Below are 143,409 nucleotides of genomic sequence, written 5' to 3'. Positions count from 1 at the left end.
CTTGCCTGGCACTGAGGAGGTTATGCAGGACACCTGGTGGCCAAGGCAAGGCCAAAGGGAACCTAGGGGCGATTTGATTTAGGTCATACCTGAATGGTCTAGTGGTTTTCCCAGTTTCTTCAATTTAAGTCTGAATTTGGCAATGAGGAGTTCATGATCCCAGCCACAGTCAGCTCCTGGTCTTGTTTTTACTGACTCTATAGAGTTTCTCCATCTTTGCCTGCAAAGAATAGAATCAATTTGATTTCAATGTTGGCCATCTGGTGATGTCCATGTGGAGAGTCTTGTGTTATTGAAAGAGGGTGTTGCTATGACCAGTGCATTCTCTTGGCAAAACTCTATTAGCCTTTGCCCTGCTTCATTCTGTACTCCAAGGCCAAATTTGCCTGTTACTCCAGATGTTTCTTGACTTCCTACTTTTGCATTCCAGTCCCCTATAAGAAAAGGACATCTTTTTTCAGTGTTAGCTCTAAAAGATCTTGTAGGTCTTTGTAGAACTGTTCAACTTCATCTTCTTCAGCGTTCCAGGTCAGGGCATAGACTTGGATCAACGTGATATTGAATGGTTTGCTTTGGAAACAAACAGAGATCATTCTGTCGTTTTTGAGATTGCATCCAAGTACTGCATTTCAGACTCTTTTGTTCAATATCATGGCTCCTCCATTTCTTCTAAGGGATTCCTGCCCGCAGTAGGACATATAATGGTCATCTGAGTTAAATTCATGCATTACAGTCCATTTTAGTTTGCTGATTCCTAGAATGTCAACGTTCACTCTTGCCATCTCCTGTTTGGCCGCTTCCAATTTGCCTTGATTCATGGACCTGACATTCCAGGTTCCTATCAATATTGCTCTTTATAGCATCGAACCTTGCTTCTATCACCAGTCACATTCGCAACTGGGTGTTGTTTTTGCTTTGGCCCCATCGCTTCATTCTTTCTAGAGTGATTTCTCCACTGATCTCCAGGAGCATATTGGCCACCTGGAGAGTACCCTGGAGAGTTCATCTTTCAGTGTCCTATCTTGTTGGCTTTTCATACTGTTCATAGGGTTCTCAAGGCAAGAATACTGAAGTGGTTTGCCATTCCCTTCTCCAGTGGACCACATTCTGGTTTCTGACATTGTATAGGTGACAGGGATTTAGACCATCCCCAAGGAAAAGAAATGCAAAAAAGCAAAATGGCTCTTTGAGAAAGCCTTACAAATAGCCCTGAAAAGAAGAGAAGTAAAAAGCAAAGGAGAAATGGAAAGATATACCCATTTGACTGCAGATTTCCAAAGAATAGCAAGGAGAGATAAGGAAGCCTTCCTCAGCAATCAATGCAAAGAAATAGAGGAAAAAAATGGAATGGGAAAGATTAGCAATCTCTTCAAGAAAATTAGAGGTAGAGATACCTAGGGAATATTTCATGCAAAGATGGGCTCATTAAAGGACAGAAATGGTAATGGACCTAACAGAAACAGAAGATATTAAGAAGAGGTGGCAAGAATACACAGAAGAACTGTACAAAAAGATCTTCATGACTCAGATAATCACAATGATGTGATCACTCACCTAGAACCAAACATCCTAGAATGTGAAGTAAAGTGGGGCTTAGGAAGCATCACTACGAACAAAGCTAGTGGAGCTGGTGGAATTCCAGTTGAGCTCTTTCAAATCCTAAAAGATGATGCTGTGAAAGTGCTGCACTCAATATGGCAGCAACTTGGAAAACTTAGCAGTGGCCACAGGACTGGAAAAGGTCAGTTTTCATTCCAATCCCAAAGAGAGGCAATGCTAAAGAACGCTCAAACTACCGCAGAATTGCACTTATCTCACACGCTAGTAAAGTAATGCTCAAAATTCTCCAAGCCAGGCTTCAGCAATATGTGAACCGTGAACATCCAGATGTTCAAGGTGGTTTTAGAAAAGGCAGAGGAACCAGAGATCAAATTGCCAACATCTGCTGGATCATGGAAAAAGCAAGAAAGTTCCAGGAAAACATCTATTTCTGCTTTATTGACTATGCCAAAGCCTTTGATTGTGTGGATCACAATAAACTGTGGAAAATTTTCAAAGAGATGGGAATACCAGACCACCTGACCTGCCTCTTGAGAAACCTGTATGCAGGTCAGGAAGCAACAGTTAGAATTGTAAATGGAACAACAGACTGGTTCCAAATAGGAAAAGGACTACGTCAAGACTGTATATTGTCACCCTATGTATTCAAATTATATGCAGAGTACATCATGAGAAACGCTGGGCTGGATGAAGCACAAGCTGGAATCAAGATTGCTGGGAGAAATATCAATACCTCAGATATGCAGATGACACCACTCTTATGGCAGAAAGCGAAGAGAACTGAAGAGCCTCTTAATGAAAGTGAAAGAGGTGAGTGAAAAAGTTGGCTTAAAACTCAACATTCAGAAATCTAAGTTCATGGTATCTGGTCCCATCACTTCGTGGCAAATTGATAAGGAACAGTTGCAACAGTGACAGACTTTATTTTGGGGCTCCACAATCACTGCAGATGGTGACTGCAACCATGAAATTAAAAGATGCTTTTTTGCTTCTTGGAAGAAAAGTTATGGCCAACCTAGACAGCATATTAAAAAGCAGAGACATTACTTTGTCAACAAAGGTCCATATAGTCAAGGCTATGGTTTTTCCTGTGGTCATGTATGGATGTGAGAGTTGGACTATAAAGAAAGCTGAGCGCCAAAGAATGATGGTTTTGAACTGTGGTGTTGGAGAAGACTCTGGAGAGTCCCTTGGGCGGCAAGGAGATCCAACCAGTCCACCCTAAAGGCAATCAGTCCTGAATATTCATTGGAAGGACTGATGCTGAAGCTGGAACTCCAATACTTTGGCCACCTGATGCAAAGAGCTGACTCATCTGAAAAGACTCTTATGCTGGGAAAGACTGAGGACAGGCTGAGCAAGGCATAGAGGGGTCGATAAAACACATCCAACCCCTCAGGGAACTGCCCTACCCACAGTTGACCGACATAAGCAAATATGTCTGGAGTAGGTTGATAGGAACACTGGTACCACAAAACACAAAAGAAGCAGCAATGTGTTCATCCTGGAGTGGAGTGGGGGCCGTGTCAGGGAAAGCAACAGAGAAGTGACACTGAAGCAGGGTCGCAAAGGGTTTGTAGAATTTCACCTGGGGAGCAGGAGGGAAGGTGTCTGGCAGGGGCCCGCCTGAGCAGGGGCATGGAGGCGTGCCACACACGCTGTGTTTGCTGTGCCCAGAGCTTCTGGTCCAAGTCAGTGTAACGCCAGATGCCTGGAGCCCAGGCTGAGCAGCATCAGGATAGGGAAGGCCCATCCTGGCCACCTGGCTGGGGCGAGGTAGGGGAGCATGTGTTGATCCAAGCTGACTCCCCTTCAGGGGAAAGGTCGAGGCCATTCACACAGACGATGAAGGAATTGGACCCTGTCCCAGTTCTGTGTTCATTTTTTTTTTTTTTTTTTAATAGAATTGGGTGTCTGGAGAATCAAAACTAAACCATTACCCATTGGGACAGGAAGCCTGGAGCCCAAGGGTTTCAGGGGAAGGGTTGGGAGAAGAGTGAGGTAGGAACTGGATTGAGGGTCATCCAGAAAGGAACAGGACGGGAGGGAAGAGCGGCAGGTGGTCTGGGCCCTGCGCTAGCTGCTCTGGAGAGCCACACATGTCCTGCCCTGCCCTCCCCGGGCCAAATCCTCACCTCATTCTCTGCTCTCTCCACAGCTCTGGACGCCTGTTCTCTGAAAGGTGCTAGAAAGCAAGCCTGTGAGTGTGGTCCGGACTCCAGAGCCCCTAACCCCCCACCGCCATGGTAGGAAAAGGTGCCAAAGGGATGCTGGTGAGCACAGGGAGCAGACTGCCGCGAGGGGGTGGGGCCATGAGCGCCGTCCGTCCCTCCTGGGGCCTGCTGTCAGCTGCTGGCCCCGACAGGAGGGCCGAGGAGGCCCCGTGGGGCCCAAGTCTGGCACTGCAGGGACTCCTGAGTGCTAGGGCTATCGCAGGCTCAGGAGGCAGCCCCTCACCCAGGAGGTTAGATACTAGTGTGGTTTGCAGCCCACAGCAGGCAGATTCTGCTACAGAGCCCGAAAGTCATGCTGGGAGGCAGGAAGCACACTCCCCACCCTCATCGCAAGATACCCTGGAGATCAAGCTGCAGTCGATCCTGCCGGGAGGGCTGTCCTGTGGCTGACACCCTGACATCCTCATCCTGTGCTCTGCCTGCTGTGGGGGGCATTCAGTAGGGGCTGATCAAGGAGTCCTCAGAGACTGATTTTTCTCTTCTTCCACTCAAAAAATAGCATAGAACATTTCATGTTGAATCCTCTAGTGAGGTCTTTCAGGAAACATCCCTCTCCCCTTTCCCCAAGACATGGCTCTTCACTGCCCACTGCCTCACAGCACAGGAGAGGTGGTGCGAAGCAGAGGGCAAGAGCAGGGCCAGCTCATGGATGGATGGCTCATGGATGGACAGAGCTGGCCAGCTCTGGAATCAGAAGCCGGGAAAATACCCCAAGGGTGGTCGTTGTATTCCTTCTCTGGGGATATTGCCTAAGAACCAGTGAGACTGGGCAGCTGCCCAGAGGAATCCAGTGGCTAAGCATGGCCCTTCCCTTGGCTCCTTCCTTCCCCACAGGGATTCTCCTGTTGCTGTTCTGATTCAGTGAAAGTCATATTGACCCAGAGTCTCTTGCTGAGCCCTCTCCAAACAAGCCCTGTCTCTCACCAGGGATTTCTGGTACACTTAAGTTCTTGGTCCAGAGAAATGCTGTTGGGGAGGGAGCCAAAAGTTGGGCTCCAGGCTGAGGACCCTCTCTCCTGCCTGGTCCTGAACTTCCAGCATCCAGTCCCTCAGGCCCACTCTGGTCTGGCCCACTCCTGATTGGAACAAATTTGAACGAATTAGGCTTCTCAAAGTATTCCTGAGCCAGCCTGAACTCTTGAGTGGTCAGATGTGGGCAGAGACAGAGGTCTCCAGACCCACATACTTGCTGGGGGGAATAGATGCCATGATAGGATCAAGACTGGCTTCCTTCTCGCCAAAAGTGTTGGAATCACCATGGGCCTGTAGCAGAAAGTGGGGTGCGGCTCTGCTCCTCCCTCCATGGAGATCTGAGTTCTGTGAAACCTAAGAAACCCTCTGAGGACTCGCTGGCTGCTCTGCTTTCTCTGGAGTGACCCTGAAAGGACTGGGGCGGGCAGGCAGGGGTGATGTGGGACCCATGTGGGCAGCACAGAGAGCTTGAATCCCAAGGTCCCAGAATCCCTGCCAGGGCTGAGCTTTCCTGACCCCAGGCTCTGCCGGCTAGCCCATCTGTGGAAGGGAATGCCGCCTTGGGATGCCTGTTCCCAGCGCCAGGATGTGCCTAAAGATAGCCAGAGCGTAGTTTCCTTCGTGCCCTTTGACCTTTGACATCTGCCCACTGCTGCTGCATCTGAGGCTCCATAGCAGGTCCCCTGGGCACCCCGAGTGGTTGCTCGAGATTCTGTTCTTTCTCAGTTCTGCTTATGACCCTGGGCTACACTGTTCTCATGACTCTGGGAACCAGTGCTGCCTCCATGTAGCCCCTGTCTCTGAGGAGCGCCATCCCTCTTAGCTAACCTGGGCAGCTGTACCTGGAGTTCATTAGCTGCCCGTGGTCCCCTAAGAGCAGATCATGAAGGATGCTCCTTCTCTAGAGGCCACGGTGGGGCAGAGCAGAGGGAGCTGAGGGCCATGCGTGTAAACCAGGGGCACTTGGACCCTCCAGGTGTGTGGCTTCTGTCGCCATTTGTGTCCTGGTATCGGGAGCAGGCATCTGGCCCTGGCCACGAGGTCCTCACTTCCATCTCCCTTTGCCCCAAGCTTGGGTGTGAAGACATGGGCCCCCTGGGGCTGCTCAGTATCTACCAAGTGTCACCCTTGGAGCCTCTGCTGGACTCCCCGTGTGGCAGGTGCCCTGTGAAGGGCAAGCTACTTCCCAGCCTGTGCCCAGGCCCACTGCCTGCCGCATGTGTTCGTCCCCCCACTCCCAGCCCAGATGGTCTCTGCCAGGCCAGCGCAGCTGCCTCCCTCATGCCTCAGCAGCTCCTAGGACAGGGCCATGCAGGAACCCAGCTGGCCAGGGCACTTCCGAGCTTGGGAGCAGCTGGGATGCTTGGTGGCACCAGGGGTGGTGCGGGGAGTGGTTCCTTTCATGGAGACCTAGTGCCTCTATTTATACACATGTACGGCCAGGTTTCCTGGGGCTCAGAGGACAGGGAGCTGGTAGAGAGGAGCCCAGGACAGGGGAGGCCCACTGGGTCAGCTTTAATCCCAGTCTCACATGAAGTCCAACTCAGTCCCCTTCCCTGCAGGCATGGAGGAGCTCCTGGTCTCTACTGACACTTCTACAGCCACCTGTGGTAGGGGTCAGCCCATGAGGGCTACAGAGGCCCAGGAAACACGTGTCAATCCTGGGAGGTTGGTTCGAGCTGGGTTTTAGAGGATGAGGAACAGACTTCCAGACAGATACAAAGAGAACCGCTTTGCAGGAATAGGGAGAAGTACATGCAGATATGAGTGGAAGGAAAGACTTCATCCAGGGGTCCGGTGTCCCTCAGGCTGGGAGAAGACTGGGTTAGAGAGGGCTAGGGACTGAATGAGATAAATCAGCAGAAGCGTGTTCATCAGTGAATGGTAGCAACTTAATGTCTCACACGTCCTTATGAAGGGGCTAGTGTCCCCATTTTGCAGATGAGGATACTAAAGCTCAAAAAGGATTATTGACTTTCCTAGACTCACACATAGGAAAAGGCAGAACCCATGCGCAATCCCAGGCTCCAGATCTCCTCCTTTTAGTACCATTTGTGTTGTCTTTGTTAGAAAGCATTAAATTATCTAGGAGATATGGCATTTGTGTCCTGAAGGCCTGGGGTGAAGCAGCATGGGAGAGTGAGGTTCACTTCATCTGCCTGCAGCTGTCACTGGGACCTCAGCATCATCAAGGACCAGCTGAACGTGTCCCACACTGACCAGGTTGCTGAACACCTGAGGTGAGGCCCCCAAGTGTGTGCAGTGGGGGTGGAGACAGGGAGGGTGGTACTGTGGATGGACCCTGATATTCCATCCCTCACCTGGAGGAGGGAGTCCCCATCTGTTCTCCTTAAGTGGAACAGGGTGTAGAATGTAATGCAAATGACAAGGACAGAACCATAAGGAAGCCAATGACTTTGGCCCAGCTTGGATATTCTGTTGTTTTAAGGTGATTGGCTTGGACTGATCTGAATTAGCCTGAGCAGAGGCTGGGGTCTATCCCAAGGGCGGGAACACTGGTCAGGAGGCCAAAGACTCAGGGTCAGGGACAGATAGGGGACCCACTGAGAACCTCAGCCTAGGACAAAGTGTGGGGCCATCAGAGGCCATGTGAAGCCCAGCTGGCATCTGGGGACCTGAACTGAGACCCCCCTCAAAGTGCTACTGGGCCCCCCAGCAACCCCCACATCACCCACACCCCCCAGCTGCCATCTTGGCATCCAAAGGACCTGTAAACACTAGGGACATGAGCACAAATGACCATGCTAGCAGTGGTGGCCAAGGTGACAGGGGCCACCTCTGGCCAGGGCGTGGTGGGGGCAGGCGGTGACGCCTCTCCACTGTCTCCCCAGGCTCTGAGTTGGGAGCACAGGGTGGGGGTGGGGCACTCCCCCAGCAGCTGTACTCACATCTGGGAATCCTGCAGATGGATGGGGTCATTACTGCCCACCATGGGAATCTGGGCCTTGTTCTGGGTCCTAGCAGCTGGAACTCAAGCCCATCTTCAGGGGAGGGTGGAATGGTGGGGGCATAGCGCCCTGTTCGGTGCTCCAGGAGGGCGGGCCCCCAGTCTCTGCTTGGCTTTGTTGAGTTTTTCAAACGCTGCAGGAGAGGTAGGCATGGGGGAGGGAGGGACGGGCGGGCAGAGTGCATCAGAAGGGAGCCCTGGAGCGCCATCCATCCATCCACCCCCTTCTGATTCACCTGGCTGCCCCTGCCCCCACCCCTCACCTGGAGGAAGGTGTCCCCATCTGTTCTCCGGAAGTAGAACAGGGCGTAGAATGGAATGCAAATAACAGAGGACAGAGCCATAAGGAAGCCAATGGCCTCGGCCCAGCTTGGATACTGGTATTCGTTGTAGGTGATTGTCTCGTACTGGATCACCAGGAAGATGAGAATCAACTGCAAAGAGTGGGGGTTGGGAGTGGGCGTGAGTCCTGCCCAGCCCCACGCAGGCCTTAGGCCTCCTATCAGCACTGCTGCCCTCCCTCTCCAGTTTCCCAGACTAGAAAGAGGCATTTCAGGGAGGGCAGGGGTGACATCAACGTTTGCATAGCAGAAGAAGCTGATGGCACCAGGGGTCCAGGGTATGATGGGCAGGTGGGCACTGCAGAAGGGGAGGGGTCTGGCTTCTGGAGAATCCTGAAGCAGGCAAGAAATTGTTCAGCTGCCGTGGCCCTTGGAATTCAGTTATACTCAAAGACTTGCAGTGGCCCCCCACTGCCTGCTGAATTAAAGCCAAATCTGTGGCTTTTAAGGCTTCAATGGCATTTCCCATCTAAGCCTTTTTTGAATGTTTCCTCCAGACCTGGGAGCTCCTGGGATTGTATCAGCTCTAGGTCTCCAGAGCCCAGCACTGTGCCTGGCACAATCTCATGTGCTGACCTGAACTGACTTGTGCAGGGAGGTGGGAGCAATGCGGGAAAGGAAAGGGGGAAGTCCTGTGAGTCTATGGCTGCAGAGACGGCAATTGACAGCCAGGGGAGGCTCGAAGCCTGGAAACCGTGTCAGGCAGGGGGTGCTCTCAGGAACTGCTTTGGAAAGAGCCAAGGGACACCAGAGATAAAGCCTAGGGTTGCAGCAGCAAAAATACTACTGGAAGCAGAAAGATGGGCAGGTCACTCATGGGGCACCTGGCGGGTCTGAGGTGATGCTTGGTAGGAGGCTTTAGCATACTCCTCTCAAGCCTTCGGCCACATCCTGGAGCTCAGGCCCCACCAGCCTTTTTTAGGGACTAAATTCTAGAAGTCAAGACCTGCATCCATCCAAGGGACGCTGCACTTAGAGGAGCTTATAACAAGTTTCCTGAATGGAACTAGAGCCTGATATAATGTGTGGACAAATTCTTTACTCAAGCTGACAGAAGGATGGAGTTTGTAAAAAAAAAAAAATAAAAGATCTTTTCAGTACTATGAAGAAGTAAAGCCTTCAAAAGGAAGCTAACAGCCCAGAAGCGCATGGTCCACAGAGCCTGGCATCCTCACCCAAAGGTGATTCCAGCCTGGCTTTTTGAGCACAGAGAGGATGCTGTGGGCTTTGCCTCAGTGTCCTGGAGACACCGGATCCAGGCTGCCTCCTGCCCTGCCTGGGCGGTGCCCTGGGTCTCCCCATAGGGCAGCAGCTTGCTGGGAGCCCTGGAGGATGAGCTCCCCCAGGGCAGTTCCTCGGCCAAAGCCACAACCCTTGAGGGCACAGTGCTTGGGCGTGGCGTCTGCCCTCGCCGCCTCCCACCACTTACAGAACAGCTTCAGTCCTGTTTCAAAGCTGGGCCAGTGGCTAGACCTGGTGCCTGTGCCAGGCTCGGGAAGATCCCACACCCCATGTGATGGAAGCCTCAGCCCTCAGGGGCCTTTTTTTTCTCCCCAGAAGCATGAGCCAATGTGGAAATCTGGTGCTGACCTCTCTGCAGCACAGAGGAACTGGCACGACTCCAGACACTGCCCTGACCATCGGGCTGACCCCTCTGTCACTTAGAGACAGCCCTGCCTCTTCTCTGTGGAGGGACCATAATGCTGCTGGAAAAGACAAGGAAGGGAAAAGCCCGCGAAAATAGGACAAAGGCAGATCCGAGGACTAGAGTGAGGACCTCAGGCGGAACAAGCAGCACTCCTGGCTTGCCCAGCTTACATAGGGCAGGCCCGGGGGGAGGGAAAAACACAAGCGGAGCCAAAGAGCCAGGACTCTGTCTTCTCTTCACGTCTCTGGGTCTGCATGCCCTCACGCCTCAAAGATGTATTCTGCTCTTTTCTAAATAAAACTGAGCTGTAACACGGAGCTGTAACACTGATCTGTCTAAGAGATATAACACGGTCTGTTCAAGACCCAAGAGCTAAAACACGGTGTGTCTGAGAGCTGTGACGCACTGAGGGCTTTAATGTCCGTTGCTTCAAATTTTTGTTGAGATGAGACAGAACCGAGGAGATTACACTCGCCTGACCAAAAGTACAAAGAGATCATAAAATATTCCGCCACCTGCACTTTCAGCTAAGACTCTGAGAAAACTCTCAAATTCCAGACTGTGTTTAAGTGTGAGGGTGAAAGATCATCCCAAACTAGCAGAACAGGTTCGGAAAACCATAAAGTTAAGAAGAATGGAGGGTTCAGAAAGGTCTTGGCTTTGGCAAAACTTAGAAACCATTCACAAACATTTTCCTACAGAAGAAGCTTCAGGACTTCCCTGGTGGTCCAGTGGTTAAGAGTCTGCCTGCCAATGCAGGGCTCACAGGTTGGATCCCTGGTCCAGGAAGATCCCATATGCCACAGAGCAAGTAAGCCTGTGCACCACGACTACTGAGCCCACTCTCATAAACCCCATGCTCCAGCAAGAGTCATTGCAATGAGGAGCCCACTCACCACAACTAGAGAAAGACTGTGTGCTGCAACAAAGGCCCACCACAGCCAAAAGTAAATTTAAAAATTTTAGAGGTACTAATTTTTGGAAGAAAAAAAAAGAGGCTCTCATCTGAGTAGGAATGTAGTGGCTAAGTCTGAGATCAAGCATTGGAAGAAGTAAAGAAAAGGGGAAGACTTTTAAGACCACTGTTTACAAGTGTCAGGGATTGTCTTAGAAGTCAAGGGCAGTATTCCTTGACTGACTGATATTAAGGGAAAAGAGAAGAGATAGGTGGTAGAACTTCTTGAAACAGGACAGGATCCAAGAATTATTTTTTTTAAAGATGTCAATTACAGTTCCAATAGAGAGAGCTCTTGAGTTGAGAAACTGGGAACATAACTCCAATATCTGTCCAGAAAAGACCAATCCATTCAAATATGAAAACCAAAACATGAGTAAAATACAGTATCCACAGAAGATACTAAAACACCAAAACAGAAATGGAAGATTGTAACTTCTCAAAAGAGAAAATTCACTAGAAAAGTGCTGTTGAAGATCAAGGAAAAGTTAACAACATTGAAATACAAATAAAAAAAAAAAAAGGAAAACAAAACTTAAGAAAGTGATTTTACCAATTACAGGAACACCACAGGGCAGACAGAGGAATTCAAAGAAGTTATGTCCAGACAATAGGCTATGAGTAATAATAGAGGGGAGGGAGGTGAGGAGACAATGATAAGGGAAACTATAGGGGCTTCCCTGGTGCTAACAATGTTTCAAAGGTCTTTATTCTGTAATAATCCATTAAACTGTGCACTTACATTCACTTTTCTGTTTGAGTGCTATTTATCACAATAAAAAGGTTTTAACATAATACTGTGAGAAATGTGGATTTTCAGCATAAATGAAATTATAAAAATCAGAAACAAAAATAATGCTAGATTGAAATAGGAAATATTTTATACAAGCACAAATCCCTCATGCTGATTTTTGCCTTCAGTTCCACTCCTTACTAAAAGGAAGAGTCGGGAGAATTTCCTGACTTCAAGTCTGGGACAAGGAATAAGTGAACCTGGCGCTGCTTATTGTGCCAGAAAATAAGGGAACTTCCCAAGATAATTAGGACTGTGTCAAATGGACGCGGAGAAGGCAATGGCAACCCACTCCAGTACTCTTGCCTGGATAATCCATGGGTGGAGGAGCCTGGTAGGCTGCAGTCTATGGGGTCACTGAGAGTTGGACGTGACTGAGAGACTTCACTTTCACTTTTCACTTTCATGCATTGGAGAAGGAAATGGCAACCCACTCCAGTGTTCTTGCCTGGAGAATCCCAGGGATGGGGGAGCCTGGTGGGCTGCCATCTCTGGGGTCGCACAGAGTCGGACACGACTGAAGCGACCTAGCAGCAGCAGCAGCAGCAGCAGCAGCAAATGGACGCAGCTGAAGTGACACCAGGGAAGATAGTAGAGTAGGAAGCACCAGGAATTCACGTCCCTGACTGCAGAATTTGCCTGATGTAATTACTTTGGAACGATGGAGCCTACTAAATGCTTATGACTTCAAGAAAAGTTGGGAAAGGTATACTGAAGTTAATTACAGTTTCAGCTCTTAGGCAGTTAGTGGCTGTCCCCAAACAGCCTGGGCCCCATACCAGGAGGCTGTGCACACATTTCTGGAGCAGCCTGCCTCAGCTTGTGGGAGTCAGAGTGGGCAATGAAAACCTTGTGCTCCAAATCATGGGTAATCTGTGTTCTAATTGCTGCTTCTGATCATGTGCAGACAGAGGTGGGAAGCCATTGTTGCAACTTGCACCGCAATCATCATAAACCTCTCCTCTTCCAAATGACAGAAACTACAGGGTATTTCAGAGGACTGGCACCTATTTCTCTCTCCCTCTCTCTCTCTCTCTGGCTATGTTGCATGGCTTGCGGGATCTTAGTTCCCAGACCAGAGATGGAGACTGTGCACCCTGCAGTGGAGGCACAGAGTCTTAACCAGTGGACCTCCAGGGAAGTCCCTGGCATCCGTTTCTTTCTACCTTCGTTTTTCCCTTTTTCACCTTTTGGGAACCATACATTTAAGAACCAGTATACTCAAAAGCTTCTCAGGTGGCTCAGTGGGGAAAGAATCTGCCTGCAATGCAGGAGACACAGGAGACAACGGTTCAATCTCTGGGTTAGGAAGATACCCTAGAGGAGGAAATGGCAACCCGTTCCAGTATTCTTGCCTGGAGAATCCCATGGACAGAGAAGCCTGGTCTGCTACAGCCCTTGGGGTCGCAAAAAGTCAGACACGACTGGAGCGACTGCCATGCATGCACGCACGTGCACACACACACACACACACACACACTCAAAAGCAACTACATATATGGAAAATTTAGAAAGTCACCACACATGCATAAGAAAAGATCCAGACTCATAAAATATCTGGGAAATCTTAAGCTTACCTGTGCATCAGGTAACTATATTAGATAAGCATCAGGCTGATGCTGTCACAGAGACAACATACACCAGTTTAAATAAACTGTAAACAAAATCAGTAAACCCTGAGGAAGAGGAAGAATTTGATTTCCAGAGTTCCTACATCATAAGATTCAAATGTCCTGCTTTCATGAGGACAAAAAAATCATGAGTCATAAAAGGACAGAAATGTTATGACACATTCAAAGGGGAAAAAAACAAATGTCTAAGAAAGACCAGATGGTGAACTTCCTACACAAAGAATTTAAAACAACTGTCTGTCTTAAAGATGCTCAAAGAGCTAAAAGAAGATGTGAACAAAGTCACAAAACTGATGCATGAACAAAATGGTAATTTTAATAGAGAGAAAACAATAAACTAAAAAATTCTGGAGTTTAAAAACATAACTAAAATAAAACTGACTAGAGGGATTCAAAAGCAGATTTGAGTAGGCAGAAGAATCAGCTACTTTGAAGATAGGACAATTGAAATTGTCAAGTTGAGGAACAGGAAGACAAAAAAGATTGAAGAAAACGGAAATGAATGCCTAAATGACCTGTGGGACAACATCAAGCAGATCAACATATGCATTGTGGGAATCCTAGAAGAGAGAGAGAGAGAAAGGAGCAGAGAGACTGCTTGAAAAAATAATGGGGGAAAATATCTCAAATGTGATGAAAAACATGCATATAGCCCTCCAAAGAGCTCAGTGAACTTCAAGTAGGGTAAAATCAATCAAGGAAATCCACAGTGAGACACATTATAATCAAACTGTCTAAAGACAGAGAATCTTGAGAGCAGTAAGAAAGTAACTCATCACATATAAGGGATCCCAGATAAGAGTCTTAACAGATTTCTCATTAGAAACCTTGGATGCCAAAAGGCAGTGGGTTGATATAGCCAAAATGCTGAAAGAAACTGTCTAACCACAAATCTCACAATTGGCAAAACTGTCCTTCAGATATGAAGGAGATATTAAGTCATTCCCAGATAAATGCTGGAAGAGTTTATAACCATTAGAGCATCTTTTGTTCTAATGAGGTGATTCTTGGTGACCTGGATAGGCGTGGTCACCAGAAAGACCAAGCCATCATTAGAAGCTTGGACTTTTGGGCCCTATCATTCTCCAGAGACAAGACAGGGCCTAGAAAATGAATTGGTAATTGATGATGTCTACATGATCAAGTCTCCATAAAAACCCCCAAAGTACAGAGCTCAGAGAGCTTCTGGGTTGCTGAACATATGGAGGTGCTAGGAGGGTGGTGTACCTAAGAGAGGGAATGGAAGCTCTGTGCCCCTTTCCCATACCTCACCCTCTATGTAGCTCTTTACCTGGCTGTTCAGTTGTGTTCTTTAAGGTATCATTTTGTAATAAATCAGCAATAGCAAATAAAGTTTTCCTGGGATCTGTGAGCTGCTCTAGAAAATGATCAGATCTCAGGAGAAGGTCATAGAAACTGGTCCCAATTTACAGATAGTTGGTCAGAAGCCAAGGTGACAACCTGGACTTGTGATTGGTGTCTGAATCAGGGGGTAAAGACTTCCCTGCTAAGATTCAATGTTCCCAACTCAGAGGGCCTGGGCTCCATCCCTTGTGAGGAAACTAGATGCCGCCTGCTGCAACTAAGAGCTCCCATGCCACAACTCAAGGTCCCACATGCTGTAACTACAGAATCTTGTATGCCTCAACTAAAGATTCTGCATGCCACAACTAAGATCCAGCACAGCCAAAGAAATAAAAATAACAGGGCTTCTCTGGTGGCTCAGTGGTAAAAAATCCACGTGTCAATGCAGGAGACATGGGATCAATGTCTGGGCTGAGAAGATCCCACAGGTCATGGAGTAACTAAGCCTGTGCACAACTGAGCCTGTGTGCTAGAGTCCAGGAGCTGTGGCTGCTAAGCCCACGTGGCACAGCTACTGAAGCCTGAGCTCCATAGAGCCTGTGCTCCACAACAAGAGGGTCAACTGCAATGAGAAGCCTTCAAACTGTAACTAGAGAAAAACCCACACAGCAACAAAGACCCAGCACAGCCAAAAATATATAGCATAAATAAATAAGACTGTTTTTTAAATTAAAAATAAATATTAAAGAAAAGAGGAAATAAAGGGTAGGGGACAGTCTGTGTTGGATTAAGCCCTTAACCTGTAGGACTGGGCACTAATTCTAGGCAGTTAGTTTCTTGTTGCAGAAAACCCATATATCTGATGTCATAGGTGTTGTGAGAGAGAGAATAAAGGAAAACAGTTTTCTTAGGTACCAATGCATAAAAAAATGCAACTACTTTGTATTTTTGGACTCTTAATACCTAAAGAGTCACCCAGCATCTGAGGCCAGGGGTGGCACCCGAGGCCAAGGGCGGCAGCAGGAAGGAGCAACCCCACGCCCGAGGCCAGGGCGTCGACCGGGAGTAGCAACCCCAAGCCCAAGGCTAGGGGCGGTGGCCAGGAGGGGCAACCCCACATCCAAGGAGAGGTGGCTGTGTGGGCACAGGATGGCTTAGAGGAGCCATCCCACGTTGAAGGTGAGGAAGGGCGGTGGGAGGAGATACCCTTCATCCAAGGTAAGGAGCAGCGGCTGTGCTTTGCTGGAGCAGCCATGAAGAGATATCCCACGCCCAAGGTAAGAGAAATTCAAGTAAGATGGTAGGTGTTGCAAGAGGGCTTCAGAGGGCAGACACACTGAAACCATACTCACAGAAATCTAGTCAGTCTAATCACACTAGGACCACAGCCTTGTCTAACTCAAGGAAACTAAGCCATGCCTGTGGGGCAACCCAAGACCGGTGGGTCATGGTGGAGAGGTCTGACAGATTGTGGTCCACTGGAGAAGGGAATGGCAAACCACTTCAGTATTCTTGCCTTGAGAACCCCACGAACAGTATGAAAAGGCAATATGATAGGATACGGAAAGAGGTACTCTCCAGGTCAGTAGGTGCCCAATATGCTACTGGAGGTCAGTGGAGAAATAACTCTAGAAAGAATGAAGGGATGGAGCCAAAGCAAAAACAATACCCAGCTGTGGATGTGACTGGTGATAGAAGCAAGGTCTGATGCTGCAAAGAGCAATATTGCATAGGAACCTGGAATGTCAGGTCCATGAATCAAGGCAAATTGGAAGTGGTCAAACAGGAGATGGCAAGAGTGAACGTTGACATTCTAGGAATCAGTGAAGTAAAATGGACTGGAATGGGTGAATTTAACTCAGATGACCATTATATCTACTACTGCGGGCAAGAATCCCTTAGAAGAAATGGAGTAGCCATCATGGTCAACAGAAGAGTCTGAAATGCAGTACTTGGATGCAGTCTCAAAAACGACAGAATGATCTGTTCGTTTCCAAGGCAAACCATTCAATATTACCATAATCCAAGTCTATGCCCCAACCAGTAATGCTGAAGAAGCTGAAGTTGAACAGTTCTACGAAGACCTACAAGACCTTTTAGAACTAACACCCCAAAAAGATGTCCTTTTCATTATAGGGGACTGGAATGCAAAAGTAGGAAGTCAAGAAACACCTGGAGTAACAGGCAAATTTGGCCTTGGAATACAGAATGAAGCAGGGCAAAGACTAATAGAGTTTTGCCAAGAAAATGCACTGGTCATAGCAAACACACTCTTCCAACAACACAATAGAAGACTCTACACATGGACATCACGAGATGGTCAACACTGAAATCAGATTGATTATATTCTCTGCAGCCAAAGATGGAGAAGCTCTATACAGTCAACAAAAACAAGACCAGGAGCTGACTGTGGCTCAGATCATGAACTCCTTATTACCAAATTCAGACTTAAATTGAAGAAAACAGGGAAAACCGCTAGACCATTCAGGTATGACCTCAATCAAATCCCTTATGATTATACAGTGGAAGTGAGAAATAGATTAAGGGCCTAGATCTGACAGATAGAGTGCATGATGAACTATGGAATGAGGTTCATGACATTGTACAGGAGACAGGGATCAAGACCATCCCCATGGAAAAGAAATGCAAAAAAGGAAAATGGCTGTCTGAGGAGGTCTTACAAATAGCTGTGAAAAGAAGAGAAGTGAAAAGCAAAGGAGAAAAGGAAAGATAAAAGCATCTGAATGCAGAGTTTCAAAGAATAGCAAGAAGAGATAAGAAAGCCTTCCTCAGCGATCAATGCAAAGAAATAGAGGAAAAGAACAGAATGGGAAAGACTAGAGATCTCTTCAAGAAAATTAGAGATACCAAGGGAACATTTCATGCAAAGATGGGCTGGATAAAGGACAGAAATGGTCTGGATGTAACAGAAGCAGAAGATATTAAGAGAGGTGGCAAGAATACACAGAAGGACTGTACAAAAAGGACCTTCATGACCCGGATAATAACGATGGTGTGATCACTCATCTAGAGCCAGACATCCTGGAATGTGAAGTCAAGTGGGCCTTAGAAAGCATCCCTACAAACAAAGCTAGTGGAGGTGATGGAATTCCAGTTGAGCTATTTCAAATCCTGAAAGATCATGCTGTGAAAGTGCTGCACTCAATGTGCCAGCAAATTTGGAAAACTCAGCAGTGGCCACAGGACTGGAAAAGGTCAGTTTTCATTCCAATCCCAAAGAAAGGCAATGCCAAAGAATGCTCAAACTACTGCACAATTGCACTCATCTCACATGCTAGTAAAGTAATGCTCAAAATTCTCCAAGCCAGGCTTCAGCAATACGTGAACCGTGAACTTCCTGATGTTCAAGGTGGTTTTAGAAAAGGCAGAGGAACCAGAGATCAAATTGCCAACATCCGCTGGATCATGGAAAAAGCAAGAGAGTTCCATAAAAACATCTATTTCTGCTTTTTTGACTATGCCAAACCCTTTGAATGTGTGGATCACAATAAACTGTGGAAAATTGTTCAAGAGATGGGAATACCAGACCACCTGACCTGCCTCTTGAGAAACCTGTATTCATGTCAGGAAGCAACAGTTAGAACTGGACATGGAACAACAGACTGGTTCCAAATAGGAAAAGGAGTACATCAAGACTGTATGTTGTCACCCTGCTTATTTAACTTATATGCAGAGTACATCATGAGAAATGCTGGACTGGAAGAAACAAAAGCTGGAATCAAGATTGCCGGGAGAAATATCAATAGCCTCAGATATGCAGATGACACCACCCTTATGGCAGAAAGTGAAGAGGAACTAAAAAGCCTCTTGATGAAGTGAAAGAGGAGGGTGAAAAAGTTGGTTTAAAGCTCAACATTCAGAAAACGAAGATCATGGCATCTGGTCCCATCACTTCATGGGAAATAGATGGGGAAACAGTGGAAACAGTGTCAGATTTTATTTTGGGGGGCTCCAAAATCAGTGCAGATGGTGATTGCAGCCATGAAATTAAAAGACGCTTACTCCTTGGAAGAAAAGTTATGACCAACCTAGATAGCATATTCAAAAGCAGAGACATTACTTTGCCGACTAAGGTCCATCTAGTCAAGGCTATGGTTTTTCCAGTGGTCATGTATGGATGTGAGAGTTGGACTCTGAAGAAGGCTGAGTGCTGAAGAATTGATGCTTTTGAACTGTGGTGTTGGAGAATACTCTTGTGAGTCCCTTGGACTGCAAGGAGATCCAACCAGTCCATTCTAAAGGAGATCAACCCCAGGGATTTCTTTGGAAGGAATGATGCTAAAGCTGAAACTCCAGTACTTTGGCCACCTCATGCAAAGAGTTGACTCACTGGAGAAGACTTTGATGCTGGGAGGGATTGGGGGCAGGAGGGGAAGGGGATGACTGAGAATGAGATGGCTGGCATCACTGACTCAATGGACCTGAGTCTGAGTGAACTCCAGGAGTTGGTGATGGACAGGGAGGCCTGGTGTGCTGCGACTCATGGGGCCACAAATATTTGGACACGACTGAGTGACTGAACTGAACTGAATACCTAAACATGTAACTTTGTGACATTAATAACTGAATTGGAATGGGGACAGGACTGGAGGGAGCTTTTATTTTAATCACATTAAAGTGGTAAAAATTCAAATTAGTATGGTAGAGTTTTGGGATGTCAAATGTAATCCCTACAGTGAACACAAAGAAAATAGTTATATGATATATACAAAAGGAAATGAGAAGAGAACTAAAGTTTCACTACAAAAAAAGTCAACTAAAAACAAAAGATATAATACAGGAAACAAGGGGCAAGAAAGCTAAATGCATACAGAAAACAAAGAGCAAAATGACAGAAGTCCCTCCTTATGATTAATTACTTTAAATAAAAACAGTTTTAACTCTCCAATCAAGACAGAGGTTGGAAGAATGGATTCAAATAAACATGGTATAATTATATGTTTTTTACAAGAGACTACTTTAGATCCAGAGACAAAAATAGGCTGAAAGTGACAAGGTGGGAAAAGATATTCCATGGAAATAGTAAACAAAAGAGTTGGCATGGCTATACTCAGTTCAGTTCAGTCGCTCAGTCGTGTCTGACTCTTTGCAACCCCGTGAATTGCAGCACGCCAGGCTGCCCTGTCCATCACCAACACCCAGAGTTCACTCAAACTCACGACAATTGAGTTGGTGATGCCATGCAGCCATCTCATCTTCTGTCGTCCCCTTCTCCGGTTCCCAATCTCTCCCAGCATCAGTCTTTTCCAAAGAGTCAACTCTTCACATGAGGTGGCCAAGTACTGGAGTTTCAGCTTTAGCATCATTCCCTCCAAAGAAATCCCAGGGCTGATCTCCTTCAGAATGGACTGGTTGGATCTCCTTGCAGTCCAAGGGACTCTCAAGAGTCTTCTCCAACACTGCATTTCAAAAGCATCAATTCTTCAGCGCTCAGCCCTCTTCACAGTCCATACATGGCCACAGGAAAAACCATAGTGTTGACTAGATGGACCTTAGTCGGCAAAGTAATGTTCTCTGCTTTAAAGGGTGAAGAAAGCCTACATGAATCACATGACACTGTTATGCAAACAATACAGTAAGAATCACACACATGAACCTTCAAGTTGAGAACTTTTGAAGATGCACATGTGCATTCTGTCAACATCAGGCTTGAGTGCAACTGCAACTTGCCCTCTGTCTCCTATTGCTGACAGTCTTTTAGCTCTACCATCTCCGACCTCTTCTCCTCCAGTCAGTAACTTGCCTGTTCACTCAATGCCAGCCCCGTATGCCAGCTGTTATACTGTACTTTTCAAGGTACTATACTGTAAGATTTAAAATAGTTTATTTTTGTGTTTATGTTTATATATTACTTGCCTGAAGAGTATTATAAATCTATTAAAGTGCAGTACTATGTATCAATTGTGTTAGCCAGATATCTAGGCTAACTTTGTTGGACTTATAAACAAACTGAACTTATGAACATGCTCTCAGAAAGGAACTCATTCATATGTAGGGGACTTACTATATTTGCATTATGAGAGTCCCAGAAAGAGAAGAGAATGAGAAAAGTCTGAAAGCTTATTTAGAGAAATAGGAGCTGAAAAATTCCCAAATCTGGAAGGAGATATGGACATCTAGGTACATGAAGCTCATAGGTCCCCATACAGATTCAACTCAGAGAAGACCTCACCGAGGCACATTATAACAAAACTGTCAAAAAACAAAAACAAAGAGAGAATTTTGAAAGCAGAAAAAAATTTAACTCATCTCATGCAAGTGAACCCTCCATAAGGCTATCAGTGAAGTTCTCAGCAGAAAAAAGAAGAGCATAGAGTGATATGTACAAAGTGCTAAAAGAAAAAAAAAATTTCCACCTAAGAACCATAATAATAAAAACTGCTCAGCTAAGTATCCTTTAGCAGGAAAACTTGTCCTTTAGAAATGAAAGAGAGATAAAGACTTTCCCAGACAAACAAAAGCTAGTTCACACCACTAGACCTACTTGTTCTAAGAACTGGGAGTTCTTCAAGCTGGAATGAAATGACAGTAATTAATAACATGAAAATATTGAAAAGTGTAAAGCTCACTGATAAAGGTAAGTATAGAGTCAAATTCAGAATGCTCTACTACTGTGATATGGTAAAGTGTTATCCATTTAACTCTAGTATAAAGGTTAAAGGACAAAAGTGCTAAATATCATTATAATAATTTTAACAAATGTACAATATAAAACTGTAAGTTGTGACAGTAAAATCGTAAAACGGGGCAGCAATCAAAGAGTAGGGGTCTACTTGTGTGTGATCAGTTATCAGCTTAAATAAAATTGCTATATTAATAACTGTATGTTGTTTTATGTAAGCCTCATGGTAACCACAAAATAAAACCCATAATAGATGAAAAGAAAGGAATCAAGGCATACCACTATGGAAGATCATCAGACCACAAAGGAAGGCAACAGGAAAAACAGAAAGGAAAGATGGAACTGTAAAAGAGCCAGAAAACAATCAACAAGACGGCAAGAGTAAGTCTTTATCTATCAGTAATTACTTTGCATCCAATACTTTGTATTCTCCAAGCAAAAGACAGAGTGGCTGGATGGATAAAAAACAAGACCCAGCGATAAGCTGCCTAAAAGAGACTCACTTCAGCTTTCCAGATACACGTAGGCTGAAGGTAAAAAGGTGAAAAAATACATTCTATGCAAATGGAAACCAGAAGGAGAGCAGGTGAGCTATACTATATCATAAAAATAGACCAAGCAAAGATGTTATGAGACAAAGAGGTCATTATATAATGATAAAAGGATCAATTAAGCAAGAGGGTAAAACGATTGTAAATAAATGCACCCAATAAGAGCACCTAAACATATTAGGCAAATATTAACAGGTATTTAATTTAATAAAGGTAATAATATGTAACAATACAATAATTCAGTTCAGTTCAGTTCAGTTCATTTCAGGTGCTCAGTAGTGTCTGACTCTTTGCGACCCCACGAACCGCAGCACAGCAGGCCTCCCTGTCCATCACCAACTCCCAGACTCTACCCAAATTCATGTCCATTGAGTCGGTGATGCCATCCAACCATCTCATCCTCTGTCGTCCCCTTCTCCTCCTTCCCCCAATCCCTCCCAGCATCAGGGTCTTTTCCAATGAGTCAGCCCTTCACATCAGGTGGCCAAAGTATTGGAGTTTCAGCTTCAACATCAGTCCTTCCAATGAACACCCAGGACTGATCACCTTTCGGATGGACTGGTTAGATTTCCTAGCAGTCCAAGGGACTCTCAAGAGTCTTCTCCAACACCACAGTTCAAAACCATCAATTCTTCTGTGCTCAGCTTCCTTTATAGTCCAACTCTCACATCCATACATGAGTACTGGAAAACCATAGCCTTGACTAGATGGACCTTTGTTGACAAAGTAATGTCTCTGCTTTTTAATATGCTGTCTAGGTTGGTCATAACATTTCTTCCAAGATGCAAACAAGCATCTTTTAATTTCATGGTTGCAGGTGCCATCGGCAGTGATTGTGGAGCCCCCAAAATAAAGTCTGTCACTGTTGCCACTGTTCTTCATCTATGTGCCATGAGGTGTTGGGACCAGATGTCATGATCTTAGTTTTCTGAATGTTGAGTTTTAAGCCAGCTTTTTCACTTACCTCTTTCACTTTCATCAAGAGGCTCTTCAGTTCCTCTTTGCTTTCTGCCATAAGGGTGGTGTCATCTGCATATCTGAAGTTATTGATATTTCTCCCAGCAATCTTGATTCCAGCTTGTGCTTCATCCAGCCCAGCATTTCTCATGATGTACTCTGCATATATATTAAATAAGCAGGGTGACAATATACAGCCTTGATGTACTCCTTTTCCTATTTGGAACCATTTTATTGTTCCATGTCCAGTTCTAATTGTTGCTTCCTGACCTGCATACAGATTTCTCAAGAGGCAGGTCAGGTGCTCTAGGATTCCCAGCTCTTTCAGAATTTTCTGAAATTTTCTGATCCACCTGGTCAAAGGCTTTGGCATAGTCAATAAAGCAGAAATAGATATTTTTCTGGAACTCTCTTGCTTTATCCATGATCCAGCAGATGTTGGCAATTTGATCTCTGGTTCCTCTGCCTTTTCTAAAACGAGCTTGAACATCTGGAAGTTCAGGTTTATGTATTGCTGAAGACTGGCTTAGAGAATTATATGTAACTTTTGTGTATATATAACTTTGAGTATCAAAAATCCAGGGATAAAAATACAACTCTCCTCTTAAACTATTCCTTCTGTTCATGAAGAAACTTTATATCTTGAAGTGGTTGGATCAATTCTCCTGGGACACTCACAAAGCCGGTGTTCCTCTTCTAGGAAGACTTTTGAAGTCTGAGGATGTAAGAAGAAAAAAAGTTGCTCTGGTTGCTGCTGGAATAGCACCAAAAAACTCTCCTAGTGCACCCTGTACCCAGGGTACTTTCCAATACTTTCATACTCTTTCTACAAATAGCCATCACCACTGAAAGGTTTTAATGTTTCATTAAAAATGGATTCGTTCCTGTGACCCAGAGTCAATGTAAATTATAATAAATGTTGTATTAATCCTTATGATATTTCCTTGAATTCAATACATCTCTGAATCTTAATCTTCCGCCATCCAGTTGTTCAATTGCCCAGAGGGCTGTGAGGAGATACCCCTCGTCCAAGGTAAGAGAAACCCAAGTAAGATGGTAGGTGTTGCGAGAGGGCATCAGAGGGCAGACACACTGAAACCATAATCACAGAAAACTAGCCAATCTATTCACACGGAACACAGCCTGTTTAACTCAGTGAACAAAGCCATGCCGTGTGGGGCCACGCAAGACGGACGGGTCATGGTGGAGAGGTCTGACAGAATGCAGTCCACTGGAGAAGGGAAGGGCAAACCACTTCAGTATTCTGCCTTGAGAACCCCATGAACAGTATGAAAATGAAAAATTATAGGATACTGAAAAAGGAACTCCCCAGGTCGGTAGGTGCCCCAAATGCTACTGGAGATCAGTGCAGAAATAACTCCAGAAAGAATGAAGGGATGGAGCCAAAGCAAAACCAGTACCCCGCTGTGGATGTGACTGGTGATAGAAGCAAGGTCCAATGCTGTAAAGAGCAATATTGCATAGAAACCTGGAATGTTAGGTCCATGAATCAAGGCAAATCGCAAGTGGTCAAATAGGAGATGGCAAGAATGAACATCAACCTTGTAGGAATCAGCGAACTAAAATGGACTGGGATGAGTAAATTTAACTCAGATGACCATTATATCTCCTACTGTGGGCAGGAATCCCTTAAAAGAAATGGAGTAGCCATCATGGTCAACAAAAGAGTCCAAAATGCAGTACTTGGATGCAATCTCAAAAATGACAGAATGATCTCTGTTCGTTTCCAAGGCAAACCATTCAATATCATGGTGATCCAAGCCTATGCTCCGACCAGGAATGCTGAAGAAGCTGATGTTGAACGGTTCTATGAAGACCTACAAGACCTTTTAGAACTAACACCCCCAAAAGATGTCCTTTTCATTATAGGGGACTGGAATGCAAAAATAGGAAGTCAAGAAACACCTGGAGTAACAGGCAAATTTGGCCTTGGAGTGCGGAATGAAGAAGGGCAAAGGCTAATAGAATTTTGCCAAGAGAACACACTGGTCATAGCAAACACCCTCTTCCAACAACACAAGAGAAGACTACACATGGACATCATCAGATGGTCAACAATGAAACCAGATTGATTATATTCTTTGCACCCAAAGTTGGAGAAGCTCTATACAGTCAGCAAAAACAAGACCAGGAGCTGACTGTGGTTCAGATCATGAACTCCTTATTGCCAAATTCAGACTTAAACTGAAGAAAGTAGGGAAAACCACTAGACTGGTCAGGTATGACCTAAATCAAATCCGTTATGATTATACAATTGAAGTGAGAAATAGATTTAAGGGAGTAGATCTGATAGACAGACTGCCTGATGAACTATGTATGGAGGTTCGTGACCTTGTACAGGAGACAGGGATCAAGACCATCCCCATGGAAAAGAAATGCAAAAAAGGAAAATGGCTGTCTGAGGAGGTCTTACAAAGAGCTGTGAAAAAAAGAGAAGTGAAAAGCAAAGGAGAAAAGGAAAGATATTCCCATTTGAATGCACAGTTCAAAAAATAGCAAGAAGAGATAAGAAAGCCTTCCTCAGTGATCAATGCAAAGAAATAGAGGAAAAGAACAGAATGGGAAAGACTAGAGATCTCTTCAAGAAAATTAGAGATACCAAGGGAACATTTCATGCAAAGATGGGCTGGATAAAGGACAGAAATGGTCTGGATGTAACAGAAGCAGAAGATATTAAGAGAGGTGGCAAGAATACACAGAAGGACTGTACAAAAAGGATCTTCATGACCCGGATAATCACGATGGTGTGATCACTCATCTAGAGCCAGACATCCTGGAATATGAAGTCAAGTGGGCCTTAGAAAGCATCCCTACAAACAAAGCTAGTGGAGGTGATGGAATTCCAGTTGAGCTATTTCAAATCCTGAAAGATCATGCTGTGAAAGTACTGTGCTCAATATGCCAGCAAATTTGGAAAACTCAGCAGTGGCCACAGGACTGGAAAAGGTCAGTTTTCATTCCAATCCCAAAGAAAGGCAATGCCAAAGAATGCTCAAACTACCACACAATTGCACTCATCTCACACACTAATCAAGTAATGCTCAAAATTTTCCAAGCCAGGCTCAATAATATGTGAACCACAAATGTCCAGATATTCAAGCTGGTTTTAGAAAAGGCAGAGGAACCAGAGATCAAATTGCCAACATCTGTTAGATTATAAAAAAAGCAAGAGAGTTCCAGGAAAACATCTATTTCTGCTTTTTTGACTATGCCAAAGCCTTTGACTGTGTGAATCACAATAAACTGTGGAAAATTGTTAAAGAGATGGGAATACCAGACCACCTGACCTGCCTCTTGAGAAACCTGTATTCATGTCAGGAAGCAACAGTTAGAACTGCACATGGAACAACAGACTGGTCCAAATAGGAAAAGGAGTGTGTCAAGGCTGTATATTGTCACCCTGCTTATTTAACTTATATGCAGAGTACATCATGAGACACGCTAGGCTGGAAGAAGCACAAGCTGGAAAGAAGATTGCTGGGAGAAATATCAATAACCTTAGATATACAGATAAATTTCATTAAGTTTTACTGCTAGACTTAAGATATACATAAATCTCTTTAATGTTGGTTTCAGTCAAAAGTGAGCTGAACATGATCCTTAAACCAGTGCATGTGGGAGAATGAATTGAGGAAAATTTAAATATGCGCCATTGGAAACTTTATGACCACATCAGATGCAAGAAGGCATAGAGCGAAATTCTTCAGACTCTAGTGGCCTGGGCTCTTTTCTGCTCAATTTCCATACAGATGAGCTTGGTTCTAGGACGATAAGTTTGCAGTTTGGGAGTCTATCTGGGAAGCTTGCTCCTGTCTCATTAGTCCCTAAGCACAGAGCAATTTCAGCTGATACTGTTACCAGCTCCTAGCTGGGTTATGTGGTTAAATGCCTTGAGAGAAAAGAGCAAGCCAGAATAAAGGGACAAATGCAACCTACGCTCTTGTTCTGAGTGCCTGTTGCTGTGAAATTACACTGGCGACTAATCACATGTCATGATGTACCATTAGCACAAACTCTCACTGCGTGAGATATTATTTGAGTCTGGAATTACCTGGCATCTCACAGGGACACATTGTTTCCCTGGTACAATTCCTCTGCGGTCTTGGCTTATACATGACTGTAACTAGACAGATGTATTTCTTGCTGTGGCTCAAACACATGCTAGTCCTTACCTGCTTTCTTGTGAAACAGAAAAAAAAAATCTCCCCCTACTGATGAGTGAGTTGCAAAACAGCACCTCCTTCTGGGGAACTGTGACTCTAGGGACCTTTGCCGGCAAGGTGATGTCTCTGCTTTTTAATACACTGACTGGGTATGTCTTAGCTTTCCTTCCAAGGAGCAAGTATCTTTTAATTTCATAGCCGAAATCACTGTCCACAGTGATTTTGAAGCCCAAGAAAATAAAATCTGTCACCGCTTCCACTTTTCTCCCTTCTATTTGCCATAAAGTGATGGGACCTGATGCCATGATCTTAATTTTTTGAATGTTGAGTTTTAAGCCAGCTTTTTCACTCTCCTCTTTCACCTTCATCAGTAGGCTCTTTAGTTCCTCTTAGCTTTCTGCCATTAGAAGAGTGTCATCTGCATATGTGAGTATATTGATATTTCTCCCAGCAATCTTGGTTCCAGCTTGTGATTCATCCAGCCCAGCGTTTTGCATGATGTACTCTGCATAGAAGTTAAGTAAGCAGGGTGACAATATACAGCCTTGTCATACTTCTTTCCCTATTTGGAACCATTCCATTGTTCCAGATCCTGTTCTAACTATAGCTTCTTGATCCCTAGATAGATTTCTCAGGAGACAAGTAAGGTCGTCTGGTCCCATCTCTTAATTCTTCAGTTTATTGTGATCCATAAAGTCAGAGACTTTAACATAATCAATTAAGCAGAAGTAGATATTTTTCTGGAAATCTCTTGCTGTCTCCATGATCCATCAAATGTTGGCAATTTGATCCCTGGTTCCTCTGCCTCTTCAAAACCCAGTTTGTACATCTGGTAGTTCTCAGTTCATGTACAAGCTAGGGCTTGAAGGATTTTGAGCACAACCTTGCTAGCATGTGAAATGAGTGCAATTGTGTAGTAATTGGAACATTCTTTGGCAGTGCTCTTTTTTAGGATTGGAATGAAAATTGACCTTTTCCAGTTCTGTGGCCACTGCTGAGTTTTGCAAATTTGCTGACATATTAAGTGTAGCACATTAACAGCATCATCTTTTAGGATTTTAACTACTCACCTCGAATTCCATCACCTCCTCTAGCTTTGCTCATAGTGATGCTTCCTACGGTCCACTTGAATTCACACTCCAAGATGTCCAGCTCTAGGTGAGTGATGACACCATCATGGTTATCCAGGTCATTAAGACATTTTTGTATGGTTCTTCTTTGTATTCGTGCCACCTCTTCTTAATCTCTTGTGCTTCTGTTAGGTCCTTGCCATTTCTGTCCTTAATTGTGCCCATCCTCGCATGAAATGCTCCCTTGTTTTCTCCAATTTTCCTGAAGAGATCTCTAGTCTTTCCCATTCTATTGTTTTCCTCTATTTCTTTGCATTGTTCATTTAAAAAGGCCTTCTTATCTCTCCTTTGTATTTTCTGGAACTCTGCATTCATTTGGGTATATCTTCCCCTCTCTCCCTTGCCTTTTGCTTCTCTTCTTTTCTTAGCCATTTGTGAGGCCTCCTCAGACAACATTTTGTCTTGCATTTCTTTTTCTTGGGGCTGGTTTTGGTCACCATCTTCGGAACAGTTTTATGAACCTGTGTCCATAGTTCTTCAGGCACATTGTCTATCAGATCTAATCCCTTGAGTCTACTTTTCACCTCTACTGTATAATCATAAGGGATTTGATTTAGGTCATACCTGAATGGCCTAGTCGTTTTCTCTTCTTTCTTCAGTTTAAGCCTGAATTTTGCAATAAGCGGCTGATGATCTGAGCCACAGTCAACTCCAGGTCTTGTTTTTGCTGACTGTATAGAGCTCTATCTTTGACTGCAGATAACATAACCAATCTGATTTCGGTATTAACCATCTGGTGATGTCCATGTGTAGAGTCGTGTCTTGAATTGTTGGAGAAGCATGTTTGCTATGGCCAGGATGTTCTCTTGACAAAACTCTGTTATCCTTTGCAATGTTTCATTTTGTACTCCAAGGCCAAACTTGGTTCTTCTGAGTATCTCTTGACTTCCTACTTTTATATCCGAATTTCCTATGATGAAAGGACTCTTTTTTTAGGACATTTTTTTTTAATGTTAGTTCTAGAAGATGTTGTAGGCCTTCATGGTCAGCTTGGTCAGCTTCAGCTTCTTTGGCATCAGTGGTTGGGGCATAGACCCAGAATACTGTGATATTGGGATGGTTTGTCTTGGAAATGAATCAAAATCATTCTGTCATTTTTGAAGCTGCACCCAAGGACTGCATTTTGGACTCTTTTGTTGACTATAAGGGTTAGTCCAGTTCTTCTATGAGATTCTTGTCTGCGTAGTAGATGCAAGGGTCACCTGAATTAAATTTACCCACTCCCATCCATTTTAATTCATTGATTCTTAAGATGTCAGTGTTCAATCTTGCCATCTCCTGCTTGACCACATCCAATTTATCTTGACTCATGGACCTAACAATCCAAGTTCTATACAACATTGTTCTTTACAGCATTGGACTTTACTTTCATTGCCGGACACATCCACAACTGGGCATCACTTCCTCTTCAGCCACGCTTCTTCATTCTTTCTGGAGCTGTTAGTAATGTCTCTTCACTCTTCACCAGTAGCATATTGGACACCTTCCAACCTGGGGGGCTCATCTTCTGGTGTCATATCTTCTTCCTTTTCATACTGTTCCTGAGGTTCTCCAGGCAAGAATGCTGGAGTGGATTGCCATTTCCTCCTCCAGTGGACCATGATTTGTCAGAATGGTCCTATGACCATCTGTCTTGGGTGGCCCTGCAAAGCATGGTTCATAGCTTCATTGAATTACACAATCCCTTCTCCATGACAAGACTGTGATCCATGCAGGTAAATTCTTTCTGTAAAAGATAGTAAATATTTTAAGATTTGTAGGCTTCTGTCACAACTACTTAAATCTGCTGTTACAGTGTGAAAACAGCCATATGCAACCCATAAGCAAATGAACATGATTATGTTCCAATAAAACTTTATTTAGAAAAACAAGTGGTGGGCTGAATGTGGCTCAGGACTCATATTTTGTGACTTTTGACATAGATGATAAAAGCAGAAGTGCAAGGTCATCCATAGGGTGCTTCCTGGCTCATATCCCTTCCTTCCTTCCTCCCTTTTACCCTCATAGCAATAAACAGCTACCATTTTGTCATTTGCATTTTAAAGATGAGGAAAATTTCAGTTTCCGGAAACTATGAATATTGCCAAGACCAAATAGCCTGGGTCAGAACCAGATCTGTCTGATTTAATGCCTCTTTTCCTTTCCCTACTCCAATCTGACACCTGCAGACACATCCACTTGTACAACCCAGCAAGGAAAACCCAATGGTCCCAGAACAGGCAGAGTCCAGACTGGGAGACCAGGGTGGCGGTGCCAGAACTGAGTTCAGTCTCAAAGGTCTCAGAAGCTTCTCTGAAAATGTTAAAGCAATTCAGATATGGTTGCTGCCAGGCCCACCACCAGCTTCCACAGTGAGACCAGCCCAAGCATCAGACATGCCTTTAATGGCAGTACCTCAGATATAATGGGGTCAGAAGGTTTTGTGAAAATTTGTAAGTCCCTTGTCCTTACTAAGCCAAGAGGGCAGACAAACCAATCTTATGGGAAATGCACAGTGTAAATAGGCAAACTGGTAATTATTAAATTTCTTTCCTGAGAGCTAATCTTGTATTTTGGGGGCTCCAAACTCACTGCAGATGGTGACTGCAACCATGAAAATTAAAAGACACTTGCTCCTTGGAAAAAAAGCTATGGCAAACCTAGACAGCATATTAAAAAGCAGAAACATTACTTTGCTTACGAAGGTCCATATAGTGAAAGCCGTGATGTTTCCAGTAGTCATGTATAGATTTGAAAGTTGGACCATAAAGAAGGCTGAGTGCCAGAGAGAATTGATGCTTTTGAATTATGGTGTTAAAGACTCTTGAGAGTCCCCGCCTTGGTGCCGGGGTCCAGCCCCGGTGGATCCAGGGTGATTTGAAGGTGGGGACGGAGTCGGCGTCCTGGAAAAAACTTATTTAATTACAGATATAGAGGGAGATTAGAAACAGATAGTGTAGTCGGAAGATTAGTGGAGAAAAAGAGGCTGAATAACTTGGATTACGTGGAATAGCATCCATGCTCCAGATGGGAATTCAGCCAGAAAAATGGGGAGCAGAAAAGAACGACATGAGGGAATCAGTCTTTCCGAAAACTGATCCGATTTCTTTATTTTTCAGGTTTGTTTATATACCTTTTTGTTATACATAGGGATGAATACAGAGTCATGTGGGGGTCAGCAGACCTGACCCTTGTCACAATCAGGTGCTTCATATAAAATTATACAAAGGTCTTATGAGTTTCATCATCTTTTGGCCATGAGGTCTGCTGACATTTTATGGCCCTTTCTGATACCGATCAGTTAACCAGAAAACTTATTTTTCCAGGGGTGATTTTTTCTTAAATCAGGCGCCACCCTCCAAATAAAGTTGCATTCCTATAGGGTGAGGGTGTAGTGAGTTACAATCAAGAAAGGAATTTACTTAACCTAAGGTTTAACATGATTAATCTTAAAGGTTAATACTTATTTTTCCTATATGCTAGTTATAGTCATTATAAGGGCAGGAATATGAAGTTTTAGCAGCAAATATTGGCTCAACAAATGTAAACCCTTTACCAATGTTCCCCTTAAGATCTATTTTGTTTTAAGATAGTGATAAAGTTACATTTTTGCATAGCAAGGACACAGTGATTTATAGTGATTTATAACAAAGTACAGTGGTCTATAATAAAAGAGAAAATTCATTAACTCAAAAAGTCTAGTATTGCTAACATCAAAAAACTACTATATTTCCTTTTCTATATTCCAAATACATTGATTAATATTATTCCCAGGTGCCTAAGGATATGGAGGCCTGATGGCAATCATTGACTCATCAATGAAAAAAGCCCTATGCTAATAGTCCAAACTCTCTGTGCTGTTTATGGCTGAGAGGTAGTAAACAATCATGTGCGTAGTGGCAGGAGTATGGATAATCCTGTCACACAAGCTAGTCTGTCAGCAGAGAGGTTTGACCTGAGACATCCTTGTCACACCCAGGGCAGGGAATCAGCAGTAATTATTGGCAGGACAAATGTAATTCCTTCACCAATGTAATTTCTAATCAACCTACTAATACTATACTAATGATCTTCTAACTTCTCAAAAGAGTCTGTATTTAGAAAGTTTTAAAACATCCCATGCCTCTCACTGTTGGGAGGCTGTAAACAATCACATGTGGCCAGACGAGCCTGATCAGGCAGGCCAGAGAACCTTCAGAGTTCGTAAGTTGAAACACTCTTGTCACACCCAGGAATTTTTATTAACTGGAGCTGCAAGTTAACTCCTTCTCTGAGAGAAATGGTTATGGGGGAGAGCTTCCCGCAAAGTACTCTGGTTTTGGGGGTAGATGCTTGGGAACAGGGGGTTTCCTGAGGCTTGATCATGCCTTTGCATATGCCAAGCTTCCTTCCTCATGACCTTTGCCATGGGTGGAGTTCCTCATGCTGGCTCCCAACACCTTGGACTGCAAGGAGGTCAAACCAGTCAATCCTAAAGGAAATCAGTCCTGAATATTCATTGGAAGGACTGATGCTGAAGCTGAAGCTCCAATACTTTGGCCGCCTGATGCAAAGAACTGACTCATTGGGAAAGATCCTGATGCTGGAAAAAGATAGAAGGCAGGAGGAGAAGGGGACAGCAGAGGACGAGATGGTGGAATGGCATCATCAACTCGATGGACATGAGTTTGAGCAAGCTCCGAGAGATGTGAAGGGCAGGGAAGCCTGGTGCGCAGCATGCAGTCCATGGGGTCACAAAGAGTCAGACATGACTCAGTGACTGTACACCAACAACAATCTAGTACTGGGGCTCTCCAGGTGGCACTAGTGGTAAAGAAGCCACCTGCCAGTGCAGGAGATGTAAGAGGTGAGGGTTAGAGCCCTGGGTTGGGAAGACCCCATAGAGTAGGAAATGGCACCCACTCCAATCCTTGCCGGGAAAATTCCCTTGGACAGAGGAGCCTGGTGGGCTACAGTCCATGGGGTCGCGAAGGGTCAGACACAAGCATATGAGCAATCTAGCGTTGCTTTCTGACTATGCATTCAAGTATTCAGAAACTAAGACTTAGATAATTAATTACTGGATGTATTTTTTTCCCTGCACTCAACTCTTAAAGAATAAATGAGCCATTATCAGAAGTTTCTTCCAGAAATAACTTGCAGAGATGCCCTGAGGTCATTTTGGATTCAACCCAATCTTCCAACTTTCTCTGCTATGTTACTCTTAATGGTGACTCTGAATCAGCCTGACCCTGAATCATCAATGATTAAATTATGTTCACTAAACAGCTAGTAGTTTCTAAAGGAAAATAGGCTAATGTATTTTTGGACAATGTTACAGAATTCAAACTAAAACAAGCTTCTGGTTTAGCCTTGGATTCCCAACTATTAAATCTACAGAGACTCTACTTCCTCCCAAACATCCATGTTAATGGATATTTTAGAAAATTTCAGTATAATCCAAGGCCAGTTTAATTTATTCCTGTACACAGACAATTTTATGGATGACAACATTGTAGTTCAGATCAATAAATGATTCAGTTCGGGCTATAAAATTATAAACAGAACCCTTGCAAAAAGTTGCTCATCCTTTCTTGCTATAAACAATTTGACTTTTAGCCAGAAAATATATGACCAAACAAAAACAACTGTTTGCCTTCCTTAATGCACAGTCTCAGCATAGACTATTACACAAGGAATTAGCATTAGTCATCAAATTAATTGTAAAGACAACAAATTAAAGTTCCTCTCTCTCCATCCATTTCCACCTTCAGAGGTGAAGCTGACCTCAGACAATACATGGTCTTTCTTCTTGCTATAAAAGTGGTCTCAGAGTCTGTGGCTTCTCAGAATCAAACTCTGTTGTCAGAATTCTCCAGTGCCTCCCTCTGCCCCAAACCCACCTCACTGCAAGCCATTTCCTCCAGAACCAGGACTTAGAGCCAAAGACCTCAGCCCAGACCTCAGGAGACAATTGTGAGTGAGAAACCTGGAGAAATGGGTCAGCTGCTTAGGAGGCAAACACAAAAGGGCAGAAAGGTCTGATTTTATTTTTCCTCTAGTGGAATTTAATTTCTATCCAACAAGCTACTCTACCAGTGGTAGAAATTTGACATTGTCCTGCTCAAGTTGTGCCCCCACCCTCCCGCCTCCACCCTCAAGCTTTAAAGGACTAGCACAGAATCAAGAAGAGGGGGTGGGGTCCTAGAGCTCATGTCTCATCACCTCTTCCCCTTGGAACCATCAACTGCAGCTCCACTCCCACAGGCCTCATTCATCCCTTCTCGTATATTCTCTCTGAACCCTGGATCCTCACTGTCCTGACCCCTGAACTTCTTGGGGCAGCTTGTTCTCTCATCATGTTCTCACTAATTTCAGCCTCCCAAGATTATTTCGCTGCTTCCTGCTTGGTGCTGTGTATCACACAGCACAGAGGAGGGCCACCCCAGGTCTCTCAGCTAAGAGACCCCACAGAGCTGCTTCTGGTCCTCAGCTTCTGTCCTAGGATGAGTCCCAGACCTCTCTGAGATTCAACATTCCAATGCATCCCCTTCCCACTCCAGGAACCCAGTTCAGAAGAAAGAGGTAGCACTCAGGGTCCCCTCTGAGGGCCTCAGGAGGGCTAGTCCATGAATTTTCCATTCAGCTCACCTTAGACTGGGGCCTTTTAATCTCTTTTACATAGAAACAAACCAAGCTTAGCAAATAATCTTCCAAATCAACTGTTTAAAGTTTCAACCTCAGCTTTGAAACCCAAAAGATTGTATTCCTCTTGATATTCCCACTCCACCAACCCTACCTAAGGATGCTCTTGTCTCAAAAATTCAGGGAAGTTTAGAGGTAACCAAACATACTTAGGGAAGAGGAAGAAGTTACTTTTAAGATAGTATCCCTTGAAAGAACTGAATCTAAATAGCTCAAGAAAAGTCAAGAAAAAAAAAATGCCAAATCTGAGAGGATCTTCCAAAGATGGGCTTATATTAATGGTGAATGCAGGTGATTTGGGTATTTGCCAATAATTATGACCAGTGGAGACAGGACATTATCCTCTCTAAAGCCAGGAACTGAAGGAAGACCTAGATTCTAGAACACAGACAGCCATGTTCAGTGCCCAATATACAATGAGTGGTCCAAATTTTAAATGGAATAAGGAATTGTTTTTCAATGAATATGATGTTCCCGTTATACAAATGAATAAACTCTAGACCTCTGTCATGTAACAGTCAGCAATACAGTATTATATACTATAAAATATGTTCAGAGGATAGGTTTCATGGTAAATGTTCTTACCAAAAAAAAAAAAAAAAAAAGAACACAAGGACATTCTTAGAGGTAATGGGGATGTTGAGCACCTAGGTTGTGGAGATGGTGTCGTGAGTATGTACACATGTCCAAACTCAGCAAGATGCACACATTGAATTTATGGGATATTTTGTGTATCTGTTATACCTCAGTAAAGCTAAAACCTTTTAAATGAAAAAATTTTAAACAAATTTCAAGGTGACTTCTGCCCCAAGCACATTTATTTTAATACATTAGTATTACAATTCAGGTCGTTCCAGCTACTGATGGCCCTTTGCCACCCAACAAATGGAAACCCAGACTCATGGAACTGGTCAATTTGCTCTTAAAAACATCATGCAAACATCATGTAACACTATTACAAACTATAGTGTTTTGTCTCATAAAAGGGCACAACTCCTGAAAATGTCTCAGGGTGCCTTGGAATCGAGACATCTCCAAGCTGGAATATGCACCTAACCCAGTGATTCCCAGCCAAGTGGATACTGTGGACCAGGAAACCATCTGGGATCTTGGTTGCAGACCTCAAAAACAAAGGAGGGAGGGTGGGATGAGAAGAGAGGAGCTTCATGGGACTCCGCATCCCTGGGCAGCCTACAAGACGGCGAGGAGGAAGGAAGGGATTAGCCACCTGGTTGTGGGGGACTATCTCCCATCATGGACCAAAATAAAAGGCTGACCGGTTGAAGACTGAGATGGAAAAAATTAAAACATAAAATCACTTAGAGACAAATTAAGTGAGTACATAATTGATTTCTGAGGGGCAAGACTCTTAGTGGGAAAAATGGAGGTGCTGGACTGCATAGAATTTAAACTCTTCATCGTAACCTGTAGGGTTAAGAAGACCCTTGTTTGCAATCCTGTATTTACTTGTTGGATTGATATCTGTCCCCCCAATTAGGCTGTAAGTTACATGTGGGCAGGGATGTCACCACTGTATTCCCATCCTCGGAATGGTCCTTGGTATATGAAAATAAAAAGTGAAAGTGGCTCTGTCGTGTCCAACTCTTTGCCACCCCATGGAGTGTCCATGGAATTCTCTAGGCCAGAATACTGGAGTGGGTAGCCATTCCCTTCTCCAGGGAATCTTCCCAACCCAGGGATCGAACCCAGCTCTCCTGCATTGCAGGTGAATTCTTTACCTTGTGAGCCACCAGGGAAGCCCAAGAATACTGGAGTGGGTAGCCTATCCCTCCTCCAGCAGATTTTCCAGACCCAGGAAACAAACCGGGGTCTCCTGCCTTGCAGGTTACCAGCTGAGCTACCAGGGAAGGCCTGGTATATATTAGACTCAATGATATTTGTTGAGTAAATAAACGAGGTTGATATTGTGGCCAGTGTTTGGGTCTTGGGTTTAACACTCGTAATCGTAAAGGAGACAAGCCTCTGTCGGCCCAAAGCTGGGAGCTGGGAATGAGTTGTACATAAAGCAACAGGCTTCCTCACTTGTGACATGAGAACTAGAACCTTCTGGCCATCAGTCCAGGGAAGCTTAATGTGAGTCTTGACTCCAAGTGAGCCCCACTGACCCACAGTGGTCCCTCAACTTAAAATGGAGATGGTCCTGGGGAGCACCAAATTTGCTAACACTTTGAGGACCTGGAACAGGCTGGGGTGAGGGAGCTTGGAAAAGAGGATACCAGGAGAGGATAGAAACCTCCATGGACACACACCTGCTCTGTCACCTCTCCAAGGGCTGGTCCAGAAAGTAGGTTGACATAACCCTGGGTGAGGGACTGTCCACGTAAGACAGTTGTGTCTCTTAGCATCTTCTCATGCCGGTGCTCTGGATTCATGACCTAATAACGCACCTTGTGTTTTGCAGAACGCTGAGGCGAGCTACGACTTCAGCAGCAATGATCCCTATCCTTATTCTAGATACACAGACGACTGGTTTAACAGGTAAACTGGGCCTCTGGGGATGTCTGGGACATCAGGAGTGGGGTTTTAGTTCACTCTCTTCTGTGTTTTAAGGCTTGAATATCACCAGAAAAATAATCTCAGTGCTCCACGAAATTATACCGTGACTTTTCCCTTTGTTGTGGCTATATTTTTTAAATTCTTGAATTTTTTTTAGTATGGCGACATTCTAGAAATTTCCTTCAACCATATTGTTCAGTTGAATAGGAATTACTTGCCACCTTTTTAAAGATAAAATAGGAGTAATAAGAAATCCTTTCTCAACACACCACAAGCTGAATGTAAACATATGAGTTTCACTTGATCTCTTGAAACTGTTGCAGAGAACATTTTTGCCCCTTGGTGTGTGTCTGTATGTTTTTGGAAAGTGTTTTTGCCGTGACCTCATAAGCGCTCATGTAGTCCCTTTTGACAGAACAGTACATGTAATTGGCATAGGTTGGAAGTATTTTTCACTAAGGCATAATTAGTGTCAGGTATACGACATAACAGGGCTCCCCTGCCGGCTCAGTGGTAAAGAATCTGCCTGCAATGCAGGAAACCCGTGTTCTGACCCTGAGTCGGGAAGCTCCCCTGGAGGAGGAAGTGGCAACTCACTCCAGGATTCTTGCCGGGACAATCTCACGGACAGAGGAGTGGCAGGCTACAGTCCGTGAGGTCGCAAAGAATCGGACACGTGCATACAACATAATGATTCCATACTTGTATATACTGCAAAATGATCACCACTATAAGTTCATTAACATCTGACACCACCCATAGTCACATAAAAAACTTTTTTCTTGTGATGAAGATTTACTGTCTTAACAGTTTTCAAATATACAACACAGTGTTGTTAATTCTAGGTCTGATGCTCTGCTTGATAGACTATTATGCAACACTACCCAATGGTAATAAGGAGTTCATGATCTGAGCCACAGTCAGCTCCTGGTCTTGTTTTTGTTGACTGTATAGAGCTTCTCCATCTTTGGCTGCAGAGAATATAATCAATCTGATTTCGGTGTTGACCATCTGGTGATGTCTATGTGTAGAGACTTCTCTTGTGTTGTTGGAAGAAGGTGTTTGCTATGACCAGTGCATTTTTTTTGGCAAAACTCTATTAGTCTTTGCCCTGCTTCATTCCATATTCCAAGGCCAAATTTGCCTGTTACTCCAGGTGTTTCTTGACTTCCTACTTTTGCATTCCAGTCCCCTGTAATGAAAAGGACATCTTTTTGGGGTGTTAGTTCTAAAAGGTCTTGTAGCTCTTCATGAAACTGTTCAAGTTCAGCTTCTTCAGCATTATTGGTTGGGGCATAGACTTGGATAACTGTGATATTGAATGGTTTGCCTTGGAGACGAACAGAGATCATTCTGTCATTTTTGAGATTGCATCCAAGTATTGCATTTTGGACTCTTTTGTTGACCATGATGGCTACTCCATTTATTCTGAGGGATTCCTGCCCACAGTAGTAGATATAATGGTCATCTGAGTTAAATTCACCCATTCCAGTCCATTTTAGTTTGCTGATTCCTAGAATGTCGACATTCACCCTTGCCATCTCTTGTTTGACCACTTCCAATTTGCCTTGATTCATGGACCTGACATTCCAGGCTCCTATGCAATATTGCTCTTTATAGCATTGGATCTTGCTTCTATCACCAGTCATACCCACAACTGGGTATTGTTTTTGCTTTGGCTCCATCCCTTCACTGTTTCTGCAGTTATTTCTCCTCTGATCTCCAGTAGCATATTGGGCACCTAATGACCTGGGGAGTTCCTCTTTTGGTGTCCTATCATATTGCCTTTTCATACTGTTCATGGGGTTCTCAAGGCAGGATACTGAAGTGGCTTGCCATTCCCTTCTCCAGTGGACCACATTCTGTCAGACCTCTCCACCATGACCCGCCTATCTTGGGTTGCCCCACAGGCATGGCTTGGTTTCATTGAGTTAGACAAGGCTGTGGTCCTAGTGCGATTAGATTGACTAGTTTTCTGTGAGTATGGGCTCGATAAAGGACAGAAATGGTCTGGACCTAACAGAAGCAGAAGAATTAAGAAGAGGTGGCAAGAATACATGGAAGAACTGTACAAAAAAGATCTTCATGACCCAGATAGTCATGATGATGTGATCACTAATCTAGAGCCTGACATCTTGGAATGTGAAGTCAAGTGGGCCTCAGAAAGCATCACTATGAACAAAGCTAGTGGAGGTGATGGAATTCCAATTGAGCTCTTTCAAATCCTGAAAGATGATGCTGTGAAAGTGCTGCACTCAATATGGCAGCACATTTGGAAAACTCAGCAGTGGCCACAGGACTGGAAAAGGTCAGTTTTCATTCCAATCCCAAAGAAAGGCAATGCCAAAGAATGCTCAAACTACCGCACAATTGCACTCATCTCACATGTTAGTAAAGTAATGCTCAAAATTCTCCAAGGCAGGCTTCAGCAATACGTGAACTGTGAACACCCTGACATTCAAGGTGGTTTTAGAAAAGGCAGAGGAACCAGAGATCAAATTGCCAACATCCGCTGGATCATGGAAAAACCAAGAGAGTTCCAGAAAAACATCTATTTCTGCTTTATTGACTATGCCAAAGCCTTTGACTGTGTGGATCACAATATGCTGTGGAAAATTCTGAAAGAGGTGGGAATACCAGACCACCTGACCTGCCTCTTGAGAAACCTGTATGCAGGTCAGGAAGCAACAGTTAGAACTGGACATGGAACAACAGAGTGGTTCCAAATAGGAAAATGAGTACATCAAGACTGTATATTGTCACCCTGCTTATTTAACTTCTATGCAGATTACATCATGAGAAACGCTGGACTGGAAGAAACACAAGCTGGAATCAAGATTGCCAGGAGAAATATCAATAACCTCAGATATGCAGATGACACCACCCTTACGGCAGAAAGGGAAGAGGAACTAAAAAGCCTCTTGATGAAAGTGAAAGAGGAGAGTGAAAAAGTTGGCAGAAAGCTCAACATTCAGAAAACGAAGATCATGGCATCTGGTCCCATCACTTCATGGGAAATAGATGGGGAAACAGTGGAAACAGTGTCCGACTTTATTTTTGGAGGCTCCAAAATCACTGCAGATGGTGACTGCAGCCATGAAATTAAAAGACGCTTACTCCTTGGAAGAAAAGTTATGACCAACCTAGATAGCATATTCAAAAGCAGAGACACTACTTTGCCGACTAAGGTCTGTCTAGTCAAGGCTATGGTTTTTCCTGTGGTCATGTATGGATGTGAGAGTTGGACTGTGAAGAAGGCTGAGCGCTGAAGAATTGATGCTTTTGAACTGTGGTGTTGGAGAAGACTCTTGAGAGTCCCTTGGACTGCAAGGAGATCCAACCAGTCCATTCTGAAAGAGATCAGCCCTGGGATTTCTTTGGAAGGAATGTAGCTAAAGCTGAAGCTCCAGTACTTTGGCCACCTCATGCGAAGAGTTGACTCATTGGAAAAGACTCTGATGCTGGGAGGGATTGGGGGCAGGAGAAGGGGAAGACCGAGGATGAGATGGCTGGATGGCATCACTGACTCGATGGACATGAGTCAGAGTGAACTCCAGGAGATGGTGATGAACAGGGAGGCCTGGTGTGCTGCGATTCATGGGGTCGCAAAGAGTCGGACACGACTGAGCGACTGAACTGAACTGAACCCAATGGTAGTATGACTTTTCTTCAACCTGTTTTGCTACTAAACATGAAAACATAGCCTCTTTCTTCTCCAAGTAAAATTCATGCCTAATTTCCCACAGGTTAGAAATATCAAGAAATTGAGACAAGTGGCTTGTCAATCCATATCAGTTAAGTTTGAAACCTAATACTTCCCCATTATTGATGTTTTTGAGTGAATTTGATAGAACATGAAAGTGAAGTCACTCAGTCATGTCTGACTGTTTGCGACCCCGTGGACTGTAGCCCCCAGGCTCCTCCGTCCATGGGATTCTCCAGGCAAGAATATTGGAGTGGGTTGCCATTTCCTTCTCCAGGGGATCTTCCTGACCCAGGGATTGAACCCAGGCCTCCTCCATTGCAGATAGACGCTTTAACCTCTGAGTTACCAGAGAAGCCCATATGAACTTCAATTAATGACTGAAGCTCACTTTAATCACATCTACTTCTTTATTCACTTTACTTATCTCTTCTACTTCTCGTGACAAACTTATGGTAATTGAAATAAACGCTGTCCTCCTCAGTTTAGTGATAAGGAAACAGGCTCAGAAAGATTGCCTGACTTACCTGGTCAAACAACCAGTAAATATCAAAGCCAACACTGGAACCCAAGCTCTGTGTTTCTAAGTCCAAGTTGTACCATTATTTTATAAGCATCGTTTTTATTATAAAAGACAGAAGTGTATTATAAAAGAACAAGGAATGGCCAGGGACAGGTCCTGAGTGGACCAGGTAGATTAGACTGTGTTCCTACAATTATTGAATTGACCAGAGACTGTCTGGGGCATAGGCAAAGCACGCGGGGCTTGGTAATTACAGAAAAGGCAGAAAAGAGTAAAGGGTCCAATTTGTAACTTTTTTTTTTTCATTTTTAGTTTTTTACTTTTTAAATTTTAAAATCTTTAATTCTTACATGCATTCCCAAACATGAACCCCCCTCCCACCTCCTTCCCCATAACATCTCTGTGGGTCATCCCCATGCACCAGCCCCAAGCATACTGTATCCTGCGTCAGGCATAGACTGGCGATTCAATTCTTACATGATAGTATACATGTTAGAATGCCATTCTCCCAAATCATCCCACCCTCTCCCTCTCCCTCTGAGTCCAAAAGTCCGTTATACACATCTGTGTCTTTTTTCCTGTCTTGCATACTGGGTCGTCATTGCCATCTTCCTAAATTCCATATATATGTGTTAGTAAACTGTATTGGTGTTTTTCTTTCTGGCTTACTTCACTCTGTATAATTGGCTCCAGTTTCATCCATCTCATCAGAACTGATTCAAATGAATTCTTTTCAACGGCTGAGTAATACTCCATTGTGTATATGTACCACAGCTTTCTTATCCATTCATCTGCTGATGGACATCTAGGTTGTTTCCATGTCCTGGCTATTATAAACAGTGCTGCGATGAACATTGGGGTACATGTGTCTCTTTCAATTCTGGTTTCCTCGGTGTGTATGCCCAGCAGTGGGATTGCTGGGTCATAAGGTAGTTCTATTTGCAATTTTTTAAGGAATCTCCACACTGTTCTCCATAGTGGCTGTACTAGTTTGCATTCCCACCAACAGTGTAGGAGGGTTCCCTCTTCTCCACACCCTCTCCAGCATTTATTGCTTGCAGATTTTTGGATCGCAGCCATTCTGACTGGTGTGAAGTGGCACCTCATTGTGGTTTTGATTTGCATTTCTCTAATAATGAGTGATGTTGAGCATCTTTTCATGTGTTTGTTAGCCATCTGTATGTCTTCTTTGGAGAAATGTCTATTTAGTTCTTTGTCCCATTTTTTTGATTGGGTCGTTTATTTTTCTGGAATTGAGCTGCATCAGTTGCTTGTATATTTTTGAGATTAGTTGTTTGTCAGTTACTTCATTTGCTATTATTTTCGCCCATTCAGAAGGCTGTCTTTTCACCTTGCTTATATTTTCCTTTGTTGTGCAGAAGCTTTTAATTTTAATTAGATCCCATTTGTTTATTTTTGCTTTTATTTCCAGAATTCTGGGAGGTGGATCATAGAGGATCCTGCTGTGATTTATGTCTGAGAGTGTTTTGCCTATGTTCTCCTCTAGGAGTTTTATAGTTTCTGATCTTACATTTAGATCTTTAATCCATTTTGAGTTTATTTTTGTGTGCGGTGTTAGAAAGTGATCTAGTTTCATTCTTTTACAAGTGGTTGACCAGTTTTCCCAGCACCACTTGTTAAAGAGATTGTCTTTACTCCATTGAATCAATATAGTGAAAATGAGTATACTACCCAAAGCAATTTACAAATTCAATGCAATCCCTATCAAGCTACCAGCCACATTTTTCACAGAACTAGAACAAATAATTTCAAGATTTGTATGGAAATACAAAAAACCTCGAATAGCCAAAGCAATCTTGAGAAAGAAGAATGGAACTGGAGGAATCAACTTGCCTGACTTCAGGCTCTACTACAAAGCCACAGTCATCAAGACAGTATGGTACTGGCACAAAGACAGACATATAGATCAATGGAACAAAATAGAAAGCCCAGAGATAAATCCACACACATATGGACACCTTATCTTTGACAATTTGTAACATTTTTAAAAGATCATTGCTAATATGCAAAAGCATAGTCCCCACTCTCTATTAACCTTACTTGCAATTTAAAGTCATCATGCAGAATTGGTAAGTGTGTGTTTAGGATTGGTAAAAGTGTATGAGCTTGAAAGTGTTAGTCACTCAATCATGTCTGACTCTTTGTGACCCTGTAGACTGTGGCCCACCAGGTTTCTCAGTCCATGGAACTCTCTAGGCAACAATACTGGAGTGAGTAGCCATACCTGTCTCCAAGGGATCTTCCTGACCCAGGGATCAACGGCACCCAGGAATCGAGTCCACATTGCATGGAGACTCTTTACCATCTGAACTACTAGGGAGGATATATTAAAAAGGTTGGAGAACTTTTGATTTGAAGTGTCTCTTACTCCCTGTGACTTACAACCTTAGATCCTTGCTAATAAACCACTTTCAGACACAGGGATGTGAAGTCACCAAATAGAAGTCACTAAACCACAGACAAGACATATTATAAATGGTGCCTGGAACCTTGCTCTGAGAAGGACCATGAGCATGGGCCTGATTTCTGCACTGTCAGTCACCAGCTGTCCTCAGGCCATCCGAAAAGGCAGTAGCTATATAGGACAGGGAATTCTGCTCAATGTTATGTGGCAGCTTGGACAGGAGGGGAGTTTGAGGGAGAATGGATACATGTATGAGAGTGGCTAACTTGCTCTACTGTGCACCTGAAACTATCATAAAGTTTTTAATGGGCTATACTCCAATATAAAATAAAAAGTTAAAAAAAAACAAAGAGCAGTAGCATTACATGTGCCAGCTATTGCCTCCCTTTCTATAGCTGCTGCTGCTTCTGCTAAGTCGCTTCAGTCCTGTCTGACTCTGTGCGACCCCACAGACGGCAGCCCACCAAGTTCCCCCGTCCCTGGGATTCTCCAAGCAAGAACACTGGAGGAGGTTGCCATTTCCTTCTCCAATGCATGAAAGTGAAAAGTGAAAGTGAAGTCACTCAGTTGTGTCCGACTGTTAGTGACCCCGTGGTCTGTAGCCTACCAGGCTCCTCCCTCCATGGGATTGTCCAGACAAGAATACTGGAGTGGGTTGCCATTGCCTTCTCCCCCTCTATAGCTAGTAGATACTAAATTCATCTCTGATGGATTGATCCAAGCATAAAAATATAAACAACAGAATGGTTTCCCCCCAACTCATTTTCTGAACCCGAACACGACCACCCCCCCAAGTAAGTCTTCCCGTGTAACGAGTTATAAGAATATTCTTTAAACAAAAACAAAAGCAAAGTGGAGGTGTCCTCTATCTTAAATAATTTCATTTGCAAACTTGTTCTTGAAAGTTTAATTTTAAATGGGCTAAAGTCCTCCAGGACTAATGAGTGCTTAGGGTAATGAAATTCTTCATTGCCAGCGGTGAAATCCCCAAGTGTCCAATTGCCTCAGACACAGTCATCGTGAGTCAGGCAAGGATGATCCTTGCCTGCTAAGGCACCAATGACTCAAGACACAGTGGACACTCTGACTAGTAAATGAGATTTTTCACAATTATCAAGTGATTTTCAAAAATCCTCATCCATCATGGCTTGTTATTACAAAGCCTGGATGGTACCACAGATCAGATCATGGTCTTTGCTTACTGGTTTACAAAAACAGTTAAAAAAATTAATTAAAAATAAATAAATAAAAACTACTATTGCAAGTGATTATGGGAGGAAGGCAAGTCAAAGTTCAGGCCCATAGCACTGGGAGGTTCTGTGTTCCAAACAGTAGGGTGCTGGAATCCTGGAGGTGATTCCTGCTTGGCAGAAGGAGAATGTGAATATATCATCCTTCCCAGGAGTATAGGATAAGTTCATTAAAAAGTCACCCTTGGGAGAAATGTTATGCCTAGTATTTCCTTCAGTATAGCTAGGGGCCTGGGGAAGAGGAAAACAGAGTGAGGGGGATTAGAGAAAATAAAACTAGCCATGAGTTAATAATCATAGAAGCTGGATGGTGATATTTACAAGAGATTTCACTCTAGTTTTGTGTATTCTGATGTTTCCTATAGCAAGAAATAGATTTTAAAGGCAAAGGGCACAGGGACTTCCCTGGTTGTCCAGCGGCTAAGACTGCACTCCTAATGCAGGGGGCCCAGGGCTCGCCCTGGTGAGGGAACCAGATCCCACTGCTGCTACTAAGACTCAGCACAGCCAAATAAATAAAAAACATTAAAAAGAGTAATAAAGTTTTAAAATTAAGTCATAGGGCATAAAAAGAGATAAAGAGAACTGGGGCTTTAGTGTGGTGCTCATGAAGCTATTAGTTTTGGGGGATACGCTTCTGAGGAGCCTGCAGTGTCCCGTGAGGAGGCCAGAGAAGCCTGAATCACTGAGTGCTAAGTATACCCAAGGTTGAAACAATGCAAGGAAGCATAATGCCTGTTAAGCAGTCACCTGGGCTTCCCTGGTGGCTCAGACAGTAAAGAATCTGCCTGAAATGCAGGAGACCTGGGTTCAATCCCTGGTTTGGAAATATCCCCTGGAAGAGGGCATGGCAATCCACTCCAGTATTCTTGTCTGGAGAATCCCATGGACAGACGAGCCTGGTGGGCTACAGTCCTTGGGCCTGCACAGAGTCAGACACGACTGAATGACTAACACCCACATATGTTTAAGGCACTGTGTTCAGGTTTTGTGTGTATTAATTCTCAACCTAATCTCCTGAAATAAGTGTGGACATTATAATCCCCATTTTGGAAACTGAAGCACAGCAAGATTGTCATGTGTGCAAGGTCACACAACTGGTGAGACAGGAGACAGGACTTGCCACCAGTGAGGGGGATGGTTACAGGCACTGCCTCATAGTAAAGGAGAGTGTGGAGAAATGCAAAACTCTTGTCATCTCTGCCTGGGGAAATGGGGACAGGCCTCCTTGAAGAGGTGGCTTTTGGTCCCGGATCTAAACGAAGGTACTAGGCAGACTTTGGAGGAGGGGTGAGTGCATTCTGGGGTGAATAGGGTATTAACAGAAATTAGGCAAAGAAGCAGAGGCAAGGGGTACAGAGTGTTCAGTAGCTGGATAACTGGTCCGGGAGTTAGAGGCTGGCGCACAGGTCAGCAATCTGAGAAGGCTCCGTGGAGGAGGCAGGCATGAAAGGTTTGGACGATTGCTAGGAGAAGAGAAGAGCTCTTGTGGTTGCATGGGGTGGGCACACAAAAGGACCCTCCAGGCATGCTGCTGCCTGAGGTTCTGAGAGCCTTGAGCCCTTGTCTCTGGCCAGAGCAATATTTCCTGTCCAGGAGGCATGAGTCTCTGGTCAGCTGTGCAGCCCCGAGACCTGCCAGTTTCTTCAGGCATTCTCTTCTGGGCCTGGAGAAGGAAATGGCAACCCAGTCCAGTATTCTTGCCTGGAGAATCCCGTGGACAAAGGAGCCTGACGGGCCATGGTCCATGGGGTCGCAAAGAGTTGGAAGCAACTGAGCGACTATCACTCACTCACTCACTGTCTTCTGGGCATGGGCATAAAACCCAACACCCCATCTTTGTTCTGCAGACTCGGGCTCTTGGATAAGACAGTTTCAGCATCAAAACGCCCACGAAGGGCTGACAGGTACTGACCGGCAATGGGCTTGCTGCTGCTGTCGCAGCTCCAGCCAAACCCCCTGGCCACAGAGGCTGGTCAGAACTCCGAGGCAGTGGCTGCCCAGGAAAGCTCATGCTCTCCATCACGGTCTCCTCACCACCGTGGAAAGTAAAGGAGAGGGTGGGACGAATGGAGAGAGTAGCATGGAAACATATACATTACCATGTGTAAAATAGATAGCCAGTGGGAATTTACAGCCAAGGACTTTTTCTGAAGGCAAACTTCATACATGTGCAGGACAGCTTTTAGAGGAGATGTGTATTAGAACCCCTTGCCCTGTGCTTAATTTGATTTTGTTGGTTTCTTCCTTTTTCAGCAGAGAAAGTGTATTTATTCTACTGCAAACCATTTAATAATTACATGTGGCATCTGCGCTCCAGGGATGTATTTGAAACACAGTTGAGGAATTTGGAAAAGGAGTATAATTTCCTCCTCGCTTGCAGTCAGAGAAATACAGACTTGGGCCAAGCCAAATAATAATAGTAGCCACGGTAGCAACAATGACCCGAACCACAAGAAGGCAGAAATAACACATATTTAATAAGCCTCCATAATACCCAACCCAGCTACAGCTGACTGGTCAGGATCCAGCATCACATCTTTTTCTTGCTGGCATTCCATAAATATTGATTGGCTGGTTGATGGATAGGTGGCACACCTTCTCAGCCAGGCCAAGATGTTGAGTGGCCTTGACATCTGTCCATTTGAGGGCTGCCAGCTTCTCCCTAGGCTTGCAGCCCATGCTTTGTCAATAATCTTCCAACCCTGCTGGGTTTTAGGTCAGTGTTTGGTGATGCATTGCAGATCCAAAGTCTATTACCATGCTGCTGTCCATAAAAATCTCTCTTGCATAGCATTTCTTTGACAGGCGTGTACCACTGAAAAGTCATCCCCACCATCGGCAATATTTACGGAGCATCACTGGGTGCAGCGTGCTCTATCCATTACGTCCTAAAGAGTAAGAGATTCTGGATTCGATGCAATTCCTGGTTACAAAAAGTTTACTATAAATTCAGGAAGAGAGAAGATATTTATTATTCAAACAACCAAAATGAAGGGAAGGAAGGATAAATGGATGAGAAGGATCGTCTATCTCTAGGTGAATGTATTTGATTGATAGCATTAGTTAAACCTTCAAATAAGAAAGATTTTCAGTGATTAACTTTTTTAAATTAAAAGTCATATTTCATTTTGAAGAACCCAATGCGACAGGCCAAAAAAGAACATGTGAGAAAAATGTCCTCTCTGGTTGGCTATTAGCACAGTGATAGAAACCAATACTTTACTCTGGTGACATCTAATGGTTTAGAAATAGATGAACATCTTTCCCTTTCATCTTCATGGACTAATTCTGAAATCACCTCCTGGATAATAAAATCCAAACTGCCTTCAAAGACCTAATCTAAGTTTTTCTTTCATGTGAGCATTGAGACTACCTCATAAGCTGATATTAGCTCAAAGTTTGCTGCTTGTAATCAACCCTCTCTCTATCCAAACCAAAGCACAGTGAAATCCAACACAGTTGAACGTGGAGAGCTCTTCTGAGCCACTGAAGAAATTCCACTAGGACTTCTCGGTGACCCAGACGGTAAAAAATCTGCCTGCAATGCAGGAGACCCAGGTTCAATCCCTAGGTTGGGAAGATCCCCTGGAAAAAGGAACAGCAACCCACTCTAGTATTCTTGCCTGGAGAATCCCATGGACAGAGGAGCCTGGTGGGCTACATCCCATGGGGTCGCAAAGAATCGGACACGACTGAGCGACTAATACTTTCACACTTTCTGAGTCACTGGAGAAATACCACAAAGTTCCGAGTTTTTCTTTTTCTATTCCCCTACCAGGATTATACAAGTTTTCATCATTTAAAATTTCCCCTTCAGCTAAAAGAAACAGACATAGTGCAGATTTGGGAGTAATGGAGAGAGTAATATGGATTGCAATAGAGATATATAGGAATAATCATTTCTACTTTGGAAACTGTTTGCCATATTAGGGGGATTTTATGGTCCCCAGGTGGTAATTATTCTTAACAGAGAAAAATTCAGTAGATTATAATGGACAAATGCAGCAGTATATTATTAATTGCTTGGTATGAAATAAGAGATCCCTGAATTGAATCAGTTTTTCTTATCTGTAAAATGCGACTAAACTCCACCCTGAAGGTTTGCCTGAGGTACTAGGATATGCATACAGACTTGATACAGAGTGTGGCAAATGGTAGGCACCCTCTAAGCGCCAGAAAATCTAACTGTGAAATTCACGGAGAGAATTTCTATAGGATCTAAATCAGAGGTTCTCCACCTAGACAGAAAGTGAGGAAAGTTTATGCCAAAGGGATAAATGAATGTTCCTGCCATTTTTTCTCAGACATCCATTCTCTCATCTGAGCTTTTGAGGTTTGTTATTTCTTAAAAAAAAAAAAAAAAATCTAGGGAATTCCCTGGAGGTCCAGAGGTTAGGACTTACTTGGCACTTTCACTGCCAAGAGTGTGCATTCAATCTCTGGTTGGGGAACTAAGATCCCAAAAGCCACACAGCAAGGCCAAATTTTTTCTTTAAAAAATCTCTGCCAGTATAAGACAGAGGGATGTGCCCTTGTAATTACTGACTGCTTTGGCCACAATGAAGTCTAGGATGCCCTAACAGGTTGTGTTCAGAACCACACACTTTGCTTTGCTCAGAAAAAGTGGGAATTGGGCTGTGGACCATAACTTCACTACATATTTGCTCTGCTGTTTAACTTTCTTCTGTGACCAGTGTCTCCATAACAAATAAGGTAAATATTCTTTACCTGTCCTTTGTTCCCTCAAGGGTTCATTTTCCTCAAGGCATATTCTTTAAAATTAAAACCATATGGACTACAATAGGATACAGGTGGGTACATGATCAAAAGAGAGCTCATCTACCCTCCCTGGAGAATTGAAGGTGTCTTAAAAGAGCCACAGTAGAAGTGCTCGTTATAAGTTAAAGTTCTCTGAACAACATCCCTAACTGTCCTCTGAATCAATTTCCTGTTTTCTCTGCACACCACCATTACCTTAGTTTTCATCCTTAGCACCTCAGCAATGACCTTCTCATCTTAAAAAAAAAAAAGAAATATTTTATTGATTAAATAGCACATTCTGTTTAAAATCAAAACATTAGCCAAAATAACTTTGAAGAATCGGAAAGCAGATGCAATAGAACAGACTACTGAATCAGCAACACGGAGGATAAATAGAGAACCATTTACAGAATTCAGAACAATTTTTTTAAAGATACATAAAATGTAAATGAAGGCAGCAGACATGAACAGTCTATAGAGAAGTCTCTGCTGTGAATGATTCTCTTTTTGCTCTCCCAGAAAAACAACTACCATTTTGTTAATTATGTTATGTGTGTGATAATGCTCTAGTGGTTATTTAGGATATCATCATGTTTTAGAGATATATATTAAACAATTTTGGGGAAAAAAATCTATATTTTCCTTTAAACTCATTCACAAAAATGATTAATCAAATATGGTAAAATATTAACCGTACATGTATACACAACGTTAATCATTTGTATTTAACAAAAGAATGGAGATCGTTTAGTAGCTAAGTCTTGTCTAACTCTTATGACCCCACGGACTGGAGCCTGCCAGACTCTTCTGTACATGGGATTCTCCAGGCAAGAATACTGGAGTGGATTGCCATTTCCTTCTCCAAACAGAAGAAAACAGACACCCAAATGTCTATTATTAATAGGGTTCTGATGAATAAACCATAGTATACTCACAAAAAATCTAAGTTATGAGAAGCCCTTGACTTTGATAGACTTGAGTGTTGGCCATCTGGGATTCATTCTGTTATTCACCGAATTTGTCTATACTTTTTCAATATTTCCTGTTTTTAAAATAATAAACTGAGCTAAATCGGTTATCCCTCCAGCCTTGCTTGTCCAGCATATCAGTTATCTATTGCCTAATAATGCCTCATAACAAATCCCAGAATGAATAAGCACCGACATTGCTCACAAGTCTGCAGGTCAGCTGGACAGGTCTGTTGATCTGGCTGCCCGTGCATCCACGGTCGGATCGCAGGTGGGCTGGGGACTGGCCAGCTTAGATTGGCCTCTCACATTTCTGGGGGATGGCTGGCTATCAGCTGGGGTGACCAGCATGAAGGGTTACGGTCTCTCATCATCCAATGGGGCAGCCTGGGCTTGTCCACATGGCACCTGGGCAGTTTCAGGAGAAACAACAGTTGTGGTCCTCTTGGGGGCCAGGCTCATCTCTTCCACCACATCCTTTTGGAAATAACAAGTCATGAGGCCAGACTCAAGAGAGAAATGAGCTTCATCTCTTCATGGAGGAGCAAGAAGACCACACTGCCAGGGGCCTGGACATGAGCGGAAGAACGGGCTACTCTGGCAACATGACATACCCCTGACTCCTGCCACTTGCCCCCCAATGACCTTTGTCAGAGGAGGCCAAACAAGCCACCATAGGTGTCCCCTACCCCCACCAACAGCTATTCCCACTTTTGACAGAACATGTTTTATTCTAGAGGCAAAATGGAGCTACTGAATGTTCTTGAAAGCTGAGGGGCCAGGTGAATATGGAATTGGAAAATGATTTTCCCATCATTCAAGGGAGCGAGGACGTTTGCCTGAGATGATCAGGAAAACAGGACTGAGGGGAAGACATCTGAGGCTGCGGGAATGAAGTCCACAGAGGCCCGGGGCCTGGTGAAGAGGCCTGGTATCACCAACAGGGAGCCACAGCCACTTATAATTAATTGTCATCGCCTAATTTAGCAATGCTCTACCTGATAGCTCAGTTGGTAAAGGATCCACCTGCAATGCAAGAGACCTGGGTTCAATCCCTGGGCTGGGAAGATCCCTTGGAGAAGGGAAAGGCTACCCACTCCAGTGTTCTGGCCTGGAGAATTCCATGGACTGTGTATCCAGGGGGCTTCCCCGGTGGCTCAGCAGGTAAAGAATCCACCAGTAATGCAGGAGATGCAGATTTGATGCCTGAATTGAGAAGATCCCCTGGAGGAGGAAATGGCTACCCACTCCAGTAGTCTTGCCTGGAGAATCCCAAAGACAGAGGAGTCTGGCACGCTGGAGTCCATGGGGTCGCAAAGAGTCAAACGTGTTTCTTCCCAAATGTTCCTGTGGAGGAACCATGACCGGCATCTCCCCATTTAAAAGCCAAAATTAAAGACATGGAAGCCTTCAGTGTCTCTAGTCTGCTCAAGGAAGTTTGCACGATTTCGTCCTCCAGGTTTCCATGAGCAGTTTTAGGGCAGAGAAGGTTTGTTCCTGGATGGGAGGGTAGTGGGGGGTCCAGTCTCAGTCTCACTGCGTCAGGGAGCCTTGGTCTCAGACCTGGCCCAGGACCGCTGAGACTCAACTTGGACATTTGCGAAATAGAACAGTGCCTGCCCCCGCAAGGAGTAGAGGCGGTGAGGCCACAGAGGCAGTGAGCACATCACGCTCAGTCCACGGCAGGGGGCTGGTCGTCCTCTCACCCCTCAGAGCTGGGCTCCCTCCGCGGCAATGCTGAGGTCTCCTCCAACACAGTCATTATTGTTCCCGAGGGAATTCGGAGTCCTTGTGGTGTGTAACCTTCATGGAGGCAGAATTTGCTTTTGTTCATGTAGAGAAAGAAAATATGTATATTTCAATCCTCAGATGTGATTTCTTTTAATGGACTGATGTGGTAGGTTTGTGTGTCCCAGGAGGATGTAGCAACTAGTCTACACTGCAGAAATCAGGACTTTCTGGGCTATGCAGCCAATAAGCCCCTTCCCTATGTGCCCTCCTGCACCCACCGTGTAAATAGCAAGCAGGCAGCCCTCACTGCCATCACCTCCACAGGCCAAGCAGATGCTGTTCCAGCTGACTTCAAATTTGGCTGCTTCTTGGAGCGTTAGGAGGGCCTTGCAGGGTTGGGGCTGGTGGCTTGCAAGGACATGAACACTAGGCTCCTCCATAGCTGGGATGCTGTTTGGAGTCCAAACACACATTCTGATTGACTTCAAGCTTACGCTTGGTTCTGTTGCCATTTAACAAAAGGCCCGCAAACCTAGTGGCTTAAAAGAGAACAAACGCTTGCTTGCTTGCTCATCATGCTGTTAACGTAGGTGGGGCACCTGTCTCTCTCCATGCGCTGCTGATGGGGCGATTGGCTGGGTCTGGAGGAAGAAGACCTCCAGGGGCCTCCCCTCAGGTGCTGTCCGCTCATGCTCCCCTCGGGGCCTTGTCCGTGCCCAAGCTCCTCTGCGCACTCCACTGCATCCCGTGGGCCCAAGCCAGCCAGCAGGCGGCCTTGCTCAGTGGAGGGGAAGTGCTCACAGAAGGGAGAACTGTTTGGATCCCGTTGGTCTAATGGAAAAGGGAGCAGAAGGGAGAAGCTTAATGAAATTACAGTGTCTACTGCAGAACTATGTAGCTCCCAGTGCCCCCTGGGCCCCTGCACTAACATGAGCAAACCACTTGCATGCCTTCAGTGATGGGGAACTCACTCCCTCACAACGAAGTCTGTGCTGCCTTTGGACGTATGACAGTGTCTAGAACATGAGCCCTAAGAAGGCCTTGCTCAGAATTGTAAGCTTCAGGCCAGCAAACTTCGGAAAGATGGATCTAATGACTGTCCAGGGTTCTTAATCTGGTCAGCCTCAAAGTTTCTGTGGAGCCCTTGAAATTGAATGTGAAATGTTGCCAGTGTGTGCTTTTTGGTTCCCAGAGGAAGGTGGGGGTCTGCAGCACATCTCTTAAAGGAGCTGTGCTGTGCTTAGTCGCTCAGCCACGTCCGACTTTTTGCGACCCTATGGACTGTAGCCCGCCAGGCTCCTCTGTCCAGAGAGATTCTCCAGGCAAGGATACTGGGGTGGGTTGCCATGCCCTCCTCCACAGGTTCTTCCCAACTCAGGGATCGAACCCCAGTCTCCTGCATTGAAAGCAGATTCTTTACCGAAAGAGCCACCACGGAAGCCCAAGAATACTGGAGTGGGTAGCAGTTCCCTTCTCCAGGGAATCTTCCAGACCCAGGGATTGAACTCAGATCTCCCTCATTGCAGGCAGATTTTTTACTGTCTGAACCACCAAGGAAGCTTTAAAGGAGGCTAGAATCCAACAAAGGTAAATAATCTTTGTCCCACAGCTGACAGGCAGCATTCACTGCCTGGTGACCAGAACCAGCCTTGAAAATAAACACTAGCCCACAATTCTAGTTGCTCAAAAAAAAAAAAACCAAAAAAAAAAACCACCAAAAAACACAGTCAGCTATTTAGACTAGCACCAATCTGTGAATCTCATGTTCCCTTTTTGCAGAAAGCCTATGACTGCCTTCTGCAGGAAGACACTTTAGATTTTAAAGTAGAGATCACCTTTCAAGGTTGAAATGTTCCGAGGAGACTCTTCACAGGCTGGGAGGTGGAAGAGGTGAGAGGAGAGACTCAGACGGAAGATGCAGTGGCCTGGACTGGCTCCAGGCTAACAGAACCACTCAAAAGCATCAAACTGCTTCAACTGACAATTTAAGAAACCTTCTCCAAGTCGTCTGACCCTCTGTCTGACCCAGCTTCACTTCTCTCCGCAGCCACGGGAGGAGATGTGCCGGGGAGGTCTCTGCGGCTGCCAACAATAACATCTGCGGGGTCGGCATGGCCTACGGCTCCAAGGTCACAGGTAGGCTGGCCCGTCCCTGCCAGACATCCCCAGGAGGCGTCACACCCAGTCTCCGTCTGGCCAGGGCCCGGCAAAAACTCCCAGTGGGGCAAGAGAGCAGGGTTGGTACAATTTAGCAAGGGTGGAAAAAAAAATATTTTAATTTAACCTGTATGGTAATATCAGTAAACTTAAAAAATTTTAAGGTGCACAGATCATGAGCCCACAGGTCAATGAAGTTTCACAAGCCAACCACACACACTTAACCGTCAAGAATCAAAACATCATCAGCACCCCAAAGCCTTCCTTGTGTACCCCTCAGTTGCTGCCCACACACGCAGGAACAGTCATGACTCTGGCTTCTAACAGCAAACACGGGTTATTCCCAGTTTTTGAACTTAATGTGAATGGAATTGTCCTGTCTGTACTCTTTGTGTATCAGTATCCTTAATATCGTTTAAAAAAATTCTATCAAAGTGTAGTTGATTTACAATGTTGTGTTCGTTTCTGATGTATAGCAAAGTGGTTTGGTTACACGTATGTGTGTGTGTGTGTGTGTGTGTGTGCACGCATGCGCACACACGCATGCATAAGTGCTTAGTTGCTCAGTCGTGTCCAACTCTTTGCGACCCCATGGACTGTAGCCCACCAGGCTCCTCTGTCCACGGGATTTTCCAGGCAAGAATACTGAAGTGGGTAGACTATCCATTCTCCAGGGGATCTTAGGGTCTTCTGCATTGCAGGTGGGGTCTTTACCAGCTGAGCTACCAGGGAAGCCCATATACATATACACACACATACATATATTTTTTAATATTCTTTTCCATTATGGTTTATTACAAGACAATGAATATAGTTCCCCTGTGCTATACAGCAGGACCTTGTTGTTCATCCATTGTATATATAATAGTTTCATCTGCTAATCCCAAACTCCCAGTCCTTCCCCTTCCCAATACCCTCCCCCTTAGTAACCACAAGTCTGTTCTCTACGTCTGCGAACCTGTGTCTATTTCATAAATAAGTTAATTTCTATGGTATTTTCGAGTTCACATATAAGTGATCCCATGTTACGCTTACCTTTCTCTTTCTGACTTGTTTCACTTAGCGTGATAACCTCTAGGTCCACCATGTTGCTGCAGAAGGCACGATTTCATTCTTTTTTATAGCTGAGTAGTAGTCCCGTCTATGTGTATGTGTGTGTATATATATGTATACACCACATCTCTTTATCCATTCAACTTTCAGTGGACGTTTAGGTTTGTTTCCATGTCTTGGCTATTGTGAATAATGCTTCTATGAACACTGGGGCACCTGCATCTTTTCAGGTTACAGTTTTGTCTGGGTGTGTGCCCAGGAGTGGGATTGTCAATCATATGGCAGCTCTAGTTTGAGTTGTTTGAGTTTTAGTTTGTTTCCATAGTGACTGCACAAATTTGCATTCCCACCCACAGTGGAAGAGGGCTCCCTATATTTTCAAAGTATAGTTTTGTCCACGCATCCATAAGATGTACATAGAACTCAGATAAAGACGGCAGAAAACGAGGAGGGATGCACAAATTATTGCAAACATACTCCAAACTCTTCAAAATGCTCTTGGTGGCTTGTTTTGTTTGTACCAAGCATCGCAGTTTTAAGGGAAAATACTCTACCTAGAAGACTCTTTTTATTAAGTTCTACAGGAAAGATGTTTAACAAATTCCCCTTTATGGGGTCTTTAGAAACTGAGGGTGGCAGTTCACTAGAAACTTAGAAAGCAACACCTTCCCCCTGCCAAAAATGAAAGGGAGAGAGAAGACGAATGAGGGGATAAGATGCTAGAGAAGGAAGTGGCTCCTCATTCATTCCAAGTTTTGCATCAAATTTGATTCTTAATTTATTCAGGCTGAGTCACCCAACCTTGTTTTTCTTTTTTTACAACCAGCTCTATGTGTGTGTGTGTGTGTGTGTGTGTGTGTGTGTGTGTGTTTTCCTGGTGATTTACTGGAACCATAAACATACTTTGTGCTGACACTTGCATTTCCAGGGACCTAAATAAAGCAAGAGAAACCTATACAAATCCATCATTAACCTCCTTCAGCACTGTCTGCTAAGGTCTTCCTGAGGTGGGTGCTGAATTTCACAGAAGAATACATCCGGAGCGTTCTGAAATGTAACCTGGGAGGCTTTGCCCCTCGGGTTTCAGCGATCTGTGTTTGGTGAGCCTCCAAAAAGCTGGCAGCAAAATGTCAGAGGCTGCTATGAGCTCAGGGGAAAATATAGCACCCAATTAATATTCGATAAGCCAGGCTCACACGTTCGCTGCTATCTGAATGGGGGGAGGGGCGGTTTCCTATTCACAAGACAGGGTGGAAGCAATGGAAAATTTCAAACCTGGATTCCTCACTCACAGGGAGGTTTTCCAAAGAGTTTTAAAATTTTCTTCATGCCCACAGTAACTGGGTTTTTGAACAAGGGTTCTTAAAACTACTTACTGCAAAAATGAAGAGTTGCGATTAGTTCACGGCATTCGGGATCCACTGGGGTCTGTTTCTTCATTGGCTTCTTTTTCTCTCGTAAGTTGTGCTCTGAAAGCATTTGAGTGTTAGTCGATCAGCTGTGTTCAACTCTTTGCAACCCTACTGGGTTGTAGTCCACCCGTCTCCTCTGTCCATGGGATTCTCCAGGCAAGAATATTGGAGTGGGTAGCCATTCCCTTCCCCAGGGGATTTTCCTGACCCAGGGATTGAACTCGGGTCTCCTCCAGTGCAGGCAGATTCTTTCACCATCTGAAACACCAGGGAAGCCACAAAGTACCTAATTCTCTGGCTCTTTTTGTTTGAATTCCTTAAAAGCAAACCTGAGGCAAGGATCTGGGTGCAAGGAATTTATTTAGGAGGCAATTCTGGGAAGCCAGTGAGGGAAAGAGAAAGGAAGATAGTGGGAAGACGGACCAACAGAAGGTGTGTAGGTGAGCTGGGGCTTCAGGGGACTGTGGGGACACCCCCTCAGCATTGCCCTCCCCGAGGGGAGGAGGCTGGGAGTTTAACCATCAACTCCCATCTGTCTTCAGTGGAGAGGTAGGGGTCCTCAGCCATGAACCCCTGGCCTCTCCAGCCTGCAGCTCACATGGACTGAGCTCCATCCCCAAGGCAGAGGACACGCCCAGGCAAAGACCCCCCTCCACTCACCCCAGACGGGGCCAGCAGGGCCAGGTGGGGTGTGCCAGCCTCTGACTGACCTCTGATCCCCAAGGCAAGCGAGTGCAGCCTGGCACCTCAAAGACAGAACCTGACTGGTGTCTGTGAACCCCGACAGCTCACAGGTCTCACAACAATGCTCTGAAAATCCAGAAACGAAGCCCAGAGCCAGTGGGAGGCATTGCAGCCACACAGAGACCCTGAGCAAAGGAGCCGCCTTTTTCCACTCCCTTAACCCAGCTTGGCTCCTTTGTATCCATTCCTATGGGTCCTAAGTGCTCAGAGCCAGGCAGGTCTAGTCCCATCCTGTGTGCATCTAGACATCCCAGGGACCTCTGGACTCCGCTAGAGGAGCAGAAGGGATACTTGCTGACGAACCCCTGGAGAGGTACTCAGGAATCACAGCGGAAGCAGAATTCTGCCTTTGAGACTTGGGGAAACATTTTGCTCATCCTGGCTATCAGTTCCAAAAGTTGGCTGGTTTTCATTCTAAATAAGGAATCAATTCCGAAAGCTGGCTGGTTTTCATTCTAAGCGAGCTATACCCTCTAGAGAATCTTTTCAGGAGCTTTCTGAGCTGGGGTCTGGGGCGCCACCTGGTGGCCAACCAAGATCACCACAAGTCTCAAGGAGTTGAGTTAGCGGGACAACGTCCTGAAGGACCTCTGTGTGTGCGAAGTTGCTTCAATCATGTCCAACTCTTTGCGACCCTTTGGACTGTAGGGGCTCTGGCGCTTGCTCTCTACTCTCTCTTTCTCTCTCTCTCTCGTAGTCGCTAAGTCACGTCTGATTCTTGCGATCCCATGAACTGTAGAGTCGTGTCTGACTCTTGCGACCCCATGAACTGTATGTAGCCTGCCAGGCTACCCGGTCCATGGGATTCTCCAGGCAAGAATATTGAGGTAGATTGTCATTTCCTTGTAGGGGCTCTAAGTTGCCTTATCCTGAAGACCCACTGGCATTTACATAATGATAACAACAATAATAATAGCATTTTGACTCTTTCAACAAGTCAGGCAGGATGCCAAACCCTTTACTCACTTTACTCTCTTTGCAACTTTATCGCACACTGTTGCGTATTTTATATACGTGTTCCTGCTAAGTCGCTTCCGTCATGGCTGACTTTGCATGACTGTGTCATGTCTGACTCTTCGCATGACTCTTCGCCACCCCATGGACTCCTCTGCCAGGCTCTTCTGTCCATGACATTCTCCAGGCAAGAATACTGGGATGGATTGCTACCCCGTCCTTCAGGGGATCTTCCCACCCCAGGGATCAAACCTGCATTGCTTAGGTCTCCTGCATTGGCAGACGGGTTCTTCACCACTAGCACCACCTGGCAGAACACGAACATGTTTACTATCTATTATTATCCCTATTGAACACGGGGCCACACAGCTAGTAAACTGTAGGACCGTGTAGCACCCAGAGCAGCCTGGGCCCCTGCATTAACATGCAGCAACAGCTTGCATGCCCTCAGTGATGGGGAAGTCACTCCCTCACAAGGAAGTCTGTTCTGCCTTTGCGCGTGTGACTCTTAGAAATGTCTTCCTGAAGATGAGCTCTCTCTTGATTTTTGTTGCCTTTTCCATGAGCACAGTTGTTTCCACCTCTTCTAGGTAACACTTGGCAGGAAGGGAGGAAAATTCCAATCAGTCCAACTCCTATACATTCTCTGTAACATGCAGACCTGTACATTTGAGATGCCCCAAAGTCTTAGCACTGTCTCAAAACCTTCAATTCAGTTCAGTCACTCAGTCATGTCCGACTCTTTGCAACCCCATGGAGTGCAGCATGCCAGGCCTCCCTGTCCATCACCAACTCCCAGAGCTTGCTCAAACTCACATCCGTCGAGTCAGTGATGCTGTCCAACTTCAATTTTTTTTTAAGTTTAATTATTTACATTTCTTATCCACTTATTTACTTTATAAATTTTGAAGAGAAAAGTTAATTTCCATTTAAAAAAGTTTTAAACATGGCTGTCTCAGACAGTAAAGAATTTGCCTGCAATGCCAGAGACCCGGGTTCAATAACTGGGTCAGGAAGATCCCCTGGAGAAGGCAGTGGCAACCCACTCCAGTATTCTCGCTTGGAGAATCCCATGAACAGAGAAGCCTGGTGGGGCTTCCACCAGGACCCCAAGTTCATGGGGTCCCAAAGAGTCGGACACGACTGAGCGACTAATGCACTTATCAAAGTAACTCTTTAAGAAGACAGCCTATTTCTTTCCTTAGTTTTAGCATTTAAACCAACGTTTGGCATCTTCAGTCAAAGGGATCGAGACAAAATAATCAAAATTGAAAAAGTCTTATACGATTTCACAAAGTCCAATAAATGGACATGAAATATAATGAACTCTTCAATTGATATTTCTTGCAAGTTTGTCAGATATTTACTTCTAGAAGTATGAAACATGCTCAAACTGCATCAAGCCTTTTGGGAGATACTGTCTCTTGCCTCCAGTGCCTTCCAGGACTCAGCAGTCATGACCAGGGGGTCTACCAGACGCCAGTCCTGCTGAGGGTGGGAGGATGCAGCCATGAGCCAGCAGACAAGATGCCTGCCTTCACACAGCTTTGAGTCTAAGGGGCAGACCCAGACCAGGAGCAAACAGACACAGTAATATCAGATCATGATGCCAGGGGGATGACTCAAGGGTGGGTCCTGTAGCATCACTTCTGCGGAGCCCCTCAGAGCAGCCCCGGGAGGGGGCCAGGCCAGGTGGCATTGGCCTTACCTGCCTTCCTCTGAAGGCAGAGCAGGTAGGCTTATGCACCTGCTGTGGTCTCCGTACAAGCTCACCTTTCATAACAAGAGGAGAGGCAGAGGATTTAGCACAAATCCTTGGGCTGTGGAGGCCCTAGAGCCCAGGACTGCGATCGAGCAGTGCAGCAGGCAAGAGGCTCAGACTCTGAAAGGGAGGAGGGAACCGCCGAGTCACCACGAGTCATGATGGTAGGGACAGAAATGCTGACGTGCCTGTCATCTTGCCATCACGTCGCATCAGCCAGCAGAGCATTTTGCAGATGGTAGGATGCTGAGTCCTGGCTCCCTGGGCTTCCCTGTTTCTCTCCCTTCCCCCGGCCCGGACTCGGTAGCTCCTAGAGCATTGGACAGAGTCCCTCCCTAAAAACCCTTGGGTCACCCTGAGCCTTGGTCTTGGCCCCTAATGCTGCTGTTGCCTGCAAACATTAATCTGTATCTCATTCAATTCATGCATACCTCACTCCTCCCAGGCTTAATGAGATTAAAAGAATGCCCAGGCCCTGGCCCCTGAATACAAATGAGAACTTGGCTCCCAGCCTGTGGCCATCCCCGCCTAGATGCCAAGCAGTCAGGGCTGGCATTCTGGGCGGCACAAAGGCAGCCAGGGTGGGATGAAGAGGGAAAGAGGCAAACACAGGAGCTGCAGAGAGAGGGCAAAGGGCACCAGCTGGTGACAAGATTCAGGGGGGACAGTCCAGGCCCACTTTGGCCGGAGTTGAAATTCTCCTCTCTTCCTGTGGAGGCAAGCTGCTCAGGGCTGGTCATCTGGGCACTGGATGACTTCAAGACCATCTGAGCCTTCTCCTGGCAGTGAATCCCGTCTCCCTGCAAAGTCTCCCCCTTCACAAAGTGGATATGACTTAGGAGAAGAAGCTGTGCTATTCAGTTGATTCCGTAAACTGTTGGCCACCTTTGTTAAATAGGTTTTTTTTTTTCTTAATGGGCAGAATATAGTTGGACCAAGAGCAAAATGTGGAATTTTGGATTTTCTATCCCTAGTGAAATGAACCGTAAAACTTAGCTTCTGGAAAGTTCAAACCAAAGACTATGCTTATTCTGTAGGAGATTTTTTTCCAGGAGAAAGAATGTTAACTAATAATTAGTTAACGCTGGCAAAAATGGTGACCTGATTTATGCGTAGAGGATGGAAAAGTCTGGACCTGTTATGTCTGTTTGGGGGAAAATCAACTAAAAGGTGGCCCAGGCACAGTGTTTAGGAAATACTTTCCAGATGACCCTGTAATTGGCTTTAAGATAGGGAGCGCTGTTCCCTGCAACTAGAAAGGAAAATTAAGGCGGGCCTCTAACTTTGCTCAGCTCTCAGCAGTTAGTTCTCAGGAACTGTCTGTCGATTTTAGGAAGTGGTGTCATGTACACAGGTAGCCAACATACATGACTCTTCCTTCTTTAAGTTGGTGCACACACCACGTTTCAGGCTGGCCCTTGTGTAATAAAGTCCTCGGACCACTGGGGGCAAGTAAGAATTGTGGGAAGCTAGGCTCCGCCTGTATACAGCTCAGGCCTTCACTCCAACTTCCAGTGAAAAGACTGACCAACACTTACCAACACTCTAGGCTCCTTGACTAGAAACAGTGTATGGAGCAGAGAACAACACTGCTTCCAACAGCCGATATTCTGAGGGTAACGGTGAAGGAACAAAACCCCTTTCCGCTGGCTGCTGCTCAGTGAACCCCCAAGAGGTATTTTTTAAGCAGTCCCCGGGAGGGAGGGTGCTGTGAACCCCAGTTCCCCAGATGCTCAGGCCTGAGAACAGAGGACCTCTTCCTCCAGGGTCCCTGGACACACAGACACACAATCACACAATCAAAGAAAAGCTCCCAGGAGGAAATCACTCCTTCCAGGCATCTGGGTAGCACAAACTTTACAAAGGTGACCCCGGGGGGAAAGAGGTGTCTTCTGCACCCATTTCAAATACCCTTTAGAATTACCTCTTGGACATTTCTGTCACCCCAAAGCTCCTTCTCAGTTATGATGCCACTGAGAGTTCCTCTTAGACCTGACCCTCTTCTGCCCCCTGTCCCCTGATCTCTGCCCTCTGCCCTCTAGAATCTGTCCTCAACTATCTGAGAGCAATTGCCTCCCACCATACTGTCATGCACAGTAGGTTTACTTCTCCTTTGAAAGGTGTCCTCCATCAGCCCCCTAGTCCCTGGAGCAAGCTTCCACTTAGAAACTGGCCTCATTTAGGAATTCTAGCAACCTTTGTCAAGGGTATAAAATTGCCTCCCAATAGGAACATAAGAAAAGGGGTGGGTGAGGTGCAAGGAGATGGGGTGGGTGGTTCTGTGCACCTTCCTGACCCCCTGATCACCCCACTGTGTGAGGCTGCAGTCAGGGTCGCCCCTCCAGGGCTCAGGGACCTGTGGCAGACCCCCCAGCCACATCCAGGACCTAGCCCCCTTCCCCACCTTGTCTCCTGTGAACCCAGGACCCGCCCACAGTGCTTCCCTGCCCCGCGTGTCCACAGGTATCCGGATGCTGGACCAGCCCTTCATGACGGACATCATCGAGGCTTCCTCCATCAGCCACATGCCTCAGCTGATCGACATCTACAGCGCCAGCTGGGGCCCCACCGACAACGGGAAGACGGTGGACGGGCCCCGGGAGCTCACGCTCCAAGCGATGGCGGATGGCGTGAACAAGGTAAGGTCACTCCTGTGTCCTCACGGGAATGGGGCAGAATGGGACCGGGTGGGATGAGGTGTGTGGGGGTGGGGAATGATGGAAGTAATGATGGAGTGGAACAAGGGGCAGGGCGGGGGTGGAGCTGGGAACTGACACCTTGTGCCGTCGCTCAGGTCCTCTGAGAAACAGGCCCCAAAATGGCGTTCAAGGTGCAGACTTATTGGAGGAGTCGCCTGTGAAAGACAAAGGGGGGCAATGAGGCTCTTCAGAGGGCGAGGCTACCCTGGCCCCTGCGAAGAGGAGTGGGGAACAAGGGTGTCGCAGAGGGGCTGGGCTAGCGCCCCCACCGTACAGGCATAGCTGGAAGCAGCCCCAGGAGAGATGGATCTTTGTGCAAACCAGGGGACTTCAGGGCACAGCAGGGGAGCTGCATCCAGCTGCTCCCTCGGCTGGACTCAGCCATCCGTCCCGGGGATCAGCCCAGGAATGGACAGAGCCACGGAGAAGGGATCAAAGCAGCATCTCAAAGGAAGGCAGCCAGAGCCTTGGGGTCGCTGAGCAGGTCAGCAGCCCCTGGGGAGGGGAAGGAGGTGGCCTCTGGGATCTCAGGGCAGAGTCCACTGCTACTTAACACAGCCAGGCACCGGGGCAGAGTCTCCCTGGGTTCAGGCCCCTGGCCTGCTGCTCAGGGTCTGAGTGTCGTCCGAAGTGGCCTGACCTCACGGCGTGTCAGTGTGCCTGCCTGTAATATAGCGACAACGGTGCATTTCTCCTGGGGTCACCATCAGATGTGAGATAGACATGCAAGTGCTGGGCCCCGGGAGGTGCCCTGCAAACCACCAGTGTGTCAGGGTCATTAGGGACCTTAATCAACTGCCCCCAAACTCCAAGGCATAAAGCAGCAGGTTTCCCTGGGCTTGTGGACTCTGTGGTCCAAGAATTCAGATGGGATCCTGGGGAGAGACTGTCTCCGCTCCAATCCCTGGGCCTTGGCTAGAAGGCAGGGGACTGGATCTCCAGGCTAGGTGTGTCCACCTGTCCCTGAAAGGGACTGGATTACTCACCCTTGATCCCACTGCAGCCGCTCCTCAGGGCACTTGATCGTTTTGTCTAAGTCATCTTAGTCTCTTCCCAGGACTGGACTTGATGTGGTGCCCTGTCCCCCATCTTGGCTGGTCTGAGACGCCGTGAAGGTCCCTGACACTGGAATGGCACAGTGCACTATACAGAGGGGGTTACTGATAGCATTGGGTAGTGGGGTAGGAAGTGATGCCGCTACCCCATCTCAGTGCCCAGACCCTTAGGAGTTTACAGGGTGAGACTTCTGACATATAGACAGCTACTTCCTTATTGAGTTATTCACGGTGTGGAAGGAGAGAGAAGGCTGCCCATGAAGCCCAGGATCAGGTGATAGCAGGGACCCAGGGGAACAGACCCCCCTCCCCATCAGACATGGATTTTCACAGAGAGGCATTTTTTTTGACACCCAGAGGCCAAGAGAGTCAAGGAGGAGGCGACATTTGGCCTCAGTCAGAATTTACAATGCAGATGGGCTCAGTGGAGTACCTCCTGGGGCGCTCCTGTCATTCTCCAGGAGCTTCTGAATGGCTCCATCACTTCCCTGGGCAGGGGAGTTCTCTCTCTTCCATCTGCGATGTCCCCTGCTGCAATTAAAAAGGCTCTTTCAAGTGTGATCCTTCTGCAAAGCATGCCAAGTACGCCAAAACTTAGAGAAAAAAAATTGTTATGACTTACCGTCAGACAACAGCATGTAAATATTTTACAAAGTGGAGAGTGGTGAAAAACACACAGCTTCTCATTTGAATCTCCCTCAAACTGTGGGAAAGACTCTTTCCTCGTTTCAAGGTAAAAATATTTTTGGACAAGTTTACAGACTTGTGTGAGCAATGGGGTGTTACACATGAGCACAGCCTTTCTCCCGCTTACTCAGCTCTCTGGTCCAGTCTAAAGGAAAGCACCCTCTGAAAGGTGATCTCTACCTAAACAAATTCCCTGGTGGCTCAGCTGGTAAAGAATCTGCCTGCAATGCAGGAGACCTGGGTCCGATCCCTGGGTTGGGAAGACCTCCTGGAGAAGGGAACGGCTACCCACACCAGTATTCTGGCCTCGAGAATTTAATGGACTCTATAGTCCATGGGGTTGTAAAGAGTAGGACACGATTGAGCAACTTTCACTTGGACCTAAACAAAGGTGTCAGACAATTACCTGTTCCACTAAAGCAGTTCTGATGCTTGTCTTTGAATTTTAGCATCGTGCAGACAGGTTTGTTTCACCAATATCGTAATGATGAAAAGCAAGAAGAGGGACTTACCCGGTGGTTTGGTGGGAGTCTGCAGTGGACGTGGCTTCAATCCCTGGTTGGGGAACTGAGATCCTGTGGGTCTCATAGGGCGGCCAAATGCATAAATAGATTAAAAAATTGTTTTTTAAAAAACAGGAAACAGAGGATAAGAGAACTTTTCAGGAATGTACCATGTGCCACAAACCACACCACTCCCAATCATATGACACCTTCTTCTCACATGCACATCACCTACCTGGCTCCTTAGGGATTTAAGTCAGTGTTTCCTAAATTTGCTCAGTAAACACTTCAGGGAGGAAGCAAGGAGCAGGCAGGGAGGAAGCAAGGAGCAGGCAGGGAGGAAGCAAGGAGCAGGCATGAAGGATGAGAGGGAAGCCTTTCCCCCTTTATTTCCCATCTTTCCTCTTTATAGTCTACATGCTGAATTTCCAGTAAAGACATTCTTCGCATTGCATATGAGAGTAGGTGACAGACAGAGATCCCTGAATTATGATAGCCAGGAACTGACTTCTCAGTTCAGGGTAACTCAGACACAGACCCTGAGACAACAGCTGAGTTCAAGTGGTTACTTTGGGAGGTGAATGGGACACCAGGAGTGAGTGGGGAGGTGTAACCTGGAAGAAAGGGGCCAAAAAGGATTTGTCTTCGAGTCAGCTACCACTGACGCGGGGACCCAGCTTGGATTAACTGGAGCTTAATTCCACGGGAAAACTGGGAAACTTTGCATAACACACGCCAAAGCTGGCAGTACGGTAGCTGGCAGAAAAGTCAGTGGTTGAGGTGGTTCCCAAGTGGTACCTTCAGCCCAGAGGCAGGTGTGCAAGGCAGCCTTCAGCCTCTTGGGAGAAATCCCTTACACCAAGACCTGACTGCGCTGACATCTGCAGACCCCCAGTGCGCAAGAAGCCATGAGGCAGAAGGACTGTGGGCGACAACCACTACCATCTGCCACAATCTCCAGAGTGCAGCTTGGGCAAAGCCTAGTTGAGCTTGGAGTCATCTTTCTCTGGGTAATAAAGGACCAACAAGGTAATGCATTTGTTGGTTAGAAAAGGGTGTAGCCCTTGCAGAGAGACTGATGGAGAACAAAGGGCTGTGGATACAGAGCACAGCATGTGACATCACTCTGACAACCAGAAGAGGAATTCAGAGACCACTGGAGGCTCTCAAATGTGACAGCTGACTCACGAACTTCTTTTCACATCTTAAGGAAATGTACCCAGGGCAACCCTGGCCCATCTTTGGCTCTGATGACTATACCCCAACCTCTTATTAATCACACCTCAGGGTTGCTATCAGAGGGAACACCTTAGGAATATTTAAAGATGAAGCAACAGAAAATGTCTGAGGTCCAGATGAGGCAAAGCATTGAATGCTTATTTCCTGAGCATGGCAAGGAGGGTTGCGAAGAGCACAGACACAGGTCCCAGATCTTGGAACTGAATTGTACATGGGGTCACTTGCAAGACCCTGGCTTGAAAGGCACCCTCCAGGAAGCAGTAGTGGGATGTGGGCAGGCTTCCCAGGGAGACAGTGATTAATCAGGATGAGCAAGGAGAAGCCTGGTGACCCTGCTGAAATTTAATCAGAGCAGCGGGTGGACATGGAGATGCAAGTGCCAGGCCTCTGGCCACAATGACGCCTCGTGCCAAGAAGCTCTCAGGACTCCTCCCAAGCCCTGATTAAGGCTCTGAAATGAAGGTTTCAGACAGAGGTTTCCAGCTGAGTGGCAGCTGCCGCTCTGTGGAATGCTTATCACAGTTACAACCTCTCCTTTCGTTTCTGAGAAGGAGAAACGGGAGTAGAAGCTGGTGGGTTTCTAGTGACCTTTCCTAACTGCCAGCCGGCCTCAGATGGAGTGGTCAACCACCCTGGTTGCTCAACGCTTTCCGGGTTTTAGCACTGAGAGCCCCACTTCCTGGGGACTCCCCAGCTCTGGACAAACCAAGGCGGCTACCACTCCCCTTAAATTAGCCTTCTTGATGGTGGTGATTACCTGCACCCAGGGAGAAACCCACCTACCTGCTTCACAGACTGATGTGAATGTCAGCCTTCGACAGCCCCCATGACATCAGAAAGGCTCATCACAGTGTGTCTGGATCTTGTTAGAAAGAGACAGGATGGCCTAGGAGCCTGATCTCCAAGGTGGACGTACAGCAGGAGGAGCCATAGTTAGAGGCAACCGCAGGTGCAGTGAAACGCAGGCTCGGGTGACGGGTACAAGCAGAGGTTACAGTGCCATCCTCGTCTGGCTTTCTTGGGACTCAGATACCCCACCCACTCCTGCTGAACTCCGAGGAACCCATGGGGCACCATGCAGACACTAGAGTCCATTGGCCTGGCTGCACCTGCCCAGGTGTGGCTTCCTACCCATCACTAGCTGGCCTCTCCCAGTGCCGCTTGTACTTGGGACCTGATGGCACTGTGGGGGCTGTCCCAGGCCCCGTGCACACAGCCCAGATCATGGGGGAAGGTTCTCAGGGGTCTCCAGAGGCTGGGGTGGGGGGCTCCTCATCAGCTCACCCGTGGTTGGCCTTTCTCCCACTCCTTCCCCAGCTCCCACCTTGTACTCACGTGTGCTTCTGAGGTCACCCCCAAGTCCTGGTCTCAGCAGCTGATTTTGAAGCCACATAAATTGGGACCAACCACTTCTCCCTATAGGTATGGCCTGCTGTTCTCTGGAAGTTAACCACGCTTCCAGGAGGGGACCACTCATCCATCATCCTCATTTAAAGCACTGTGCGACTTCACCCCACACCCCCAACACTCCATGTACAGAAAGGAAGTGAATAAAGAATGAAAACATAAAACAGCTACACGGAGATATAATTCAGTCCCTGATATTGTGCCAGAGAGGGACTTTCTGAACATACAAGAGAGCATATTTACCCCCAGTAAAGAGTAATAAATATTACTCATGAAACCTTTCAAAATTTCTGCAAGTCTGGTTATTGTCAAAGCTGATCAATAGATACATGGGGATTCATTATACTAGGTACTCTAATTTTTGTGACGCTTAATGTTTTTCGAATTAAAAGGTTTTTATTCACACTAAAAAGAAAAAAAGCAATTCAGTAGGTGGTTAAGTTGTCAAGAGTCAGAATATACATCTAGGGAAAAGTGAGAATAGGAACTGTGCTAATATTATACAAATGGCTACTTATGGCTCAGGATAAAATTTTCAGAGACTGCATTATACAGAGGGGTTTTTCGGTTGAGGGGAGCCTGTTTTTGTACAGCATGCAGGATCCTAGTTCCCCAACCAGGAATGGAACCCTCACCCCCAGCACTGGATGCACTGAGCCCTGGACCACCAGGGAAGTCCCCGGAGAGTTTTTAAATGCTGTATGTTTTTAATGTTACATCTATATAAACTGAGTGGAACTGAACATGGCTAACTGTATCAGTCAGGAGAGGCTCTCTCATGCTGCAATAACAAACAGCCCCCAAAGTTCAGAGGTTTGAAAGCACACAGGTTTTTACTCAATCAGTGACTCATCCATCAGTCAGTAGAAGGCTTTGCTCACCACAGTCTCCTGGAGGTCAGAGCTGATATCTGAAACATTGCTGTTTACTGTGCAGAAGGAAGGAAGAGCTCTGTGGGTCTGGCATTGACCAGTAAATGGTTCAGAATGTCTTACAGGATCCCATCCAACCACAAGGGGATGCTATCATGGGCCCAGACAGCAGTCAGCTAGAAATATTTGGCAATCAATTCAAAAGCACAATAATGTGCCCAGAAAAACTGCTCAGTGACCCAAGATGTAACCAGTAATCTTGTGAGGAAACATACAAATGTCAAAGGTATTTATGAGTAGTTTGAATATAATTCTTCCATGAACTGTGAGTACAAAAAAGCAGTACTTGTAAATTAATACATTTTTTATGTTATTTAAATTAGGTGTGAGAAAACAGACTAAAGTAATTAAAGAGAACATTTTCTACAAGTCAAAATGCAGGCAAAATACAAAAGAAAAGAGTATATCTACATATGTATATGAATACATATGCAATATTTGATGACGAAAATTTGGTTAAATTCTTTAATATAGGAAGAGCTCTAACAAATCAATTTTAAAAAAGATATGAAAGAAAAGATATGCATAGGACATTATCTTTGGAGACATGGAGCTTTGCTAAGGTATTAATGAGCAGTAAATGTAGAGAAAGAAAAACTCAACTGATGGTGAAAAAATACAAAACTCAAAACAGTGAGTTTCGTTTTTGTTCACTAAGTTGGCAAAACTATTTTTTTAATGATTCTAAATCTTGACCCAGATGGGCTGAATACTGAGTTCTTATGCGGTACTGGTGAAAATATAGATTATTATTAAGCCTTATAAAACCAATAATATGGCACCATGGGTCAAAAATCTTCAAACATTTGTTCCTTTTCACTCTACATTCCCTATTTTAAAGACTCTGCTTGAGGAAATAAATAGAAATACAAAGACATATATAGAATCATGTTCACATCAGCACTTTAAAATTTAGAAACAGCCTTCTATGTATATCTGAGAAAAAGAGTAAGTAAACTATGGAATAGCTATCTAAGAAGACTAATAAAAACTAAGAAGACTAATAAAAACTTATGGTATATAATTATGTAAGGAAATGTTAATGTAATTGTAAGTGAGAAATATATTTTAAGCAGGGCCACAGAGATAGATGGATTTTATGATCCCATTTTCATTCTTAAGCCTGTTCTTATGCTTTGCATATATATATACAACTGGCAGAAATCCACCAAATATTACTAGTGCTTTTATATTCATGGAAGATTACATAGGATTTTTATTCTCTTCTTCACAGTCTAGATTCCAGTCATTCTACAAAGAATATGATTTTCATAATACAAATACAATGACTTTTTAAGTATATCTGTGTTCTATCAAGATGTCAAGTGAAGTTGTCATTGTTGATCTTTGATGTAATTTTATATTTCAAATATGATTTCATTTTTTAATTTCTCATGATCGGTTCTATTGCAGATGTTTATTCTGGTCAAGGTGACTGGAAAATAAAAATTAGTGTAATTAAGTGTCTGGGAAAAGGCAAACTGTATCAGGCTGGCTTCGTCAGTATCTGCAAGCAGATACCACCACTGGGCTAGGGCCTGGCGGGGGTGGTGGGGGACCACAAGGGAGAGTAGTCATTCCTCCAGGTCACTAGCCATTGGGTAGGATGAAGGGACCAACTCACTTCAACCTCAAGCTTCTCAGAGCAGGATTTCCACCTCATGGCACAGGTGATGTGCTGAGAGTACACGGAGCCAATGTACCAGCCTTGAGCTGGAAATTTATGTTAGCCAATGGTAAGCAATTTGTGCCATTATTTTTTTTAATAATAATAAATTTTTATTTTTGTATTTTATTTATTTATTTTAATTGGAGGCTAATTATTTTACAATATTGTATTGGATATTTTTACATTAAAAGTTAAAGCTTGTTGCTGAGCCATGAAAGACGCTGGGATTCTTGGCCTCTGGAGGAGGGGAATTCCAGCCGGGGCCAGTGACAACGCTTGATTCCTCAGAGCTTTTGTGTAATAGAATTTTATTAAAGTATAAAAGAGATAAAGTTTCTGACATAGACATCAGAAGGGGGCAGAAAGAATATTCCCCTGCTAGTCTTTAGCCAGATGTTTTATAGCTACTGGGCTTCCCTTGTGGCTCAGCTGGTAAAGAATCTGCCTGCAATGAAGGAGACCTGGGTTTGATCCCTCGGATGGGAAGATCCCCTGGAGAAGGGAAAGCCTGCCCACTCCAGTACTCTGGCCTGGAAAATTCTATGGACTATATAGTCCATGGCATCGCAAAGAGTCAGACATGACTGAGCAACTTTCAGTCATTAGCTACTAGCAGTCTGCTAATTAGAGAAAGGGAATATCTCAAAACTCAGAAACTGGAACCAGGCCCTTCACCCACAACATGCATTTAGAGAATAACATTGGCACAAGGTGAGTCATCCCAGGCCATAAAACTATTGACATGAATCTTGAAGAAAGGCAGGTTTCCAAGTAGATATATAGTTTCATTAACATAGATTAGGAGAAAAATGTATGATAAAACAAACTGGTTTGTGGAGCCCCTATCGATTCTGAGTCTTAAGCGGAACCAACTTGAAGAAAAGTCTAGGGTAAATACATAGCTCATTCAGTTCAGTTCACTTCAGTCACTCAGTTGGGTCCGACTCTTTGCGACCCCATGAACCACAGCATGCCAGGCCTCCCTGTCCATCACCAGCTCCCAGAGTCTACCCAAACCCATGTCCATTGAGTCGGAGATGCCATCCTACCCTCAATCTTTCCCAGCATCAGGGTCTTTTCCAATGAGTCAGCTCTCTGCATCAGGTGGCCAAAGTATTGGAATTTCAGCTTCAACATCAGTCCTTCCAATGAACACCCAGGACTGATCTCCTTTAGGATGGACTGGTTGGATCTCCTTGCAGTCCAAGGGACTCTCAAGAGTCTTCTCCAACACCACAGTTCAAAAGCTTCAATTCTTCAATTCTCAGCTTTCCTCACAGTCCAACTCTCACATCCATACATGACCACTGGAAAAACCATAGCCTTGACTAGATGGACTTTTGTTGGCAAAGTAATGTCTCTGATTTTGAATATGCTATCTAGGTTAGTCATAACTTTCCTTTCAAGGAGTAAGCATCTTTTAATTTCATGGCTGCAATAACCATCTGCACTGATTTTGGAGCCCAGAAAACTAAAGTCAGCCACTGTTTCCACTGTTTCCCATCTATTTCCCATGAAGTGATGGGACTGGATGCCATGATCTTCGTTTTCTGAATGTTGAGCTTTAAGCCAACTTTTCACTCTCCACTTTCAGTTTCATCAAGAGGTTTTTAGTTCCTCTTCACTTTTTGCCATAAGGGTGGTGTCATCTGCATATCTGAGGTTATTGATATTTCTCCCGGCAGCTTGATTCCAGCCTGTGCTTCCTCCAGCCCAGCATTTCTCATGATGTACTCTGCATATAAGTTAAAGAAGCAGGGTGACAATATACAGCCTTGACGTACTCCTTTTCCTATTTGGAACCAGTCTGTTGTTCCATGTCCAGTTCTAACTGTTGCTTCCTGCCCTATATACAGGTTTCTCAAGAGGCAGGTCAGGTGGTCTGGTATTCCCATCTCTTTCAGAATTTTCCACAGTTTATTATGATCCACATAGTCAAAGACTTTGACATAGTCAATAAAGCAGAAATAGATGTTTTTCTGGAACTCTCTTGGTTTTTCCATGATCCAGAGGATGTTGGCAATTTGATCTCTGGTTCCTCTGCCTTTTCTAAAACCAGCTTGAACATCTGGAAGTTCATCGTTCACATATTGCTGAAGCCTGGCTTGGAGAATGTTGAGCATTACTTTACTAGCATGTGAGATGAGTGCAATTGTGCAGTAGTTTGAGCATTCTTTGGCATTGCCTTTCTTTGGGATTGGAATGAAAACTGACCTTTTCCAGTCCTGTGGCCACTGCTGAGTTTTCCAAATTTGCTGGCATATTGAGTGAAGCACTTTCACAGCATCATCTTTCAGGATTTGAAAGAGCTTAACTGGAATTCCATCACCTCCACTAGCTTTGTTCGTAGTGATGCTTCCTAAGGCCCACTTGACTTCACATTCCAGGATGTCTGGCTCTAGGTGAGTGATCACACCATCATGATTATCTGGGTCATGAAGATCTTTAAAACCCATTAGGTAGCTCAAGGTTTAAGAAAAGTTAAGCTCAGGTGGAACCAGGTATCTTCGTGGCAACACAGAATTTTAAGAGAAGCCCCCTTTTAATTTTGTATAGAGAAGGGAAAAAATCTGACACTAGATTAAGTGAGATAAAAATGCCTGCCGCTTAAGAGAGACAAAAAATGTCTGACACTTGCAGCCTATTCCCTCTGGTTGGAGACCCTTAGCCTTCCTGCCTGTGACTCTCTCAAACACTACAGAATCCATATGAACTTTTAAGAAACTTGGGCCCTGTGAAAGGCTGCTTTAGGCTATGCTCTTAAAATCACTGCCTTTGCCAATAGGTTAGAGCAAAGACTCAGCCTCTGCACTGTTGACACTTAGTCCCCCTCATTCTTAGTTGTAGCTGGTGGGGGCAGGGGGAGAGGCAGAGGGCTGTCCTCTGCGTTAAAAGTTTAGCATCCTTGGTCTCCACCCACTAGATGCTGGTAGTGAGCACCAAAATGCCTCCAACTGTGCCAAATGCCCCCTGGGACACAAAATCACCCCTGGCTGAGAACATCAGTGGTCAAATACCCTCAATAGTGCCTCGGTGACAAATTCTCATTTCGTGAAATCTTTTAAGAGAGATTAATCCCGCTAACCTCCAAAGACTAATACAAAGAGAGAATTCAAAGTGGAGTTGCACCACATATTAAGTTTCATCTAAATGCACTTGCCTTAAAAAAAACGAGGGGGAAAAAAAAGAGCAGAGGGGTAGGAGAGGCAGAGAAGATAATTCCAGCCTAAACCAGATAAACATGGAGGCAGGTAGACAGCCAGTCTCCTCCAAGCACGTGCTGCAGAGTAAGGGCGGGAGACCCCAGCAGGCAGCCCACCGTGAGCAGTGCAGGCTCCTAGACCATCTCCTCCCTAATCTCTGGGTGACCCTTACACCCCAGTTGGGGTTTAGTAAGTAGTAAGTACTACTTACTCCCTGCCCAGCATGGCAGAATCTGCCTGATTAAGTCCTAAATGACACAGTGCGTCTGTCGGGACCAAGTTAAATATGTAAGTTAACTTGGGGAAAACCAACAACCCTGTGATGCTGTCTTTCTCTCCACTGGCCATATTCTCATCTGTGTCCCTCCCCAGAATTTCAAAGTCCTACTTAGCTCTTTTGTTTGTTTGTTGTGTTTCTTCTTACATATTTTGTCTTCCCCGTGGCTGGTGTGAAGGGTACCGCCACACAGGACGGCTGTAAGGATGCAGTGAATGACAATGTAAGGTATTCAGAGTGGTCCCTGCTCCACACTAAGTGCCCTAGAAGTGTATGCTGGGATTATCATCCTCATTTCTCCCCTGTACCCGCCAACTGATTGTTTGAATGTGAGTCCCAGTTGCTCTGTTTCAGTTTCATCCCAGCTGTGGTTCAGGTGAAGCTGCGGGGCAGAACTGGATCTTGGGGTGTCGTTTAAACAGGACAGTGTGGTGTGCCAGTAACAGACCCATCCCACAGTCAACTCTCAGCCCTCTTAGAGATGCCCCTTCCCCACTCAACTGCTCCCAGAACTAGGGGCTTCTCTTTAGTGGCCCATCTTGCCCAGAAGTCAGGGACTATTTGCTACTGATACCCAATCATTAGAAGCAAGAATATAATTATTATCGCCCTTGTAAACACACACATACAAACAGCTTAGGAAAATGAAGTTTAAAATTCCTAGCAATCCAAATATTCCTGTGGGTTAAGTCTTACAATCCAAAACAAAACTAATGTTTGCTGCTGACTCTTCAGAAGCATGCTGATACTGCTCTCTGTGTATCAGGGAGCAAAGCCACATAACAAACTTCCCCAAAACTCGGTAAGTAACAACCACTTAACTCTGATCTACAGGTCAGCTGGGTTGCTCTGCCAACCTGGGCCATCCCTGGGGAATCTCAGGTGGCCTCACTCATGCATCTGTGGTCAGCTGGAGGGTGAGCCACAGACCGCCTGGTCTAGGGTGGCCTCCCATGTGGGGTCACTGTTAGCTGTGGCAGTGAACCTGACCAGGCTGTCTGTCATCAGCCGCACGCTAACTCAGGTTGGTTCCCATGGTCTCTGAGGGAAAGTGGACATGGGTTGGGCTTCTTGAGACTCATGCTTAGAATCGACCCAGCACCACTGTCCACCACATCCTGTTTGCTGAAGCAAGACAGAAAGCCAACCCAGACTCAAGGGTGGGAAACAGGCCCCTCCCCTTGGTGGGCAAGGCTACAAACTCTAATATAAAGGGGTCATGAACACAGAGAAACCTGACAGGTTAGAGTCACAACCAGTCTCCCCACATCAAGGTGAGAATGCTTTTAGCATTGGTTTCCTTTTAGCAAAGGCTGCCTGTCTCACTAGCAGCCCACCGGTGGGCTGGTTCAGGGGAAGGTTCCCCAGGGGGTAGCCTCACTCACTGATGCTGATTCATGTCTGTTTCACTTTCCAAGGGCGGCATCCTTGACACTGAGCCCAAATCTGAGTCTGCTTGAGAGGGTTGCACCCTCTCACACGCTCTCAGTTGTAAGGTTGCTACGGTTCCTTCTGTGTCTTGGTTTCTGCAGGCAGTTGCCTGTTTGGATGGAGTTTTCCAGGACAGATTTACCAAGACACTGAGGACACTTCTCAGCTAGTGGCTTAATCAATCTTTGTTGATGTATCGACTCAGCCAGTCACAGGCTAATTAACTCCAAGTCCTGTTAGAAGCAATCAGAATGTCACTTCTCATTGTCAGGAGGCAGAAGACCTTGGAGGTAATTCAGACATCTCCTTTCCTCTGGCCTGTGTGCGTGCTCAGTTGCTGAGACTGTCTGACTCTTTGTGACTCTATGGACTATAGCCCTACAGGCTCCTCTGTCCATGGGATTCTCCAGGCAAGAAGACTGGAGTGGGTTGCCATGCCCTCCTCCAGGGGATCTTCCATCCCAGAGATCGGTAACATATACATATATATATATAATCTATAAGTAAATGTGTATTTTTAATTATTTCTCATTTTCATTTTTTTTATATCTATATAGTATCTATATGTGTATTTTATTCACAAGTATATCATGCTTCAATATAATATGTAAACTTATGTAATATATATATGTAAACTTATGTAAAATTTACATACCTATAAAATGGAAGCTCTATATAAATATCTTTTACATCTTACATAGATAACTATAAATTTACAGGTACATTTGCATTTTTACTGAAAAATGCCTGAAAGAATATGTAAGAATTACAAGCAGAAGGATTTGTTTTCTTCATTTTCCTTTCCATATACTTTGACTTTTTACCATGAGGATTATCAACATTTAAAAACCAGTCCATTTGTCAGTTTTAAAGAGATTCTTCCAGTCTTTCCCACCTTGTTATTCCCAGATTAAATGTAAATTGAGATGACTTTATATTGAATCCTTCCTGAAAAGAAAAATTCTCAGGCTGCCTGTCCAGAGGGACAGTGGATTTCAAGGACAGATAGAAACCAAGCCAGTCCTTGGGTTCAACTGCTTAAGAGGCCAGGTGGACCCCACTGCAGCCCACGCATCCCTCTCTGTCCCCCACCCCCAGGGCCGCGGGGGCAAAGGCAGCATCTACGTGTGGGCCTCGGGCGACGGCGGCAGCTACGATGACTGCAACTGCGACGGCTACGCATCGAGCATGTGGACCATCTCCATCAACTCCGCCATCAATGACGGCAGGACCGCGCTCTACGATGAGAGCTGCTCCTCCACGCTGGCCTCCACCTTCAGCAATGGGCGCAAGCGGAACCCCGAGGCCGGCGTGGTGAGTGAGGGCCAGGGGTGCGCGAGGACTTTAGTGACGTCATACACAGACACGGTGACGTCATGGAAGGAGGGCCCTCCTTCAAAGAGTCAGCCCCTGTTCCGAGGGGAGATGCACCCCTCTTCTAGGCTGGTGATGTTTTGTTATCAAGGTCGAGCCCTCACGAAAAACAAGAGCACCATGACCTCCTTCCCGCTCATGGTCCATAGATTTTCCTGTTCGTTGTTCTGGCTTACAAATAATGATGAACTCTAGTTTACCAAGATGTTGCCCCAGCACGTTGCTTATAAGGTAACTAATATTAAGAACTGGAGCATCACACCTGCACCCCATCTGAGCCAAGAACACATCCATTTTTTAGTGTAATTTAGAAATGGCATCCAGGGATGGACTTTTCCCGGTCCCTAGACCTCCCCAGAAGTGGGCACATGTGTGTTTTTGCAAAGGAAGACTAGTGTGGTTAAACCGGGTCCACAGTTGAGAAAACCAAAAGGTTAAGAATCATAGACATTTATTGCACTCTTCTGAGCAACTCTTCCTTCCTGGGCACCTAGGTTTAACAGTGAATTTCCAAGTCCGCTAGGCATACAGCCTTTCCTCAGTCCTCCAAGCTAGGAATTTAGTGGGTGACTCGGTAGTCGGGCTGGGCTACATTCTGCCCAGCCACCACCTCCTCCAGGGTGGGGAAAGGCAGGAACAAGAATGCAGTCATCAGTACGAGCCAGCCCTTCCGTCCCGAGGTCCTGCCTGGGCTCCTCCCGACCGGCTCTCACCCGAGCTGGCAGAGGTCCTTGCCCTGCAAGAGACCCAGACCTTAGCCTGGCTCCCCCATGACCCCCCTGACTTCTCCCATGAGCCCCGTCAGCTCCCCTTAGTCTTGGGGAGGATGGAAAATGTGTCAGCTCCTCCCAAGTGGAAAGAGGCTTCACTTTCTCATCTTCTGAGCTGTGTGGGCAGAAAGGGACGAGCAAGGGTGGCCCCAATCTTGCTCTGCTTGTAAGCCTTCTCCCAAACATCCCCCCCAGAAGCTCCCCTCCCTGCCCCAAGGGCCTTCCAGGGGTATCACTCTGTCCTCAACCCCTGTCTGTGACTCCACTCCAGCTGCGGAGGAGCACTGAATTCTCTTTGAATATAGTCACTTTCTCCAGGAGACGACTTTAAACTGCCCTGATGCTTTGTCCCCCAAAATAATAGACCCACTCAAGGAGCCTACAGACAAGCAGGAGAAATGAGTATTCTCATGATTTATAAACAATCTTAATGAAAACCCTGTCTCTCACAAACATCGAAGATGAGGATTTTCTCTGTAAAATCCTTTAAAACTCAGCTGATCAGCCTCCCCACTCGGGGTAATCACTGATGTAGCAGTGGTCTTGCTCACTGTGTTCCAGAATCTCTTGGTGGATTTTAGACGTAGAGAATGTACCATTTTCTCTTTAATGGCTGTCCGTCTAGGCAAACTCTAGCTGAACTTGTTTCATTTTTCCTCTTTAGGAATGCCACCCTTTTTTCCTGAAGGGAAAATAATTTGCTGATGAAGTGGCCCTGAGCTTTCTGAGCCAATCTCATTTTAACAAACCCCACCATTGGAGAAGGCACTGGCACCCCACTCCAGTACTCTTGCCTGGAAAATCCCATGGACGGAGGAGCCTGGTAGGCTGCAGTCCATGAGGTCGCTAAGAGTCGGACATGATTGAGCGACTTCACTTTCACTTTTCACTTTCATGCCTTGGAGAAGGAAATGGCAACCCACTCCAGTATTTTTGCCTAGAGAATCCCAGGGACAAGCCAGCCTGGTGGGCTGCCGTCTGTGGGGTCACACAGAGTCAGACACAACTGAAGTGACTTAGCAGCAGCAGCAGCAGCACCATTGTATTGAGTATGGTGGTGGTATTGGCTTGTCACTTTTCACCTATAATGTTTCCTTTTAGGGTCCAGAAAATAAATATCTCTTTATTAGAATAGCTGCAGAGTTTCCTCTCTAAACAGTTGACTTGCTTGTATCTTATGGACACTGTAACTACAACTTATTGTGTTTCCCTTTTTGCATAGGCTACTAGGAAACTCAGATAAAAATGTCTGGCAAAATAAATACATGAGTGCTAAGCTTATTCTTGCTTCCATCTAAATCATCTTCAGAACAAGGGAGACTTTAAGTAAAAGAAACAGAAGATCTTCTGCTCTGTGTTGTTTTGGGTTTAAAGCAGTGAGGCTTCTTCACTCATTCCTCACTCTCTTCCCCTCCAGGCAACCACAGATTTATATGGCAACTGCACCCTGAGGCATTCTGGGACATCTGCGGCTGCTCCCGAAGCAGCTGGAGTGTTCGCACTGGCTTTAGAGGCTAAGTATGTTTCCAGCTTGGGACCAAGGGCCAGCTCTGCAGGGTGAACTAACACAAGTCTCCCAACCCAACACCAAGTATCCATGGAGGCAAAAGTGGGTGTGAGAGTCAGTAGAAAGTCAGGCCAATGAACTCTGCTGGGTGTTGCTAATGATACATACACACACACACACACACACACACACACATCCCACAAAACTACATCCCTAGAGAGCACAAGAGTCCAACACCCAATCACACATGGGGGCACAGAGATATTTTCTTTCATCTGTGGATTTCATGGCTGTTTCACTCTAATAATACTCCTAATCAGCTAAATGAAAGATCATTGCCAAGCTGGTTATCTAGCAAGGTTTTCAGAACATGTCATGGAAACAGGATGCTCTCGCTCCAGATTTGTTAACTTATATGGTGAACTCACTTTAATACTGAGACAATGTGGGCAAAGTCACACAGTGTAGTCCAAGAAATGGGCTTTGCTGCTACCTTCCAGCTACTGGTGAGAGGCGCCCACCCTCTCTGTTCTCACCATCCCATAGAGAAGACACACATCACTTCTGCTGGACCCACCTTGGATTTGAGCACCAGCAGAGGTCCCTGCCCACCTGCTCCCCTAGTGCAAACCAGAGACTCGCCTTTGGTTTGAGCAATGGACCTGTGGCTTCAGGCAACATCCATGTGGTGTAAGTGCAGATGCCCACTGTGCAAGGAATTATCTGAGAATATAGAACCAGAAACTTGTAAGAAGTTGGATTCTGGCTCCTGGGAAAGGGAAGCTGAGTTCCCATCCCTGTTGGCTGTTGCTAGGCAACCAGAGCTCCTAGCATCAATCTTCAGGCAGCCCTGCTTGACTCTCCACAGTTTCAGTGCATTTTCTGACTTGCAAAGGAGGTAGAGCTGATTCCTAGAATAGGAAAGGACTTCAAAAGATTATCTAGTGCAACCCCCACACCGTCAAGCAGAAAAAGACATCGTTATCCTCCTTTTACAAACTGGGCCCCAAATTGGGGATGACTTCTGTCTTTGGGCCAAGCCAAACTTTGATTCTGTTAACAAAACTCAGGTGGAAAATTTAAGAAAGAAGAAACGGACACTCTCTTCTTATTAAGCACCAAGACAAAAAAAACTTATATATTATGTGCATTTCCTAAAAATGAAACTCTTCTTCTCAGGACCTGCCGGGTCCTAAAGTCTGAGTTGGTCTCGCTCACTCTGGTTGGGAGCAGACAAGCAGAGGGAGGCTGCTCCTGCCACAGAGTCTCACAGAGGACAGGGAATAAGAAGGAGTTTCTTGTCTCCCCTTAAATCGAAGAGGGTAGAACTCGCCTTAAGGTCTCCCTGGATTCTGACAAGCAAAAAGGCACTTGCCCAGGCATATATGCCAACAGCTTAGCCTACCAGGCTCCTCTGTCCATGGGATTCTCCAGGCAAGAATACTGGAGTGGGTTGCCATGCCCTCCTCCTCCAGGGGATCTTCCTGACCTAGGGATCGAACCCACATCCCTTATGTCTCCTGCATTGGCAGGCGAGTTCTTTACCACTGAGCTACCTAGGAATCCTATATGCCAACCAAGTGACATCTAAATCCATCAACGTGCTTGAGCAGGCTGCTGGACCTTTCAACAGATCTGTGGGCTCTGCAGCAGTTATTCCTCATTCTTTGCCACACTGGGCAGCTTTCCTTGCAGCTTTCCAATGCAGTCGCTGCTTAGGCATACTTCATTTTGGAGCAGTGGTCATCAACTGAGCACTCTCTTGCCATAAACAGGGGGAAAAAATGATACCTGGCAGTAGGTGGTTCAAACCCATCTTGGAAGCCAGTCCTCAGATTTCTTAGAACACCAGCCACCTGGGTTGGAAACCCTGAGAATAGAGTTTGGTGCAATTCATTAAGAATGGGCTCCCAGCAGAGACCATTGGGAAAGAGAGGAAGCAGGTTAGAGATGGGAAAGGATCTAAGTAAGGATGCTATTACAAAGGTTCTGGCCTCAGCCTGACTCCAGGGGGAGTTCGGGAATGCTAATCTTGCCTCAGAGTTTATTCCAAATCAAGACAAGGGAGTGGGCTGCATAAGCCCTTCCTGGGGTGGTAAATCCCAAGACTTTTCAGTGGGCAGAAGGGCTCCAATATTCATTGGAAGGATGAAGCTGAAGCTCCAATACTTTGGCCACCTGATGCGAAGAGCTGACTCATTGAAAAAGATCCTGATGCTGGAAAAGATTGAGGGCAGGAGGAGAAGGGGTCGACAGAGAACGAGATGGCTGGATGGAATCGCGGACTCAGTGGACAAGAGTTTGAGCAAACTCCCAGAGATAGTGAAGGATAGGGAAGCTTGACGTGCTGCAGTCCATGGGGTCGCAAAGAGTCAGAAACCGCTGAGCGATTGAACAACAACAAAGCCAGGAGTTAAAACCTCTGATCAGCATGAAATAGCCCCGGGAGAGAGCCCAGAGGAAGGAGGCCAGAAGGCTCTCTTTGTGAGCACTTCCTGCAGCTCACCTCTCTTTGCCTTCAGACGAGGCCCCTGGAGTCCTTGGGGACACATGTGGCAGCAGTCAGGGCTGTTTCCCACTCGGAGGGCCAACGGGAAAGCTTTTCCAGAACAACCTGAAAGCAGAAAACAAATTATCCAGTCTAAAACATCTGCCCATCAGGACCATGAGAGAGGGAGAAGGACCATCTCTGTGGCTCCAGGGGACAAAGGGACCCAGTCCTCTGTCCTGACCAGTCATCACCTTGTTGTTTACTCTCATAAAATGCTTTTCTGCCAAATGCCAGAATATACCTTCTTGATTCCCCAGCGATCATTGCTCAGATTTCCCAGGGAGTCCAATATTAGAGAAGTTTCGCAGGATATCTCTAGTGGGGGTTGGGTGGCGCTAGTGGTAAAGAACCCGCCTGCCAATGCAGGAGATGCAAGAGATGCAGGTTCAGTCCCAGGTCAGGAAGACCCCCTGGAGGAGGGAATGGCAACCCGCTCCAGTGTTCTTGCCTGGAGAATCCCTCGGATAGAGGATCTGGAGGGCTGCAGTCCACAGGGTCACAAAGAGTTGGACACGACTGAAGTGACTTAGCGCGCACACACACACACACACACACACACACACACACACAGCTACCTTCCCTTTTGTGGAGTTCTCTCCATGACCCCAGACTTACTGTGGGGTTCTGAGGGGATCATAAGGAGGCAAAACTATGGCCCAGAAGAACCATCCATAGTAAAGCAGTCCACATTCTGGGCTAGAGCAGTGTTTCTGAAAGTGACCTTCCAAGGAATGATTTTGTCATGTAAGCCCCATCAAAGTATAATAGACACAGAGACAAGTGCACACATGCTAGGGAAAGCTCAAAGACTCCTTATAAAGTTAACACGTCCATGTAGTATTGGTGTTAGTTGCTCAGACATGTCTGACTCTTTGAGATCCAGTGGACTCTAGCCCAGCAGGCTCCTCTGTCCCCGGGATTCTCCAGGCAAGAATACTGGAGTGGGTAGCCATTTCCTTCTCCAGGGAATCTTCTCCACCCAGGGATCAAACTCATATCACCTGCATCGCAGGCGGATTCTTTGACATCTGAGCCACCAGGGAGGCCTTACACATCCATGTAACCAGCACCCAAATTAGGAAACAGACAATCACCTAAGTATCAGTCTGGGCATTTTGGTTCAACATTATGTCTGAGAGATTCCTCCATACTGCTGTTAAATATGACTTCCTTCCAGTCCCACACATCTTAATTCCTTCTCTGGGTGATGTTTCTAAAGATCAGCTCAAGTGCCTCTGCCTTCATATCTGTGCCTCAGATAAAGTTCTGATGTTCTAACATGTGGTTCTCTCCTGCCTCAGTCCCTGGCTCTCCCTCCCTGACACTTGGGGCTCCTGACCTCCTGTGCTTTTTAAAGTTTATCACCTGAGTAATGCTTGCCTTCTCCCGCCTCTGGATCCTTCAAGCCTTTGGCAGATGTATGGACAGGTCCACGGAAGCAACAATTCTGGGTCCTGTCTGACGTCATCGTTGTGTTCAGGCTGTCCACACGTGCAGCCAAGGCTGTGAACCACCATCTCAGACCCGTGTTCTCAAACCCCGTGTGCAGAAGCATCACCCGGGTGCTGTCCTAAGTGTGCATCCTCAGGCCCACCGCCTCCAGGAGGTCCGATGCCGGAGACCTGAGATTGAGACCAGGAATCCATGTCTGTCACAGGCCCCCACATGGTTCCAAAGCTGGTCCACACTCTGTGAGATGCTCTCCTTGGGATAACTCCGGGGCCCCATTGTTGGCTCCCTCGGCATGACAGGGAGGGAGCTCAGCTCCCTCCTTTTGAAATATTGAGCTGTCTGTCTGTCTGCCCCCCAGCCTATAGGCTCTGAGACCTTTCCACAGCCTGCTCAGAACTAGTGCAGAGCCTGGACATGATACACACTCAATGGATGCTCATAGAATCACTTCACTGTACAGTCTTTTCTGTAGGTCTGCCTTACGTTTCCAACTCTTACATTAAGTATTTAAAAGCATGACCATTCCTTGCCTATAACACTGAACACAGTGACTTCCATACTGTAGGTATTCTGTACATTTATTTTGTATAAGTTAATAGGTGTCACCTACAACCCTTGAGCTGCCATAGTAGGATTAAAGCTTGAAGCAGGTTGTGAGATCCCCGTTTTACACAATGGGGCTTCTCTGGTGGCTCAGACAGTCAATAATCTGCCTGCAATGCAGGAGACACGGGTTCGATCCCTGGGTCAGGAAGATCCCCCTGAAGAAGGGACTACCAGCCCATTCCAGTATTCTTGCCTGGACAATTCCATGGACAGAGGAGCCTGGCAGGCTACAGCCCACAGAGTCCCAAAGAGTTGGACACAACTAAACTGCTAACACACTGTCTCTGTCAGGCCTTCTCAGGTGGTGCCAGTGATAAAGAACCCGCCTGCCAATGCAGGAAACATAAGAGACGTGAGTTTGACCCGTGGGTTGGGAAGATCCCCTGGAGAAGGGCATGGCAACCCACTCCAGTATTCTTGCCTGGAGAATCCTATGGAGAGGAGCCTGGGGTTACAAAGAATCAGACACGGCTGAAATAACTTAGCGTATATGCATATCTCCTGTCAGCTCAGAAGTTGCTCAGAATGCAAAAATAGGAGGGACTCAGTGTTACTCTTCAGGCATAAGCAAATGGTTGTTCAACCGGTGTCACAAATTCTGATGCTGGAGTATGGGCCTTGCTCTGATTTAGGTTAGACATGAGAACATCCTTGTTCTAACACATTCTTTCTCTCTCATGTGCCCCATGAGAGTAAATGCACGGAGAAAGGTCTAACAGGGTCCTTCATGAAGCATAGCACATTACTGTGGCAGAACCCCTTGCCAAGGTGAGAGCTACCCCACCTGCCAGCCAGCCCTCTGATCACCCTGAAGTTAGCAGTTTATCCACACTTTGGGGTATTCAGCACTTTCTGGGTTTATCAACACTTTTTGGGTTTATCAACATTTTGGGGTTAAATGAATTCAGAATCCTGTTCCACAAAAGCACTGAGCTTTTGCCACAATCAACGTCAGGAAATTTCACACTATTAACCTAGTCCACATGTCCAGGGGACCATATGTCCAAAATAAATATGTTCTTAAATTTCTCAAATAAGCATTGACTTTCCTTGAAACTTTCTCCTTAAATCCTGAAAGTCTACATTTCAAGAGTGTATGAATCACTAGCGTCTTCTGGCTCTGATTCAAAGCTCTGAACCAATGAAATCTGCCCGTGATGAGATTTTATCAAATGAGTGATGTTCTTTGAATCATTTGATTCTGAGGAGAACTGTAGTGCAAGGCTTTTCCAACATTGTTGACCATGACTGTCAGTGAGAAATACATTTTGCATTCCAACCCAACACATCAACACACACACACACACACACACACACACACACACACACACACACACATACTTTCCCCATATTACAGTCACACTGGCATTCTTTTCTGTTCTCTTCCACTCGTGACAGCTTCATTCATAAAGAACCTGATTCTTAACCTCAGCTGTCTCCTGGAATGACCTGAGAAGTATTAACAATTTCCCAAGCGTGGGTCCCCTGCCCAGAAATTCTGATTTACTTAGTCTAAGATGTGGCCAGAGCGGTTTGGTCTTAAGTGTCCCACAAATGATTTTACTGTGCAACCCAGATACACAGCCCATGCAGTCAGTCTGGCTGATATTTTCAAAAACCTAAGACGTTGAGTAATAGTAGACACTAATTTCCAAAGACACTTCTGCAAGCCAACTTTTTGCTGAATGAAGAGTGTGCCAAGGAGGGCCATCCTAGGCCTTGGGGAGACAGATGTTGTGGCTGCTGTCTCTGCTCTTGAAGAACTGACAGCCCATGTTCCCATATGGAATGCTTGCAAGTAGCCAACACTCGGGTCCAAAAACAAAGCTCAGCTAGCACCCAGAAGCCCCTTGTGTCCCTTCCAAACACCACCGGGCAAGACCCACCGTTAACCTGACTTCCGACAGCACACATTCGTTGTGCTGGTTTCCTTCTTTAAGTGACTGTGATCGTCTCGTGTGTTCTCCACTGTGTCTGACTTCTCTGGGCCAACATTCCCTTCCCCCCAGTTATTCTGAGTAGCTGTAGTTCCTTCTCACTGCAGTGCAGTGTTCCATGTCCAATAAGTACATCTCAGTCGGCTTATTCACTTTACTGAGGATGGGCATTTAGGGGGCTTCATAGTTCAGGCTTATGGACATTTCCAGTACATGTAGTCTGGTGAATATATACACACATTTCTGTTGGCTACACACCTAGAAATGGAATTTCTGTGCCACAGCTTAAGCACGTGGGAAACATTAAAAGATAGAGTCAAACTATTTTCCAAAGTATTTGCAACAATTTACACTCCCTTCTGCAAAATACTCAGTTGTCCCTCATCTTTGTCAACACTTGGTACTGTCAGCCTTTTTCATTTTAGCCATCCCAGTGTGTGTCAGCTTTTGCATTTGAAATATATTTAAGTAAGAAAGGCAAGACTTTTAACTGATGTACAGCTATACATGTATTATAAATAATACATGGATACTCCTCCCTTGACTTGGGGGTTCATACATGTTCCAAACTCTTACTGAAGGTCTACGTGCTATCTTAGTCGTTGTGTCTCTTTTTCCTTGCCTTCACCCCAGTCCCATGCCCTTGTCCTTGAATTCCCTGCCTCCGGTCCACAGTCTGGGTCTGACCTGGAGAGACATGCAGCATCTGACTGTGCTCACCTCCAAGCGGAACCAGCTTCACGACGAGGTCCATCAGTGGCGGAGGAATGGGGTCGGCCTGGAGTTTAACCACCTCTTTGGCTACGGAGTCCTAGACGCGGGTGCCATGGTGAAGATGGCCAGAGACTGGAAGACGGTGCCCGAGAGGTTCCACTGCGTGGGCGGCTCCATGCAGACCCAGAGTGAGTGGAAAATACCCCAGAGACGCTGCCACCGCGCTGGCGACTGTCAGATGCCCTCTCTGTGTCCTCCCAAGATGCACTGGGTTTGATTCGGGGACAGCCAGCTTCCAGGCAGAGCTGTAGCTTTGGGCAGTTTCAGAGTATCTAGTCTCCAGAGTCCTAGGGCCTGGAATTTCCATCCCTTATTGCCAAGAGGGAGAGATTTACAAAGAGGGACTTTGCTAAGCGGAAGCCCTCCAGCATCTGTGCCTTTGCAGGCTCTGGGCTACAGCAGGTGGGGGCTGTGGGCAGTGTGAGGAGAGCAGGATGTAGTCAGCTATGTCTTGGCTTATGTTCCCAATTAGCAGAAAGGTGGTACAACCGCAGTATCGAGGAGAATGAGCACTGGGGCTCCACTTAGTCGTGGTTTGTGTTGACATCAGACCTTGTTCTGACATCAGACCTTGTTCTTGGAGATGGCCCGGGACAGGAAGACTGGGTTTCTGTTGATCCTCACACTCTGTGCTTTTGGGGAGGAGGGGGCAGGGAGACGGAGAGCGTATGCCAGGATGAATGACCGTCTCCCTCCCAGGTCCAAGTGCACTGAGCGCTCTGTCCTAATTCAGATACTTTCTGGAATTTGGAGCCAGAAGCAACACAGGAAATAGTCGTTAATGCCCTCATGTTAGTTAAGGAATCTGAAGCCCTGAAGTGTGACTGTCCCAGAGGCTCACAGCCAGCTGGGAGCTTACCCAGTATTAGCAGCATTATTGTTATTTTTTTAATTTGGAAAAGTCTTTTATTATGTTTCAGTTGTTCAGGTTAAATTCATCTCACTATATATATAGGTGTTCTTGCCTATATGTTTCTTACAGGGCTTTCTACAAATTCATCAAGAATTTTACCTTTCCCAAGTGATCTTCTGTTGAGACAGTTTTATTCTCAGCAAAATACACATGTACACATATACTATGACAGCAATTTTAAACTTTAAAATATATAGAAATTTCTTAGAAAAAAAAAAGGGGGACTTCTCTGGTCATCCGTGGTTAGAACTTGGCGCTTCTGCTGCAGGGAACCCAGTTTCGATCCCTGGTTGGGGAACTAAGATCCCACAAGCCACACAGTGTGCCCAAATAATAGAAAAAGAAAGTATATAGAAATGTGTTGGTTTTTGTGGTGAAATACATCTCTCAAGGCCCTACTCCTCAGAGGTTCTGATTTCTGAGATTTTGGATAAGGTCCAGAAGACTGAATTTTGTGGGTGGTCTCGGAAGCATTATTTTAATGAAAGAAACTTGAGAGCTCTTTTTTATAAAATTTATTTAATTGGAGAATATATCCTGTACAATGTTGTGTAGGTTTCTGCCATACATCAAGGCAAGTCAGTCATGAAAAGTGAGAGTTAGTTGCTCAGTCATGTCAGACTCTGAGACCCCATGGACTATAGGCTGCCAGGCTCCTCTGCCCATGGGGATTCTCCAGGCAAGAATACTGGAGTGAGTTGCCCTTCCCTTCACCAAGGAATCAAACCCACATTTCCTGCGTTGCAGGCAGGTTCTTTACCATCTGAGCCACCAGGGAAGCCCCAAGTCAGGCATAACTATATACATATATACCCTCCCTTGAGAGCACTTTCACCGTGAACTCAGCTGGGCTTCCCGAGGACAGGAGCCTAGCCTTTCCTGTTTGCTGGTGTGTCCTCAGGGCCTAGAACAGCGCCTGGAATTTAGCAGCCATGGGATCAATATTTGTGGAATGAATGAATGAATGACTCTTCAGCCAGCTTCACCCGGGCACAAGGAAGGCATCTAAACAGTGGTGACAGGCAATAGGGCTGTCAGACCAGCCAGGGAAATTTGGGGTGGGGGAGGTCGGGCCTTGTTGGAAGGGCTCTGGTCTCCTGGGTGCCCTCTGCCCCCTCGCCCACCTGCCCCCCACCTGAACTTGATCTCAGGTGCTGATGAGCAAGGTCTGGGGCAGATGCCATGCTGGAAGAACTCAGAGGCTGGGCAGAGAGGTTCCAAGGGCAGCGCCCAGGCCAGCTGGGCCTCTGGCAGAAGCAGCCCTTACTGCCAGGAATCAAGCTTCTTTGGGGCTGGCCCCAGGGCTCCATGACCCCCCCACCCCCACCCCCACCATCCCCCACCCCACCCCCACCCCCGTCCCCGGCAGCGGCCAAGTCTACACTGGGCTGCGCAGAAACGGTCTGGGAGCCACTGAGTGGCAACTGTCGGGTTTATGAGTCTCCTCAGCGCTCATCTTCCCAGAGAAGCAGTCAACTCGAAAAGCAATTTTCTAAAGAGACTTTATCAGGAGAATCCATGAAGAGTGCTTGACTAAAATAAAAGGGAAAAATAAAACTGGCTGTGAGGCATATGCGCTGGACCATCCGAGTCAGTGAGCAGAGGCAGCCTGGCCAGCCCCCGCAACAGCGTGTTCCCCGAGCACCCTGTCCGGCTCAGCCCCCACCCTCCCCTGCCCACTCAGCTCCTTGAGCAGAGTGTTAGTTGCTCAGTGGTGTTGGACTCTTTGCAACCCCATGGACTGTAGCCCACCAGGTTCCTCTGTCCATGGGAATTCTCCAGACAAGAATACTGGAGTGGGTTGCCATTCCCTTTTCCAAAGGATCTTTCCCACCCAGGGATTGAACCCGGGTCTCCCGCATTGCAGGCAGATTCTTTATTATCTGAGCCACCAGGGAAGCCCCTGAAGGTCGTAACAAACTCTGAATTTTAAGTGAGTTTGGAAATCAGCGTTAACCTGAAGAGCAGAAGCAGCTCTATAGAGAGTGGAGGGCATGCTGAACCGATACCAGTCAGGTGCAGCCATGACCAGCCCCTTCTGAGCCGCAGTCACATTGTTGTGCTAATCATAGCAATCACTTGAGCAATAATTTCTCTTTATCAAAGTACTTAGTGCTGTGAAAGAAAGAGTTCTGAGCTCCTGTCTCACTCTCAGTTGCCCTGGTGGGACTTAGGTGCTGACAGTTGTTTTTGTTTTCAGGAGAGATGATCTCAGGAGACACAGGTGAGGAGGAGGTGATGTAGACAGGGAGAGAGCACAACCCAATAGAGAAGACACTGAGGATGCACTGACTGGCACCTCGCTGCCCTGGGCAACTAGGCTCAACCCCACTGGGGACACTGAGTTGTCCCCACCAGCAGTGAGGAACGCAGGCTATATTGACTCACCTGCCTCCTGTCAATCATTCGTCAGGATTTTCCCTTCCAGATCAAATCCCTGACATTTTGCCATCAGGGTCCACAGGGGCCTAGGCTGCAAGAGAACCCAGCAGAGACCTGGGAAAAGTGGGAAGGGGCTCAACTGCATCGGCTGCATCCCACATCCAAACAGATCAGAGACTGCAGGTGACTTTCTCAGGGTCACACAGCTGGTATAATAATTAACCCCAGAGTCCCTGCTCTCCCCAGAGCGGCCTTCAAAACCCCTAGGAATCCCCAATCAGTTCAGTGATCAAGACTCCGACTTCCAATGCAGGGGGCGTGGGTTTGATCCTTGGTGGGGGAACTAAGGTCCCACATGCCCCAGGATGCAGCCAAAATTTTTTTAAAAAAACAACAAAACACCCTGGAATAGTGTCCCCACCCCCTCACTGTGTCTCCTCACTACTCTGCCCTCAGGAAAATTCCAACCACTGGCAAGCTAGTGCTGACGCTCACGACTGATGCATGCGAGGGGAAGGAAAACTTTGTCCGCTACCTGGAGCATGTCCAAGCAGTTGTCACGGTCAACGCGACCAGGAGAGGGGACCTGAACATCAACATGACGTCCCCCATGGGCACCAAGTCCATCCTGCTGAGCCGGCGCCCCCGGGACGACGACGCCAAGGTGGGCTTCGACAAGTGGCCTTTCATGACCACCCACACTTGGGGGGAGGATGCCCGGGGCACATGGACCCTAGAGCTGGGCTTCGTGGGGAGTGCACCCCAGAAGGGGGTGCTGAAGGAGTGGACGCTGATGCTGCACGGCACGCAGAGTGCCCCCTACATTGACCAGGTGGTGCGGGATTACCAGTCCAAGCTGGCCATGTCCAAGAAGGAGGAGCTGGAGGAAGAGCTGGACGAGGCGGTGCAGAGAAGCCTGAAGAGCATCCTTGGCAAGGACTAGCTCCCGGGCCCCCTCCCCTGTCCCCACCGCCCCCTCCAGGCGCCTAGCAGTCACCCTCCCCCTACACCAGCGATGCCCACGTCTAGATCTGAAGCTTTGCTCACTGTCAGTGATTCTTTTCACTCCCATGGAAGCAATCTTTTCTATTCTGTGCCCTAAATACAGTGCTCCCACCCACACCTCTGTCCTGTTTGTGACTCCAAGGTCTTCATTTCTGTCCTTCAGAGAGGTGATATCGTGCCAACCAACCTAGGACAGCTCTCCCCCTCCATTTCTTTCATAGAAGAGAAGAGAATGCATTTAAATAAGCCAGGCCTGGGGACTCCAAGGACGTTTTATTCATGATCTCAAGGGAGGACCCGTTATGTAAAAGGAGGAGCCAGGTTTATGACAGAGGTGAGCTCTGAGTCTCTTAAAGCCCAAATGCTGTAAATCCTTTAGGGAAAGATGTGTTGACTTTTAGCAAGATTTTCCAGGGATGTAAATGAAGGTGGCATGAATCAAAAGGTCCCCTAGTTACCAGATGGGGAGGAGAGAGTCCGAAAGCATGAACACAGGAAATCGTACCACCACAGTCAGCATTGTAGCTTGTCTGGCTCGCCAGTGTAATAGGCATAAGATCTCAGTGGCCTGGCTGCCTTTTCATCAGCTGCTGCTCTGAGTTATGGTAAACTCTGGGAGATGCCCCCTTCACTCTCCATGTGCCTAGCCTTTCTCCACCCCCATAACTATGGGCTCCTCCCATAGTTATGCAAAAAAAAAAAAAAAAAGGAAGGCAGGATGGAGACACATCTAGGAAAGAGTAGCTTAGTAGTTCTTAGCACAGGGATGTTCCTTTCTGACGCTGCTCTGGGGCTTCTTAATCTGATGGAGGGGAGAGAAGGTGAGCATTTTCTAGAGCTTTCCATACATAATTGGAGGAAAACAGCTTCTGCAGTTGATGAGTTGGGGAAATGGCCTCTGTTCTGGAAGAGGTATGTGAAGGCAAGGGGTCAGGTTTGGAGAGGTGGGCAGCCACTTCACAGGAACCCCCATTTGTATGGAGCCCCTTCCCACGGAAGGGGGAAAAGCCAGCTCATCTCCCCGTAACTTGAGACCCAAAGGAGGCAGAAGCCCTTCGCACGGAAACCACTACAGTCAGCTACAATTGTGGCAGCCAAGCAGTCCAGGAGGGCTTTAACCTGCAACCCAAAGGTGACATGCCCCTTCCCCCGGTCACCCCCAGAGACAGCATCTTATCACCAAGTAGAAAGGCTTTCTTAGAGGCTGTCACTTTGTTCTCCTACCCAAGGAATAGCTCACCAGTACCCACCCGGCACCCCGGAACTGATGTGTTGGTTTGATTTGATTCCCAAGAACTGATCCACCCCTTCTGGCTACATTTCTCCCTTCCCGTGGGAGCAGCCTGGAGTTCCTCACCTCTAAGTTGGCAACACAGAGCAGGAGGGCCCTTCCTTGAGGGCGGAAAAGCCTGGAAAACCCATGTTCTTTCTTTTCTCCCATGTTGGCATGGATTTCTACCTTCTCTAACACCATATGATCTTCTCTACAGAATGCTTTACGATGTAATAATATTTATGATTTTTAAAAGAAATTTATTACATGTTGCAACGGTCTTTTTAAACCAGTTTAGACTTAAAGCAAAAATAAATGGAAATCATCAAAATTTCATTTCTCATTAACAGTCTAAAAATAAACCAAAGGACATTAAGTGTGCATGTATGTTTAAGTGCACACAGAAATATATATACATATGTAGACTAATATACGTGTGTATATATGTGTATATATCCTTATATACACTTGTATAACTGTATATACACACCTATACCTAAAATGTGTGTATGTGTATTTACTGAAGAAACACATTCATTTCTAAAAGCATATACAGAGGATATCAAAATGATTCTGGCTGAAGAAAAAGGCCAGTGGAAATTCAGGCGAAATGTTCATGAATTCCCATTACTTCACCTCTGTGATTTTGCACCTTTCTGTATAAACTTTAAGTATCTTACATAGCAGCACAGATACAAAATAGTTGTCCATATTTTCACAGTTGTGGTCTAATTTATGAAATTAGAGAGTAACTTATCAGCTTCTTAATAGATATGGCAAGTTTTGATACGAGTATACAGTACATAAAATATATATAGTGCTATTTAAAAATATTTGGTCTCTATTCCATTTTTTGCATCAGTATTAACACTAAAATATGTTCAGCTAGTGAGGTTTTTATGATATCCTGATTCTCATGCAAGAGATAGTTATTTATAGTCATTTATTTAAAAAAATAAAATAATAATCACGTTGACGTTGTTATTCCCTGTGACAACATTTTATAAGCAAATTTAAAAATACATGATGTAAATTAGGAGATTCAACAATAAAACATTACCTTCCAGAAATTATGTGGGATGTGATATGTATTACATAAAAACACTTCCATCCATTCTGGGAGAGAAAATTAAAAGTTGCCAGAGAAAGAGCTAAAAAGCTTGCTTTCATAAATATGCATGAAAGATTTAAAATTAGCAAATAAACCATACACAAATTATGATCTACAGCAGCAGTTTTCAGACTCAGGTTATACCGCATTGGCAGTTGTCATATAAATTTAGGAAGTAAAAACCAGCATTTTGGAGTAGAGTAGGATAGCATAATGACAGATATGCATATTAATGAAAACAATTGTTTCCTGATTTGTTTTTTCCAGAAATGTGTGTGTCTGAGTGTATTTGTACTACATTTCTTATTGGAGTCATGGCCAAAGATCTTTCAGAACGCTCTTCTAGAATATATTCGCCAAGCTAGACCAGTTCTACTGTAGTAAAAGAGCCCTGAGATGTCAGAGGTTTCACACAACAAAGGTGTGTTTGTCATTTACACAAATTTCATGGAGGATCTGGGTAACTCCCCAAGACCATAGATTGCCATGGAGTGACTCAGAGATTCAGGCTGCTCCAACCTTCACCCTTAGGTTTGGCATAACAGCGCGAGGCTGTGACGGTCAGTGGGCAAGAGAAAGAACCCATGAACGCTCACTCCCTCTTCTACGTTCAGTACGGAGGAGACGCACAAGTCATTTGACATAGTGTGCGCTGGCCAGTCCTGGTCAATGACGCTGCTACACAGGAGGCAACTGAGAGATAACAGGACAACTAGTAGAATCCTCGGTGAGCACCGGGGTCTCTACCACGGAGAGGACTTGATAATCCCTTAAAACATTTTCTTACATAATGATTTACATGGCAACCAGTTCATGAAAAGTCTCTCAAATGGCTCCACCCATGTGACCACACACTATTCTAGCAAATCTGGAGAGTTATTCATAAAAATAGAAACATCTTACATTTATCATATTTGTTGTAAAAACAATTTTCAGTTTTGTCCTGTGATCCACTACTTACAAAACCCAACTAGTAAAATCTTTAAAAAAACCTGTGGCTAGAAACACATCAGTTCAGTTCAGTTCAGTTCAGTCACTCAGTCGTGTCTGACTCTTTGCAACCCCATGAATCGCAGCACGCCAGGCCTCCCTGTCCATCACCAACTCGCGGAGTTCACTCAGACACATGTCCATTGAGTCAGTGATGCCATCCAGCCATCTCATCCTCTGTCGTTCCCTTCTCCTCCTGCCCCCAATCCCTCCCAGCATCAGAGTCTTTTCCAATGAGTCAACTCTTTGGCCTGAGGTGGCCAAAGTACTGGAGCTTCAGCTTTAGCATCATTCCTTCCAAAGAAATCCCAGGGCTGATCTCCTTCAGAATGGACTGGTTGGATCTCCTTGCAGTCCAAGGGACTCTCAAGAGTCTTCTCCAACATCACAGTTCAAAAGCATCAATTCTTTGGTGCTCAGCCTTCTTCACAGTCCAACTCTCACATCCATACATGACCACAGGAAAAACCATAGCCTTGACTAGACGGACCTTAGTCAGCAAAGTAATGTGTTTGCTTTTGAATATGCTATCTAGGTTGGTCATAACTTTTCTTCCATGGAGTAAGTGCCTTTTAATTTCATACTGAAAGGCATAAGATTCAATCTGATCTTTTGACAGACTGAATGCTGCTTTTCAACACTTGAGTCCAAAGAATGATTTTCCAAAGATAAAATTTAAAAGCTGATAATTCTTGGGACTGCTCTGGTGGTTCAGTCGTTAAGACTTCATCTTCCAGTGTAGGGGCTGAAGGTTCAATCTCCTGGTTGCGGAGCTAAGACCACACATGACTCAGGGCCAAAAAACCAAAACATGCAACAGAAGTGATATTGTAACAAATTCAGTAAAGACTTTAAAAATAGTCACATCAAAAAATATTTTTTAAAAAACTGATAATTCTTACAGACTCACTACCATGCATCGTTGTTGCTGTCACTTATAAATTACGAAGAGTGGTTTTCATGAGAGCGATGCCTTCATGGGTTGGCATCACCTGAGAACCACATGTTACAAAACGTTTAGGAAACGCAGCCAAGCATTTCCTATTTAGAGAGAAAAGTGCATCAGGAGGATTGGTGAACTCATAGCCAGAGTACGTTTTTGGATGCCAAGAGTCTAATTTGATAGAAATTTCTAGAACTCAGGATGCCAAGATTAGAGACACTGGCAGTGAGAGAGGACAAGGGGGCTGAAAAACACTGGGAGTTTGCCATAAACACAAGCACAGGCTGGGTCTTGGGCCAGCGAAGGTGATTTGATTGTAGCTGCCATGTGGTCTTCTGTCAAAGAAGGACCGAGTTGCGGTGGGGCGGCGGGGGAGCAGCGGTCATGTAGCACGTGGGAGCTTAGGAAGTGCAGAGTCATGATGGAAGCTGGGGACAGTATCTGAGTACTCAGTGTAGGGGAACACAGAGGCCGGTATAAAGGGGGATTCTAGCCTCTGAAGAACTGACGTCAGTTGAGGACCGGGCACAGGGAGGCCAGCCCCAGGCGAGCTCCTGGAAACCCCTCCACCTGCCAATGGTGAATCCAAGCCCACACACAGCCTCCCAACACCTTATTCAGCTTCCCAAGGACACCGGCACCGGGCGAGAGGGTGACCAGCACCTGGACGTCTAGGAAAGAGGCTCCCTCTTTGCTTTACAAATTAATCAACTCCTACTTGAGTTGGTCCACTGGTCTCTTGTGCATTTCATTGCCAAGAGTCCCTTTCCTTGGGTTCAAGCACCTCTCTGTTGAATTTGGTTTTGAGCTTACGAGGGGCCAGGAATCAAAATCTGACCTGAGGTAAATTTCCCAAGCCAGCCTGCCAGCTTCATTTTTCTTCTAGAACTTAGAAGACATGCACTGTCAATCTGGGGATAGAATAAACTGACGATGGAGAAATGCGCCCAGCCCCAGAGATGAAGACTCTAATATTCAGTCCTGGGCAGTTTGGGATGGGATGGGATGGGGGTGATTAGAAATCTCAGCCCACAGGGTTTTAGATGCCCAAACAGCCAAATGAGGCTGGGAATTCCTTAGTTCTAAAGTGAACTGTTACCAGTTCCCACCTGGATGGCTTCAGGCCACCCCACCTTCACAATCCCAGCATGGCAGTCTCAGGTCCTAGTGCCCTGAAAGATGTCCTGGTTCACCCAAGAGGACAGCCATGGGCTTCTCCAAGCTGGATGGAAGACAGAGACTGCAACTTCTCTTTTTCTTTTTTGACCCTATGTCCTGGAACTGGCCACAGGTGACAAATAAGCTGCCAGGTAACTCCCTGTCACAAGCACGCTAGCATGCAGGTGAAGGTGAGTTATTGACGAAGGATGTATCTCCTGATAGAATATACCTCTCCACTCAAAAACCCATGTATGTGAGTAAAACATAGGTCCGCATGGCTTCTCTGTGGCATTTATTTGCTTTCATCCAAGCACGAGGGATCAGAGCCAAGCATTTGCAGTAACTGTGGTACTTACACGATGCTCTTCATCATCAATGTGCCAAGTGCCATTCAAGCTTTGAGGTGACTTTACTCACCACCAACGGTTCAACTACAAGTCCAGGATGCAGTACTTTAGGATAAACTTGATCATAATGGTTGCTTGGAGATTCTTTCTTATGATAAAGCTTCAAGTCAAGGAGAGACCTAAATGGAATTTTCCAACATGAAAAAGAAAGGGACAAAACCAGCAGCAATGCCAGGTAAGCCGTATCTTCTGATGCAAGTTGACTTTTTTATGAGACCTTGTTGGTGCGTGCGCCCTACAGCAGGGATCAGCAAACTACAGACCAGGGCCCAATCTAGCCCCCTGCCTGGTATATAAATGTAAATATTCTTGTTTTGCAAATACAGTTTTATTGAAAGCCATCACATCTATTTGCTTTTGTGTTGTCTGTGGCTGTTTTGAGGCTAACATGGCAGTTGAGTAGTTATTAATACAAAACAGCCCGAACAGCCTATAATCTGGCAGAAAAAAAAAAGTTTTCCAACCTTTACCCTGTATCTCTCACCTTGGACAGCCCCATAGGTCACCATTCACACCAAGCATGCTCTCTCTGTTGGGGGTGTCCTCTGGCTGCAGAGGTGCACAGGACCTCACGTGCAATAGGCAGAAAAGCCAGAGAATCAGTGCCCCAGAGCCATGCTCACCTGGAGAAGGAGGGGGAGCTGGTCCACCCCAGCTTCCTCATCTCCTGTAGGGATGACTGATGATGCTCTACCTGGCCTCTTCCCTCCAAGTGGAGCACAAAGCAATAGCCTGAAGTTAGTGCAGCCTGAAACACCACTGGTGATATTAACAGACAGAACTGAGTATAAGGCACTATTTGTTGTTGTTTAGTTGCTAAGTCATGTCTGACTCTGCGATCTCATGCACTGTAGCCCACCAGGCTTCTCAGTCCACGGGATTTCTCAGGCAAGAATACTGGAGTGGGTAGCCTTTTCCTTCTCCAAAAGCACTATAAGCAGAGTATAGAGAAGCATTATCTTCTTAATTAGAAAAGCAGAAGAGACCACTAATGCACCACATGGACCAAGCACCTGCATCGAACAAGCAGGCTTGCTGGATGTGGGGGACAGACATCACCACCCCTGGCAGGGGGTGCCACCCAGAGGTGGGGCGTGAGCACCCCTGGCAGGATGCCCTGGAAGAGCCAGGCCTCTGAGGCGACTGTAGTGAGGCCGCTTCTGCAGATGTTGGAAAGACTGGGAACTGGCTTCAGCTGTTGCTCAGGGAAGGAAGTGCCATGACCAGGATGAAGTAGCAAATGAGGACCACAGTCTCTCTCTTCCCGCCTTCCCTCTCCCCTACCAGGGGGATGATGGCATATCAGGGACAAGACCGCAGCTTCACACCCCTGGCACCCACCGGAGCATAGACAGGCTGGCTTGGCGCTAAGAGCCGGGGCTTTCTAATAGCATGCCCAGACCCTGTGATCACCACTCTATAAACCACCAGCACCTGAGATCTTGTTTAGGGTCTGCCTGGGGGCAATCCCACCTAACTGAAACCTCCATGAATCCCCACCTTGATACCAAACCTCCTTCACTGGAGGTTTTCTTGGGGATCTCTGGGGTTGCAAGAACAGAAACGAACTCTGACTCATAAAGACACGGAAGCTGCATATCCAAAACAGGCAGTGTAGCACTCAGAACTGAAGGGAAGCCTAAAGAGCCAGCCTGAACCAGCCTGGAAAGGGACAGAGGCTGCAGCGAGCCCCGGGACCGGGAGGCATAGTGGGGACCATGGGGACCACATCAGGACTCCCCGATCACAGGGCGGCTCCTTCATGTTCATCTTGGCTCCGCTGGACTTGGATCTCCTATTCCAACAGTGGGTCTGGTTTGGGACACTTGCCCACCCACAGTGAGAGGAAGGCGGGGTGTCTCGTGGGTCTGATCAGGGCTGTAACTTGTGTGAAGGAGCAGCTCCTCAGGACAAGATCAGGGCTACCCTCACCCAGCAGTGGGGAGGGAGGAGTGTTTGCTGGTCAGATGCCAACCAGCCATCTCAGAAGCTGACTCTGACACAGGAGTCAAGGTCAAGTCATTTATTTGGAAGGAATCATCTTTATGTAGGGAAGCAGGCAGTGGGACAGAAGAGGAGGGGTCCCATTTGGGCCACAGGGATGAGTGAGTCTCTCCACCCGCATCTGCAGCTGACACCCACTGGAGACCATGTACAACAAGCCTCCGGGTGGTCCCAACAGAGGGGCAAGAGAGCTGGGGTGTCCATGCACCTGGGCATCACCATTCTAGATGAGGGCCACTCCCGGAGCCCCAGTACTGCCAGCCTGCCCAGTGTGTGGGCCGAGCTCACTCCTGGGGCTGCAAGAACCCCTGGCAGAGTCACACGTGCCTGCTCTGCTGCTTGTGCCTGAACCAGACACGTGGGGGCCTGAACCAGACCGGCGAGGGCTGCAGGACCAACCTGGGGGCCAGCTCCTAAGTGCGGCTGAAACAACAGCTGTTACTGGTCACCGTGACTCAAACGCTTGGAAAATGGTAGGTCCTGGCAACTGGGAGGCAGTTTCTTTATGGAGGAGGTGGCTCTGGACAGTCTCGGTCCTGGGCTTGAGGCTGAGTCAAAGAGGAGACCAGCCTCCTCCTGCTCCCTGATACAGCAGTCCGGACCAGTCATTCCGAGCACTAGCACTCTGGGGTCTCAGTGTTTGGCAAAGCTACAGCGTTCTCCTGTCATCCATGTTGTTGGGGAACCTGCTTTGGCCCCCTGTGTTTATCTTTTTTATACAAACTTAAGTGCTTGTTTTCAGAAACCTTAGGAGAGGAAAGCCCAGGAAATGAACCCATTCTGCAGCTCTCCCGGGGAAAACAGACCAGGTAGGAAAAGTGCAGAGGAGCAGCCAGGAAAATGACCGAGTGGGGCACTGGGGCAGGGGGAACGGGCAGGGGGGTAGGGGGAGCGGGGCGTCGAGGGTCAGAGAGCCCGCCCACACCCCAAGGCGCTCACCACAGGCTTCCCTGCACTTCACACTGCAACCCTGGCTTCAAGCAACGGGGGCTCCGTGAGACGCTGCTCATCTGGCCCCCTGGACCTACCGCCTTCCTCCCCTCCTCCGGTTTCTCCCACACTGCCCCGTTTATTTGTGTTCCTTGAACAGCCTAGTCCGTTCCTGCCCCCAGAAAAGGCATGGAAGTAATAAACCCACCGGGCTCATATTTCTCGGTTCTTTCACCTGCCCTGGAGTCTAAAGGTGCCCAGGGATGAAAGGTGCTTGGAGTCTGGGTGGTGCACGGTTGAGACTGCGAAACCACCTACCACGGCTGTGGGTTGGGCTTTGCCAGCCGGCACCGCCCTGGAATGGGCGGAGCCGGGTCCCTCTGGGGGCGGGGCTTGAGTTGAGGGCCCCGTTTCCCGGGTGACGGCCGCGCGGAAGAGGCGGGGCTAGGGCCTCCTGTCTCCCGGGGCAGCGACCTGAAACCAGGGCCTCCGACAGTCAATCAGTAGTAGAGCAGAAGAGAGCGCCAGAGGCCAGCGGCTCTGGACCGAGCAACTCTAGTCGTGGGGACGGGCTACGGAACGGAATGAGGCTTGGGAGAGGCCGGTCCGAGGGACAGGCTGGAGGAGTGGCCTGTGAGACCCGGAAGCTGGCGAGGCGTGAGGGGGTGTGCCCGGCCCTGGGCGACTAGTAGTATACCAGTAACCCAGCGCTCTGAGCTGTGGGTCCCGCAGGTCCAAGTGTGCGACCGCGCGTCTGGGGGGCAGCGGCGTTGGCGGGCCATGCCTGGGGACTCCCAGTCGCTGTGGGAACTGGTGGAAGAGCACGTTCCGCTCCTGAAGCGGCCCGAAGTGAAGAGGATTCTAGGGGAGACGACAGTGGATCTGAGTCTGGAGCTACGGGCAGAGGTGGGGCGAAGGAAGGTGGGCCCCACGGCAGACCTGTCCCACGACTCGGATGCTTTTCTCACCTTCTAGGGGTCCCTAGCCCTGCCCAGTAACTCTCGAGCTCTTGTCGGATCTCACTGTCCGCCCAGTCCTCTCCAATTTAACTGCCCAGCCCCTCATTCCCCCAGCTTCCTTGCCTCCCTTCACTTCCCTCCGCAGTCACCGAGGTGCCCCAGCTCTCCTTGCAGGTAGTGATGTTATGATCATTGCTCCAAGAGGCTCGATCTATCCAAGCCTCTGGATCGCGCCCCACCTCTGACCTCTCCTCCCTTCTGACACCACCGCCCCTCTTAAGAGATCTTGTGTGCCAGGAACTGCGGCAGCTGCTCCAAGGTCTCCGCCGGAAGACCATCTGTGAGGTCAAGTTGGAGCTCCAGACCTGGGTCTGGGCCCTGTCTCCAGAACTCAGATGGGCTAGCCTGGCAACTGACAAGGGGCCAGGGTCGCCTTTCCTGTGGTTCCCTGGAAGGAGCCCCTGAATTGCCTTTATGTATCTTCTGCAGGAACCAGACTCAAGCTTGGGTCCAGTATAGCCCCAGGGTCCTGCACTTTGCCTTGGAGGAGCCCAGGTGTGATTTGCCAGAACAGGAGATGTTCCAGGTGAGAGCTGGTGAACCCAGGTATAGTAGTAGGAGAGGCGGGATCTGTCCTTGCTGGGCAAAGGACCCCAGCCAGCTGGTAGGTCCCACCTGCGGGCATGGAGGAGTTCCTGGTCTGGGACTGACACTTCTACAGCCACCTGTGGTAGAAGTCAGCCCATGAGGGCTGCAGAGGCCCAGGAAACACGTGTCAATCCTGGACTTGGTTCGAGCTGGCTTTTAGAGTACAAGGAACAGATTTCCAGACAGATACAAAGAGAAGCGCTTTGTAGGAAGAAGAAGTACACGAGATATGAGTGGAAGGAAGGACTTCATCCAGGGGCCAGGTGTCCCTCAGGCTGGGATAGCCAGGCTGTGAGGACTGGGTTAAAGAGGGCTAGGGACTGAATGAGATAAATCAGCAGCAGCGTGTTCATCACTGAATGGTAGCAACTTATATCTCACACGTCCTTATGAAGGGGGTGATGTCCCCATTTTGCAGATGAGGATACTAAAGCTCATAAAGTATGATTGACTTTCCCAGATTCACACAAAGGAAAAGGTGGCAGAACCCATGCCCAATCCCAGGCTCCAGATCTCCTTTTAGTGCCATGTTGTGTTGCCTTTGTGAGAAAGCACAAAATTGTCTAGGAGAAATGGCGTTTGTGTCCTGAAGGCCTGGGGTGAAGCAACATGGGAGAGTGAGGTTCACTTCATCTGCCAGCAGCTGTCACTGGGACCTCAGCATCATCAAGGACCAGCTGAACGTGTCCCACACTGACCAGGCTGCTGGACACCTGCGGTGAGGCCCCCAAGTGTGTGCAGTGAGGGTGGAGACAGGCAGGGTGGGACTGTGGATGGACCCTGATGTACTGGGACTACTGGGAGGAGAAGGGAGGGAACATACCTGGCTGGGAGACCCAGGAGAGTGCTGCAGAGGGAAAGGGCAGGATGCTGATGAAGTTGCTGCCAGGAATCAGTCAAGTACAGATGCCTACAGGGGCCTTGGCCTGAGGACTTTTATCCTGGGAGGTAGGGAAGAGATGACACACAGAAGAGTTTTTAAAGCACGGGCAGGGCTGTGATGCAGGAGAGAATGGAGGCAGGAGGACCCACAAGTCTAGTCCTATCGTGTAGAAGAGAGAATGCTGCTCCTCAGGGTGGGCCCTGGGAGGCGGGCAAGGAGAGAGGACACACCCTGCCCAGGAAGAGGCTGGCAGGGCTGCAAGGCTGTGCTGGAACAGCATGCGGGCAGCAGAGGCAGAGGTGGACTGAGATAGGAGGGCCTAGAGGAGGCTCCTGGGGAGGCCAGGGGTGGGGACCGCATGCAGGGCTCCGCTGAGACCCGGGTCTGCAGCGCTGCCTCCGGTGCTGCGCTGTCCATGTCCCAGGGCCCGCCTGGAGGAAGAGTGCCATGCGCTAGAGAGGGAGATTCCCATCCTGCAGGTGAGCTGCAATCCTGGGCCACCCTGCCCCCAGCCCTTCTGCTGAGCGAAGATGCCCCAGTGTCTCACCCAGGGTGTGAGATTCACACACATGTGTCTCTGTGTGTCTCTGCCTGCAGAGGTTGTGTGAACCCTGGGTCCGTTTTTCCTGTGTGTACACTTACGTGTGTGATCCTTAAGTACGTGAACCCATATTCCAGTTGAGTCCCTAAGTCCGAGGTCAGCACTTTTAGATCAACTGTTGGGTCTGCCTAGGTCTTTTGCCTCCTTCTCTTCCCCAAGTCTGGGTTCAGGCCTGCCACCCCCTTGCCAAGCTCAGCTTTTCAGGGAGAGGCTGGTGTTCCTCTCAGGAGTCCCCCCAGGTGGTTGGGAGGAAGAGACTGCACGGGCTGGTTCCTGCGCCCCACCGTGGGGATTCTGGCCTGGGCACCCTGCCCAGTCCTGCCCTGTCCCTGCCGTAAAGCCAGGTACTGAGCCAGCTCTCCCTGCAGCGCTGCCTGGAAGACGAGTATTCAGGGGCCCCTCAGCCCTCTGAGGCAAACCTAGAGCCCACCCTGGCAGGTGAGAACCCTAGCAGGCCCCAGAGCACCCAGCGCTCCTCTCCCACTTCCCCCTACCCCGTCCCACCTTGCTCTTGTAACACAGCCTGGAAGACTGGGTGCTATGTTTCAGGCAGAACCTCTCCTCCAGAGCTAAAGGAACAGAAGGCAGCCACGTAACAGCAGCTTCAGGCACCCCTGAGGCCTTCCTATTTCTCCCCCAGGCACAGGTAACCCAGAGCAGACAGACAGCTGGATGGGGCAGGCCACGGTCCCCTCACAGCTACTCCCTCCCATTCAGGCCACAGCTCTTGGAGTCCTCCAGCCAGGGCACCGGACTCCTGCCTTGCCTCCATGGGGCTGCTGGAGTTTGGGCCAGGCTTCTCCAGTGCTGCCTGCCTGCTCCCCCTCTGGAGCGCTGCCCCAAACCTGCCACTGGGGATGGAAGAGTCAGTGCCTCCTCGGGAAAAGGCCAGCTTCTGCTCTGATGTCCAGTGCAGCGCCCCAGGCCCCAACCTGAAGGGCTGCTCAGGAAGGAGGCTTCAGCTTCCGATGGAACTCGTCCTGTCTGCTACTGCTCTCTTTCAGCTGCCAGCGTCCAGCCCACTTCAGATCTAGTCTAGGATGAGCCCTCCCCAGGATTCCACTGCTGTCTGTCTGTCTGGCCCCCACCCTACCTTCTCACCAGGACCTCAGTGTCTGGTCCTGACTGTCACAGCCTTTGGCTTTTCTCCTCCCAGGCATCCCCCCAAAGGCCTGGCAGGAGGAGGTCTTGTCCCAACCCTGACTCATGTCCCCCTGGAGGACCCAAACAAAGCACAGCAGCAGCGCAGAAACAGGAATAGAAATTTCATTAAAACCTATGGACTTTAAAATCCTAGTGGTACGCAGATGGTTGGGGGTGGGAGGCACACTGTTATTGCTACAGAGGATTAGAGGCGGCTCTTCTGGGGCTGTCACTGCACAGAGGGGCACAGAGGACGGACACACAGACACTGCAGGGCTTAGGGGAAGGAGTTTTGTCTCCAGAGAGTGGTTGGGGCACACGGGCTGGGGCAATTTGGCACGTGAACAAGGGTAGCCCAGTTCGGGAAGACTGGGCTTTAGCCTGGCAGTGGTAGGGCAACGGGGTGTCGTTTAGAGTCCACTTCCCCAGGGCTCTGGGCTCAAACCTCCTGTTGAGCATCACCCCATCCCTACCCACCAGAAATGAATTCTTTGGGCGGGTTCTTGGGTCATGGGCCTCTGCTGGGCAGGCCCTGACAGCCAGGGCTGGAAGGAGGTTCAGGGACCTCAGAGCTGCCAAGTGACATGCAGGCAGGCCTGGAAGACAGATTGGGCCTGAAGCCAAGGCAAGAGGGTAGCAACCAAAGATAAGGGCCGGGCCACACAGCCTGACCCGTACGTAACACTCACAGCGCCGCCCCCCTGCCTCCAGGTAGGAAGATCTGAATTAACCTGAGCAGAGGCTGGGGTCCACCCCAAGGGCAGGAACACTGGTCAGGAGGCCAAAGATTCAGGGACAGGGACAGGTAGGGGACCCACCCAGAACCTCAGCTCAGGGCAAAGTGTGGGGGCATCAGAGGCCATGTGAAGCCCAGCAGGCATCTGGGGACCTGACCTGAGAGCCCTTCAAAGTGCTACTGGGCCCCCCAGCAACCCCCACATCACCCACCCCCCCAGCTGCCATCTTGGCATCCAAAGGACCTGTAAACACTAGGGACATGAGCACAAATGACCGTGCTAGCAGTGGTGGCCAAGGTGACAGGGGCCACCCCTGGCCAGGGCGTGGTGGGGGCAGGCGGTGACGCCTCTCCACTGTCTCCCCAGGCTCTGAGTTGGGAGCACAGGGTGGGGGTGGGGCACTCCCCCAGCAGCTGTGCTCACATCTGGGAGTCCTGCAGACGGATGGGGTCATTACTGCCCACCATGGGAATCTGGGCCTTGTCTGGGTCCAGCAGCTGGAACTCAAGCCCATCTTCAGGGGAGGGTGGAATGGTGGGGGCATAGCGCCCTGTTCGGTGCTCCAGGAGGGCGGGCCCCCAGTCTCTGCTTGGCTTTGTTGAGTTTTTCAAACGCTGCAGGAGAGGTAGGCATGGGGGAGGGAGGGACGGGCGGGCAGAGTGCATCAGAAGGGAGCCCTGGAGCGCCATCCATCCATCCACCCCCTTCTGATTCACCTGGCTGCCCCTGCCCCCACCCCTCACCTGGAGGAAGGTGTCCCCATCTGTTCTCCGGAAGTAGAACAGGGCGTAGAATGGAATGCAAATAACAGAGGACAGAGCCATAAGGAAGCCAATGGCCTCGGCCCAGCTTGGATACTGGTATTCGTTGTAGGTGATTGTCTCGTACTGGATCACCAGGAAGATGAGAATCAACTGCAAAGAGTGGGGGTTGGGAGTGGGCGTGAGTCCTGCCCAGCCCCACGCAGGCCTTGGGCCTCCTATTAGCACTGCTGCCCTCCCTCTCCAGTTTCCCAGACTAGAAAGAGGCATTTCAGGGAGGGCAGGGGTGACATCAACGTTTGCATAGCAGAAGAAGCTGATGGCACCAGGGGTCCAGGGTATGATGGGCAGGTGGGCACTGCAGAAGGGGAGGGGTCTGGCTTCTGGAGAATCCTGAAGCAGGCAAGAAATTGTTCAGCTGCCGTGGCCCTTGGAAGTCAGTTATACTCAAAGACTTGCAGTGGCCCCCCACTGCCTGCTGAATTAAGGCCAAATCCGTGGCCTTTAAGGCTTCAGGGGCATTTTCCATCTACTAAGCATTTTTTTAACTGTGGTGTTGGAGAAGACTCTTGAGAGTCCCTTGGACTGCAAGGAGATCCAACCAGTCCATCCTAAAAGAGATCAGTCCTGGGTGTTCATTGGAAGGACTGATATTGAAGCTGAAACTCCAATACTTTGGCTACCTGATGCGAAGAGCTGACTCATTTGAAATGACCCTTATGCTGGGGAAGACTGAGGGCAGGAGGAGAAGAGGATGACAGGATGAGATGGTAGGATGGCATATCCGACCCAATGGACATGAGTTTGGGTAAACTCCAGGAGTTAGTGATGGACAGAGAGGCCTGGCGTGCTGCGGTTCATGGGGTCACAAAGAGTCGGACATGACTGAGCCACTCATGAGCTGAAACATTTTTTGAATGTTTCCTCCAGACCTGGGAGCTCCTGGATTGTATCAGCTCTAGGTCTCCAGTGCCCAGCACAGCGCCTGGCACAATCTCATGTGCTGATCTGAACTGACTTGTGCAGGGAGGTGGGAGCAATGGGGGAAAAGAAAGGGAGAAGTCCTGTGAGTCTATGGCTGCAGAGACGGCACTTGGAAACGCTTTGGAAAGAGCCGAGGGACACCAGAGATAAAGCCTAGGGTTGCAGCAACAAAAATACTACAGGAAGCAGAAAGATGGGCAGGTGGCTCATGGGCCACTTGGAGGGCCTGGGACAATGGGTGCTGCTTGGCAGGAGGCCTCAGCATACACCTCCCAAGCCTTCAGCCGCATCATGGAGCTCAGGCCCCACCAGCCTTTTTAGGGACTAAATTCCAGAAGTCAAGACCCACACCCGGGGGATGGTGCACTTAGAGGAGCTTATAACAAGTTTCCTGAATGGGACTAGAGCCTGATCTAATGTGTGGACAAATTCTTTATTTGAACTGATAGAAGGATGGAGTTTGTAAAAAAAAAAAAAAAAAAAAAACTTTTCACCACTACGAAGAAGTAAAGCCTCCAAAAGAAAGCTAACAGCCCAGAAGCACATGGTCCACAGAGCCTGGCATCCTCACCTGAGGAGATTCCAGCCTGGCTTTCTGAGCACACAGAGGCTGCTGCAGGCTTTGCCTCAGTTTCCTGGAGACACCGGACCCAGGCTTCCTCCTTCCTCCTGCCCTGCCTGGGTGGTGCCCTGGGTCTTCCCACAGGGCGGCAGTTTGCTGGGAGCCTTGGAGGATGAACTCCCCCAGGGCAGGTCCTGGGCCTAAGCCATAACCCCCAAGGGCACAGCACTTGGCTGTGGTGTCTGCCCTCCCGTGCCTCCCACCGCTTACAGGACACTTCCTCTCCTCCTGTTTCGAAGCTGAGCCAGTGGCCAGAGCTGGTACCAGTGCCAGGCTTGGGAAGATCCCACACCCCATGTGATAGAGGCCTCAGCCCTCAGGGGCCTTTTTAACTTGTTTCCAGGAACATGAGCCAATGTGGAAATCCGGTGCTGACCTCTCCAGGGCACAGAGGAACTGGCACGAGGGGGTGGGGGCAGGACTCCAGACACTGCCCTGACCATCAGGCTGACCCTTCTGTCACTCAGAGACAGCCCTGCCTCTTCCCTGTGGAGGGACCATTACACTAGCAAATCCCTACACCCCCCCCCCCCACCCCGGCACCTGCCCCCGCCCCCGACTTCTCACCCTGATCATAAAGGAACAAAATCACAAAAGGTTTGTAGTCCACAGACCACTCCTCCTCCTAAACTTGTTTCTGGTGCAGCATGGGCCCAGCACACACGCTCCAGATCAGACCACCTGCTTTACATGAGGGCTCTGACTCTTAGAAGCTATGTAACCTTGGGCATACTGGAGAGGTCAGCACCGGATTTCCACATTGGCTCATGTTCCTGGAAACAAGTTAAAAAGGCCCCTGAGGGCTGAGGCCTCTATCACATGGGGTGTGGGATCTTCCCAAGCCTGGCACTGGCACCAGCTCTGGCCACTGGCTCAGCTTCGAAACAGGAGGAGAGGAAGTATCCCATAAGGTTACTTAGCATCTCAGGGCCTCAGTTTCCTGGTCTGTAAAGTGGGGATAATAATGAAACCATGGAGAGTTGTATCACGAGACTTAGAATATTGTTCCTGGTCATGGTGGGCTTTCCCTCCACCACTTCCACTCCCTGCTGGGGGTCTGTCTTCCAGGTGTTGAATACTGGTAGAAACCCAGAACTCCCCCTCCCAAGCTATCCTATTCCAGGGTGGCTTGGGAGGGTGTCCCAGATCCTGAGCTGATACCTGACTTGCACAGCCTGCTTCTGGAACATACATTCACACCACATGCCCTGAGCACTCCAAGCACCTCGGCTATGAGGGACTAGAGACACGAGCTCAGTGAAGCTGTCAGAGACCAACGCCAAGGTCAGTTATGATACCCGAGGCTCCTCTGGGGAGATGCCAGGTGGAAATACCAGGGAGGGAGGGCCGGCTCTCAGCTACTACCAGCCTATTTTCCCTTTCTGAAGGTGGGCACTGTCTTCTGTCAAATACAGGGCCCTATGCTCCCTTCCTAACCCAAGGCCAGGGCTTAGGTGGTTCTGAGTCTCCACACCTGTCTGACTCTGTACAGATTTGCTCAGACTTCCAGTGACCAGAGCTGTGGGTGCGGAGCCCCAGGGGGAGCTCTGGCCTAATGGTTGGGCTTGTGCTCCTCCTCGGCTGGTTCCCAAGAGAAGGACCCTCGCCACGGGGGCAGCAGGGGAGGCACCAGTGAGGAACTTACAAAGATGATAGCTGGTGAGATTACGCGCCAGCAGATCTGGAAGAAGAGGGGCGGTGGGAACCCCAGCATCATCTGGATGTCCTGGAAGTAGTTCTGGTGCCCTGGAGAGAGGGAGGTCAGCAGTCCACAGGACAGCGTGAGCAGGCAAGGGGCTGGGACACGGGAGGCCGAGGGAGCTTGGGCATTTACCGTAAATGTACATGATGCACACACACATGATACAGGAGATGATGACCAAGGAGAAGCTGGCCGCGTAGTTGTCCATCAGCAGCAGCCAGTAGATGCCTGCCTACGGGCCAGTGGGCAGCTGAGTCGGGGGTGCCTGAGGCTACGGGCCCCTTCTCTCTGCTCCTTCCCCCTATCCCCTACCCTGGCAACTTCGGCCCAGCCTTTGCCTTGGTTCTTACCTGGCTGGTGAGGGGAATACCCAGAAGGAAGCCAGCCACAGCCATGCCCAAGGTCACATAAATCTTTCGCTGTAGGATCCACTCGTTCCTGACCTCATCCACAAGGGCTGTGACCAGCGTCTCTAGGAGGCAAAACTGCAGGACACGGCCATCAGAGCAGGGCCTACCCTTGGCCCTGCCTCCTCCCACCCTCAGCCACTGGCCCAAGTCGCGTGCCTCGTACCTGAGTGCCCAGCCCCATCAAGATGAGCATGAAGAAGAAGAGCAGGGACCAGAGTGGGGCGATGGGCAGCAGTGTGAGGGCCTCTGGGTATGCCACGAAGGCCAGGCCTGGGCCGTGTTCTGCCACACTGGACACATCTTCACCCAGGTGATTGGCCATGAAGCCCAGGATGGAGAAGATGACGAAGCCAGCATAGATGCTGGTGGCACAGTTAGTGATGCTGATGATGACACTGTCTCTAATGGGGAGGGAAACACGTGAAGAGGACACGCAGCTTAGTTCCTCCTGCCCAATTTGGGCCAGCAGACTTGAAGACAGGGAAAGTTCTAGGAACAAAAGTACCCCCAAACTCTTCTCTGCTCTGTTCTGGGCCTCTTTAAGTAGGTGTGAGGGTCTTGAGTCCTTACAGACCCGGGGGCATCACTATTGTCACCCCTTCTCTCTTCTGCCCAAGTGTTCTCTGTTCTGCAGTGACTGGAATCAGACCCGGCATTGCCAGCATCTCCAGGCTGTGAGTGGAAGGGAGGGTGCTGGCGGGCCAGCAGGCTGCGCTGGATCTGGTGGGTCTGGGGGAAGCAGGGTCAGGCTGCAGAGAGGGCAGGAACAGGGGGCAGCCCCAGCGCTGATGGAGAGACTCTCACCGGTAACAGTTGTTGTGGAACTTGTTGTAGGAAGCCATGGTGATGAGCCCTCCCCACGCACAGCCCAGCGAGTAGAAGATCTGGGAGGCGGCGTCCCCCCAGACCTGCAGGAGGAGCTGTAGTCAGAGGCTGGCACCTCTCTGCCCCTCCCCGTCCCTCCAGGTCACCTTCCACCCACAGCCCACCTTGGCCTCCAGGATCTTGTCCCACTGTGGAGTCAGGTAGTACTTGATGCCCGTGGAGGCTCCTTCCAGGGTCATGCCACGGAAGAACAGGATGGTCAGCACCACGTAGGGGAATGTGGCCGTAAAGTACACCACCTGTGGGTGAGAGGGGCCCCACTGGACTCCTCTGGGCTCTTCCCACTCCACCCCTCATCCTGCCCCCTCAACCACCACGGGTCCTCTGGTCCCTCTTTCCCTCCTACATGCTTTCATCACGACCCCACCCACCCCTCCACACATAAAACCCAGGCAGGGAGGCAGGCTATTTCTGGGTGGGCACAGATTCTGGAGGGAAGGGACTTACTTTCCCTGAAGTCCTGATCCCTTGCATGAGGCAGAGGAAGACGACCACCCAGGAGACAAACAGGCAGCTGAGGAGGTGCACCTGCACCTCCCCGAAGTTTCCGATGTCATCTGACAGCTTCAGCACGTAGAACCTAGAAGGGGATACTCTGGCACTGAGAGCCAGCCACACCATCCAGCAACACATTCCCAAGGCCCAGGGCCCAGCCTGACAGCTCCCTCCTTTCTCACGGAGGCCCAGCAGCTGGCTTGTCTGGGATGGGAGCCTGGGCCCCAGCCCCAGCCTGCCCAGGCCTCTCTGCCTGTTGCCTCTCCCAGGATCCTCGAGGGTGCCTGCAGGCCACACCCCAGGCCTGGGCTAGCTCCCTCAGCCCCTGGGGTGTGGAGATCTCCCTGTCCCTGCTCAGACCCGGCTTAGGCCTTTCCTTTCGGAAGCCCCTCTCCTCCAGACTGTACGCACCCTGTCTCGTGTCACCTCCTCCAGGAAGCCTTCTGTGATCTTTTCACAAACACTAGTCCTCCAACTCTGATGAACAGAGGGAGGCAGTGGAATACTGAGAAAAGACGGAGGATTCCCAGCTGGCACTACTAGTAAAGAGCCCACCTGTCAATGCAGGAGACGTAAGAGATATGGGTTTGATCTCTGGGTTGGGAAGATCCCCTAGAGGAGGAAATGGTAACCCATTTCACTATCCTTGCCTGGAGAATCCCATGGACAGAGGAGCATGCAGGGCTATAGTCCATGGGGTCACAAAGAGTTGGACATGACTAAAGTGACTTAGCACACACACTGGAGCACACAAGCCTAGACTTGAACCTGGATTCCTCTCCTGAGTGTGCATGACTCTCTGGAGCCCTCTGCCATGCCAGCTCTGTTTCTTCAACCTACTGGATGTGGATGTGCCAAGCCCTTGCTGGATGCTAGGCATATTGACCTAAATCAGGCATCGTGGGCCCTGCCAGGAGCGTCTTAACCCCATGGGGAGGAACACACTAGAAGTATTCCTGGAAGAGGGGAGGCTTGAGCCAAAGTTGGAAGGATGGGGAGAAAGAAGGTGAAGAGAAGAGAAAGCACATGCCAGGCCAAGGGCACGGGTCAGGGTCGGGTCATGACGCGGCAGGAGAGGGTCAGGAACTGCCTGGCGTGTCAGCAGCTCAGGAAGGCTGGAGGAGAAGGGGAGGGGAACAGAGAAGGATGAAGACAGGAAGGAAGAAGGTCAAGAGAAGTTGTGAAGTCAAGATGCGGAAGTTTGGATTTTATTCTGAGAGCAATGAGAAGCTTCTGGAGGGTTTTTAGAAGAGGTCTCTCAGGGCCTCTCCTTGGCTCAAAACCTTGTAGCAGCTCCCATCTCTGGCCATGGAAAGACCAAAGTCCATACAGCGGCTACAAAGCCCTTCATGACCCACTATCTCCTAACTGCCGTGCCTCAGGTCTCCTCTCCTCCGGCTCCCTCCCTCCTTACTCACTGCTCCAGTTGGTCGGGTCCCTTGTTGCTCCTTAAATGTGCCAGGCCCTCTCCCACCTCAGGGCCTTCACACATGCTCTTCCCTGTCTGGCGTACTCTTTCCCCAGACCTCCACGTGTCCACATGGGTGTGAGATCTGTGCAGGCACACAGGGCCCCATGCTTAGAAGGGCCTTGTGCTTGGTTTAATGTCCTGCCATTGCCATCTTGAAATTCTGAACACCCTTGAACAAGAGGCCCCACCTTTTCATTTTGCGCTGGGCCCCACAAATTACACAGCTGGGCTTGTCGACATGGTTGCCTCCTTCCTTGCTTCCTTCAAATCTTTATTTGGGTGTCCTCTTTGCAAAGGGGCCTATTCTGGATACCCAGATTAAAACGCAACCCCAGCCCCAGCCTGGCTCACTTGCCCCATTCCTGGCTGTATTTTCCTCCAGAGTATGTCTCTTTCTATCATACTGTACATTTGACTATTCAGTTTGTTACCTGCCTTCTATGAAGGCAAGGGTTTTTGTCTGTTTAGTTCATTCCTGTATCCCTCCAGTGGTTCTCAAAGTGCCTGGCACAGAGCCATGCCCAATAAGCATTTGCTGAATGGATGAATGAATTAACATCATGGAAAATGGACTGGGAAGTATAAAGGGGAGTATCTGGAGGGCGACTGGCTTGGCTGTTGGAGTTGTCCAGGCTAGAACTAATGAGCAAGAGACAAACTATTGAGCCTCAGTCTCCTCATCTTTAAAATGGGCACCATAACTTCAACCTAAGATAATCTGTAGATAAATTTAGAAAAATACAGGCTCCTTTCTTTCCCCTCTTTCAGTGAAAACTTCTTAACATAACTTCATAGGCTGTCCTCTAATCTTAGCTCTTTTTACTTTTTTTTTCCTAACTTAGTTATCAAACCTCATGGAAACATGTTTAATACCTTGTGAAGGGTGGTCACCCTGGTCCCTCATGGGACAATGTTGCCAGGTCCAAGATTTGTTTCTTTGCTCAACCCACCGGACTGACAGACTTGCAAGCACCTGAGTAGGCTCCTCTGCCTCCAATCTTCTCCTAGGCTGCCCTTCATATTGTGACCTGCAGAGGGCGCTGACCAACACATCCCTCTTCTGCCAAACTCCTGCCTCTGTGTTGGTTTGCTCAACAGGCATCAGGGTCAGAAACGTTCCAGGCTCTCAGTCCATGGGGGAACCAAAGATAAAGGGATGAATAAGATCCACCCCCTCCTCCCAGGAGTGGCTCCTGGACTCTTGAGGCTGTGCTTTCCAATCTTTTCCCTTTGGGACATGCAGAAAAAAATAATCTGGGCCCATGGGCAAATAGATAAGGTCATCAAAGCTGAAGGTAGCAGGGCTGGAGATTCTGGGCTGCCCAAGCCCAGCTGGACTGTCACAGTATTTAGGACACATCGTGTTGGGAGCCTCTGCCTTCCAGAATAGTCACAGGGTCAAGCACCAGCATTCAAAGTAAAGAACCCATTCCTTGCTCAGAAGACTCTAAAAACTTTGTCTAGTTACATATGTTACACTGGTAGTGCTTTGTATTGTTTTCTTATTGCATACAATACAAGGGTTTAAAGAGTTTGGAAGGCTAATCTGCTGAACTCTGTCTTTCGTTTATGGCACCATATTTAATGTTTGGTTTTGGTTTTGGACGATGCGCTTTTGAGACCAAACAACTAACTGAAAAACTTTCGGAACCACACATATTTACAAGTTGGCTTTCACATAACATCTCTTGACTTATTCTGCATTATTTTTTAAGTTCCCCAACCAGACAGTAAATGCCTTGAGAGCAGGACACTCTCATCTATTTCACTGCATGTCTAGCAGTGGCTATCACTGTGCTTCCTGAGCCCCATCACTGCTCTTAGTGATTTCTGCTACCTCTTTATAATAACAAGAATGATGTTGCATCCACTCCCACTTAAAGGATGAACAGTTGAGACTTAAAGAGGTTTGGTGACCTCACAAGGCCAAGCTGGTATGTAGCACAGCCAGGATTTGAGTGAGGGCTGGGTGGCTCCAGAGCTGGCATGAAGACACTGAGAGAGGGGTGCTGGGATCCAAGTCCCGTTGGATGTCAGGTGTCTGCTGGGGAGATGAGGGCATGGTCCTGAGCTTAGGGCCTGCCTGGCAGGCATCAGATCAGCTCTCAGAGGACTGTAAGGTACTTCTGTAAAGATGTGGTGAGGACAGGGAAGGCTGGAGGCCAAAGGGTGGGCGAAAGGCAGACCTGGGCTCAGAAATCTGTCCTGGGAACTCTTCTCCCTTTAGAGGAGTCCATCTTTCTCTTGATTTGCTTTGTTCACTTGTAAAATGGGAATATTTTATACAACCGGCACACACTATCTAATAGGGTTGCTATGGGGCTCAAATGAGATTGTGCAGCTTTCCAAAGGGTCGCTGGAGACTATGGACCCAGAATGCCTGCAGAGTATCATCGGCCTAACTCACACTAGGCCCCAGGCACAGCGGGGCATGCATATCCTGACATATGTATATCCTGACACAGCATTGCGGCCTAGTTCCTTAACATCGGGGAATCACCCTCTGAATCTGAAAACGGGGGTGATGTCATCTAATATGCCTAGCACATAGTTCCCTGGTGGCTCAGGGGTAAAGAACCCACCTGCCAATGCCGGAGACTTGGGTTTGATCTCTGGGTTGGGAGGATCCCCTGGAGAAGGAAATGGCAACCCACCCTAGTGTTCTTGCCTGGAGAATCCCATGGACAGATGAGCCTGGAGAGCTACAGCCCACGGAGTTGCCAAAGAGTTGGACACGACTGAGCAACGAAACAACAATAAGCACATAGTAGCTGCCCAGAAATGGGGGTGCTTGCTCACCTCATCTTGCTGAAGCCAGCTTGGGCAGCCCTCTCAAAGGTCACTCCCCTAGGCTCTCCAGGAGAGGGCAGCAGGGAGCGAGCCATCCTGAAGGGAAGGAGTCCTGCCTGGGACTGCGGCTCCTTAGGGAGGCCTGGCTCCAGCCTCAGACAAGGAGTGGAGTTCAGCGGGCCATCCTGTGGACCTCCTGACCCGTGGCTAGTTCTCTTGGAGGGAAATTCCCCTCTAATTGCACTAGATAAAATCTCCTGAGCTTTGCCAAGCAGTAGCCCCACCCTGGAAGACAGCCCCCGGGGTGATAATTTCTGGAGCCTCTCCAGGCTTTGTGCTTCTGGAACCTTCCAGAAGCTTCTCTCTAGATCAAGTTGCCCAGTCCACACCATGCCCCAAATGTAGCACAATACCTGAGTGGGAGGAGTCTCCTACTGCCCGCTCTGTCCCTGCTCTGAGTACAGTCCTCGGCACCCTACTTGGTGCTCAGGAAATGGCCCATCCAATGGCTGAACAACTGGATCTGCCCAGAGCTAATTTTGCCCAAACCTCACTGGGAGGCACCGGCTCTACGGTCTCCACCACGAGTCTTGAGGACGGCGACCACGTCCTAACCGTCTTTGAGCATCTACAGGGCAGCACAGGGCCTTCCCGGGTGGCTCAGCGGTAAAGAGTCTGCCTGCCAGCGCAGGGGCTGCAGGGGACACTGGCTCAGTCCCTGGGTCAGGGCGGTGCCCTGGAGCAGGAAAGGGCAACCCATGCCAGTCTTCTTGCCTGGAAAATTCCATGGACAGAGGCACCTGGCAGGCTACAGTCCATGGGGTTGCCAAGAGTCAGACACGACTGAGCACGTATGCAGCAGCAGCAGCCCAGGGACACTGGGCCCCGAGGCTCTGAGCGCTGGCCCTCGGCTTAGAGGAGGTGGACCTGCTAGGACTTTGAGTGACACTGGGACCTCCACCACTCAGCCCTGACTCTCCATCACAGCGTGGAGAAGGCCTCGAACCCTCTGGCAGGCAGGGGAAGCCCTGTGCCTTTTGATGTCCTGGCCTCCTCTGTCCTAATCCGCTGTCCTACCTGCTCCCAACCCCAGCTCCAGTCTGCCACCTCCGGGCTGCAGCTCACCTGCCCATGTCTCCCAATCCTTCTATACTTCTTTCTCCCTCCTCTGGGAAGTCTTGGGTTCTTTATGATTTGTTTTTTGACTGGGTCATGCTTGGCATGTGGGATCTTAGTTCCCTGAGGAGGGTTTGAACCTGTGCCCCCTGCAGTGGAGTCACTGGAAGCTCGGAGTCTTAGACACTGGACCTTGAGGGAAGTCCAGGGGAAGCGTCCTCGACCACCTGCTCTTGCCCTCACCACATCCCTGCATTTAGCTGCACTGAGGCCCCTGCCCCAAATAGCTTTAACTACCCATCTCCCTTCTAGACTGTGCCCTCCTCGTGGCATGGTCTCAGGGCCGTTCATACCCCATGGGCACACAGGGCCCGGCAGAGTGGACGCCATAAATGTTTGTGGAATGAATGAACGAGGCCTGCCTACCAGCCCACCAAGCCCTCTTCCCATGAGCTCCCCACAGGACGTGGGGAATTTCCTCCAGGATGGCCTGCTGGGCCCTCACACCCACCCAGCTGGGACGAGATGTTCCAAACACCCCCAGCAGTAGCTTCGCTTCAAGCCAGCCCTGGGGACTCCATTCTCTGTCAGCACAGAGCTCAGGGGTGCCAGGCTGCCCTTCCCAAACACAGCTTGATAAGGACAGCTCTGGGCTCAGGAAGCTTCCACAGCTCTTCTTTGGTTCTGCAGGGTTAGGTCTACGCTTCATTCTTATAAGCCCTCCACGAAGTCACGTACTCCCTGTAGGCTACCACATGGCTGGTGAGTTCCCCACACACCTGTTACCCTTCATCCCATCGGGTTTCCCTCAGGCTCGTCTGCGACTAAGGGCCTCTGCCCATGCTCTTCTGCTTACCAGGAAGCCACCCCTCTTTGCCCTGACCCTCCTCATCTGACCTGCCTGACTGCTGGGGCCTCAATGCTGCTGTGTAAGGATGCTCACAAACTCACAGAGCCCGTGCGTCAGCCTCTCCTGAAGTGGACTGCGAGCTCCTTACGTTTCTTCCCACACCCCTGCCAGGCTCCACTCCTGGCACCCTCCCTAGACTGCAGACCACTGCCCTTCGGCGAAGAGGGAGGGCTGAAGATAGGCTCCCAGGGTAACCCCCAGAAGCCCAGTTCCCATGGGGGCCTCACTTCCAGTACTCCTCGCTGGGGCTTGTCCTCTGGAGGGTCTGGTTGAGTGCCTGAGAGACGTTGCCAGGCAGGGCAGGAGGCTGCACGCTCTTAGTGATGTTGGGGTTTTCCAACACGCTCACACAGTTGGGCGTGTTCCAAGGGTTATCGCAGTAGGTCCAGGGCAGCACGGACGTCAGGGATGAGAAGAAGTAGTAGAAGGCGATGCTGACCACCATGTTGTAGTATATGCCGATGTACGTGGACACCACGATCATGCCGTAGCCCACACCTGGGGGAGGAGAGGGGCAGGAGCAGCCTCACACACCTAGCTGAAGGATGCGAAGCTAATTCTGAAGGGCCTAAGAGGCAGGCTTTCGTGGAGGGCCACAGAAGGGGCAGGTCAAAGCCTTGGCAGGAGCGAGCTGGGGGCTGAGTGGGGGAGCTGTTGAAGGGCTTTTGTGTATGCGCGTGGTAGGAGGAGAGGGTGGAGGCCAAGTAAACCATGGATCCCAGCATGTGCCCCTGGCCTTGGCCAGTGATGTGAACCTCGGGTCAACACCCATGTTCCATAGGGGTTGGCAGTCTTTGTACAGATGGGTGAGTCAGCACAGCCCCCAGGGGCCCGTGTGTATGTGTGTGTACCCCATCCGGGCCTCACCTTTGAACATGGGGCTGATCCTCCAGACCCCCAGGCAGCCCTGACTTGCAAACTGGCCGAAGGAGAGTTCCATGAAGAAGATAGGGATCCCACAGAAGGTGACCATGATGAAGTAGGGGATCAGGAAGGCTCCTGGTGGGCAGGGAGAGGGCTGGCTCAGGGCCAGCTCTGGGGGAAACCCACCGTCTTCCTGCTCAGGACCCAACAGCAGAACCTGGGCTTCCAGGAGGGTGTGCCATGTCCTGGACTGGAGCCTCAGTCTGAGGCACACTGCTCATGGCCTGGTTTTGAACTTGACAGGAGTTCCCAGGAAATCTGCTCTGAGTTGAACCCAGGTCCTAGAGCTGCCATGTTTGGGTGGGAATGGATGACTTAACCAAGCAATTTCACATACATTAGCTGAAAGTGAAGGCGCTCAGTCGTGTCTGACTCTTGGCGACCCCATGGGCTGTAGCCTACCAGGCTCCTCTGTCCACGGGATTTTCCAGGCAATAGTACTGGAGTGGATTGCCATTTCCTTCTTCAGGGGATCTTCCGAACCCAGGGATCGAACCCGGGTCTTCCACATTGTCCCCTGAATCATTTTGGGGCGGCTGTTGAAATGCTGGGGGTATAAAACTGAGACTTGGGAGGTTGGGTTGCTTTCCTCTCTACCTTTTCTCCCCTCGAGGGATCAGGCTGCCAAGGTCAGGGGGTAAAGGGTACCTAAGCTGGGGGCTGGGGGGTGGCAAAGGAGATTAGGGCCAGAGGCCAGCCTGTCAAGAGTGGGGTCTGTGCCGGAAGGGGGTGGCCGGGCCCTGGTGGCTGGGCTCTACCCACGCGGCTGGTCCCTGCCCTGTGCCCGCTGGGTACCTCCCCCGTTGCGGTAGCAGAGGTATGGGAAACGCCAGACATTGCCCAGGCCCACGGCATAGCCCACGCTCGTCAGAACAAACTCGATCTGGTTGCCCCAGTTGCCCCGTTGGAGGCTGTGGTCCTTCTTGATGGCCTCGTTGGGCACAGCACCATTCTGTGCAGACAAGAGAAAAGCCACCATCAGCAAGGCATTGGCATGAGGTGCCTGACCCTCCAGGCCTCCCCTAGTGGGGACACCATGGACCCTCCAGGCCCCCACCCCCACCCCGGGCTTCCCCTCTGCTGGCAGAAGCTGCAGGCAGGCCTGGCAGAGGAGCACAGAGGGAAGAGTGGCTGCCAGAGGGTGCCAAGTGGGGCCTTCCTCACCAGCCCCCAGGACCCTGTGCTGGGGGAACCAGCCCACCTGAGGAGCTGCTGCCAGCATCTGAGAGGTGGGACACTGAGAGGGAGCTCGAGTTGAGAGACCCCAGCCCCAGCCCCCCAAAGCCTCCCCTGTCCCCTCTGGGTATGGATCTGGGAGCAGCTGAGCCTCATACCAAGCAGCCAAGCTGGGTTGGGCACAAAGGGGCCTGTGTCCAGACAGCCCCCCAACCCGCCGCCATCATATCGCCAGACTGAGCATGCTGCCCATGGCAGGTGGCTGTGGGGAGGGGACACTGGGTCCCTCCCCAGCTGAAGGCTTTTTCCAGGGGGCACCTGGTGGTCAGGGCTGTAGGGTACAAGAAGGGGAAAGCAACTGAGCTAGGCCAGACCTGAGGAAGGCATTCTGGAACTCAGGATGGGAGGGCCAGGGGAGCCATCTCTAATTGCCAATGACTGCGGAGGGGAGCCCTAGGGATGCTGCCCTGGGCAGAGGCGGGGGAGCTACAGGCCATGAGTTGGGGGAGGAGACCAGAGTTGTAGGCACCGTGCCAGACTTGGAGGACAGACTCTGGGGAGTTCTAGTTCCAGTTCCCTCAGGGGAACTAGGGAGTGACTCTGGAAAAGGGTCTCTGAGCTGAGAGAGCATGGGCTGCAGAAGAGGGCGCTGGTCAGGAAGGGCTGATGAGGGGGTTTGCTCCAAAGGAAGGATGTGGGCTCACCTGGGGAGCTGTGGGGCTGGACTGGCTGGCCTGAAGCCCCACTGAGGACCCCAACCCCACAGTTGGGATTAACCCAGGAAGTCCCTTTGTAAGTGTGAGCAGACCCATCCCCCCCATGCCATGTCTGTTCCACCCCTCCCACTGAGTCAGCCACCCTGAACCAGAGCCTGCGGGGTCAGAGGAGTCTCAGAGCCAAGGGAGGACCCGGAGAGTCACCCACAGAGAAGCCCAGAGACTCCCTGAGTGACACAGACAGTCTCCCAGAGGTGGGCTGTTCTCCCGAGAGAAATGGCCAGGGTCCCTGAGGACATCGGATCGGAGACATAGCCGCTTGACCTACGTGAGGTACGGCGCGGTAGTGACACTGACCCTCAGTTTGAAAGAGACAGATTCAAGGCACGCAGGCAAACAAACAAATGGGCCTGGTGCTTTGCCATGCTGCTGGACTCTGACGCTGACCGACAGGCGCAGATGAGGGAATGGTCTCACCGGGCCTGCGCCTCCCAGGAAGGCCTATTTGGGAAGGCAGGCCCAGAGGCCCCTGCACCTGATGGTGGCCCTCCTAGCCACGCACTCTTTGCTCTCAGAGGGCACATCTGGGGGGCCGCTCCGGGCTTGCACAGCACGTGGGCACTACTGCACAGACACGGTGTCCCCTCCCACCCAGCACTGCCCAGAGGAGACCCTGAGCCTCACATGATCCTGGGATGTTTGGGGCCCAGTACCAGGAACCCTTCACAGAGCACCCAGAGCCAACCAGCAGAGCCTGTGTGCATTCATTCGCACACAGAGGTTTACAAGCACCTACTATGTGCCAGGCCCTACCTCAGGCTCAGGAAATTCAGAAGGGAACAAAACACACCCCGACCCACTCAGAGCTAGAAGTCTAGGGGGAAGTAAGCCATTAATGAGATAAACACATAATTTTTACATGCAACTTCAAAGTGACCACAACGAGAACGTGAAAGGATGACTAGGGTTGGGGTAGGAGCAGGGTGAGGTCACAGAAGGCTGCCCTGATGAAGAGGCTTGAAGGCCACCTTGGCCCTGGGAGAGGGCAGCTCCTAGTCCTGGTGTGACAGGTCCCTACAGAATCCCGGCTAAGCCTGTCACCACCTCCTAGGACCTTTTTTGGGGACAGGCCTAGCAATAGCGTGGGGGCCAGGGGGCATTTTTTCAGAGGGCAATGAGGCCTGCCTGGCATAGTTTATCCATTCCCAAACAAAGCCCAGCCAAATAGGCTTCCTATATGTTGATCCTACAATAACAGTTTTATTCTGAGGCTTGTTTACTTAGGGGCACAATGGAGGACTGTAGCAGCTGCAGAGTACATGGGTGGGGTCACGAAGCAGCAGTTATAGCCCTAAGAGAGACAACTGAGGATCCAGGGCGGCCTCACGGGTGGAGCAAGGGCAAGGCCTCTTGCAGAGACCGAGGTCCTAAAGTTTGATGTTCAAGGCCTGACCAAGTGCAGCGGGACCAGACTTGGGCCTCTGAGGTCTCTGCTCCTCCGTTGGTGTGGAGGGGCCCGGGGGGGTGGCCAGCAGCGGGTCGCAGGCTGACTGAGCCCTCGGGAGTCAGGGTGGCATTGATGAGCAGCACACTACTGAGCCTTGCGCTCAGCACTTCAGCCCTGCTGGCTGTGCCCCTTGGAGGCCCGAGCCTGGGGGCCTGGAGTCGGGGATGGGACTGTGGCGGGAAGTAACAGGCAACACAAGGGGTCCGCTATGCAGGAGGAGGTGCAATGAGGCCCTGCAGGAGCTGGGAGGAGCTCCGGCAGAAGCAGCAGCAGCCACTGCTCCCTGGCCCTGATTCCCAGCCCTTCAGTGCCCCATTCGGGAGCTGTGGAGGGAATGCTGCCGAGGGGGCCTGCTCCACAGCTAGGCCTCCGACTTTTCATTCCAGTGCAAGCTATGTGCACGCAGTCTGACTGGTGAGGGCATGGCGCTCAGCAAAGCACAGAGGAAGCCCACCTTCCTCCAAGGACGCTGGAGGGAAGGGTCCCTCTGTGGGGCTTCCTGGGGGCTCTAGTTCCCTTCCAGCCCTCCTCTGGGGACTCCCCTCCACTTCCTTCCTGGACAACAATGCCCAAAGCCGGCGAGACTGTTCTAATGCAGCACACGTGTTTTTCTCCTTGCATAATTTTCCTCTTTCTAAGCCCTCCATTCATTTTTACCAGCTGGGTGGAAGGCCCGTCACAGATAGTAACAGTCCCTGCAGAGGTTGTTGGCTCTGAGGTGCCCACAAAAGAATCTCTTTGTGCTCATGGGTTTGGCCCAGATTCGTGGCCCGTCTGTCTGCCTAACCCAGCTCAGCACCGCCGACTGGCCAGGCTCCAGGCTCCTGCTGCCCATCACCCATCTCCCACTGTCTGCTGCCCCTCGCTGCCCTCCCAACCTCCCTCCCTCACTCACACATGGGTGGTGAGTTAAACCAGAGTGGCCTGGTGCCCTTCTGGGTTGGTCCCTCCTCCTCGGGTTCCCTGGATAGCCCCTACCCTCACCTCTGACTCGTCCTCATGGGCCTCATGCGTGGTGTCCGGGGTGGGGATTGCCTCACCCAGTGCCCAAGCTTCCCCAGGCTCAGCAGGATGCAGGCTATGGGACGTGCCTTCCACGGCTGTGTGGATGGGCTGGCTGATCATCCTCCATGACATCTCCCATGCAAAGACATACACACGTCAGACCCTCAGCGCCCCTGTCCTAAGAAGAAGTCACTGAGGCAGCACTGTCCATGCCTGCACAAGATCTGTGACCTGTCTTGGGTTCACAACCTCGCACCCCATCCCTGCCCAGGAGGGTGAGCCACACTGAGCAGTTGCTTTTGTAAGTTTTCTCCCTAGCCTTCTGCCTTCTGTTTATTCACTGTTCTGCTGAGCTGGAATTCAGGCAGTTCAGCTCCGAGGGCAGAAACCAGAGCTCCCCCTACCCCACACCGCAGAGCCCCACATCCCCACCCGCACCGCAGAGGCGCCCTCCCACCCAGCACCGCAGAGGCGCCCCTCCCTGCTCCGCGTCCAGACTCAGAGGCAGCCCAGGTTTCTACTTTGGGCGATAGCTGTGCCCAGGCTGCCAACCCACTCTCCAGGAGCAATGTCCACTGGATATTTCTGTGAATTGAGAGCTCTCTCTTCTGCTTGCGGTGGACACTCAGGACTCCTAGAGCAGGCCAGGCGGAGCAGGCCAGGCGGGCAGGCCCTGCTGGGAGCCAGCAGGCTTCTTGTCCAGGACGCTGAAGCCCCAGGATTTGCTCAAGGGATGAAGTCCTATCCAAGACAAACTTTGCAGAGAACGGGCAAGACCCTACATCCTAGACTGACCTTGCACCAAACCCATATCCCTGGCAGCCTGCTCTGAGCTCCAGAGCGGGGATTCAGGCAGCACAGCCATGACAGTAGGGCGTGGCTGCCTCGGGAAAGCCCGGGACCTCACACCCCTTGGTTCTTGGTTCCCCAACTTGTCTTCCTGAGGCAGCACCTGCCCTGTAATGACAGAGCCTTCCATCCTTCAGCTGGCTTCCTGATCCAGACGTGGGAAAGAGTCAAGGCCGGGCTGGAGGAGCAGGACCATGGGAAAACCTACCCCAGACTCGAGCACATGCAGGGGCTATTAGTGTCTCCTGCCTCAAGGAAAACCTCACGGCACCTCTCAGGAGACCAGGCCCTCATAGGGAGGTGAGAGAGGCAAGGACGTGCCCGGTGCTGTTTCATCCCAGAGCCCTGACTGGCAGAGGGCTCTGCCAGTCAGTATTGACCCGCCAGACTTGCGGATGGCAGACAGGAGATGCAGCCCAGGCATGCCAGGCTCCACTCCAGGCTCTACTCCCTGGGAGTAGTGACGCGACCTTTGGGTGGGCTCTGTCTCTGCCCTGGAGCCCAGCAGTCCTGCTCCGCACTGTGGCAGCCGTGAGCAGCCTCTGCCCCAGTCGGCTGGCAGTGGGCTGGCATTTTGGAAGTGGCTTTGGTTGCTGACCCTGGCAGTCCTGAGGGTGGAGGGCAGCTCTGCATAATGCTACTCCCAAACCCAACCCAGGTCTCCCTAGAGGACATGCCTTCTCTTCCCTGCTGGAGGTCAAGTCAGGATGCGCTGCAGAGAAAGAAGGTGGCTGTCCCAGTCACCGCCCCCCCCCACTCACTGCCATCAGCCACATTGTTGTTGCCATCCCTGCCCATCCCCAGCTTCCATGGATTAGGGCATACTGGTGGTGCCCACCCCACCCAGGCCCTAGTCCTGGACACTGGCAAATATTCCGCAGGGTCTGTCACCTCCCAGCTGAGATGCTTGCCCACCCTCTTCCCCCATCCTCACCACGCACCCCTGTACCAAGTCCCCCTGCCCCCTCACCCACTCTCCCCATAGGAGTAACTGCCGTGGCACAGACAGTGGGGCCAAATCGATTAGTACAATTCCTGGGCACCTCTGGCCCGTCTCCCCGGGAGCTAGGACAATGCAGCTTTGATACACAGAGCAGATTCTCGGCAGGTCCCTGGGCTGGGGGAGCCCTCACACCCCCATTCTCCTCCCCTGTGCCCCCGCCACACAGCTAACTCTTCCTGCTCCTTTGCACAGATGCAACTTTCTCTGTCGCTTTTGCTGCTGTTTGTCTCTCTGGCTGGCTGTGCCTGCCCCTCCCTGGCACAGACCACTCAGCCCCTCTCCCCACCCCCAGTCCTGCCTCCCAGTCTGCCTGGCACCAGACAGCGGGCTCAACCTCCTGGAAAACGACTGATCTGTTCTGGGGAGGAGGCGTCCACAGGTCCCTGAGCTGCCGCCATCCCGGGGTGAACACTTGGATTGGAGAGCGTGCGTCTCCTCCTCTCATTCACACCTCTGCCAGCTCCGGGCGACACTGACGCATCCCCTGCCTCTTCCACGGCCTGCTGGGCAGCATCAGTCACTTTCACCTCATCTCCTCCCGAAGCTCTACCTACCCCCTCCCCTGGCCCGCCCCCTCCGGCCAGTCCCCATGCAGCCCAGCGCGGATGCTCCACAGCTAGAGTGAGGCATGGGGCTTGTGTTTCTCCCTTGTTCCCAGCAAGGTATTGGAACAAAACACACACACACACACTCACAACCACAGGGTGGGGCAGAGCAGGCACAGAAGAGGGAGAGAGAGGGCGGCTCATTCCCATTCTAGAGTGGGGTCTGGGGCCCAGATGCTTCTGAGCATACAGGCCTGGCACTTGGTGGGCTCCTGGTAAAGAGGTTGGGTACCACTGGGCACTAGAGATGGTGAAGGGCAGGGAGAAGGGGACGTAGCCACAGGACACTACCAGAGCATCTCAGGCTTTGCAGAGTGCTATGGCCTGAGGGGTGATGGGCACTGGCGCAATCCCCCCAGGACTTGGGGATCTCCAGCCAGCCAAGATGGTAGAGTGTATCCTCATGGAAGAATGTGACTGACTGTGCAAGAGTTGTGGCCTGGTGAACTGCGCTGTCGCCTGTCTGAAGTCAGATAGCATCAGCCAAGAGGGCAGCTGCAGAACGACGACTCGAGGATTAGCACCGTGTCACCTGGAACCTGAGGCGGTCCCTCTGGAAGAGTGTGCTGAGTGGTCTGGGCAGACTGTCACTCAGACCCTCCATCCCTCTTCTCTGAGGCCACACTCACTGGTCAGTCTCCAGTGGGTGCTGGGACACCAGAAACCAGTGACCAGGATGGTGGGCACGAGTGTTCTGTTGTTGGGAGGACACAACTTCCAGTTTTTAGAAACTGATGGGTGGGCAAAGGGTTTAGTACAAAGTAGGATCTTAGTCACCTAAGATCAACCATGAATTCTGATGTAAAGCACAGCTTCCCTGTGAGTTTGGTAAGTGTGCTGACGCCAGTGGGAACATGGAAGGATGACACTATGTTAACCGTTTTTGTTATTATTATTTTTAAAATATTTATTGGGCTGTTTGGGTCTAAGTGCAGTGCATGGGCTCTTGGGCTGTGGTGCACGGGCTCAGTAGCTGCGGTGCAACAGCTTAGTTGCTCCGTGGCGTGTGGGATATTAGTTCTCTGACCAGCGGCATCGAACCCATGTCCCCTGCACTGCAAGGTGGGTTCCGAGCCACTGGACTACCAGGGAAGTCCCAACATCATTATTTTTAAAGGGCAAAGTCTTTAGAGTCAGACAGGCCTGGATTCAAACCCCAGCGCTGGTGGACCTCCCTCTCTGTATCTCCTTAGGCAAGTTACTTTACTTGTCTGTCTTAGTTTATCGCTAAAATGGGCATCATATCTACCCATCTTTGAAGCTAGTAAGCATTATAAATAATAGTAATAGATAATATATATGAAGTGCTTACTGTGAGCCAGATGCTGTCCTAAACACTTCATATTAATATAAATTAACTCATTTAATCCTCCCAACAGCCCCTCGAGGTGGATATGCTACTATGCTCATTTTGGGAGAGAAGATGGGGAGTGATCTTGGCTCAAGCAAGTCTCCCAAGTGAATGGCCTCAGACCCTAGCGACTGAGCTGCTTCCAGGCCAGCCTCATGCAGCAGGGTGCCCAGACACGCTCTGCTGACTTCTGCTGACTTCCTGCGAGTCCAGACTGAGGGCCAAGCCCCTGGCTGGGCCACCAGCTCCAGGAAGGCCCAGTCACCCATGATGCCCAAATGCTCACTTCCACCCAGGGTGGGCTCTGGGCTTTGGCTGCCCTGGCCTGGACCAGCTGCCTAGAACAGGCAGCCCTGGCTGGACAGCTTTCTCTGGCTCTGGCCATATGGGGACAGCAGACGGCAGCAGCCCTGCTGGGTCCTGGCCGTAATGAGGCCTCATTAGTGGGATCCAGCTGCTCTAGCCCCCCTCAGGGAGGCCGGCTCCCCCAAGCCCGCCTCTGACTTTTCTTAATAAGAGTTGGCATTCCTCCAGAGGGCCAAGGAGTCGAGGGGCTTTGTTTGCAACCTGTGACTCCGACGGAAGGTCCTGCTGAGGCAGGACTGCACCTGCTGGGGTGGTGGGGCTGCCGGGAAGCTGTGTGAGGGGAGGGGAGGCCACAGAGCTGAGTCGGTGGGCTCCAGGGGGGCCAGGGTGGGGTGGGAGGCCAAGCGGAATGGAGGGTAGGTCCTAGGTCCAGAGAGGAAGCCTGAGGAGGTTGGGCCTTTTCCTCTGGATCTAGATATTGTCCATTTCACTGGGGAGGCTGTAGTTGTGAGTCTCGGATCATCCAGTCATTGTGCAGGCTGGCCTGGCTAGGACAGCACCTCCTCTGTGCTAGTCCTTGTCATATAAGGAGAGTGCCCACTGCGTGTTGGTGCCTAAGATAGGAGAAGACCTACTGTGTGTCAAACCACACTAGGACGGCGCCCAGTGTGTCCCAAGGCCAGTGCTGGAAGAGTACCCACTGTGTGCCAGCCCCATGCCAGGGAGCCCTGGGGGTTTGCTGGGTCCTGTACTAGATGGGTGCCCCATGTATGCCAAATTCTGGGCCAGGTGAGGACCCAGGAAATGGTCAGCCCTGAGCAGGGTGAGCACGCACTGTGTGCCTGGCACTGTGCTAGGTGAGTGCCCAATGTGTGCCACGTCCTACTAGTTGAGCACCTGCCACATGCCAGGACCCAGGCTGGTGAGCATCCACTGTGCACCAGGCTCTGTGATGGCTGCTACAGACAAGAAGTGTCTAAACACTTCTGTCAAAGCATAAGAGAACAGGTCAGGGTGGGACAGCCCCAGGCGGCCTGTGGTGCTTTCAAAGCCTTCTAGGACGATTTAGATGCTCCAGCACCTGGAGCCCTGGCCTGGGTGACTCTGCTCTATTCATCATGAGGCTTCCCAGTAGCAGAGGCACCCAAGGCAGCCGAGATGTGGGGAGAGACCAGTAAGACTCACCAAGGCCTATCTGCCCAAGATGCTATCCACGTGGGGAGCAGGCACAGGGGAGGGGACTGAGCTGGACTTCATGTGAGACTGCGGGGTTAAAGTTGATCCAGTGGGGCTCTTGGAGAAGGAAATGGCAACCCACTCCAGTATTCTTACCTAGAGAATCCCGTGGTCAGAGGAGCCTGGTGGGCTGCTGTCTGTGGGGTTGAACAGAATCGGACACCACTGAAGTGACTTAGCATGCATGCATGCATTGGAGAAGGAAAAGGCAACCCACTCCAGTATTCTTGCCTGGAGAATCCCAGGGACAGAGGAGCCTGGTGGGCTGCTGTCTATGGGGTTGCACAGAGTCAGACACAACTGAAGCAACTTAGCAGCAGCAGTGGGGCTCTCCTGTCCCGGGCTCCTCTCTACCAGCTCTCTGTCCTCTGAGCTCAAGGAAACCTGGCCCTACATGTATATAAATAGAGGCACTAGGACTCCATGAAAGGTACCCCCCGCACCACCCCTGGTGCCGCCAAGCATCCCAGCTGCTCCCAGGCTTGGAAGTGCCCTGGCCAGCTGGGTTCCCGCATGGCCCTGTCCTAGGAGCTGCTGAGGCATGAGGGAGGCAGCTGCGCTGGCCTGGCAGAGACCATCTGGGCTGGGAGTGGTGGGGAGGTACACGTGCGGCAGGCAGTGGGCCTGGGCATAGGCTGGGAAGTGGCTTGCCCACCAAGGGGCACCTGCCGCATGGAGAGCCCAGCAGAGGCTCCAAGGGTGACACTTGGTAGACACTGAGCAGCCCCAGGGGGCCCATGTCTTCACACCCAAGCCTGGGGCAAAGGGAGATGGAAGTGAGGACCTCGTGGCCAGGGCCAGCTGCCTGCTCCCGATACCAGGACACAAATGGCGACAGAAGCCACACACCTGGAGGGTCCAAGTGCCCCTGGTTTACACGCATGGCCCTCAGCTCCCTCTGCTCTGCCCCACCGTGGCCTCTAGAGAAGGAGCATCCTTCATGATCTGCCCTTAGGGGACCACGGGCAGCTAATGAACTCCAGGTACAGCTGCCCAGGTTAGCTAAGAGGGATGGCGCTCCTCTTAGGGGTTCTGGGATTCAGGCTGTCTGTGCTGTCCACGTGGGTCCCACATCACCCCTGCCTGCCCGCCCCAGTCCTTTCAGGGTCACTCCAGAGAAAGCAGAGCAGCTAGCGAGTCCTCAGAGGGTTTCTTAGGTTTCATAGAACTCAGAATCTCCATGGAGGGAGGAGCAGAGCCGCACTCCACTTTCTGCTACAGGCCCATGGCGATTCCAACGCTTCTGGCGAGAAGGAAGCCAGTGTTGATCCTATCATGGCATCTACTCCCCCCAGCAAGTATGTGGGTCTGGAGACCTCTGTCTCTGCCCACATCTGACCACTCAAGAGTTCAGGCTGGCTCAGGAATACTTTGAGAAGCCTAATTCATTCAGACTTGTTCCAATCAGGAGTGGGCCAGACTCGAGCAGGCCTGAGGGGCTGGATGCCAGAAGTTTACGACCAGGCAGGAGAGAGGGTCCTCAGCCTGGAGCCCAACTGTTTGGCTCCCTCCCCAACAGCATTTCTCTGGACCAAGAACTTAAGTGTCCCAGAAATCCCTGGTGAGAGACAGGGCTTGTTTGGAGAGGGCTCAGCAAGAGACTCTGTGTCAATCAGACTTTCACTGAATCGGAACAGCAACAGGAGAATCCCTGTGGGGAGGGAAGGAGCCAAGGGAAGGGCCATGCTTAGCCACTGGATTCCTCCAGGCAGCTGCCCAGTCTCACTGGTTCTTAGGCAGTATCCCCAGAGAAGGAATACAACGACCACCCTTGGGGTATTTTCCTGGCTTCTGATTCTAGAGCTGGCCAGCTCTGTCCATCCATGAGCCATCCATCCATGAGCTGGCCCTGCTCTTGCCCTCTGCTTCGCACCACCTCTCCTGCGCTCTGAGGCAGTAGGCAGTGAAGAGCCGTGACCTGGGGAAAGGGGAGAGGGATGTTTCCTGAAAGACCTCACTAGAGGATTCAACATGAAATGCTCTATGCTATTTTTTGAGTGGAAGAAGAGAAAAATCAGTCTCTGAGGACTCCTTGATCAGCCCCTACTGAATGCCCCCCACAGCAGGCAGAGCACAGGATGAGGATGTCAGGATGTCAGCCACAGGACAGCCCTCCCGGCAGGATCGACTGCAGCTTGATCTCCAGGGTATCTTGCGATGAGGGTGGGGAGTGTGCTTCCTGCCTCCCAGCATGACTTTCGGGCTCTGTAGCAGAATCTGCCTGCTGTGGGCTGCAATCCACACTGGTATCTAACCTCCTGGGTGAGGGGCTGCCTCCTGAGCCTGCGATAGCCCTAGCACTCAGGAGTCCCTGCAGTGCCAGACTTGGGCCCCACGGAGCCTCCTCGGCCCTCCTGTCGGGGCCAGCAGCTGACAGCAGGCCCCAGGAGGGACGGACGGCGCTCATGGCCCCACCCCCTCGCGGCAGTCTGCTCCCTGTGCTCACCAGCATCCCTTTGGCACCTTTTCCTACCATGGTGGTGAGGGGTTAGGGGCTCTGGAGTCCGGACCACACTCACAGGCTTGCTTTCTAGCACCTTTCAGGGAACAGGCGTCCAGAGCTGTGGAGAGAGCAGAGAATGAGGTGAGGATTTGGCCCGGGGAGGGCAGGGCAGGACATGCGTGGCTCTCCAGAACAGCTAGCGCAGGGCCCAGACCACCTGCCGCTCTTCCCTCCCGTCCTGTTCCTTTCTGGATGACCCTCAATCCAGTTCCTACCTCACTCTTCTCCCAACCCTTCCCCTGAAACCCTTGGGCTCCAGGCTTCCTGTCTCAATGGGAAAGGTTTATTTTTGATTCTCCAGATACCCAATTCTATTAAAAAAATTAAAAATAAAAAAATAAACACAGAACTGGGACAGGGTCCAATTCCTTCATCGTCTGTGTGAATGGCCTCAACCTTTCCCCTGAAGGGGAGTCAGCTTGGATCAGCACATGCTCCCCTACCTCGCCCCAGCCAGGTGGCCAGGATGGGCCTTCCCTATCCTGATGCTGCTCAGCCTGGGCTCCAGGCATCTGGCGTTACACTGACTTGGACCAGAAGCTCTGGGCACAGCAAACACAGCGTGTGTGGCACGCCTCCATGCCCCTGCTCAGGCGGGCCCCTGCCAGACACCTTCCCTCCTGCTCCCCAGGTGAAATTCTACAAACCCTTTGCGACCCTGCTTCAGTGTCACTTCTCTGTTGCTTTCCCTGACACGGCCCCCACTCCACTCCAGGATGAACACATTGCTGCCTCTTTTGTGTTTTGTGGTACCAGTGTTCCTATCAACTCACTCCAGACATACTTGCTTATGTCTGTCAACTGTGGGTTGGGCAGTTCCCTGAGGGGTTGGATGCGTTTTATCGACCCCTCTGTGCCCTGCTCAGCCTGCCCTCAGTCTTTCCCAGCATAAGAGTCTTTTCAGATGAGTCAGCTCTTCACATCAGGTGGCCAAAGTATTGGAGTTCCAGCTTCTGCATCAATCCTTCCAATGAATATTCAGAACTGATTGCCTTTAAGATGGACTGGTTGGATCTCCTTGCAGTCCAAGGGATTCTCCAGAGTCTTCTCCAACACCACAGTTCAAAACCATCAATTCTTCTGCGCTCAGCTTTCTTTAGAGTCTAAGTCTCACATCCATACATGACTACTAGAAAAACCATAGCCTTGACTAGATGGACCTTTGTTGGCAAAATACTGTCTCTGCTTTTTAATATGCTGTCTAGGTTGGTCATAACTTTTCTTCCAAGAAGCAAAAGGCATCTTTTAATTTCATGGTCGGCAGTCACCATCTGCAGTGATTGTGGAGCCCCCAAAATAAAGTCTGTCACTGTTGCAACTGTTCCTTATCTATTTGCCATGAGGTGTTGGGACCAGATGCCATCTTCTTAGTTTTCTGAATGTTGAGCTTTAAGCCAGCTTTTTCACTCTCCTCTTTCACCTTCATCAAGAGGCTCTTCAGTTCTTTGCTTTCTGCCATAAGGGTGGTGTCATCTGCATATCTCAGGTTATTGTTATTTCTTGCAGCAACCTTGATTCCAGCTTGTGCTTCATCCAGCCCAGTGTTTCTCATGATGTACTCTGCATATCTATTAAATAAGCAGGGTGACAATATACAGCCTTGACGTACTCCTTTTCCTATTTGGAACCAGTCTGTTGTTCCGTGTCCAATTCTGTTTCTTCCTGACCTGAATACAGGTTTCTCAAGAGGCAGGTCAGGTGGTTTGGTATTTCCATCTCTTTAAGAATTTTCCACAGTTTATTGGGATCCACACAGTCAAAGGCTTTGGCATAGTTAAAAAAAAAAAAAAAAAAGCAGAAATAGATGTTTTTCCAGAACTCTCTTCCTCTTTCAATGATCCAGAGGATGCTGGCAATTTAATCTCTGGTTCCTCTGCCTTTTCTAAATGCAGCTTGAACATCTAGACTTTCATGGTTCACATATTGCTGAAGCCTGGCTTGGAGAATTTTGAGCATTATTTGACTAGTGTGTGAGATGAGTGCAATTGTGTGGTAGTTTGAGCATTCTTTCGCATTGCCCTTCTTTGGGATTGGAATGAAAACTGCCCTTTTCCAGTCCTGCGGCCACTGCTAAGTTTTCCAAGTTTGCTGCCATATTGTGTGCAGCACTTTCACAGCATCATCTTTTAGGATCTGAAAGAGCTCAACTGGAATTCCATCAGCTCCACAATCTTTGTGCGTAGTGACCCTTCTTAAGGCCCACTTGACTTCACATTCCAGGATGTCTGGCTCTAGGTGAGTGATCACATCATCATGATTATGTGTGTCATGAAGATCTTTTTGTACAGTTCTTCTGTGTATTCTTGCCACCTCTTCTTAATATCTTGTTTCTGTTAGGTCCCTACCATTTCTGTCCTATATGGAGCCCATCTTTGCCTAAAATATTCCCTTGGTATCTCTAGTCTAATTTTCTTGAAGAGATCTCTAATCTTTCCCATTCTATTATTTTCCTCTATGTCTTTGCATTGATTGCTGAGGAAGGCTTCCTTATCTCTCTCCTTACTATTCTTTGGAACTCTGCAGTCAAATGGGTATATCTTTCGTTTCCTCCTTTGCTTCTCACTTCTCTTCTTTTCACAGCTATTTGTATGAGCTCCTCTGACAGCCATTTTGCTTTTTTGCATCTCTTTTTCATGGGGATGGTCTCAATCCCTGTCTCCTGTACAATGTCACAGACCAGAATGTGGTCCACTGGAGAAGGGAATGGCAAACCACTTCAGTATTCTTATCTTGAGAACCCTATGAACAGTATGAAAAGGCAACAAGATAGGCCACTGAAAGATGAACTCCCCAGGTTGGGAGGTACCCAATATGCTCCTGGAGATCAGTGGCGAAATCACTCTAGAAAGAATGAAGGGATGGGGCCAAAGCAAAATCAACACCCAGTTGTGGATGTGACTGGTGATATAAGCAAGTTTCAATGCTGTAAAGAGCAATATTGCATAGAAGCCTGGAATGCTAGGTCCATGAATCAAGGCAAGTTGCAAGTGGGCAAACAGGAGATGGCAGAGTGAACATGGACATTCTAGGAATCATCCAACTAAAATGGACTGGAATGGGTGAATTTAACTCAGATGACCATTATATCTCCTACTGTGGGCAGGAATCCCTTAGAAGAAATGGAGTAGCCATGACAGTCAACAAGAGAGTCTGAAATGCAGTACTTGGATGCAATCTCAAAAACGAAAGAATGATCTCTGTTCACTTCCAAGGCAAACCATTCAATAGTACAGTGATCCAAGCCTATGCCTCAACCAGTATGCTGAAGAAGCTGAAGTTGAACAGATCTATGAAGACCTATGAGACCTTCTAGAACTAATAACCAAAAAACATATCCTTTAGATTATACAGGAACAGAATGCAAATGTAGGAAGTCAAGAAACATCTGGAGTAACAGGCAAATTTGGCCTTGGAGTACAGAATGAAGCAGGGCAAAGGCTAATAGAGTTTTGCCAAGAGAATGCACTGGTCATAGCAAACACCCTCTTCCAATAACACAAGACTCTCCACATGGACATCACCAGATGGTCAACACTGAAATCAAATTGATTATATTCTTTGCAGGCAAAGATGGAGAAGCTCTATAGAGTCAGTAAAAACAAGACCAGGAGCTGACTGTGGCTGGGATCATGAACTCCTTATTGCCAAATTCAGACTTAAATTGAAGAAACTGGGAAAAACCACTAGACTATTCAGGTATCACCTAAATCAAATTGCCCCTAGGTTCCCTTTGGCCTTTGCCCTGGCCACCAGGTGTCCTGCATAACCTCCTCAGTGCCAGGCAAGGCTCTGACTTGGGGCCGTTTCCCTTCGCTTAGTCACCCAGGCCAGGTTTCCTGCCTCTCTAGACACGTCCCTGCTCGTGGCTCTGGTCTTCTGGGGACAGTCAGGAGAAGAGCGAATGTGATCATACCCTTCTTCTCACTCACCACATCCCTCCCTCCAAGCCATAAACTCAAGATTTATTGTCTTCAAAGCTGTCACTCTGTGGCTAACAAAGAACAGTGACAATGATGACAGTGATGAAGCACAGCCACCTCATGGCTTGGACATCGTGCCTTCTGGTCAGATGAGTAACCTGAGGACTCTCCGTCCTGGAACTTGGCCTACGGGGTGATATGCCTGAGTAATGCAATATGGCCCTTGTGTTCAAGGTGCTTCTCTTTCTCGGTGGAAAAGACTGCTTGGCAGCGGCTCCCAGGACAATGAGTTGGGTGCAAAGCTTTGCTGCTTCTCCTGCCTCTGCTGTTTCTGTTAACTGGCCCCATCCATCCATTCCAAAGGTACCAGCTGAAGGCCTGTGATAAGTCAGGCCCTCTGATAGGGGTTGGGCATCCACATTACCCAGGCACCAGGCCTGCCCTTCACCCACTTATGGACCACTGTTGACAAGCTGTCTGTGCCATGAGGGTCAGAGTCAGGTTGGCTTGTGATGAAGAGCTTGGACGCTGGGACCTGGGAGGAGGAACTGACTCTGCCAACTCACCAGGTGTGTGACGTCAGGCAAATCACGGAACCTCTCTGACCCTTGCTTTCTCCATCTGGAAGACGGGGCTAATTATACTTCCTTTGTACCTTTGAGGTTTCTGCTTAAGTTTTGACTCTAAACGAGGGCCTCCACGTTCTCCTCCCCTCCAATCCATTCATCGTTCCAAACTCCTAAAACCCTGATTCCCACCATAGTCATCCACAGCCAACAGGATACAGCCTACATCGTTCAGCAGGCAGCTGGGGCTGGCCACAGTTCAATCACGTATTCCACAGATGTTTATTTCGGGCTTGCTCTGGGCCAGGCCTGTGCCGGGCACCATGAACTCTTCAGTCTCTGGCCTCCTGCAGCTTACAGGCTGGGTGGAAACAGAAACCAGTTAAACAGGTGACTCTAATACATATAATCAGAGCCTACAATGAAGGGTGGGAAAGCGAAAGATCCTCTGCAACCGGAGTCTACACCAGTGGGGCCCGGCCTTGTCCACAAGTTACAGAGGACTTTCCCAAGGAAGTGATGTTTAAGAGTGAGAGGGGGATGATTAGGCAACAGTGAGCAACAGAAGAGGAAGAGAGATTCAAGCAAATAAAATAATACAGAAGAAGACCAGGAGCCTGGGGCTCAGAAAGTGAGGGAGAAAGTGCCCAAAGATGAAGGTGGATGCAAAAGTAGGGTCAGGGTCTTTGGGGCCTTGTTTTGATCTTTATCCTGAGGCCAATGACAGGCACTGAAGTCTTGAAACCAGAGTTGTAACTAAAAGAGGAGCAGTTGATGGTGTGTGCATTTTGAAAATGCCAACCTAGATTAGTATGGAGAAAGGACTGGAGGGAGGGAAGAGGGGAAGAAAGGAATTGGATTAGGACTAGGCCAGGCCAGGCCAGGCCAGAGGGGGCCTGGCTCAGGAAGATGATGACGGGGTGGGGAGAGGTGCACAGATTTGAGAAAAATATAGAAGGTAAGTTTGGTAGGCCTTGGTGATGCATTGGACTTGGGGGTGAGGGATAAGGAGTGGTCTCTGGTTTCTAATGGTATAATAGGAAGAAGCCAGTGCCCGTGCCAGAGACCAGAGACAGAAACCCTGGAGATGCTGCAGGTTTGCAGTTGGGAGGGGATGAGCGAGGTTGGGTGAGCTGGGTTCAAGTTGCCTGTGAGCCACGCAAGGGAGGATAGGGAGAGGATAGTCATAGGACCTGGTCCATCTTTACTGTCTCACTGCTCAGTCTTCCTCTCCTCCAGACAGGACTGTCAGCTCTATCGATTTTAAGGGTCCATCTGGGCCAAGCCTTGAAGTCCTTACTGGAGATGGAAAGGTGACAAGGTTTGTTTCCCTGCCTTCAAGAACCTCACAGATTAGGAGAAAGATAGAAGAGGAAGCATAATTTCCCATTCACTGCAAAGGAGGGCGGGGAGGGGCTGTGGGAGTGGGGAAGGGGCCCTTAGGTCTGCCTAGAGACAAAATCAGCTACCTCGAGCCACTTGTGGCTACCTGTGGGCCATGTGGGACTATGCAGCACCCCCAGAGGGTTCTTGCCTTCATTCCGTGGCTTAGGCAATTCCCTCTTCCTTGAGCACCCTTGTCCCCATTTCCTTCTGTATATACCCCACCCATCTTCAAAACCTGTTCCAAAGCCATTAGCACCAAGAAGCCTTCCTTTCTCTTGCCTTTGCAGTCTTTCCACTGTGCCCCCGGTTACATCCAATGCATGCAGCGTACGTCTGATCAACACTTTCCTCACACGCAGCCATTGTGGCATGGTCACTTGTGTCCAAATCTTCCTTCTTCACCAGCTGGGGAGATCCCAGTGCAGAAGTGTGATTCTCCTGCATCCTCAGAGCTGGGCACTGAGCCGCAGTCTCAGTGTAGGCCGAGTTAAGGGGGCGTTTTCTTGAGTTGCTTGGAAACACTTGGGCATGCTCAGTGTAGCCCAAAGTCCCTTCCTAGAACCAGTCCCCCTTGCCCACTACCCTCCAATCTTCTGACACTCCCTCACTTGGGGGTTCGTTAACCTCTCAGGCCCTTCTCTCCCTCTCCAGTCTTTGGCCCCCCAACCTTTATCTTCTTGCAGCTGTAGCATCAAGCTTGTTTCAGCAAAGAAACAGACCTAGGCCTTCTGAGAGCTGTCAGAGAGACTGGGACGCGGCTCCTTTAACAGTGGCCAGCGAGGGGGCGTGGCCTACGGAGAACTGGCCCCAAAGGGGCCGCGGCTCCTTTAAGAAGCTGCGGGTCCGGTAAGAAGAGGCCCCTGAACCGCAGGAAAAGGCGAGGTTGCTTTCGAAGCTGTAGCACCGCCTGGAGAGCCCCTATTCCTCGAAGCCGGCGCCTTCTTCTTAATCCGGGTGCGAGGTGTCCGGAGCAGCGGTGTCATCAACTGCCAAGTGTGGGCCTCTCAACTGGTGTGGGGGTGGAAACCTCGCCCCCGGCCCCTGCCTTCGAAAATACCTGGGCGCCCAGGTCCCCGCCCCCTCGCCCCGCCCCCTGGCGCGCTTTGGCCCCTCCCGGCCATCCCGGAATGTCCCCTCCGCCTGGCGCCGGCCTTAAGGTCAGCTCCCGTCGACCATTGTCTGCCGGGTGCGGGGCTCCTGCTGGGGTGGGCACCATAGGCTGCTAGGCCCCTACCCTCACCTGCTGGGTGCGGGGCACCGGCTGGGGGTGGGCGCCCCGAGCTGCTAGGCCCCTACCCTCACCTGTGGCCTCCAGGGCCGCCCTAAGGGCACCTGGAATGAAGGTTTGGGTGAGGAGAAACGAGGAATCTTCCCGGGAGAGCAACAGCCAGAGAACACCGCGGCCTTGACACTTCCGAAGCCCGGAGCCGCAGACAAGGGTCCGAGGGCACCGAGACTCCCTATCACGGCTTCCGGCTTCCGAGGACTTTTGGGCGCGCAGGAACCAGCACCCAGTCTGCTAGTGGCGGGCAGATAGGGAGGCAGACTGGCTGCAGGTTCCCGGCGTCTGCAGGCCCCCAGCGCGCAGACCCAACTGGCGCTTCGGTCACTAGTTCCGGCGCTACCGTTACTACCACGTGCCAGTCGCTGGGGGCCAAACCGTCAACCGCACGCAGCTCCTCTCCTCCAGGAGCAGCCCCCAGCCCCCGCCTCGCTGCCGCCGTTCTGCCTGCCACAACTCCTTGGTGACAGCAGTGACACCCAGACGCACGCACCTACCAAACCTTTCTGGCGAGACAGACATCTCCGCGCGTGCACCCACACTCATCCACAGATGCTCTCTTGCATCCACGGTGACACACGCACACTCGATCGCTCTCTCTCTCGCTCTTCCTGACGCTCAGCCACGTGGAGCCACCAAACACCCAGACCAACAGCAGCATAGAGAGAGGCTGGGGCCTCAGCGCCCCCTTCCCTTGCTGCAACCCCGGCCCAGGTGAGCTGGGTCCGCACCGCGTGCGCCCATGTGGCTTTCTTAAAGGGAAAGTTGCATCAGTCTCTGGAGGCTCTCTGCCCCCGAGTCTGCCGGCCCCCGCTGTGCTGCTTGTCCGTCTTCCTGAACTTGTGTTTCGGTTTTCGGGAGGTGGGTGCCAAGAGTTCGCTGAAAGTTTGGAGAGTGAAGAAGCTTTGGGAGACCTAGCCAAGTCCCTCCCCTCTCCCAGCAGCTCCCCTGGCCGCCCTGCCTGCCCCTGCCATCCCTCCACCCCATTCTCATCCCGGTGCCCACCGACTTCTCAGGCTCCTCCTCCCAGGGAATAAATTTGCAAATTGCTCCAAGCTTTCCAGAGGTTGGGAGGGGTCCCCCAAGACAGCCATGGCTGCGTGCGTTCTTATCCCAGGACTTCCACTTAAGGACCTGGTACCTAGTAAGTGCTCATCCTCCTTCCTAGGGAAGGCCAGGATCCTCTCAGGGGCCCACCTGGCCCAGGAGCAGCTCCTGGCTGGCCTGAGCCTTGCAGGGATTTCCAGAATCTGTGCAGCCCCATCCCCACCCCATCCCAGCTGCACTTGACTCCAGACTCCCCAGGAATCCTGGGCTTCCTGGCAGAGTTTCTTCCAGCACCCTGCACTGACATCTTGGAGCCCTGGTACCCTCTGGTGACAAAATCCATCCGTGGCAGGTACATCTGTCCAGAAAAAGTGCTGTCTTTATGCCTTCCTCACATCATGCTTCCAAGTAGGAACTATCCCCATCTTCTAGAACTGAGGCTCAGGCAGGGTGAATAATTTGCCCGAGATGAAAGAACTAATGTAGTAGAACCTGAGCTTGAACACAGGTTGGCCAATTTCCAAAACCTATGCTCTCACCCTGTGAACAATATACACCCACGGTCATGTGGTGACCCAGTCAAAGTTTTATGTGCCATACTGATAATTGGAATGCAGCGATGCTTGGGTGTGCGTTCATTGAAATTCTTCAGCTGTGAATACAAAATCGTATGACTTGGTTTTGAGCACAGGGAGGTTGGGTGTTTGACTATGGAGACGTTTTGCGTGGCTATATGATTGTATTGTGTGAGTATAACCATAGTTAGACTGGTCATTTGTATTGTGTAAAATTAGCCATGGCAAAGTGCACCTCTTTGTATGTGTGTGACTGTTGTGGAGGGGTGTGTGGCTAGCTATCGAGATTTTGTGGGATAAGCTGACTGAGGGCCCCGAGTTCCCATCACCCTTTGCCTTTGTGGTCCCAGGACTGTGTGTGCTCACCATGACACACTTGATGGGTGGCTCCACATGGCTGTTACACTCCCTTGGGCCTTGCAGTTCTTAATCCTCCCCTCTCCCCCAACTTTTTTTTGCAGGAAGTAAGGCAAATAGTTCTGCCCATGAAATTGGCTTTCAGTTTTTCCATAGGATATTTGTGAGAGAATTTAGTGAACCTTTGAGTGATAACTGCATTAAAAAATCATTTAAAAAAAGAAAAAGTAAATAGAGCTTTTCTAATTCTTTCATTTGAATTCAAGTGTCAGCTCTTATTCAATCTCCAGGTCTTGTTCACAGATCCTTGGGGGTCTCCAAGACCCTTCCAGGGGATCTACAAGGCAAAAATGGTGTTGATAATACTACCGAATTGTTCTTTGCCATTTTCACTTGGTTGATATTTGCACTGATGACACAGAGCAGCAGCGGGTAAAGATGCTGGCACCCAAATAGGAATCAAGGCGTGACTCCCAACCGTACCAGCAGGCTCAGTCTCTCTCTTTTTTTCCGTCACTGTGCCAGCTCAGTACCAAATAAGAAGAAAAGGCCGATTTAGCTGTTGATAGAGCAACAAAATTATAAATTTTATTAAACCTCAAGTACACCTTTTCAACATTTCGTGTGACAAAGGGGAAGTGTGCATATAGAAGTCTGATAGTTATCTCCAGGAAAAGCACTCAAAACGATTGAGTGTGGGCCAAAAGTCACTTTTCTCACCGACTGGCTTCTTTCACTTAAAAGAGCACAAGACAAAAATAGTTACTCAGACTTGAGTTTTTGGCATGATTTTCTCAAGTGAATGAAGTGAGCCTGTCAGTTCAAGGGGAAAAATCGATTGGTATTTGTGGCCACTGATACAATTAGAGCTTTCAGGTGAATATTAGAGTTTGGAAAACTTCCACCTGCTACCATGAGTATGAAAGTGTCCCAAGTTTGATGAGATTGGTAATGACATTAATGAATGTATAGGCTTTTTTGTTTGTTTGGATTTTTGTTTTGTTGGTTGGTTGGTTGTTGGGTATTGTGTATAATGAGATGTGTCAAAATTTGGAAGAGCTGATAACTAACTCAGTGAACCAATATTTTCCAAATGACCATGGTAGGAATTCCAGAAACACGCCCGGATAAAGGAATCATACAAAAGCAAGACAGACCAATGGATTTTAATAGAGTATTACCGGTTCAGTGATATAGTTTCAGATTCCACAGTCACTAACGTTTAAGAAATGACATCCAATGAGTTTTGGTGTAGTATCAAAGAGGAATAGCCACAGCAAACTAAAAGGCTATAGTTGTTATTTAGTGGTTCAGTCGTGTCTGACACTTTTGTGAACTTTTTTTGCCTGTAGCAAAAAAAGGCACCTCTGTCCATGGGATTCTCCAGGCAAGAATACTGAAGTGGGTTGCCATGCCCCTCCTCCAGGGATCTTCCAGACCCAGAGACTGAACCTGGGTTTCTTCCACTGCAGGCAGATTCTTCACCATCTGAGCCACACACCTTTAAGGTGCTATACAATGAAGGTCCTCAATTACTTTTCAGTGTAAAGGTTCCTAAGCTGAAAAAGTTTGAGAACCACTGAATTAGAGTTTTACTTGAAAAAGGACAAAACTGTGTTGAAAAACTTGCTAAGAAACTAGATCTAATTCGTCTCTATAATAATGATTATGTAAAACACTAGCGGCATTAGCTGATGCTACAATGGCTATCACCTTGCAATATATAGATGTATCAAATTAATATGTGGTCCTCTTGAATGTACACAGTGTTATATGTTAATTATATCTTTTTTTTTAAAAAGGGGACTTTATTTTTTCTTGTCATTATTAATGTACTATTAGAGAATAAGCTGCTTTTACTGCTTCCATCACAATGCAAAGAAGTCACAGACTTTCAGCATTTCCACGGTGTGCCTGGTGGCATTGTCTCTCCCTTGTGGAATGTTCACCTTGTCACCTTCTCCCTGTATAGCCTGGTCTTCCTTCATGAGAAGAAAAACTGACCCCTCAGGAGCTCCTGCCTCCAGGAGCGCTGACATCGGCCAGTCGTCTGGCTGGGCTGTCTGTAATTACGGGCACTCTTTCTCATCCCGTTCCTCCTGTTTCTAAACACCCTTTTAAGAAAGCAATTATTTGTTAAGGACTGTGTTAACTTTATCTTTCTTTTCTCATTTAATCATCACAATGATTCTACAGGTAGAAACTATGATTCTCCTTTTATAGGTAAGAAAACTCAACCTCAGAAAGCTTAGGAGAACCCTCTAGAAATGGAAATGACTTGAAAGCCCTTTTAATTCACACATTCGTAAAATTGCCCAGCTGAATTTCGGTACTTCAGCAATTGTTCTTAGTAATAAATTACCACTGATGGGAGACATGAGCACAGATCGGCACCCGAGACCTAAGGATGTTTGGGGCCCGGCTGCTGAGACCCTCCTTGTGGAGAAGCATGTCTGAGCCCTGCTGATGATGTCTTGCCTGGACTGTTTCCAGAAGCTTTATGCCGAGCCTTCACCCCCACCTCACCGCCACATCCTCTGCAATGGTCTCTCTGAGCCCTTACCTGGGGCAACATGCTTGAGCTCCTCTCTGCATCCTGTATGCCTGGGCCCTGTCATCCACCCTCACACCAGAACCTCACTCCTCGAGCTGAGATCTGGGTGGGTTCAGACTCCAGGATGGCACCTAATAGGCAGCAGCAGCAGAAGTGGGGGCTGGAGGGTGAGGGGGTGGGTAGAGATGGAGCGTGAGCTGAGAGAAGCAAGCATGGAGAGGAACCTTGGGCTGTTGGCCCCCAGCCACAGCCAGGAATGTTCCCAGACAGTGCTGACCTCTCAGCCCAGCCCTCTTCAGCTCAGGATCCACAGCCCCCACCACTCCCACTTCAAGGACCAGCAGCCGCCTCTGGAGTGACTGGCCATCACCATAGCATCACCATGTCCTCAGGGACAGGGCCGTGGGGGACAGCAAGTCTTTGGAGACACAGACTGGTAGGTGACGTGAGGTCTTGGACTGCACAGGGTCTCGGTGGCAACGCGTTGCAGGTGGCCCAGCTTTGAGGGACGTTGGGCTGTTCGTACTTGACACACAGATTGAGTGAGTCTGAGTTTTTGGCTAACACAGGATCTGGTGACTCAGAGCAATTCAAAATGAATTCTTGGGCAGCGGAGCGACAGCAGTGGTTCTTGACTAGGGCAGTATGTCCCTCCCCTCCAGGGACGTTCGGCTGTGTGTGGAGACGCATTCGGTTGTCTCATCTGAGGGGAAGCTGTGCTATTAGTGTGTAACATGTAGAGCCAGGATGTTGCCCTACAGGCCACGTCACAGGCTGGTCCTGCACAAGGACCTAATTGTGGGGCCAACTCTGAAACCCGACTGCCAGGCTGAAATCCTAGCTCTGCACTCTGCGACTCAGGGCCTAACATGGAGTACGCAGGCAGTACCCTTCTGGAGTGCTGGGATTGCTGAACTGACTCTTGTCAAGTGTTTAGAATTGGGCCTGGCACTAAGTAGGTGTCGTTTTTTTGACTCAGGCCTGGAGAGAACAAGGGTAGGTTTCAATTCAGTGACTCAAACGTTCTCTCCCTTCCTCGTTACAGTTTCTTCTTCAGGTAGCCTTCTTCCATCAGGAAACCACATGGACAAAAGTGCTCCTGTCTTATAGTCACTGACCACGGTTCTTGGCCTTCCTTGTGGATCAGTCCCTAAGTCATATCCAACTCTTCAACCCCATGGACTGTAGCACACCAGGCTTCTGTGTCCTTCACTATTTCCATCCAACCATCTCATCCTCCAATGTCCCCGTCTCCTGCCTTCAGTCTCCTGTCCTCATCAGGGTCTAATCCAGTGGGCCGGCCCTTCACATGAGTTGGCCAAAGTACTGGCCTTCCTTACTCAAGAAAAAATAAGAGGCCAGACAAGAAATTCAGGCAAGGACTTTACTGAGGCTTCTATTGCAGCGAGGGGAAACAAAAATAAGCTTCCCTTGCTTGCTCCCTGAGTGGGGAGAGCAAGATGGTTCCATATATGGGGTAAAGTTAGGGCTCTGTCCAGGGTTGGGCCAGAAGGGTGGCTTGGGTGATTTGCCCACCTCAAGATGGTGCTGAGTGTAGGTGGTATGTGGAACACCCTGCTTTTGTTCCTGACCCCCGCTTTTGTTCCCAGCTCTTTAGAAGTGGCATTGGGGTTTCTGGCCTTTTTATATCTTGTCCATAATTTGCCCTAACTGCATGTGCACACTTATTTCTCATGCCTTAGAGTTTCTTTGTATTGTTGTTGCTCCAGGAAC

The 143,409-nt window shown here is 48.6% G+C and overlaps 3 protein-coding genes across 3 annotated transcripts; 2 read left to right on the top strand and 1 right to left on the bottom strand.

Annotated features, from left to right (window-relative positions):
- PCSK2 (proprotein convertase subtilisin/kexin type 2) lies at window positions 35,917-93,214 on the top strand. Its single transcript, XM_018056853.1, has 8 exons — window positions 35,917-35,955; window positions 36,958-37,034; window positions 54,464-54,552; window positions 62,962-63,137; window positions 76,699-76,914; window positions 79,162-79,262; window positions 86,473-86,703; window positions 90,323-93,214. Exons 1-8 carry the CDS (start codon window positions 35,917-35,919, stop codon window positions 90,807-90,809), a joined length of 1,416 nt encoding a protein of 471 aa, XP_017912342.1. The 3' UTR covers window positions 90,810-93,214.
- LOC102171702 lies at window positions 100,275-104,101 on the top strand. The gene is made up of 6 exons (XM_013977070.2): window positions 100,275-100,347; window positions 100,408-100,596; window positions 101,139-101,235; window positions 101,941-102,015; window positions 102,571-102,659; window positions 103,499-104,101. The coding sequence occupies exons 1-6, from the start codon at window positions 100,275-100,277 to the stop codon at window positions 103,813-103,815; spliced, it is 840 nt and encodes a 279-aa protein (XP_013832524.2). The 3' UTR covers window positions 103,816-104,101.
- Window positions 105,081-124,432, bottom strand: LOC102171968 (sodium- and chloride-dependent glycine transporter 1-like). The gene is given in 14 exon segments (XM_018056883.1): window positions 105,081-105,275; window positions 105,405-105,575; window positions 108,674-108,774; window positions 108,863-108,962; window positions 109,081-109,215; window positions 109,304-109,541; window positions 109,945-110,048; window positions 110,130-110,264; window positions 110,473-110,605; window positions 117,035-117,305; window positions 117,675-117,806; window positions 118,527-118,687; window positions 124,345-124,400; window positions 124,403-124,432. Coding segments are annotated over 14 exon segments (1,962 nt in total).

The sequence above is a fragment of the Capra hircus genome, chromosome 13 (genome assembly GCF_001704415.2).
Source record: "Capra hircus breed San Clemente chromosome 13, ASM170441v1, whole genome shotgun sequence".
Classification (NCBI taxonomy): domain Eukaryota; kingdom Metazoa; phylum Chordata; class Mammalia; order Artiodactyla; family Bovidae; genus Capra; species Capra hircus.
The sequence above is the reverse complement of the archived record's forward strand: the minus strand, read 5'-3'. Positions and strand labels throughout refer to the sequence as shown.

Coding starts and splice junctions, on each gene's coding strand:
- PCSK2 (XM_018056853.1), top strand. CDS start 35,917: ATGGAGGTGCTGGACTGCATAGAATTTAAACTCTTCATC. Junction 76,915..79,161: donor GGAACCCCGAGGCCGGCGTG/GTGAGTGAGGGC, acceptor CTTCCCCTCCAG/GCAACCACAGATTTATATGG. Junction 79,263..86,472: donor GCACTGGCTTTAGAGGCTAA/GTATGTTTCCAG, acceptor TCCGGTCCACAG/TCTGGGTCTGACCTGGAGAG.
- LOC102171702 (XM_013977070.2), top strand. CDS start 100,275: ATGAGGCTTGGGAGAGGCCGGTCCGAGGGACAGGCTGGAGGAGTGGCC. Junction 100,348..100,407: donor GACCCGGAAGCTGGCGAGGC/GTGAGGGGGTGT, acceptor CAGCGCTCTGAG/CTGTGGGTCCCGCAGGTCCA. Junction 101,236..101,940: donor CAGAACAGGAGATGTTCCAG/GTGAGAGCTGGT, acceptor ATCTGCCAGCAG/CTGTCACTGGGACCTCAGCA.